This window comes from Stenella coeruleoalba, assembly GCF_951394435.1.
Source record: "Stenella coeruleoalba genome assembly, chromosome: 6".
Taxonomy (NCBI): domain Eukaryota; kingdom Metazoa; phylum Chordata; class Mammalia; order Artiodactyla; family Delphinidae; genus Stenella; species Stenella coeruleoalba.
Genome location: NC_137151.1, coordinates 12456955 through 12601133, shown reverse-complemented (window position 1 = coordinate 12601133; position 144179 = coordinate 12456955). Strand labels below are relative to the sequence as shown.

General features: G+C 40.1%; 2 protein-coding genes across 3 annotated transcripts; one reads left to right on the top strand and one right to left on the bottom strand.

Annotated features, from left to right (window-relative positions):
* Positions 1-48071: 48071 nt before the first annotated feature.
* LOC307187770 (UPF0538 protein C2orf76 homolog) lies at positions 48072-134587 on the bottom strand. 2 transcript variants are annotated; one of them, XM_079924267.1, is made up of 7 exons: positions 134567-134587; positions 104215-104283; positions 101183-101327; positions 75494-75544; positions 63350-63387; positions 56275-56356; positions 48072-48762 (listed from the first exon to the last, which is right to left on the bottom strand). In XM_079924267.1, exons 3-7 carry the CDS (start codon positions 101313-101315, stop codon positions 48686-48688), a joined length of 381 nt encoding a protein of 126 aa, XP_079780393.1. In that variant the 5' UTR covers positions 101316-101327; positions 104215-104283; positions 134567-134587; the 3' UTR covers positions 48072-48685. The 2 variants fall into 2 exon arrangements, with proteins under 2 accessions (XP_079780393.1, XP_079780394.1); XM_079924268.1 differs by lacking the exons at positions 104215-104283; positions 134567-134587 and adding an exon at positions 101501-101558.
* A 103-nt stretch (positions 134588-134690) lies between these two features.
* Positions 134691-139763, top strand: DBI (diazepam binding inhibitor, acyl-CoA binding protein). The gene is made up of 4 exons (XM_079924269.1): positions 134691-134840; positions 135868-135985; positions 138054-138116; positions 139449-139763. The coding sequence occupies exons 1-4, from the start codon at positions 134832-134834 to the stop codon at positions 139520-139522; spliced, it is 264 nt and encodes an 87-aa protein (XP_079780395.1). The 5' UTR covers positions 134691-134831; the 3' UTR covers positions 139523-139763.
* The last annotated feature ends 4416 nt before the right edge of the window (positions 139764-144179 follow it).

Sequence of the window (144179 nt, the reverse complement as noted above, 5' to 3'; positions counted from 1 at the left end):
GAGAAAGTGAAAGAGGACCTGACCAGAGAAACATGGTAAGATTAACCTAAAACAAAACACCTTGTTTAGAACAGTTTTTGTCTAAGATGAAACATACTAATTGTGTTTCCTGGAGAGTGTGCAAAGTAGAATTTTTGTTCAGTTAAATTCTATTTTCCCCCACCAATTTCTGTAATCGTTCCAGACAGTTTATCTTAGTTCACTTTGATCTCCAATAGTTACTCAAAATGCTTTGGCTTCATTTTTGCTTTCTCTGTTCAGAAATGAACAGTCATAAATGGAACCTTTGATGTACCTGGCAACCAAAAGCTTCCACTGCTAATTCTCCCATAAAGTGAATAATCAACCCCTTGCATATTGAGTGTTGATTTTATTTATTGGATCAGAAACCTAGCTTATTTCTATAATACCCGTCATATGCAGAGCCTACTCTTGAAAATCTAATTTTACCCAACAGTTGAAACTTTTCCCCAACTAAAGAATTTATTAGGGCTTAACTTCCTGAAGAGTCTATCTGTTATAAAGCAACTAGTTCCTGGACAAAAAAAACAAAACAAAACATACTTTTTAATACACTGCTGAACTCTCAGGAGGTAAGGGAAATCACCAGGCAGAAAATAAATGGGAATACACATGCACATGCAAATAAATGAACAAAACAATGCTCTCCGTGGCTCCTGGCAGAAGCAAATTTAAGTCCTTTCTGGAGAAAAGCAAACTCAGTTCAGATTAACCAAATAGGAACTCAGTATCTAAGATCCACAAACCACAGGGGAGAATCAGCAGAAACACAGCTCCAAGGAAAAGAATTATCAAAATAGAATAATGATATACTAAATATCTAAGGAATTAAAAAGTAGAGTCATGAAAATAAGTAAGCAATGAGACACTATGAAAGGACCAGGCATGATGAAAAATAGAACCTTCAGAAATGAAAAACTGTTGGAAACAAACCTAATTTGAGAGATTTAACAACAGACTAAAGAAAATTAATGAATTCTAAAACGGAGCTGAAGAAGTTACCCAGATTGCAAAAAGAGACAAATGGATTAAAAAATATAAAAGGTTAAAAGACAGAGGTTAAAATAAAAAGATTAACATGAAAATAACTGGAGCTCCAGAAAGAAAGAATGGAGGAGAGGCAAATTTTAAAAAATAAAGGCTAAGGATTTTCCAAAGGTAATAAAGACTGAAATCCAAAAAACCAGAAAAAACAATGCATACCACCAAGCAGGAAAGCAAACTTTAAAAATAAAACCACACTTAGACACACTAAGAAGCCCTTAAAAGCAGCCAGAGAAGAATGACAGATCATTTAAAATTGTGAAATTATAACAGACTTCTTAACAAATTAATGGAAATCAGAAAATAGCAATCTAATATCCTGAAAGTACAGAGAGGAAATAATTGTCAACTTAAAATTGTAAATCTAGAAAAACTGATTTTCAAGAAAGAAGGAAAAATACAAAAATTTAGAGAGTTTACCAATAGTTCTTACCTAAAGAACTTCTAAAAAGTACACTTCATGTAGAAGGAAAATGATCCTAAAGGGGGAATCTGAAAAGCAAGAAGCTATGGTGAGTAAAGACATGGTGACTGTGAAGGTAAATATAAATAAGTCTTATCTATTTAAATTATAATAATGTTTATTTATGTAGTTTTTTTTTTAAGGGCACACTAAAAGACAGATAACAATGATGTGTAAGTTGATTGAGTAAAGGATTGAGTTAAAATGTTCTGAGACCCTTGTATTTGGGAGCAGGGGAAAATTATGGACTAATTTAGATTTTGTTCAATAAGCCTGGGAAAATGTCAGGGGAAATCACTAAAAAGCTAAAAATATAACATCCAAAACCTTAAGAGGGGAAAAATGAAGTAAGAAAGCAAACAAACAATTCTTGAAAATCAAGAAAAGAGAAAAATAGCACAGAAAAGGCAGGACATGTTGAAATCAAAAAGTAGGTGTTAGAAACAAATCCACATATATATCAATAATCACAATAAATATAAATGAATTAAACCCTTGAATTAAAAGATAGAGATGACTAGATTGAATTTTCAATATAGTTATATGCTATTTATTTTTATCTTTAGGTAAAGATAAAGGTATAATAAAAGATGTAAGACAAAAGCAAACTAAATGAAAGTTGAGGTAGCTAGGTTATAATCACATAAATTATACTTTATGACAAAGGACATTATTAGGGATAGAAAGAGTCACTATGGAATGATAAAAGGAAGAATTAAATATTTTATAATTGTATGCATTTAATAATATAGCTTCAAAATCATAAAGAAGAAAAACACTGTGGACAAATCCATCATCATACAAAAAATTATGTGTGTACGTGTGTGTACAACACAACAAGCTTCATATAAAAAATAGGGAACTTATATTCCCCTCAAGAAAACAAATTCAAAACATATTAGACCTGAGCAAATCTCAATAAATTCCAAAGAATAAATATCATATAGAATACATTCTCTAAACATTGTGCAAAAAAGTTAGAAATCAAGAATAAAGGCTATATTTTAAATACCCACACATTTTGAAATTACATTTCTAAATAAATCATTAATCAAAGAGGAAATTATAATGGAAATTTTTCAAAAATTTAAAACTACATGGTAATTAAATATCTCCATACCAAAAATTTGAGGATGCAGCAAAAACATTACTTAGAAGGAAATCAATAATCTTGTTAGACCTGCGCGGTCTCCTAGGAGTTTCGACTCGCCCAGGAAACAACAAGAGTCGGAAGTCGATGCAAAACGCAAGAGGTTTATTGAAGGCCGGTGCACCGGGGTTCCTTGGTCCTCACGCAGGAGGTCGAAGAAGGAACCCCTTTTGGGCGCGAATATGTCAGTTTTATAGGTTCCCACTTCCCCGTATGTAAATTATAGATTTGGTTGTGTTCTCCTGCTGATTGGCCCCGGCTTAGGCTCGGACCAGAGAGGGAACTTATCCCCAGCTGTCTGATTGGTCTTTGACAGACACCTATTTTGTTTATCTCCCTCCTTCTCCCCAGTTGCCTGATTGGTCTTTGACAGACACCTATTTTGTTTATCTCCCTCCTTCTCCCCAGCTGCCTGATTGGTCTTTGACAGACACCTTTTTTACATTTTGTTATCTCCCTCCTTCTCGGAAGGGGGCCGGACATCCTGGAAATTCACCCATTGTCTAAGAAGCCCCTATTGTCTGGAGAGTTCTTAATCATTAGCTGGAACAATGTCCCTCGAGTCCCACATTCCCCCCTTTTTCTTGTGACTATTGATTCCAATCATGGAATCTCAACCTTCTGTTCGTAAACTTTGGTACTGTTGTCTTAACATTAGAACTTGTACAGTACTGATACGTTCTCTAATAAGTGCTATCAAGCGATTTAGAACACATGGTCCAAAAGTTAAAATCAACAATAAAACAATAAGAGGTCCCAACAGAGTAGAGATTAAGGTGGTAAACCAGGGGGACTTATTAAACCATGATTGAAACCATCCTTTTTCGTTCTCTCTCTCCCTTTGCCTTTTATCTAAGCGTTCCCTTAGTTTATCCATGGTTTTGGTAATGGTTCCTGAATGATCAATATAAAAGCAACATTCTTCTTTTAGAGCGGCGCATAATCCCCCTTCCTTAAGAAACAGCAAATCTAGGCTGCAACACCATTTCTGAAAGTGAGGTGAGTGATTCCTTTAGTTGAGTTATGGAACTTTCTAATGCTCGAAGGTCGATGTCTACAGCCTGTCTTAAACTTGCATAATACTGGGGTTGTTGTATGAGGGCTGTGGTTCCTGTTCCTATCCCGGCAGATATTCCTAGTCAGTCAGTAAAGGCAGTAAAACCAAAATTATAAGTCTTAGGTTCGTAGAAGCTTGAGTTTGAGCGGGTTGTCGGTTCTTTGGGCCCGCCATCCTGATGATACCGTCGCTGGTGCAGCCTTCACATGTGAAGCATGGATCCAGGCAGCGATGCCATCCACTTTTATGGCCGTTGGGGTGGTGAGGAGGACGGTGTATGGTCCTTTCCATCGAGGTTTCAACATCTGGGTTCGATGCCGATGGACGTATACGGAGTCTCCGACTTGGAAAGGATGAGTTTCTCCCGGTGTTCCCGGTTGGTAGGCCTTGGCGAGTTGGGACCATATTTCTTTCTGGACCAATTGGAGTCCCAGTAGCCTAGCATATAAGTCAGTGTTATTTTGACAATCAGGTTTTATTTCTTTTCCTAAAGTGAGGAGGGGAGGCGGGGCACCATATAATATTTCAAAAGGAGTAAGATGGTATCGGGAAGGTGTATTTCTAACCCGGAATAGGGCCAAAGGAAGGAGCACCGTCCAATCGGTACCGCCAGTCTCCAAGGACAATTTAGTTAGGGTCTCTTTTAGAGTCCTATTCATTCTTTCTACCTGACCTAAACTTTGGGGTCTATAGGCACAATGTAATTTCCAATCAGTCCCCAAATATCTGGCCACATCCTGACTTACCTGGGCGACGAAGGCTGGACCATTATCAGACCCTATTACCTTTGATGCTCCAAATCGAGGAAAAATTTCTTCTAAAATCTTCTTGGCTACTACAGCAGCTGTTTCTTTTTTTTGTTGGGAAAGCCTCTATCCATCCTGAAAAAGTGTCTACAAAAACTAAAAGGTATTTATTACCGTTCCTTCCAGGACGCACTTCGGTAAAGTCCACTTCCCAGTAAGTTCCTGGGCGGTCCCCCCTGAGTCTCTTTCCAGTTTCAAGTTTCCCTTTGTGAGCATTTACCTGTTGACATGGGACGCATTCCTGCACAATTTGTTCAGCTAATTTTGTCATTCCAGGGGTTTCGTACCTGGCTTTTTGTAACAAGGCTACCATCTTTTTAGTCCCCAAATGTGTCCATCTGTGCATCTGTTTTAACATGGGTTCTGCTTGCTGAGGGGACAAAGTTCCTTTTGTTGTGGCCGGGATGATTTCTTCATCGCGGCCTGGTTTTTCAGGAACTTTATCTGACAGTCCTAAAATGACTTCTCCCGATGCTATTTCTCGGGCCACTTGGTCAGCCATATTATTTCCCCTAATTATTGGGGCATTTCCTTTTTGATGTCCAGGGCAGTGGATGATACTGACTTTAGTAGGAAGCATGAGTGCAGTCAACAAAGCCACGATTTCGTCTTTGTTTTTAATTTCTTTGCCACCTGAAGTTAGTAGCCCTCTCTGTTGGTAAATGGCACCGTGGATATGAGCGGTAGCAAACGCATATCTACTGTCTGTGTAGATGTTTACTTTTTTATTCTCTGCCATCTCTAATGCCCTCATCAGGGCAATTAATTCAGCTCGTTGGGCTGAGGTCCCTTGTGGTAGTGCCGCTGCCCATATGACTTGTTTTCCGTCTACCACGGCTGCCCCAGTTCGACGCTTACCTTCCTCCAGGAAACTGCTCCCATCCGTGAACCAGGTGAAATCAGCATCAGGGAGGGGCAGGTCCATCAGATCCGGCCTACTGCCGTGTGCTGCGGCTAGTACTTCCTGACAATCATGTATGATGGTGGAGCCTTCCAAGTCAGGATCAGGTAGCAAGGTGGCTGGATTGAGTCCTGTGGCTGGAGCAAACTTGATGCGATCTGAGTTTAGCAACAGGGTTTGGTAATGGGTCATCCTGGCATTAGTTAGCCACCTATCCGGTGGTTGACGGACTACATTTTCCAGGGCATGAGGAGCTGTTATCGTTAGATTTTGTCCTAAAGTTAGTTTGTCAGCATCTTTGACTAGAACGGCCACTGCAGCGATTATCTTTAAACAGGTGGGCCATCCTGATGCCACAGGGTCCAATTTTTTTGACAAATAAGCAACTGGGCGATTCCAGGGACCCAATTTCTGAGTCAATACTCCTTTTGCAATGCCCTTATTTTCGGCCACATATAAATGAAAAGGTTTGGTTACATCTGGCAGTCCTAGGGCTGGAGCTGAAAGTAAAGCTCGTTTGATTTGGTCAAAAGCCCGTTGTTCCTTATCGCCCCAAACGAAAGGAGTGCTGTTTTTGGTTAGGCGGTACAATGGGGCTGCCAGCTCAGCAAACCCTGGAATCCATAGTCTACAGAATCCGGCCGTCCCCCAAAATTCTCTAACCTGCCTGGCGTTTTTGGGAGCCGGAATTTGGGCCACCGTATCCTTTCTGCTCTCCGTGAGCCATCTTTGCCCCCCTTTTAATAGATACCCCAGGTAACTGACCTGTTGTTGGCATATTTGTGCTTTCTTGGCTGAGGCTCTATATCCCAGGGTTCCAAGTTCCGTTAACAGTTTTTCAGTACCCTTGATACAATCTTCTTGGGCCTCAGCAGCTAATAAAATATCATCAACGTATTGGAGTAATGTTACCTGGGGATTTGATTCTCTATATAATGCCAAATCCTGATGGAGGGCTTCATCAAAGATGGTCGGGGAGTTCTTAAACCCCTGAGGTAGCCGTGTCCATGTCAGCTGACCAGACATTCCCGATGTTGGATCTTTCCATTCGAAGGCAAAGTAGGGTTGGCTCAGGGGAGACAGTCTTAAACAGAAAAAAACATCTTTAAGGTCCAAAACAGTATACCATGTATGTTGAGGTGGAAGAGTGCTCAGGAGGTTGTAAGGGTTTGGAACTGTGGGGTGGAGGTCTGCCACCCGTTTGTTTACCTCTCGTAGATCCTGCACCGGCCGATAATCATTTGTTCCTGGTTTCTTTACCGGCAGGAGAGGGGTGTTCCATGCTGATTGACATCTTATTAAGATGCCCAAGTCTAGTAGCCTCTGTATATGGGGACGGATACCGTCTTTGGCTTCTCTACTCATGGGGTATTGACGGACCGTTATTGGGGTGGCAGTTGCCTTGAGTTCCACTAGCACCGGGGGCCGATTTTTGGCCATCCCCATTCCGGCAGTTTCTGCCCAGGCTTGAGGGAACCGAGTTACCCAATCAGTAACATTAACTCGTGAGGATGAAGGCTGCTCGTATAATTTATATTCATCTTCTAATTTCATAGTCAATATTTGAAGTAACCTTCCCTTATTATCAGTTATGGTGGGACCTTCTGGCTGAAAGTGGATTTGAGCCCCCCTACTTTGGAGAGTAAATCTCTTCCCAGCAAAGGATAGGGGCATTCCGGAATAATCAAAAATGAATGGGTTACTCCTCCAATCCCAAGATCTACTGTGCTTCGTGTGGTCCATGAATATTGTTTATTCCCAGTGGCTCCTTGTACCCATGACCTTTTAGCTGAGATAGGACCTTTTGAGTGGAGAAGGACGGAGTGCTGGGCTCCGGTATCTACCAAAAATTGAACAGGTTCCCCCTCCACTTTAAGAGTTACCCGGGGCTCGGGGAGAGGGTTCGAGCCCTGACTTTCCTAGTCTTCTTCTTCCAATGTTAAGATTTTGTTTTTGGTTGGCCTTCCTCCATTCTTTTTCTTAGGGCATTCTCTCGCCCAATGTCCTTTTTCTTTACAGTAGGCACATTGGTCCTTGTCTAATGGCCGCCTTCTGTCTGCCGTTCGCCCTTCCTGCCTATTTCTATCCCCTATATTTCTTCCTCCAACCACAGTGGCCAGTATCTTACTTAAATTCCTCTCCTGTCTCTTATCCCGTCTTATTTCACGGGCTTCCTGCTCTTTCTGCTTTCTTTCTTCCTTCTCTTCCTCTGTTTCTCTTTTGTTACATACTTTATCTGCCTCTTTTACTAACTCCTGAAGCGAAAATCCCTGCAAGCCATCTAGCCTCTGTAATTTCTTCTTAATATCAGGGGCCGCTTGATCTATGAAAGCCATTGCTATAGTAGCCCTATGTCCCTCTGAAGTTGGATCATAAGGGGTAAAGCGTCTAAAGGCTTCCATTAAACGTTCCAGGAACACAGTTGGCGATTCCTGGGGCCCCTGAGTTACTTCCCTTACCTTAGCCAAATTAGTGGGCCGTCTGGCCGCTCCATGGAGACCCGCCACCAGAGCCTGGCGATACATTTTCAGGCGCTCCCTACCTTCCGGGGCATTGAAATCCCAGTTTGGCCTGACGAGTGGGAAACCAGCATCAATCTCGTTAGGCAGCTGGGTAGGTTGCCCATTGGCGCCTAATACATTTTTTTCTGGCTTCTAAAAGAACCCGTTGCCTCTCCTCAGTCGTTAGGAGAGTCTGGAGCAGCTGCTGACAATCATCCCATGTGGGCTGGTGGGAGAAAACAAGAGATTCTATTAAAGCGGTAAGGGCCTGTGGATTTTCGGAAAAAGTTGGGTTATGCATTTTCCAATTATAAAGATCTGCAGAGGAAAAGGGCCAATATTGGAGACGTCTATTCCCTTGGCCATCGGGGGGGCCATATTCTCTAAGAGGTAGGGCAGTGGAGTCCGGGGAGATAGCCCTCCGGCTCCTAGTGCCCACTGAGGGACCCCTTTCTTCTTCCATCATGGATGGTTCCCTTGGTGCCGAGGGCAGTGGAGCTGGGGGTCCTCTAGGTGGTAGGGGATTCGGGGCCGGAGGATTAAGGGGGTGGGGAATCCAAAAGAAGCAAATCGGACTGCGGGTCAGGATAAATCGCCTTCGGTAGATCCGGGGCGTCGGGTAGCTTCTCCGTGTTGGGGTTTTTCTTTAAGGCTAATATCTCCGACGCTGCTGCTGTATGCGCGGACGTACCTGTTGAGAAAACAAAGGGCCGGACCCACGGAGGTGGGGAGAGAATTAAATCTTCCCAGACCAAGACATATGGTACTTGGTCTGGATGTCCGTGGGGATCTATATTAAATATCTTAGACTTCAGCAGCTTAATCTTGTCTAATAAAAAGGATCCTTCGGGGGGCCATCCTATCTGAAATGTTGGCCATTCAGAGGCACACAAAGTCTGCCACTTTCCTTTCTTTACCTCTACCGAAAAATTATGGGCTCTGGCCCGAACTTCGGTCCAATAGCTTAGGGTAAGGGAAAGAGGAGTCGTCATAGTTTGTCCCATTGTCGTCCGTCAGAGAAGAAGAATAGACCACAATACAGAAACAGTTAAAACTCCACGAAACACATATACATATGGGCCACCGCGAGCTCGCTTCAAAACCGAAACTTCTTCAGATGGCAGTTACCACCAAGGGAACTGCCGAAACCGAGTGAAGGGGAGACAGAGTTTGCCTCTCCTTCCAGATGAGCCACTAGGGCGTCCCCTAGGGCTCATGGACGCCGGCTATTAGCACGTCTGCCTAGCCAGAGGTCCGATACAGATTCCATAATAAGCCGATTCTTACGGCTTTCCTCCGATAATGGCCCACAAAGAACAAGGGACAGACAGACAATCAAGCTCGAGCTTACCTGGTACCTCCAACTGCCGATGTTCTTGTGGTCCGGGGCGAGTGGAATCCCGGACGAGCCCCCAAATGTTAGACCTGCGCGGTCTCCTAGGAGTTTCGACTCGCCCAGGAAACAACAAGAGTCGGAAGTCGATGCAAAACGCAAGAGGTTTATTGAAGGCCGGTGCACCGGGGTTCCTTGGTCCTCACGCAGGAGGTCGAAGAAGGAACCCCTTTTGGGCGCGAATATGTCAGTTTTATAGGTTCCCACTTCCCCGTATGTAAATTATAGATTTGGTTGTGTTCTCCTGCTGATTGGCCCCGGCTTAGGCTCGGACCAGAGAGGGAACTTATCCCCAGCTGTCTGATTGGTCTTTGACAGACACCTATTTTGTTTATCTCCCTCCTTCTCCCCAGTTGCCTGATTGGTCTTTGACAGACACCTATTTTGTTTATCTCCCTCCTTCTCCCCAGCTGCCTGATTGGTCTTTGACAGACACCTTTTTTACATTTTGTTATCTCCCTCCTTCTCGGAAGGGGGCCGGACATCCTGGAAATTCACCCATTGTCTAAGAAGCCCCTATTGTCTGGAGAGTTCTTAATCATTAGCTGGAACAATGTCCCTCGAGTCCCACAATCTCAATAGGAAATAATGCACTAAGAATCCAACCCAGAAAAAGTAAAAAGAGAAATATACTACATATAAGAGCTGAAACTGGTGAAATAGAAAACAAAGATCATTAAAGAGGACTGACAAAGCCAAATGTTGATTTTTTGATAAAACTAATCAAACAGATAAATCTTTGATAAGGCTGGTCATGGGAAAAAGAAAACAGAAAAGCCTCAAAGGAATAATTTTAAGTATAAAAAGACAAAACTACAGATGAAACAGAAATTTAAGAGATGATAAAAGAATACTACAGAGTTTATGTGATTAAATTGGACAACTTAGAATGGACAAAATATAACTTACCAAAAGAAGAAAGTCTGAATATTCCTAAAGTCATTAAAGAATTCATATCAGTAGTTTAAAATTTTCCCACCAAAAAACCCCCTCAAGAAACCCAAGGCCCAGATGATTTATCAGCAAAATTCTACTAAACTTTCAAGGAACAAATAATTCCATCTTATATAAACCCTCCCAAATATTAGAAAAAGATAAACTACTCCCCAACTTATTCTAAGAGGGAATGAGTAATAATAAAAATAGACAAGAATTATATAAGAAAGAAAAATTATAGGTCAGTCTCACTCCTAAACATAAATGCAAAACTCCTAAATGAAAATATTAGCAAACTTAACCTTGTGATATATAAAAAGGTCATACATCATGACTAAGTTTGACTTTTTCCAGGAATACAAGTATAGTTTAATATAAATTCTATAAATATCATTCACTGCATTAAAATTTTTATCATCTCAATAGATACAGAAAAAGATAAAATTCAATACCTATTCATGATTTAATTTTTAAATTTCTTAGCAAAATAGTAATAGAAGGGAACTTTCTTAACCTGATAAATGTAATCTATTAAAAACTTATAGCAAATATCATTCTTAATGGTGAAATGTTAGTAGCAGTTCACTTAAAATCAGAAGTAAGGATGTCTGCTATCACCGCTCCTATTTAAGATTGTACCAGAGGTACTAGCCAGTGCAAAAAAAGAAAATAATAAAAGAAATAAATGGTATATAGAACAGGAAAGGAAGACACAAAACTGTCATTATTTCGATAATATAATTGCATATACTAGAAACCCAAAAGAATCTACAAATTATAATAAGAGAATTTAGCTATTTTTTAATAGCTAACTCTCTTTTAATGGGAAACTATGTCTAAATAACTAAAAGAAAGCATGAGAATTGTATCTCACCAAATAGTATCAATAAAGAGATAGAAAATGACCATACTGGACTTTGATCTTGGACTTTCCAGCCTCCAGAACTATGAGGAAATTAGTTTCTATTGTTTATGCCACCCAGTCTATGGTATTTGTTATGGAAGCCTGACCTTACTGAGATAACCATGGAGGCAAGAAGGCAGAAAGATGATATATTTAAATTGCTGGAAGATAAAGACAGTCAACCAAGAATCCTAAATCCAATAAAACTATCCTTGAAAAATGAAGGAGATCAACTTCCAGCATCAGTGTGAGGAGCTCCCACTCCCCAGTGAAACTGTGAAAATTATTTAAACAAGAATGTAAAGCCTCTGAAAATGGTCCTAAAGGCAAATAGCAAATGGAGAAGCATATGTTTAAGAAAACCTTCCCCCCAAAATTGGTAAGAAAGGCAAGAATGTGCAGTCCTTGAATGAAGACCACTCCCTCCCTCCCTCTCCCAGCTTAGTGAGGTAAAGACTCCAGACTCCTGCAGCCAAGGACTCAGGGCTCCCCCGCCTCAAGCTCAGTTGAAGGAACTTCAGTGTTTCTAATCCTATCCCCAGCTGCCTATTGCTGAGGCCAATTCCAAGCAAGTGTCGTTGAGAGGTGGGAGCTCCCTTCTTCTGTTCAGCCCCCACTTATAGAATAGAGGTTGTACCTTGGTTGTGGCATGCTGAGAACACTGGGGCCCAACTGCCCTTGCCCCAACTGATGAGGTGGGTGCCTTCATGCCAGGAGAGACAAGACAAAGGGACTTCAGGCTGCCGCCATCACATTCCAGTGATCGCTCAGCTCCTAGAGAAGGGGTATGATCAAAGAGAAGCTTGTCATCATCCCCACCTGCAGCTCTAGAGCCCTGGCTCAGAGATTTTGCCTGGGTGGCGAAGCAGGCTGTAAAATAGGTAGCTCTTAATCTCTTCCCAAAGGAACTGATTTTCAACAGAGCATGGAAAACTTCAAACCTAAGAGCACTGTCAAGAACAGTGAAGGTTTAGGTGAAATGCAATGAGGGAGAGATTCATGGATTTTTAAGAAAACACAACCTAGGGACCTCCTTGGTGGTCCAGTGGCTAAGAGTCTGTGCTCCCAATGCAGGGGGGCCTGGGTTCGATCCCTGGTCAGGGAACTAGATCCCACATGCTGCAACTAAAAAGATCCCACATGCTGCAACTAAAGAGCTTTCATGCCACAACTAAAAAAAAAAAAAGATCCTGCATACCACAGCTAAAAAAAAAAAAAGATCCTGCATGCCACAACTAAGAGCCGGTACAGCCAAATAAATAAATAAATATTTTTTTAAAAATTAAAAGAAAACACAACCTAGACTGTAGGGTGGCTAGTTTACGAGAGAACTATGGAATAAGACTGCTGGGAGGAACCCTCTTGGAGTCAGAACAAATATCAAACTCAGACCTCAGAAACTATTCTTTCAAAGGAGCCACACTTTGATTGGATTAGTTTGTAGAACATTTATGCCCTGGGGCATTATTGGAAACAATAGATCAATAAGCTAGCAATGAGTGGGATTTAACAACTGGGTGTGGTCAGGGAAAGAGAGAAGGAGAACCCTACCAATACCACTATCATCCCAAGGTGACTGTGGGAATATCCAAATTGGGCCTCCTCAGCCTCTGTGCACCAGTGCCTAATTGAATCTTGGAGACAGAGTTTTGGGTGAAGTAGAAAAGAATAGCTTTATTGCTTTGCCAGGCAAAGGCGGACACAGCGGGCTCCTGCCCTTGAAAACTGTGTGTCCCAACCTGGGAGGATTTGGTGAGGAGTGTTATAGAAATAGTTCAAGGGTGGGGTTCCTGACAAGATTAGGGTGTGTGCAGGGCCTGCCCTCCTTTAATCTGGTCTCAGATAATCTCTTGATGAGCTTCTCTGGTTCCTTTAATTTGGCCTCAGGTGGTCTTCTCTGGAATGAAGAATGTTGACATCTTCCATTTGTTGGGGGTTTCCGTTTCAGATTTTACAGAAAAGACCTCAAAATACCCATTATAAATATGTTCAAATATGAAGGAAAAAAGAAGACATTCACAGGTAGTAAAAACTGAGATAATTCATCACTAGCTGACCAGCCCTGCAAGATATACTAAAGGAAGTTTTTCAGGCTGAACTGAAAGGACACTAGACAGTAACTCAAACCCAGATGAAAAATAAAGAACGCCAATAAAGGTAACTACAGAGGTAAATATATAAATGTATTTTTTATTTGTAATTTTCTCCCATCTGATTTAAAAGACAATGTGTAAAGCAGTAATTATCATCTGAGTTGATGGGCACACAATGTATAATGATGTAATTTATATAACAATAACAGCACAAAGGAGGGGGGATGGAAAGGAGCATATAGGGGCAAAGTTTTGTATAATACTGAAATTAAGTTGGTATTAACCCAAACTAAATTGTTATAAGTTAATATGTTAATCACAATTCTAAAAACAACCAGTAAGAAAATAATATATAGTAAAAGAAATGACAAGGGAATTAAAATGGTACACTAGAAAATGTCTGTTTAACACAAAACAAAGAAATAATGCTGAAATTGAGGCACAAAAAAGAAGATATATAGAAAACAAACAGCCAGATGGAGACATAAATCCTAATTTATCAATAATTACATTATATGTAAAAAGACCGAACACTCCATTCAAAAGGCAGACTGGATTTTCTTTAAATGACCCAACCATCTGTTGGCTGAAAGAGAAATACTTTAGATTCAAAACCACAAATAGATTGAAAGTAAAAGGGTAGAAAAAGATATTCTATGCAAACAGTAACCAGAAGTGAACTAGCATGACTCTCTGAAAAAAGACAAATAGATTTAAGACAAAATTAGTTAATGGAGACAACATTTTAAAACAATAAAAGAGTCAATATATCAAATATATATAACAGTTATAAACATATATGCACCTAACAACCCCTCAAATACATGAAGTAAAAACTGTCAAAATTGAAGAGAAAAATAGACAATTCAAAAATAATAGTTGGAGACTTCAATAGCCCACTTTCAGTGGTGGATAGAAAACTTGACAAAAGAGCAATAAGAAAATCCAAGATTTGAACACTATAAACCAACTAGACTTAGCACATATCTATAGAACACTCCAACAGCAGCAGTGTACACCTTCTTCTCAAGTACACAGGGAATATTCTCCAGGACAGACTATACAGTAGACTATAAAATGAGTTCCAATAAATTTTAAAAGACTAAAATTATACAAAGTATGTTCTCCAACCACAATGGAAAGAAATTAGAAATCAATAACAAAAATATATTTTGGGAATTCACAAATATCTGGAAATTAAATAACATATCAATGAGTCAAATAAAATAACACAGGACATTAGAAAATATTTTGAGATGAATGAAAATAGAAACATAACATACCAAAGCTTATAGGATATAGCTAAAGCAGTGCTTAGAGGAAAATTATAGTTGCAAATACTTATATTTAAAAAGAAGATCTCAAATCAATAATCTGAATAAACTAGAAGAGCAAGAGCAAACAAAACTCCAAGAAAGCAGAAGGAAGGCAAAATAAAGACTAGAGTGGAAATAAATGAAATAGAGAATAGAAAAACAATAGAATCAACAAAACCAAAAAATTGGCTCTTTGAAAAGATCAATAAAATCGACAAACACAGACTGATCAAAAATAAAACACAGAAGCCTTAAATTATTAAAATCACAAATGAAAGCAGGGACATTACTACTGATCTTACAGAAATAAAACAAATTATAAGGGAATACTATAAGCAACTGTATGCCAACAAATTAGATAGCCTTCTAGGACAAATTCCTAGAAAGTCACAAACTACTGACACCGAGTCAAGAAGGAACAAAATCTGAACAGACCCGTAACAAGTAAAAAGATTGAATTAATAATCAAAACAACTTCCTACAAAAAAAAAAAAAAGCCCCTGGAACTTCCCTGGTGGTCCAGTAGTTAAGAATCCACCTTCCAATGCGAGGGACGCAGATTCAATCCCTGGTCGGGGAACTAAGATCCCACATGATGAGGGGCAACTAAGCCCATGTGTTCTACAGCCTGCGCCACAACTAGAGAGCCCACGCACTGCAACTACTGAGCCCACACACTCTGGAGCCTGCACACCACAGCTGGAGAGAAACCCGCGCACCGCCATGAAGAGCCCGCACGCTGCAACAAAAGATCCTACACGCCGCAACTGAGACCTGATGCAGCCAAATAAATAAATAAAAGTTTTTTTTAAAAAAAGCCCCTGACAAGGAGGCTTCATTAGTGGATTCTACCTAATGTTTAAAGAAAATTAACAATAATCCTTCACAAACTCTTCCCAGGTATTAAAAAAATATGTGAACACTTCCTATTATGGGTTGAACTCTGTCCCCCCCAAATTCACATGTTGAATTTCTAAGCCCCCAGGACCTCAGAATATGACCTTATTAGGATATAGTCTTTACAGAGGTAATAAGTTAAAGTGACGTCATTAGGGTGGGTCGTAATCCAATATGTATGGATTACTTATTATAGTTGTATGTAACATATCATTGTGTCCTTATAAAAAGGGGAAATGTGGACATAGTTATACACATAGGAGGAAGATAATATAAAGAGGCATAGGGAGAACATGGTCATCTACAAGCCAAGGAATAGGCCTAGTACAGACCCATCCCTCAGAGCCCTTAGAAGGAACCAACACTGCTGCCACCTCGATTTTGGACTTCTACCTCCAGAATTATAAGACAATAAATGTCTATTGTTTAAGCCACCCAGTTGGTAGTAGTTCGTTACAGCAGCTCTAGCAAACTTCGATATTTCCCAACACATTCTGTGAAGCCAGTGTGACCATGATACCAAAACCACACAAAGATATCACAAGAATACTACAGACCAGTATCCTTTCTATAAATATAGACACAAAACATTCTCAATAAAATACTAGAAAATTGAATCCAGTAACGTATAAAAAAGAGTTATAGATCATGACCAAGTGGAAAAGCAGTGTAATACACCATATTAATAAAGGACAAAGATCACATAACTATCTCACTAGATATAAAGAGAAGAAAAAGCATATGACAAAACCCAACATCCTTTCATGATAAAAACACACAACTGGGCTTCCCTGGTGACATGGTGGTTGGGAGTCTGCCTGCTGATGCAGGGGACACGGGTTCGTGCCCCGGTCCGGGAAGATCCCACATGCCGCAGAGCAGCTGGGCCCGTGAGCCATGGCCACTGAACCTGCGCATCCGGAACCTGTGCTCTGCAACGGGAGAGGCCACAGCAATGAGAGGCCCGTGTACCGCAAAAACAAAAAACAAAAAAAACACACAATTGATTAGGAATAGAAGGGAACTTCCTCAACCTGATAGAGGGAAACTATGAAAAACCCATAGCTAACATAGTGGTGAAAGACTACTTGATTTTCTCCTAAGATCAGGAAGAAAACAAGGATGTTCACTCTTACCAACATTGTATTGGAGTCTCTCCAGGGCAATTAGGCAAGAAGAGAAACAGAAGGCATCCAGATGAGAAAGGAAGAAGTAAAACTACCTCTGTTTACAGATGACATGATCTTGTATATAGGAAATCCTAAGGAATCCACTAAACAATTAGAGCTAATAAATGAATTCAGCAAAGTTATAGGATATAAGATCACTATGTGAAAATCAGTTGTACTTCTATGTCCTAGCAATGAACAATACAAAAATTAAACAATTCCATTAATGATACCACCAAAAAGACTAAAATACTTAAGAATAAATTTAGCAAAAAGGTGTGAGTACACTTAAGTACACTGAAAACTATAAAACATCATTGAAAGTAATTAAAGAAGACCTAAATAAGCAGAAAGACGCCCCATCTTCATGGATTAGAGACTTAACGTTTTTAAGATGACAATATTCCCCAAACTGATCTACAGATTCAATGCAATCCCTATCAAAATTCCATCCAGCTTTTTTTTTTTTGCAGAAATTGACAAGCAGATCCTAAGATTCATAGGCAAATGCAAAGAGCACAGAATAGCCAAAACAATTTTGAAAAGAACAAAGTTGGAGGACTTTCAAAAACTTACTACAAAGCTACAGTAAACAAGACTGGCATAAAGATAGACATACAGATCAGTGAAATAGAATTTAGAATCCAGAAATGAACCCATACACCTATGGTCAATTGATTTGAAACAAGGGTGCCTATTGAATGGTGAAAGAATAGTCTTTTCAACAAATGGTGCTTGGACAACTGGATAGTCACACACAAAAGAAAGAAATTAGACCTTTAGCTCACATCACAGATAAAAATTAACTCAGACGGATCAAAGACCTAAAGAAAAGAGCTAAACGATAAAACTCTTAAAACATACATGTGACTCTTCATGGCCACGGATTAGGCAATGGTTTCTTTGATATGGCATGTAAAGCACAGCAACACAAGACAATAGATGAATTGAAATTAAAAACTTCTGTACTTCAAAGGACATCACCAAGAAGTGAAAAAACAATCCACGGTATGGGCGATAATGTTTGCAAATAATATATCTGATGTGGAACTTATATCCAGAATATATAAAGAACTCTTTTTTTAAATACTTATTTATTTATATTTATTTTGGCTGCCCTGGGTCTTAGTTGCAGCATGTGGGATCTTTAGTTGTGGCATACAGGTTTCTTAGTTGCAGCATGTGGACTCTTAGTTGCAGCATGTGAACTCTTAGTTGAGGCATGCATGCGAGATCTAGTTCCCCGACCAGGGATCAAACCCAGGCCCCTGCATTGGGAGTGTGGTGTCTTACCCACTGGACCACGAGGGAAGTCCCCTATAAAGAGCTCTTACAACTCACCAATAAAAAGACAAATAACCCAGTTTTTTGGATCTAAATAGGCAAAAGACCTAGACATCTAGAAAACGGTTTGGCAGTACTTCAAAAAGTTAAACGCAGAGTTACCATATGACCCAGCAATTCCACTCCTAGGTATACACCCCCCAAAATTGAAAACACATGTTTATACAAAAATTTGTATATGAATGCTTATAGCAGCATTATAATAGCAAAAAAGTGGAAATCACCCAAAATGTCCATCAAATGGACTAAACAAACAAAAATGTGGTATATCCATACAATGGAACATTATTCAACCATAAGAAAGAATGAAGTACTGATACATGCTACAACATGGATGAACCTTAAAAAGCATTATACTGAGTGGAAGAAGCCAGACACAAAATGCCACATATCACATTGATTCCTTTTATATTATGTGTCCAGAATGGAAATCTAGGCTGAAGGGAGTGGGAATGGGGAATGACTGCAAATAGGTACAAGATTTCTTTTCAGGGTGATGAAAATGTTCTAGAATTGGATGTTAGTGATGGTCATACAACCTTGTGATGTGCTGAAAGACCACTGGATTGTACCCTTTAAGGGGTAATTTTTTTTTTTTTTATTTTTTGCGTTATGCGGACCTCTCACTGTTGTGGCCTCTCCCGTCGCGGAGCACAGGCTCCGGACGCGCAGGCTCAGCGGCCATGGCTCACGGGCCCAGCCGCTCCGCGGCATGTGGGATCTTCCCGGACCGGGGCACGAACCCATGTCCCCTGAATCGGCAGGCGGACTCTCAACCACTGCGCCACCAGGGGAAGCCCTAAGGGTAAATTTCATGGTGTGTGAATTATATCCCAATTAAAAGAAAGTGATTCAGAAGTAAATGTGAATAAATTTTAGGACTACTTTAACCAATTTAATTCACATATATTTTACTTATGTGGATTCAAAAGAGTGATAAATGATAAAAATACTTTTCAAAAAAGGATAAAATAGACCATGTTAAGTAATAAGAAAGCATTATGTCATCTTTTAATTGACAGCAATTTTTCTTTTTTAGCTGCACCAAAATAATGTTACATCTTACATGGATAGCTTCTTAGAGTCAGTGAAATATGGTATGACAGAAGTAGCATCACAGGTTACTGGAAAAAAGAAGGTAATTATCAATAAATTGTGCTGGGATAATTGGTTACACATATAGGGAAAAATCGAATCCCACCTCACACTACTTACTAAAAACAATTCCAGATAAAGACTCAAGTTTCAAAGGAGAAAGTACAGAACATCTTTATGACAAAGGGGCAGAGAAAGATTCTTTAATAAGACACAAAAGGCACTAAGCATAATAGAAAATAGTGATATATTCAACTAGAGTAAAATTTTTAAAGTCACTGCATTGCACATGTTAAAATGGTGAATTTTATGTTATATGAATTTTACCTGAGTAAAATATCAAGAACTCTTATCAAAAGGCACCATAAATATGTGAAGTAAAAATAGAGAAAAGTATATTCTCTAAGAACTAAAATTAATTTTAAAAAATGACTACCCAAAAGAAAACTGGACAAAAGACATGAAAGGCAATTCATTGAAAAAAATGAATGCAGGATAAATAAACATATGAAAAGATGTCTGACCTCATTATGATTCAGGGAAATGCAAACAAAGATGAACCATTTCCATCTAGCAAATATGAAAAATCAAGAAGTCTGACAATACCAAGTATTGGCAAGCATGTGGATCAACAAGGACTTTTGTATTCCGACAATGACAGCATAAATTGATACAACATCGCTAGAAAACAATTTACAATTACCTTGTAATATCAGATATTTGCCCTAAGAACCTGTAATTTCTCCCATAAGTATACTCAGAAAAATTCTTATAGGTATACAACAATAAACTCTATAAAAATATTCATGGGGATTCTGGGAAGGCAGTAACCTTGGTAGTGTAACTGTTTAATCTCTTCAAATTCTCCATAAGGATACACAGAGCAGCCAGGATTGGCCAAACTGAAAACCCAAGGGCAATCACTACTACAAACTAAATGACACAGAACCCACAAACCCTAAAACCTGACTGGGTGGAGACACACCTACAAGACCTGCACATCCCAGCAGCTGTGTCAGAGGAAGCAACAGAGCATGTGACAGACCTAAGAACCTCAAATAAGTAATCCAGCAGGCCAACTGTAGAAGGGCACTAGATGCAGGGAGGGTTCTGCTTACCCCCAGAGCAGTGGTACAAGGGCGGAGTCTGAAGGGGCCAGTGGAGACAGGACCTGAGAAACACTCAGAGCTGACAAGCTTAGGCTCCCATCTAGGACAAATGCCAACTGAGGAGGGACTGCCAGGAATAGAATACAAAGGGAGCAGGTCAGGAAAATAGAGAAAAGGGGGGAAAAAAAGAGGATCCTGTTAAAAGTAGTCAGGAGATCTCAGGAAGTGAGGTACCACAGTTCTTTAAGACTTAAAACCGCGGAAGAGGATATTCTAAAGCTGTAAAAGTAGAACAACTTAAATTATACCTCCTTTCTATAAGTTAGGGAAATCTAATATTATGTATGCATAAGTAACAGAAAAGGATTGAAGTCAAATCCCATGCAGTTATTTAAAGAAAAAATAAGGAGCAGAATAACATCCCAGCAGATAATAAAAGCATGCCCGATGAAATGCACAGATGAAAACAATAGCCTAATATTTCAACATGGCAAGAGGAAGAAGAGATGGAAAGGGGGCCTACAGATTAAAAGAGATCTAAAAAAGATGTCTGAAGAAAGGAAAAAAAGAACAAGCAAAGCTAAATTGTAGTGTTTAGGAATGGCGACAGTACAGCAAAGAAAAGTGAAGAGCTGATTAGCACGCAAGTCAGGCTGGAGGAGGGAGGGTACTGTGAGCATTGCCGGCTTTGCGGTCAGAGTCAAGTCTCCTTGCCATGTGGTATTCAGAGGGGCTCACTTTTTAATTCATGAACTTTTCGTTTTTTATGCTATATGTACATGTATGTGTGTATAATGTTATTTTAACAGTTAAAAAATTTTTTAAGAATGTTCATAGCTGGGGCTTCCCTGGTGGCTCAGTGATTGAGAGTCCACCTGCCGATGCAGGGGACATGGGTTCGTGCCCCGGTCCAGGAGGATCCCACGTGCCGCGGAGCGGCTGGGCCCGTGAGCCATGGCCACTGAGCCTGCGCGTCTGGAGCCTGTGTTCCGCAACGGGAGAGGCCACAGCAGTGAGAGGCCTGCCTACCACAAAAAAAAAAAAAAGAATGTTCATAGCTGTATTGTTCATAATTGCCCCAAACTAGAAACAACCTAAATTCCATTGACAGGGGACTGCATGAATAAATTGTACTGTTCAAATGATGTCCTATTTTTCAGCAATGAAAATAAACCACCTATTGCTCCAGTGAAACTTCGAAACATAATGTAGAGTGAAAAAGCAAGTAGCAAAAAACAATAAGCTGTATGATATCATTTTTATAAACTTCAGAAACCAAGCAAAAACTAAACAATACACTGTTTAGGGATACATACATATGTGATTTTAAAAAACTATTTTAAGGAAGTAAGGGCGGTAAACATAAGATTTAGGATGGAATACATACATATGTGATGTTTTTAAACTACTGTTTTAAAAAGCAAGGGAGGGCTTCCCTGGTGGTGCAGTGGTTGAGAGTCCGCCTGCCGATGCAGGGGACATGGGTTCGTGCCCCGGTCCGGGAAGATCCCACATGCCGTGGAGCAGCTGGGCCCGTGAGCCGTGGCCACTGATCCTGCGCGTCCAGAGCCTGTGCTCCGCAACGGGAGAGGCCACAACAGTGAGAGGCCCGCGTACCGCAAAAAAAAAAAGCAAGGGAATGAGAAACACAAAATTCAGGGTGGGTTTTATTTAGAGGGAAGCAAGGAGGATGGGAAGGTATCCACAAGCTTTTATCTTAAGCTATGTAGTGGGTTAACAGTGTACTTCCCATTACTGTTTCTTAATTTACAAATATGTTTATATGAAGTGTTTATCAGATCTGCACACAAAGAATAAAAAATTAAAAATGTAATTCTCCCTTTCATCCACCATTTGTTCATTCATTCAGTTACTCAACAAACGGTTCCTGTGCACCTACTCTATGCCAGGCACCGTGCTAAGTTCTAGGACAGCGCAGGGAACAAAACAGATACTGCTGTTCTCCTCTTGCAGCTCACAACTTCCTAGGACTTATCACGTCACTGGAAATGGTGCTGAGTGTGAAGCAGCTTTTTAAAAATCTACAGAACTAAGAGCCAGGACAATCTCAGAACAATCAATTTCAGGATAACTGGGAGATACCTTCTTAGCATCACTTGAAGGAGGTCATTTTAAAATTAAGCTGCCAATATATCTGGAAAAGATGAAAACTGTAATTCGAAAAGATACCTGCACCCCAATGTTCATAGCAGCACTATTTACAATAGTCAGGACATGGAAACAACCTAAGTGTCCATCAACAGAGGAATGGATAAAGAATATGTGATATACATATACAATGGAATATTACTCAGCCATAAAAAGGAATGAAATAATGCCTTTTGCAGTAACATGGATGGACCTAGAGATTATCATACTGAGTAAAGTAAATCAGACAAAGACAAATATATGATATCACTTATTTGTGGAATCTAAAAAAATGATACAAATGAACTTATTTATAAAACAGAAACAGACTCACAGACATAGAAAACAAACTTATGGTTACCAAAGGGGAAAGGGGTGGGGAGGGATAAATTGGGAGTATGGGATTAACATATACACACTACTGTATATAAAATAAACAACAAGGACCTACTGTATAGCACAGGGAACTATATTCAATGTCTTGTAATAAGCTGCAATGGAAAAGGATCTGGAAAAGAATATATATATACATATATATGTGTATATCTATCTATCTATCTATCTATCTATCTATCTATCTATCTATCTATCTATCTATCTATAACTGAATCACTTTGCTGTATACCAGAAACTAACACAACACTGTATTTTTTGTTTGTTTTGTTTTGTTTGTCTTTGTAACACAACATTGTAAATCAACTATACTTCAGTTAGAAAAGAAAAGAAAGAAGGGTGCTGATAAAGCTGTGTGGCTCCATTCCTGGTACCTAACAGCAGTGAAAGCAGCCGTGTGCCTATACCTGTACGTGTGCATGTGTACGTGCATGTATCTGTGGATGTACGTACATACTATTACAAACGCATCCTCTGCTGCAGCAGGACATCTCTAGTACAGAATCAACCTGCAAGAAGTTTTACCTGCAGCTCCCGGGATCCTTTGGGTCAGTGTGCAGTGTCTGTGTCTGAGGTCCAGTGCTTGGTCAGCCCGTCATTTCCTCATCCTGCAGAGGCCGGGGGAGCTACCAGCTCTGTTCATTTTAGTCCACCTTCACAATTTCTGCCATTTCCAAACAGTGTGTGAACCTCATTTTCTTCATATCCATGTTTTCTTCGAATCAACTCATTTTTTTCGTTGAATACATCAATTTTTAAAAATGTTCATTTTGGAGAGACAGCAGTGCACAGAGGTTAAGGACACAAAGTCTGGAGCCAAGCTGCCCTGGTTTCAACACTGCTTCCCCCACTGCCTAACCTGATTTAACCCTCTTGGTCCTCGGTTTCCGCATCTATAAGATGAGGGTGATTATAGTTCTTATCACAGAGGTTTATAATCAAGTTGTGAGAATCATAGGATTGTCTCTTTGTCAAGTGTTTGAAAAAGGCCTTCCACAGAGTAAGTGCTATATGAGTGTTTGCTAAATAAATGTCTCTAAGGTAAATGGAAAACCAGTATTACCCGCCATAAAATCTTAAAACAAATAAAGCCTTAAAAACAAAATAGGTTTACTAAAGCCTAGCTAGATATCTACCTGCTAAAATGCTTAGTGGGGTGGCCTTAGTATCTTTAAAAATATAAAACAGACAAGAGGGAATGAGGCGAGGGAAATCTCAAGGACATCCCAACACCAGAGTGAGGCCTCCTCTCCACTCCACCAGACAACCAGGAGGGGAAGTAAAACAAGAGTAACTTTCTCACTGTGCCATGACCAGAAATCATCCCCAGACGCACCAGGAATAGGCTGTATATGCTCTGGAAAGTTCTGGAAAGGCCATTAAGATGGAAAGTGAGAGGTGCCCTGAGGAGAACATATAAATGAAAAATGAAAGCGGGTATTCCTTGTCGATCTATTTACCACAAACATCCCCGTATTGGGAGTAAAACATTTTACACTGTTAGGTTGGCTCCAATGCAGAGAATCTGTTTTCACTTTGAACTGAAGCTTCGTTGTACAAGGTGCCACCAGTGGGACTGTCACTCAAGCCTCCTCTCCATCCTTAGTCTTGAGGTGACTCAGCACCTCTCAGCAGGTGATGCCAGGTGACAGCCTACAGCCAACTTGCTTTATCTTCTCTTTTGCAGGCACAGCGGGCTTAATTTCCATGTATTTATTCTTTTAAGCACCGGTGTCACCTGAGATGGATGGCTAGAGGGGCAGCAATAGATTTGGGATCTTGGCACCTCTGAATCTCCCGTTCTGTGTGGGCCAGGTTACAAAGGCCTGTAAAGTGTCAGTCTCAATGGGCCCTGATGGATGGGGTGAGCACCTTGTACAGGCTTCCTCCATAAAAGGATTAGAGGTGATGTTTAGAAAGCAGAGCTCCATCCCTGGAGGCAAGGTGCTAAGAGACATCCACATGCAGTTCTGCATAATCAGTTCAATAACAAAACAGCAAAAGTAGGAAAGGAAGATTAGACAATAATCCAAATTTCAGAGCCCTGAGCAGTGTGATGAAATGGGGAAGAGGGCAAAAGCGTGAAGCCCAGAATCACAAAATGCTCTCATTTCACTCTTTTAAAACATCAAGGCTGAGGTAGGAGATGGCATTCCTGCCCTTGGGAGAATTCTTCCAAGTCCCTCGGAAAGAGTGTCCACTTCGGAGGTTCTCTCTTTGTGAATGAGCACAGGAGGGGGTAGAAAGCTGGCCACCTTAGGTGAGTGTCTCTAATAACTAACGGGGCATTCACAGTCGAGTGAGGCCCTAATAGGCCCACCTCCCAACCTGGGAAATCTCTCCACAGGGCCCTTGGCAGGAGGCCAGGCCTCCAGAGAGAAGATCTCCTCCCTCGAGGCTTCAGGCTGGATGCCCCTGGAGGCACCAAGGGGCAGCAGGGGCAAGTGGAGGGTACAAGGGTCAGCACTCAGCAGTCTCTGCTGGCATCACCCTGCCCTCCCAGTCTTTGGTTTATGTAATGTGCTCACCCGACCCCAGTGCAGCAACCCCCTCTCCCAACATTCCTGGGTGTCCAGCCCAGGGTTTGCCCTGGTCCTGCCTTTCTCCTCTCTCTGTCCTTCCTGTACCCCTCCCACCTGCTCCCGTTTCTCTTTGCCATGTCCCAAATCTAATTTATAGTGTTGAAAGACTGACATTGGAGGATTTTTCCACTTCTAGGTTCCATATTATCAAAACCAAAAATTCAGAAATCGGGCTTTGACAATAGGACTGAATCTTGGAAACTGAGACTTCCCGGGAAGTCCAGAATACAAGCCCTATTTACACAGTGAAAGGACCACAGACATTTGGGGGCACAACTAAGACATCCAGGGTTGGCTTCTTGGTAGAAACTGGCCTTTCTGCTCACCCATAACATGAAAATGGTTTCAGACATCATGCTCACTTCTCCTCCACGTGACATCTTTGCTCCCTCCTGGAGTTCCTAGAAGCCTTCCATAATTACCCAGCAGCAGCCTCAGTTTCTGCACACCCTCTCAATCTGCATAGCCAGAAGAGCGCGCCTCGCTAGTGGATGTGAAGGAGAGTGCATCTCCAGCCAATGACAAGAGCTACCTACGGCTTGCAGAGCCACACCGCTAAGAGGCACCGTGCTAAGCACTGGACAGACATCTGATATCTAATCTTGATGACACCCCATGCAGTGGGCACCATTAGCCTAATTTTACAGATGAGGAAAATAGGGCTCAAAGTAAACTTCCCAGAGTCATATGGACCCCAGAGCCTCTGATCTTAACTATTGTGGCACTGTGTCACTTAGAATCGCCAAAGAGGCCTCAGTGGGTCATTGGGTTTGTGTAACATGGATTTAGGTATATACTGTCAAATTACCTCCACCCCAAAAATACTGCTCCAGGTTTTCTCAGGCTTTTGCCATATGGAAATACTGACGTACATCAGCCCACATGCATTTTCTATACTATGCAGTTGTTTTTTGAAGCCTGATGGCTAAAATATTTTTCATGTTTAAAACTTAAAAACATATACATGGAAAGGATGTATTGTACAACACAAGGCAGATAGCCAACGTTTTGTAATAACTGTAAATGCAAAGTGACCTGTAAAAATTATATAAAATTTTTTTTAATTAAATTTAGAAAACATATACATGGATAAAAAATAAAAATAAATATACTGTATTTGCCAACAGAATCTTATGGCTGACAATTTTCTAAAGAATTTAACCCAGAATTTCACATGAATGAATTTAGATTTAACTACCTATAGGTGGTATGTGTTAGTGCTGTAGAGACCTCCAGCAAATTAATGAGCTTCGGTATTTTATTCTGTAAGGAAGGGATTTAATATCATTGTCCCAGGATTGTGGAGAAGATCGAGTAAGGTTATTCATGTCCAAAATACCCACCACAGCCTTCACTGAACATCTGTACTCTTGTAGTCTCCTTCTTGGGCTTCTTTAAATAAGATATACACATTTGTTTGCATATTCTTACTAAATTCTTAAAAATCAATAGTCAAATCCAATTCATCTATATATACATATATAATAAAACCATCTACTGTGCATAAAATCATTTGAAAAGGATGACACAATAACTATCAACTGACCTTTTATTTAACATGATAGAGTGCCATAGTCTCAGTACAAAGTGACCTTAACTGCTTCAAAGTTCCTTCCTTATTCTTATTGCAACAAATCATATGATGAAGGAAGACCTTCATCAGGGTCATGCAACTCGGAATGGATTCTTTGTGGCTATGTGCAGACATCTTTGGGGACGTTGGAGGAAAGTCTTAGTAATTGGCTTTAATGGGGCTTTTTCCCCACAGGCTCTGTCCTGTCTCCCTTTTTTTTATTTTTTATTTTTTTAATAAATTTACTTATTTATTTATTTATTTTTGGCTGCGTTGGGTCTTCATTGCTGCGTGCTGGCTTCCTCTAGTTGCGGCGAGCAGGGGCTACTCTTTGTGCGGTGCGCGGGCTTCTCATTGCAGTGGCTTCTCTTGTTGTGGAGCACGGGCTCTAGGCACACGGGTTTCAGTAGTTGTGGCATGCGGGCTCAGTAGTTGTGGCTTGAGGGCTCTAGATATGTGCCACGAGATTAAATCAAGAAGTCCCCAGCGCCACACTAGAGTGTGGACTTGGACATAGTCAGACATAACATTTTTAAGAGATTAACCTGGTAGCATACATGACAGATGGACTCGATGGACAAGAGTCTGCAGGTAGGGACACCAGACAGGAGAGTGTCTCTGTGGTCAAGATAAAAATGACGAGGGGGCTTCCCTGGTGGTGCATTGGTTGAGAGTCCGCCTGCCGATGCAGGGGACACGGGTTCGTGCCCCGGTCCGGGAAGATCCCACATGCCACAGAGCGGCTGGGCCCGTGAGCCATGGCCGCAGAGCCTGTGCGTCCAGAGCCTGTGCTCCGCAGCGGGAGAGGCCACAACATTGAGAGGCCCGCGTACCACAAAAAAAAAAAATGACGAGGGCCCAAAGCAGGGCACTGGAAGTGGAAAGAGAAGGGGAGGGCTGTCTCGTGAAATGTTAATTCCAGGAATTCTGAGCTGACTCGTCTTGAGGAGATATCAGAAAGCAGTGAAAGGCAAAGAAGGATATCATTCGCTCCAGCTACAATTAGGAAATTTTTTCTAGTACAGCTGGTGAGTCTAAGGAACCTCTCTTTTACCCTTAGAGTCCCTCCTGGCTTCCTTACAAAGACAGTGTGACAGCTGCTTGTGAGCAGGCTCTAAACCCCAGCTACATCACTTACCAGCAGGGTAACTAAGTGTGTCAATCTAGTCGCACTCACTAAATGCTGCTGGGTCTCTCTTCTGATGGCCTAGCTTGTCCTACAGAGGTTGCTGACTCTTGTTGTGGGAAAGACACTCAGACTTAGCATTTTAAAATATGGCTTTTGTCATTCATGGAAGGTCTACATGAAGGGAACAACCACCAGGCAGAAGCTAGGCAATTAGAACAAAACACAGTCCTTATCAGAGGTCCCCTCTACTTACACCACCCAAGATCCACCCTCCCTGCCACCCGTGCCCTGAGGGCCTTGTGCCACAAGTGCACACACCTCAGAAGGTATTTGAAAGGATGGCTAATCATATATGTTTCGATAAGAGGTCAGATATCCATTTGGAAACAAGGGGGATCTTGGGTTTTGTTTAGAAGAACAAAGGGGAGTGTGACCTTGAAGATCCGGAAAGAGGGCATGATGTTTGTTCAAAGATATTAAGGATCGTTTTTGACTACTTGCGTTTGTAACTAAACATGTGTTATGAAGTTCTGCTGGTTATGGAGGAAACTGATTTCCTCAAAAGCCTTTCTAGATAACAATAAATCTCTCTTCACTCCTGAAGAAGGATGTTAGATTTGGACAAAATTCTGTGCTTTTTTTTTTTAAAATAAAACAGAATTGCTCTCACTTATATTTCGATTTCTTGTAATAATAGAGTTGTTCTGGGCTTCCCTGGTGGCGCAGTGGTTGAGAGTCCACCTGCCGATGCAGGGGACACGGGTTCGTGCTCCGGTTCGGGAAGATCCCACGTGCCGCGCAGCGGCTGGGCCCGTGAGCCATGGCCACTGAGCCTACGCGTCCGGAGCCTGTGCTCCGCAACGGGAGAGGCCACAACAGTGAGAGGCCCGCGCACCGCAAATAATAATAATAATAATAATAGAGTTGTTCTTCAGTTAGATAAGTTGGGAGAATGACTTGTACAATATAAATACTTCCCTCAAACATTCAAAAATGAGGATCCCAAACTTATCTATAGTGACAGAAATCAGAACAGTGGCTTCTGATGGTGGAAAGGCAGGGAGGGAACTGAAAAGGGGCATGAAGGAACTTGCTGGGGGATGGGCACGTTCTGTAAAGATACAGGTAGGGATATAGATTGCACATTTGTCACACCTCATGGAACCGTACACTTAAGGTCTTTGCATTTTACTATATGTAAATTATACTTCAATTTTTAAAAACGAAACAGGGAAAGAGCATGCAAGCAGATTTCCAGTTAAACATGATCGACCGACCATATTCATTATATCATCTCCTCTGGAAACTCCAATAAAATGAGGATAAAGGAATAGCATAGGTATAAGCCTACGAAGACAAAGAGATTAAGAAAGTTCATGCAATTTTTGAAGATGGACAGTGAATAGAGGAGTAGGAATTGCCAGAATGAAGAAGCTCTGAGTAAAGTGCTCACAGAAAGTGATAAGAAGCTGGCTTACTACCTTTCTGGACCCTGGGAACCTCGGGTTGTCCCCAGGCAGGAGACTGGAAATTTATCCTCTGGACTCTGGGTCCTGCAGCACCATTCAGCAGGTCCCATCCACCCACAGAGCGCTTTTAAGAAGCTGTTTAGCACCTCAGGCTTAATATAAATGGACAGACATTTGAGGAATACCTCTACCACACAAGAAAGAAACTAAAGCAAACTGGGAAAAGGAACCCAGAGGAAACAGAAACAATGTAAGGAACAGAATAAAACATTTCAATAAAACTACACCTAACATCTTTAGAGAGAAAAGAGAAGATATTGCACCCATAAAATAAGAAAAGGACACTATAGAAAGGAAATAGAAAACAAAAAATTGAAAATCAAAAACATGAGAGCAGAAATCTTTAAAAATCAATAGAGAAGTAGGAAGATAAAACTTCGTAAATTTCCCAGAAAGGCAAATCAGAAGACAAAAGATAAAGGCTTTAGAGGAGAAATCCAGGAAGCAGAGAAAACAGAGAAAAAAAGAAATCATCAACCTATACAAGAAAACTTCCCCAAACTGAAAGACACAAGTTTCTAGATTAAAATGGTCCACCAAATGCCCAACCCAAAGCCTTAAAACGCAAGCACCAGGTTGCGAGATTTTATCACACCTGGGATAAAGAGAATGTTCTATAAGCTTTTAGAGAGAAAAAAATGGTTTACCTACAAAAAGTAAGACTTAGAATGTCCTCTCAACAGCTTCCTTTAAGCTAAAAGCAATGGGACGATGCCTTCAAATTTCTGAGCATCAGTGTTTCAGCCTAGATTTCAATACCCACAAACAGTGTCTGAGAGAAAAACAAAGACATTTTCAAACATTTCAAAACATGGACCTTCTGTGTGCTCATTTTTAGGAAACTACTAGAAGCTGTGCTACAGCACAACAAGTGAGACAAGAAAACAGTAAAGTATTCAGGGAACAAAGAGGACAGGAAAGCAAGGGAGGGGAGTCCCAGATGATGACAGTGGGAAGCCCCCTGTAATATTTTTACAGCAGACCCAAGGAGCAGCCCATCCTGGTTGGAGCAGGACAGAGGTCTCAGAAAGCAGCAGGCCAGGGAGAAGAGGTTATCTGATGTGCTTCAATAGTTGGGAAAAACTACAAAAGGCTTAGACCAATCTGATGGGGAAACGTATGTATGTGTATATAGACAACTACACACGTGAAGGTGGAAAGCATTTACAAATTCCCAAGAAAAGGCACAATCATGGTATACAGTCGTAACAGTGTAAACACCGAATGTTGATCTAACTAAAAACTGTTCAAATACAGTGTGAAAACAGGGGGCAGAAATGTGAAAGTAGCATAAAAGAGTTAAATCCTCATCTACCTATAATAGGTGAGTCAATAGATTCTTCCACAAATGGACAAATCAAGGAAAGGAATAGGAGCATAGAAGATGAACTGTGGAGATAGACAGCAGAAGAACTAATACAAGAGTTTAAAATAGTTGCTCTCGGGTTTTGAGACTAGGGAGAGGAGTTAGGTCGGGAAGCTAGTGTAAGGCTTTCAGTACCACTGGACAATTTTTTAACTTGGTAAAAATAAAATAAATATATTTTTTAATTCTCCAAAAAAGAGAGGTGTTTCTTTTGATAATTTGGGAGTAGAATTTAATTCTGTTCTCTATTTTTATTAAATTGTCATTTTGGTTGGTAACCAAGAGGCTACATTGCCCTTCCTTAAATATTAGGTTGGGCCAACTTGGTATAGTGTGTATGAATCTGCAATTGCAAACATATGTGTAAAAGAAATTTCATATTTTTTTGATTTTCTGAAGTCTGATTCCAAGTCCCTATCTGGCTTGAAATTCAACCTCAGTCATTATTGATCTTCCTTATGAGCTTCCTGCCTGAGGGTATGCAAAGGTCCTGGGGCCAAGCATTCCAGAGACTCTTAGTCTTCAGTTCACAGTGGCTTTCCCAGAAATGCCTGTTGTCTCAATCCCTGTGGTTCTGAAAGGCTGAGAAACCTGGCTCCTCACATGAAGAGTGGAGGCCCGGGGTCTTGGGTGGAGTTGGAGTGCTGCCCCTGCTTAGGGCTAGCTCTTTGCCTCTGAGGCCAGACCCCCGCGAGAATGCAGACACCTGTTTATGGTAGAACCCACAGGCCTCCATCCTCGCCTGCCTTGGGGAATCACTCCAGCTCCCCAGTCTCACCCACCCTCCCTTCCAAAATCTGCCTGACCAGCTAAGGCTTTCAGGAAAGACTTAAAGAATTTATCTTCAAGTTGCTTCTGCTTTCAACCCTTCAAGCACCCCTGGGCTAGGACACCAAAGAGTCCGACTACCTTGGAATGAGTGGAGGGAAGAATACAGAGGACCACACACAAATCCCTGTCTCTATACTACTCTGTCCTCTTGAGCTGGAGACTCTGAGGAAGGCTAGTCACCATGCCTTTGCACAACAGGTCCCAACATATTTCCATCAAATATAGGAGACCTAAGACCGTAGAATGCTCACTGGGTCAGTGGAGTCCCATTCAGCCCAGGGCTATAAGAATTTGGAAAAGGGAGAGCTGGGGAAGTGTTGGACTAGCTCCTACATCAAATCTTCTCCTCCTTTCCAGACTCTGTGTTTCATCTTACACTTGACCAAGTCTTTCATCAGCATCTTAGTCTGGAAGCATCTACCAGCCGTAGATCTACAGCACTGGGGCTGAAATTAGACATCAACAGAGTCCCCAAAGCTGTAAAGAGACCCTGCTACCTCAGACCTACTCTCAGGCCCCACTCCTCGCACCACCTCAGCCCTCTGTCTGCCCAAAAAGTTTTCTTCTAATAGCCAGACTGAAGCTAAACCATGAAGAGAACCCACGGAGGCAATTCTGCACCACGGCAGATTGGATTTGAATTCTGTTCACTAACTTAAAGTGATGTTTTAAAGTTTTTTAAATAATTCAGAAAAAAACCACAGGGTTTTTTGTAAACTATTCAGGGTTAATGGCATTGCCTAATCATGTGTGAGAACATCCAGCCTTCAGAAGGGAAGAGAGACACTACTTCCCTCGTGCAAAGTAATTCCTGTGTCCTTGAGGTGGGAGTCTTTGCTCCCAGAGCTGTGGGCACTGCTTTAAGGCTCGCAAAAAGAGAGCTTCCAAGGCCTTCCACCAAGTGGAATGTATGCACAAACCTCACTGGTTTGGGAAGGAATTGGTTCAATACCTCACCTCAGCCAAACAAAGGAAGTTGTATATAACGCAGTCTACAGTAAGTCCCCTACATACGAACCTTCAAGCTGCAAACTTTCAAAGATGCGAAAGTGCGTTCGCTCGTCAAATCACGTAAGTTAGACACCATGTCTGGCGTACGTTGTCACGTGCGTACATTCTCTACAAGTGGTTGTGCTTTTGTGTACTTTACTGTACAGTACTGTATAGAGTACAGTAGTACAGTATCTTTATTTCAAGCCCAGGATGTCCGGAAGCAGGCGTAAAAGCAGCAGTGATGTAGCTGGTGCTGCTAAGAGGCGCCAGGAATTGGAGGCCCAGAGGAAGGACGAAGAGAGACAAGAGGAAGAAGTAACTGAAGAACCGAAGAGACTCACGATGCAGGAAGTGGCAAGGGGATTTTCTTTATTTGAGGAGGCCCTGTTAGTTTTTGAGGTACAGGACCTGAATGTAGAATGGTACACGAAGGTTGCAGCAGCCGTTCAGAATGCAATCCAGTGCTACCCTGTAATCTATGATGAGAAAAAAAGAGCTACTACCCAGACATCTCTGGATCGTTTTTTCAAGAGCATAGATAGAAGTGAATCCAGCAAGGAACCAGAACCTGTGCCATCAGCATCAGGTGTGAGTGACACTGCATCTTGCCCTCCATCTCCTATTGCTGACGACCCTTCAGCTCTACCATCTCCCACCTCCTCTCCCTCCTCCAGTCAGTAACTCTTCTGGCCTGTTCACTCGATGCCAGCCCCTGGATGACAGCTGTCCTACTGTACGACTGTACTTTTCAAGGTACTGTACTGTAAGATTAAAAATATTTTTATTTTTGGTGTTTGTTTTTTATGTATTATTTGTGTGAAAAATATTATAAACCTATTACAGTACAGTACTATACAGCCGATTGTGTTAGTTGGGTACCTAGGCGAACTTCGTTGGACTTAAGAACAAATTGGACTTACGAACGTGCTCTCAGAATGGAACTCGTTCGCATGTGAGGGACTTGCTGTACTTGGAAGCTTTCAACAAAGCCTCTATTAAAACTTGCTTGCCACCTTTCAGTCCTTAGCTTTAAAAAATAATCCTCCTCAACAAATAAGTAGGAGCATTTTCTGAAACGTTAACACATTATCGGTATTCGTTGTAGAAATAAACAAGATTATAAAGGTATAGCTGACTAAAGGTAAGGCATTGGCTTTGTAATTAGGCACTGGTTTCAGAAACAAATCAAAATTTTAGGCAGTAGAAACCACACAGTCACTTTGTACATGAGTACAACATACCATTTACTGGTCGAAGGCTTTGACTTTCAGCTGACAGACTGCAGGGCCGACTCAACAGGTGTACGAACCTCCCCACTAAGCACAGTCATTGACGGACGCCTCGGCCCTCTCTGCCCTGGCGGCTCTGAGGCCCAGCAGCCTCTGCTGACACCTGCTGGTGTCCATAGCAGAGTTTCCTCCTCCTGACCCGCTGCCTGGACTTCTGGTCTGTGTAGTGGATATTGGCTAAAACAGCAGGAAAGGTGTTATAGTAGAGGGAGAGCTGCTCTATAAGATCTTGATATTAATGGCCAGGCATTAATCAGCACCAATAACGAAGCCCAGGCAGGTATCTAGAAAATTCAAAGGGTGAAACCGGCTTTTGCAAGATTGCTTTTCCCAAACAGGATATTTGTCTGAAAACCATCCATATCCACCTCTGTGGAACCCATTCATTCTACCACTCCCGATCTCCTCCCCATTTTAAGCAAGTTATACCCAGAGAACAGAGAAAGGGCTGGCCTTATTCTCTTCAAAAGGGAATTTAAATTGTTCTGCTGTTGTTAATTAACTCAGTCCTAATTGGGAACAATGCCAACCAGAAGAAAGGGGACATGCACACGAAACACTTGACAGGTAATGTGCGAAGGGTGAGCTGCATCCGGGGACAACGCTCCTCAGAAAAGGAAATGGGATGGGAAGATTTCTTGGAAAAAAGAAAAATGAATTCTTCCCTGGGTCCAAGAACATTGTTGGGCTGTGTTGTTGGAAGCAACAGGTCAAGCAGAGAGAATTGGCAAGCAGCAGGAAATAGCTGGCTTGTAAGGCTTGGCTCTACTGCCCAATGTTTGATGCGGGATAATCTCATCTGTCTAGATTGTCCCTAATTGGGACGAATAGTCTCCTTTGTGAAAATAGCAACACAATAGTTCTTCCCAAAATAGAGTATGTGTGTGCCAGGCACAGAGCTAGGCCATCTTACCAAAGCTCAGAGCAATCCTGTGTTATTATCCCCATTTAACAGGACAAGAGACTGAGACCCAGAGAGGCCGAACCGCTTGCCCAAGGTTACACCTCCACGCCAGTGACAGTGTGTGTGTGTCCTTCCAACCCAGGGCTGTCTGACTTCAGAGCCAATGCTCTTTCCTCCTCCTCATGCTTTCCTAAAGCAAACATTGAAAGATAAATAATTCCAATGCAGGCAAAAGTGCACCATTTGCCTTTTTCAATTTGTATAATTTTAAATGTCACCACAAGTTCACTTCTAAATCACTTTTAAAACAACTAACTTTGTTTTAAGGCAAGTGGGGAAAAAGCCCTGCTGTAATTTGTACAGTTGTAGAATTCGCTGTGCAGTTTTCTACTCGGCTTTCCAGGGACAGTTCAAACAGAAACAGATGACAATCTAGGACACTTATCTTGCCTATTGCGAATACCCACCACCGCGTTTTTTTCCAGCTGGTAAAAAAGCCGTCACACAAGGTACACAGTGGCCTCCAGGCACACACAGGGACTGCATGGCGAAGAGAGCTGTCAGCTGCATGCCTAGGCACGTGTGGCAGCAACCAGCTTCAGACGAATAAACACCAACTGTAACAAGAGTTTTAATCTCATTTCCTCAACTGCATTAGAAGCACATATGCATTCAGGACTGCTGGCCGATTACCGCAGGGCCCAGTCCATATTAGTAGACAAATCTACATGACTGTCCTTCAAGTGAAAGAGCGTCTAGAATTTATCCGGTCTACTTTGCTAAGGGATGAGCTTCAAGAATCTATAAAGTTTTGCTTTAAGATTCAAATATAATCCTAAAGTCATTCTTTCATTCAAGAAATATTTGTGCTGGCCTGTTAAGTGTCAGCACAATGCTACATACTGCCGATAGCCTTTTAGGAGACTGACTAGAAAAGGATGTTTTAAGAGTAGAGTTAGAGAGACAGGGAGTGCTGCAGGGGGCAGGCATTTGCTATTTTATACAGGGTGAGCAGGGAAGCCTTCTTTAATGGCATTTGAGCAGATATCTGACAAAAATGAGGGGGCAGCCCATAAAAATAACTGGGAGAAAAGGCATTGCAAGCAGTGGGAAGAGCAAGTGCAAAGGCCCTGAGGTGTATGTTTGGCATGTATCAGGAAGAGAACCAAGACCAAAGTGGCTATTGCAGAATGAGGGGAGATGTTAGATAAAGCCACAGAGGTGGCAGGGGCTGATCACTTAGGGCCTTGTATGCCTCAGCAGGAAACTGGCTTTTTCTCTGAGTGAGGGTTTTAAGCTGAAGCATGACAGGATTTGACTTATGTTCTAGAAGAATCACTGTGACTGCTGGGTGGAGCATTGTAGTGGGGTAGGAGTGGGAACAGGGAACCCAGTTAGATGGCTACTGCAATAATCCAGGTGAGGGATGCTGGTGCCTCGGACCAGGTGGTAGTAGTGAAAAAGGCTACTACTGGGCTTCCCTGGTGGCGCAGTGGTTGAGAGTCCGCCTGCCGAGGCAGGGGACACAGGTTCGTGCCCCGGTCCGGGAAGATCCCACATGCCACGGAGCGGCTGGGCCCGTGAGCCATGGCCACTGAGCCTGCGCGTCCGGAGCCTGTGCTCCGCAACGGGAGAGGCCACAGCAGTGAGAGGCCCGCATACCGCAAAAAAAAAACCCCAAAACAAAAAGGTTACTACTGGACACTGGATATACCTTAAAGGTGGAACAAACAGGGCTGGCTGATGGACTGGATGTGGAGTATAAGAGGAGAAAGAGAGATGACTCCAAAGTTTTTGGCCCGAACACATGGACAACTAGAGTTCTTTCCTTTGCTGGGGAAGACTGAGGAGGGACCAGGTTTGGGGAGAAAGCTCAGAAGCTTGGTTTCTGACATGTTAAAGTCTGAGATATCTATTAGTTGATGCCTATTGACCATCTTAATGGAGAGTAGCCAGTTAGATGTACACACGCAGGATTCATGGGCGAGATCTGGGCTGTTGTATAAAGTCAGGAGTCCACAGCATCTAGTAGTCATTTAAAGTTGTGAGATGCATGAGGTCATTGAGGGAGTAGAAGGGTTGAGAAGATGAGGAAGGACCAGCAAAGGAAATCAGGATGAGTTGTAAGGGGCTCATGAGGAAGCTAAATGAAGACCATGTTTGCAAGTAGGAGTGCCAAGTCAATCTCTGTGTCAAATGCTTCTGATAGGTTAAGTAATTTGAAGACAGAGAATCATATTCCTTTGGCAACAGGGAAACCATTGGTGATCCTGACCAGACCCATTTCAGTAGAATAATGGGGATGGAAGCCCAACTGGAGAGAGTTCAAGGGAAAATGGGAAGAGAGAAAGCAGAAAAAAAAAGAGGGTATGTATAACCCTGTTAAGGAACTTTGCTGTAAAGGGAAAATGGGACCACTGCTGTGGGATGGTCAAGATGGGAGACGTTACAGCACGTTTACATGCTGCTGGGAATGATCCAGTGGAGAGGGGAGGTGAGACGACACAGGAGAGGGAGAGGCTGACTGCTACGGTGGAGCTCGAGAGGCGGGATGGATGCACGAGTAGAGGACAGACTCAGAAAGGAGCACTGCTCATTCACCACCGTCACTGTGGTGGAACAGAAGCAAGCTATCTTCTGATGACCACTGTTTTCTCAGTGAAATACGAAGCAAGGATAACAGCTCAGAGTTAGAAAGAGAGGAGGTGTTAGAACTGAGGGCCAAGGACAGCGATGGAACCAGGGAAGTGTTAAGAACCGCAGGGCAGCGTTAGGAACTCACTTGAGCTCAGTAGTCATGAACTAAAGCTTTGTCAGTCAACATGTTCTCAGGCAGCCATGCAGCTATTCAGGGCAGGTGTGGAGAAGGCAGAGTGTGGAATTAAACCTGGGGGCTTGGGGGTGGTAAGTGAGGGTCCTACAAAGGCATGATAATGGAGGACCAGAAAATCTCAATTAGGTTAGGGGAGGGACAGTGAGAAGACAGTGGAGTCAACGATGGTGGAGTTTTGTGAGGTTGAAGGGCTGTGGGAGAGGGCACCAGAGGGAGAGAAAGGGAATGGCAGTAGGCAGTGGTTGATGAATTAGAGGCATGATGCCGAGATGAAGTCGTGGACGAGGATGTGGTTACTGATGATAACTATGGCTAAAGTTTGACTGTAGGAGCAGGTGGCTGAGACCGCTGAGCTGGCCAGTGACTGTGAGGCCCCTGGTACTGGAAGGCTTGCCTATACCAAATGACGCCAGGAGTAGTACTGGCATGAGCCAGGAGCTGATCTGAGTTTGCAAGGAACAAGGGGGACTGGCACTGGCCCTACAACAAGGGGGTGGGGACACAGGCGATGTACAGTCTCATGGCATAAGGCACAAAACTGGGGGTTACGTGGAGGAGGAAGGGGCAATGATCAGGAAATTCAATGGGATTCTTGTATTTCACTACATAGGATTTAACAACAAAAGGATTGAACATGACAGTCCTTGATCTTTCTGGCTCTCATTTCCCAAGAAGTGAGAAATGGGGTCAGAAGCACCCACAATCTTATCCTTATCACTTGCCTTAGTCCTGTTAAAGAATCAGAGCCTCAAGCGTACTCTACTCACTCATGGACCACAAGAATATGATTATTGGGGGTGGCATTGTTCCTGTGTACTGGACTTAATAGGAAGGAGGCTAAAACCAAAGCCTTGAATCTCTAAGGCAACATTCCCAGCATTTTCCAAACGGTTTGCCTTCATGTATTTCAGGAGTCGTATGACATCACCTGGGACCTGAAATGGATTTTCTCCATCTTAAATCTCGCTGCCTATGAATGACATTACTTACTGAATACTCACGTGAAGAACCAGAAGCACAGAATAGAGTCGGGTTACTGCTCTCTAAAAACCCACATTGCAGAGCAGCATGACACACACCCTGCATGTTCCTTTTATTTCTTAATTTTTATTGGAGTATAGTTGCTTTACAGTGTTGTGTTCGTTTCTGCTGTACAGCTAAGTGAATGTTATACATATACATATATTCACTCTTTTTTTAGATTTCCTTCCCATTTAGGTCACCACAGAGCACTGAGTAGAGTTTCCTGTGCTATACGGTAGGTTCTCATTAGTTATCTGTGCTATACATAGTAGTGTATGTATGTCAATCCCAATCTCCCAATTCTTCCCACCCCTCCTTCTCCCCTTAGTAACGATAAATTTGTTCTCTACCTCTGTGACTCTATTTCTGCTTTGCAAATAAGTTCATCTGTACCATTTTTCTAGATTCCACATATAAGCAATATTATACAATACTTGTTTTTCTCTTTCTTACTTCACTCTGTATGACAATCTCTAGGTCCATCCACGTGTCTGCAAAGGGCACTATTTTATTCCTTTTTATGGTTGAGTAATATTCCATTGTATATATGTACCACATCTTCTTTATCCATTCCTCTGTCGATGGACATTTAGGTTGCTTCCATGTCCTGGCTATTGTAAATAGTGCTGCAATGAACATTGGGGTGCAAGCATCTTTTTGAATTATGGTTTTCTCTGCATATATGCCTAGGAGTGGGATTTCTGGGTCATATGGTAGCTCTATTTTTCATTTTTTAAGGAACTTCCATACTGTTCTCCATAGTGGCTGTTATCAATTTACATTCCCACCAACAGTGCAAGAGGGTTCCCTTTTCTCTGCACCCTCTCCAGCATTTATTGTTTGTAGATTTTTTTGATGATGGCCATTCTGACCAGTGTGAGGTGATACCTCATTGTAGTTTTGATTTGCATTTCTCTAATAATTAGTGATATTAAGCATCCTTTCATGTGTTTGTTGGCCATCTGTATGTCTTCTTTGGAGAAATGTCTATTTAGGTCTTCTGCCCATTTTTTGATTGAGTTGGTTTTTTTGTTGTTTTTTTGATATTGAGCTGCATGAGCTGTTTGTATATTTTGGAGATTAATCACTTGTTGGTTGCTTCATTTGCATAAATCTCCCATTCTGAGGGCTGTCTTTTCATTTTCTTATGTTTTCCTTTGCTGTGCAAAAGCTTTTAAGTTTAATTAGGTCCCATTTGCTTATTTTGATGTTTGCTGTAGGTTTGTCCTATATGGCCTTTATTATGTTGAGGTAGGTTCCCTCTATGCCCACTTTCTGGACATAGTTTTTATCATAAATGGGTGTTGAACTTTGTCAAAAGCTTTTTCTGCATCTATTGAGATGATCATACAGTTTTTATTCTTCAGTTTGTTAATGTGGTGTATCACATTGATTGATTTGCAGATATTGAAGAATCCTTATATCCCTGGGATAAATCCCACTTGATCATGGTGTATGATCCTTTTAATGTGCTGTTGGATTTGGTTTGCTAGTATTTTGTTGAGGATTTTCATGTCTATGTTCATCAGTGATATTGCCCTGTAATTTTCTTTTTTCGTGATATCTTTGTCTGGTTTTGGTATCAGGGCGATGGTGGCCTTGTAGAGTGAGTTTGGGAGTCTTCCTTCCTCTGTAATTCTTTGGAAGAGTTTCAGAAGGGTAGGTATTAACTCTTCTCTAAATGTTTGATAGAATTCACCTGTGAAACGATCTGGCCCTGGACTTCTGTTTGTTGGAAGATTTTTTTTTTTTATTGATTTAAAAAAAATTTTTTGGCTGCGCTGGGTCTTCGTTGCTGCACGCGGGATTGCTCTAGTTGCGGCGAGTAGGGGCTGCTCTTCATTGCTGTGCACGGGCTTTCTCATTGCAGTGGTTTCTCTTGCCACGGGCTCTATGCGTGTGGGCTTCAGTAGTTGCAGCACATGGGCTCAGTAGTTGTGGTGCATGGGCTCTAGGGCGCATGGCCTACAGTAGTGTGGCACATGGACTCAGTGGTTGTGGCACATGGGCTTAGTTGCTCGGTGTCATGTGGGATCTTCCTGGACCAGGGATCAAACCCATGTCCCCTGAATTGGCAGGCAGATTCTTAACCTCCCTGCACCACCAGGGAGGTTCCTGTTGGAAGATTTTTAATCACAGTTTCAACTTCAGTACTTGTGACTGAGCTGTTCATATTTTCTATTTCTTCCTGGCTCAGTCTTGGAAGGTTGCATCTTTCAAAGAATTTGTCCATTTCGTCTAGGTTGTCCATTTTATTGGTGTAAAGTTGCTTGTAGTAATCTCTTATGATTCTTTGCATTTCTGTGGTGTCCATTGTAACTTCTCCTTTTTCATTTCTAATTTTATTGATGTGAATCCTCTCCCTTTTTTTCTTGATGAGTCTGGCTAATGGTTTATCAATTTTGTTTATCTTCTCAAAGAACCAGCTTTTAGTTTCATTGATCTTTGCTATTTTCTTCATCTCTGTTTCATTTATTTCTGCTCTGATTTTTACAATTTTTACAATTTCTTTTACAATTTCTTTATTATTTTACAATTTCTTTCCTTCTACTAACTTTGGGTTTTGTTTGTTCTTCTCTCTCTAGTTGCTTTAGGTGTAAGGATAGGTTGTTTGAGATTTTTCTTGTTTCTTGAGATAGGATTGTATTGCTATAAACTTCCCTCTTAGAACTGCTTTTGCTGTGTCCCATAGGTTTTGGATTGTTGTGTTTTCATTGTCACTTTTCTCTAGGTATTTCTTAATTTCCTCTTTGATTTTTTCAGTGATCCATTGATTATTTAGTAACATATTGTTTAGCCTCCATGTGTTTGTGTTTTTTACAGTTTTTTTCCTGTAATTGATTTCTAATCTCATAGCGTTGTGGTTGGAAAAGATGCTTGATATGATTTCAATTTTCTTAAATTTACCTAGGCTTGATTTGTGACCCAAGTTGTGATCTATCTTGGAGAATGCTCCACGTGCACTGGAGAAGAAAGTGTATTCTGCTGCTTTTGGATGGAATGTCCATTAAGTATCAATTAAGTCTATCTGGTCTAATGTGTTATTTAAGGCTTGTGTTCCCTTATTAATTTTCTGTCTGGATGATCTATCCATTGGTGTAAGTGGGGTGTTAAAGTCCCCCACTATTATTGTGTTACTGTCAATTTCCCCTTTTATGGCTGTTAATATTTACCTTGTATATTGAGATGCACCTATGTTGGGTGCATATATATTTACAATTGTTATGTTTTCTTCTTGGATTGATCCATTGATCATCGTGTAGTGTGCTTGTCTCTTGGAACAGTCTTTAAAGTCTAATTGTTTTTTTTTGTCTGATATGAGTATTGCTACTCCAGCTTTCTTTTGATTTCCATTTGCATGGAATATCTTTTTCCATCCCCTCACTCTTAGTCTGTATGTGTCCCTAGGTCTGAAGTGGTCTCTTGTAGACAGCATATACATGGGTCTTGTTTTTGTATCTATTCAGCCAGTCTGTGTCTGTTGGTTGGAGCATTTAATCCATTTACATTTAAGGTAACTATCGATATGTATGTTCCTACTGCCACTTTCTTAATTGTTTTGGGTTTGTTTTTTTTTTTAAGATTTTTTAATGTAGACCATTTTTAAAGTCTTAATTGAACTTCTTACAGTTTTGCTTCCATTTTATGTTTTTTGCTTCCATTTTATGTTTTTTGGCCACAAGGCATGGGGGATATTGCTTCCATTTTATGTTTTTTGGCCACAAGGCATGGGGGATATTAGCTCCCCAACCAGGGATTGAACCCACCCCCTGCATTGGAAGGTGAAGTCTTAACCACTGGACCTCCACAAGGAAGTCCCTGTTTTGGGTTTGTTTTTGTAGGTCTTTTTCTTCTCTTGTGTTTCCCGCCTAGAGAAGTTCCTTTAAAAGGAACTATGCCAACCAGGGATCGAACCTGTGCCCCCGGCAGTGGAAGCACAGAGTCTCAACAACTGGACCACCAGGGAAGCCCCGTATGTTTCTTTTAAATCATTATACATTATATGATCCTCTCACTAACAACCAAAAAATGAGTCTCCAAAGGCCATTATCCAAAATCAGTGTTAGTATTATAACCCAAAATGCACACTTGGGGATGGGGGACTGGTCTCAGGTCTGATTCATTGAATAAATACATCTCCTTTGATGGAGGGAAATGACAAAAGCCGTGCTCTCCTCTACCATGTCCTCACTTCCCATAAATGCTGAAGGTACAGAGGGAAAAGGTCGATAGTGACCATGAGCTTCACGCTGGGGGTTCAACATGAGAGATGGGTACTTTCCAGGGCCACAGATACCCAAGACCCCCCCATCACGACAGTGGAGTTCAAAATGTTCACCTCAATCCAAGTAAGAAACCATGTCACGTATTTCAGTTACCTTTGCTAATCTGATTAACCATGAGAGCCTTTTAAGAGTAAAATGAAGGGAAGCAACCTGTAACCAATAATCAGAGCCCCTCCCCCAACACACATGCATGCCCACACAGCGAAGAAAAGAGGACCAGAGTCTGGATCCTTGGACACCATCGTACTTGGACTTCTCTGTGCTCTAGAGATGTAGTTCAGCAACCTCAGGCTCCTCCAGCCCCTGCCGCCACATGCAGGAAGTGGGAAAGCCTCACTCTCCCCTTGTCCACCCTCCTCAGCAGTGAGCAGCAGTTTTCCCAAGGGGCCCAGGCCAGGCCATCTCTCTGAGTGTCCCGCATAGGCAGGAGCACCACCACCTCTCCCGCATGCATCTGCAACAGGCAGAAAGGGAAGGGAATGAAACACCTTTGCTGTGGCAAAAAGCTCCCCAGATTCCCATAAAACTAGGTGACTATTAAGTGGGGCTAGGGCCTGTATGTTCCTCTGGCACAAGAAGAGAAAGTAAGTTCAACTGAGAATGGCAAAAATGCTTGGAGAAGGGGTGACAATCAACAAAAACTGGACACAGTCTCTCGGCCCGTGGTTGACAACCTTCCTACCATGCTTCTCCAAGTGCCCGACACCCCTTGTTTTCAGTGAGTGGCAGAACGTTCTTTGACTTTCCAGATTTTAGGCCTTGGGAAAGTGGCTTAACATCTGACAGCATCAGGGTTTGGGGCTCCAAATTGAAGTTGATGCTGCTGCACTGCTCATAATAAGTATCATAAGACATCTGATGAGCACTTACCTCATGCCAGGCCCTGCCTACTAAGTCCCATGTAGGCAGTGTCTCACTTGATCCCCAAGACTCTGTGAGGTGGGCGTCATCATCTCCACTTCACAGATGGGGCTACTCACAGCTCTACCCAACTCGAGAACTTGAATAATGGATAAAACACATGCAATATCTGGTGTACAATGATGATTCAAAAAGAAAATGAGACTTCTATATATGAGAGAATGATATTTTAAAATAATCAAATGATAATGCTTTAAAATGCACATTTAAATAATGATACGTGTGCAGAAAAAAAAGCTCCTAAAGTATAAACACCAAGTTATGCAAAAAAGTGACCTTTGAAGGGGATTTTTACTTTTACCTGAGTTGTTTTTAACAAGCATATATTACTTGTATAACTTAAAACACACTCAAAAGATCAGAAACATTAAAAAAATACATAGAAAAAATAACCTAGATGGAATATGTTGAAATATTAATGGCAATTGCCTGATTGATTTTTTTCCTTTTTCTTTTAATTTCTACACATGCATTAGTTTTTACTAATTCTTAACACAAATACATTCTCCTTAAATATACAGATACAGGCTGTTACCACCTTCACCTCCCAATTCTAGGCCCCTCCCCAGAGGTAATCGATGTTATCAATTTGGTGTATATTCTTTTGTGTATATGTATATATGTGTATACAATGTGTATATTCATATACACACACGTATTATATATACACATTACATATATATTATCATTTGGTGCCTTTTTTAAACAAACGACATCAGTTTATGAGTCTCTCTGCAATTTTATCCATCAAGATGTCTCAAAGATTGTCCCATGTCAGTAAGTAATATGAATGTCCCCCATTGTTTTAGATTAAGTAGTAACCCAGAGTATAGATATACCAAACGTCATTTAGATACTTACAGCATTTAGGTTGTTTACAGTGTTTTTCTACTACAAATAACACTGCAGTGAATTCCCTTATAAATACCTCCTCCTGCAGGCATGAGAGGGTTTCTTTGGAACAAATTTTAAGAAGTGGAACTGCGGGGTCAACAGAAGATGTACATTTGTTATTTCAATAGATAGCACATCAAATTGCTTGACCAAGTGACTGCACATGACTTTATACTCCCACTGGCAGCGTAGGCACACATCACTGCCAATACTTGTTATCAAACCCTTTACTTTTTGCCATCTTGATGAATGGAAATGATACCCTGCTGTTGTTTTAATTTCCTTGAATAACAGGATGTGCATCTTTTCACATTTTTATAGGCCATATATGTTTCCTTTTTTTTTTTTTTTTTTTTTTTACAAATGTCTTCTTTACAAAATGTGTCCATTTTTCTGTTGCAGGTTCGTCCTTTTCTCATTGACTTGTAAGAGCTCTTCATATATTCTGGAAACTAATCCTCTGTCTACCTTGTAAGTGCAAGTAGTTCTTCCCAGTCTTTGCTGGCCTTTCAACCCGTTTATAATTTTTCTGGGGGGAGGGGGAATCTAGTTTCTCATATAGATACATCAAACTCAGAAAATTACGGCACTTGCACATTTTGTGTTTTAAGAAGGCCATCTCTACCCCCAAGGTCATAAAAATAATCCATTTTTTCCCTAATAAATTCATCATCTTGTTTTTCATGCTTATTTAATCCATCTGAAATTTTAGTGAATGGTAGGAGGTAGGGTCCTTAATCATTTTTTTAATGCCTAGGCAAGGGATAAATCCACCTTTCTTCACTGATTACAAATACTACCTTTATTATATACTAAGTTTCCATATACAGCAGTCAGTTTCTATTCATTGATTTTTTTGGTCTACTTCTGTATCACAACCAAGATGTTTTAATTACTACAGCTTTAAAATATATTTTGACATCTGCTGGCAATCCCCCCTCCTTTTTGTTTTTCCAAATTGATCTTGGCTATTCTTATACATTTGCTTTTCCAAATGAACCTTAAAATCAGTTTGTCAAATCCCAATATAAATCCTGGGATTTTGATTGAGGTTGCACTGAAGTACAGATTAGGTATAAATCGACATCTTTACTACATCAAAGCTGCCATCTATAAACATGTAGTATCTCTCTTTTTACATCTTTTATATACTCTAGTTAACATTTTATAGCTTTTATGCACAATTTAAGTTCATTATCAGGCACTCATAAAGTCTCTTATTAGTTCTTATAACTTGTCAGTTGATTCTCTTGCAATCACATTGTCTGCAAATGAATGTGTAGTCTCCTTTCCAATGTCTGTGGGTCTCACTACTTTTCTTTTCTTATTGCACTGGCTACAATAAAAGGCAGGACAATTATGAATAGTACTGGTAATAGTGTCCTCCCTGTCCTATTCATCTAATAGGTTTGCTTAAGCACTTCTCCATTAGTAGGTTTCCTGTGGGTAACCTTCAACAGGTTAAGGGGATTCTGTTCTATTCTATTTCTATTCACGCATGGGGTTGCCCATCATCAGATGCTTTTTGGGGGCAACACTGAGATAGCACAATTTCTTTCTTCTTTATATATATATATATATATATACACATATATATATATATATGTGTATATATATATATATATATATATATACAGACTCCGGACACGCAGGCTCAGCGGCCATGGCTCACGAGCCCAGCTGCTCTGTGGCATGTGGGATCTTCCCGGACCGGGGCACGAACCCATGTGCCCTGCATCGGCAGGCGGACTCTCAACCACTGCGCCACCAGGGAAGCCCTTCTTTATATATTTTGAGAATTATGTACATTGATAAGTTTTCTATGTTTTGAACCAATCTTTCACTCTTGGTTAAAAGCCCTTTTTAGTCGTAATGTATTTTAGTTTCTGATTTTTACATCTGTGTTTACAAGTGAAAAAAGCCTATATGTAACTTTCTAATAAGGAAAATAAATACACGCCAAAACAAAGGATTAGACATATGTACATATTTTTGCATTATATGTTAAAAAGAAAACATACAGGTAAAGGTATGCTTAATTTTTCTTAAAAAAGAAACAAAGTGTGTGTAAATTGAATGCTTGCAAAATAATCAAATGGAGTATGCTTTAACCTGTTCTTCTACCTACTAAATTCCCTATTTGGGTTGATGGTGTCACCATCAATCCAGTCACTCACTCCAGGAAGAATCATTGAAGTCTCCACTCCTCCTCCTACACCTTCCACACCAGCCATTCACCTAGTCCCAAAGATCCTACGTCATACCTCTCCTGGGAGGCCACAGGATGAAATGGGCAAGGTGGGGAATTTAAGAAAGACCTCGATCCACTCCCAGTGCAAATTACTGCATTGCCTTGGGTAAGTTACCATACCTCCCTGGGCCCCAATTTCCTCAGCCATAGATAGATAAGATACTATCAAGACTAGAGAGTTGTGGTAAAAATTAAATAACACATGTATGTACCTAACACAATGCCTGCCATCTAATGCATGACCAAATGTTAGCACTATGTCAACAAGGTCTCCTCTTCTACATTCCCCCCTTCTGTCAAGTCCTAGGGGAGTCCTTCCAATCTTCCTCTGGTCTACGACAACTGTCCTCTAGTCTTTCTGCCATCTGGACATTGCTGCCAAAGCTTACGTTCTAAAATACAAATCTAATCATGTAATTTATCTGTTTAAATCTTTTCACTGGCTCCCAACTACCTACTAGATAAAATTTCCAACTCCTCAGCATAGCTTATAAGGCCTAGCTCAACAGACCTTCTGCCCTTACCTTCCTCTACTCCAAGTGCTTTGTCTTTAAACAAAGCAACGCATCTTCTGGTTATGTTAACCAGACTTTCAAGTTTGATTTTTTAAGCAGAATAGGCTTTCTTAAATTAGCCTATACCACAGTGAAACCAATTTGCCCTTCTAGCAGTTTTAAGCTTCATGGAATAATTCTAGAGCCAACTAACCTCTCTCAGAGTTCCGATTAGATGCATGCTGGCTGAAAGGCCCCCTTGAATTCACTACTCTTCGGGTGCTGGTAGTCCGTCATTAAAGTATTATGTTATTTTGAAAGAATGTATCATCCATGACTTAGACTTGTTCTCAATGAACAATTTTCTTCCAGAAGTGCAATCATCCTGCTATCTTCTCTCTCCAAATAAATGAGTTTGATTCTATTATAGTTTGCTCCTGAAGTCAGGAAACACAGCTCAGAAAAAAACATTTCAGCAATGTTATTTGTGTGGGCTTAATACAAAAAGAAAGAAAAGCCCTCTAACATCAGAAAACCTCCCTAAAATATACCCAATTCAATTTCATGTGTGGTGGTGTGTAACATGGTAAGTGAAAAGATGGCATTCATGGTCATAAGAGACTCTTACAATCCCTGCTAGCCAAAGCTAGTAACGAGGGTCTAATTAGAAACTATGGAGAAAACACAAAATAAACAGAATGACCTTTAAGTCTTATACTCTTTTTAAAGAATCCAACATGCAAGTCACCAAAATGACCTCTAATTTCAGAAAAACAAATTATAACTAAAGAACCAGCACTCCATGGTGATTTTTGAATCACTATTTCTTTCACTTAAAAAAATCACGTTTTCCCCATAAATAAATATATTATTTTACAACAAGAAAGAAAAAAATGAGACCTGCAGAAGAGAGAACACACAGCAGATTTTACCTCAAATGGCAGAGATGGGATTAATTTTTTTTAAGTTTATTTGTCAGTTTAAAAAACTCACTAGTGGAATAAAGAGCTTAATACAAGTATGCAAAAAGGAAGTCCTGTGAAGTTTTCACCAGGATGAAAGGGGATTAGCTTTGTAGTTCTTATAGTCGTCTTCACAGAAGAATGCAATTTCAGTTTCATTGGCTGAAAAAAAAGAAAAATAGAAAATGGAAAAAAAAATTGAATGTAAAACTAGATTTTAAACAAGTATGGAAATCCATTTCTTTGATTCAGTGCTTTAGTTGCCTAAAGTTAGAAAGATGAGTTACTTGTTTGATTTCACATTTCACAAAATCAACAAGAAGTATAAGTTGTGGTTATAAGACTCTAGAATTCAACTGATTAAAAAGAAAAATAACCAAAAACATTAAAAACAAGAATTAACACATGAATCTGGTTTTCAGGAAATCATAAAATTGCTCATTTATAGTCCTCTTAACAGTCCTAGAAATAATAAGCCTTTATTTTTTCTTACTGAAGAAGGAGGAAAACACTTTTTTTTTCCCCTCTCTGAAATTGGCCTGTAGGTATAATAATTTAATACTTAGAGGATCAGTAGAATATTTTACAGATCACTTTACATTCTCCCTCATGACCCATCAAAATATGTGTCTGAAGAAGTTAATTTTTTGCCTGCTTATGACTAATTCATGAGGCTTCAACAATATGCAAAGTGAAAGACACAAATTGGCTTCTACCGCAATACCTTCAAATACCTCTAATTATTCACAGGGGATATGGCACAGCTAAAGGACCCACAAAGGTTCAGAGCAGTCACAATTCTTTCAACTTAACAGGTCAAGGACTCTGTCTTCTGAAACAATAAGTCAGCAACATTATTAATTCAGAATGGAGACAAACCTGATGGAAAGCCTTCTAATTATTAAACATGCGATTCTTTAAGGCGTCACACCAACAAGTTCCACATTTGTTTTTTAAATTAAACCAGAAGTTAATACAGTCTGCTTAGCTTTTACAGAAAGAGCAAAAGGGCCTTCAGAATCTTGACAAGAAAACAGACAAGATTATTTGTAAGGAATACTGATCACACAATTAACATATCCTCCTAAAACTGACAAGTGAAACTCTTCAAGCCAAATAAATAGGATAATAAGGAAGGATGCCAAGGATTACCACTGGTCTCCTAGTTTACAGCTCTCATCTCATTAGAATTTATCACAGAAGAACGAAATTAAAGAACTTAGCATGACATTTCTTTAAAAATGCTTTTTGCTGCTTTTAAGAATACCAAATTTAATGTTTCTCAAACCTAAATTACCGTGCTCTTTACAGAAAATATAGAAATACTGAAAGAGGAAAATAAAATCACCCATAGTCTCAGATCCTCATTCCAGTCCTACCGTATCTTCAAGATTAGATGAAGATTAATCTTGATAAAAATCAGATTACAAACTTTTGTCACAATAAGCCTGGATGTGCGTGGAGGGTGTAGGGGATGGGGAGACACAGAAGAAAGAAGCTGGGAATCAATGAGAGGGGCTGTAAACAAATGCACCCTGGGCAAACAGTAAGTTAAGGTACAGTGAAATTTTACAAGAAAATAGCATTTAAAAGAACGGCTAAGAGCTCTACACTTGGAATCAAGGGGCTTCAAAAAATTCAACATTCAAAGAGAAGATATTTTGAGATCTATCCTTCATATAAAAAGCTCCTGGGGTTTCCTTTTTTGAAGAGAAGCAAGCCCAAAGGTACACTACATAATTTGCAAGTGATTCTAATATCCTCCTCCTAATGGAGAATGAGCAAAAGCCCCCTGTTCTTAATAATCACAATGCAAGGTTTCATCCATGATGTGCTATTTACATACAGAACTTTACATCGTGCTTTGCCCACACAGCACTTTGCTCAATACACACTAACTGTAATTACAATTTTACTTACTGCAGTTGACATTTATCTCTGTACCCCTTCTGAGAAACTAATATATTGTATGGCTCTTCAGGACAACAATAACAGGTTTAGAATTAAGCGGATAAAAAGAAAGAACTGACAAAGCATTTTTGTTTTGACACATAGGTTCTCTTCGTTCTAATTAACTTACAGATCAATCCATTATCTACATAATACATAAAATACAGACTCAAAATGAGATCATCTAGGTAAAGATTTTATTTTCAGATGAATGAATTTTTTTCAGGAAAACTAGATTGACAAATGGGTTAAAAACTCAAATGGTCCAGGCTGATGAAAATTTTTCACCCTTAAATTGGAGAATAACACACAAATTAAGAGTTAGTTGCTCTGAACATTCAAAAGAAAGACATAAAATGGATTTTAAACTTTAGTAATGTGGTCCTCAAACAGAAATAGAATATAATGTTTTTTTTTAAACCTATAGAGCTCTGTTGAAAATGTTTGAATGATTTCACGTATTTAGACTGCAAATCGACTTGCCAATTAAAATGAAAACAAATAACGAACGATTTTCAAGACCTCTACATACCACCCTTTCCACCATTATCCCTTAAATTCCTGCTTCCCAAATTCTATTTAAAATGGCTCCAGAAGAACCCTCGGGAAGTCTACCACATGCCAGTCCCCTAGGGCACCTGATTTTAAATTAAATGTGCTGCAGGCGGCAGTGCACTCAGGTGCACAGTGCTTTGGCATGTGAATCTGAAATGAATGTGCATTCTCAAATCCAATAAATACACTCCAGCTCATCCCTTTGTCTTACTATCAAATGAAATCAAGTAAGAACTCTCCAAATACATTTGTGGTTCATTTTAATACTGACTTTCAAGTTTAATAAAATGAATGCAAGCTAGGACATCGCATGTTGGATATGAAATTAAGAATTTTATAAAGTTTCCATTATAAAATACACATATATACACCTTGAACAGTAAAATAATGACTTCAATTTTTTTAAATATAAGAAAAACAATTTTAAATGTAAAATCTCAAGAAAAATTAAGTGCAATGTACTTAAACTCCTCAACTAACTTATTTCAATAAACTCGCCTACCAACAAGGATTTAGTGTATAGTTTCTAAATCCCTAGGCTTGTACTAGTCAGTACCAAAGCTGTGCACAGCACAGCAACTGTCATCTGAGGAAGGAGACTGAGACATGCATCCTGACTGCAGTACAGATAATTAATGATCGGGGCAGACTGTCATCGGGTGGGCTGTAATGTGAAAATAACTGCAGATTATTGGCAAAAACAAAAACAGAAACAAAAAAACCACAAAGGGCCAGGTGTGATTTCTGCAGCAATTTGAGACCAAAAGGACAAAGTTTCACCCTCTCCCCTGGTCCAGGACTATACCCCGTCCTTGCAAGTTTCACAAAATCCTAATCTACAAATCATTCAAAACCATGCTCTCTGCTGAGTTATATTTTTAGCTTTTCACCAAAGGAGGTCAACAATCCAACAGATAGTTCCAAACTACTGTGTCTTTTATTTCGTAGCTGCTTGAGCGTCTGTTTTTAAGCTGGCAGAGAAGATTTCAAACTAGTTTGAAGAAAACAAATAGTAAAATGAATCTGACCTTTGATAGACTGGACACTGTGATTTCCACAACAATGAGGGGAGGGCAAAAAGGGAAGAAACATGTCTGGGAGGTTGCTTCTGACCCTCTTGCTCTGGGATCTCAAATTCCCTGGTCCCACCACCTACTTAATCGAGTACAAGACCACCGCTGTTACGATGTTAACGTGAACAGCCAGTTTAACGCACTGTCAAAGGAGAAAAGCACGTATGCCCCAAGATATTACTACCGAAAAGAGAATGGGAAAGGGACCCAAACCTTCAGGAAACACAAATCAAATATGATCCTGATAAAGAAGTGGGAGCCAAGGAATCCTATAATATGAGCTGCTTATCCAAGATCACCCAGAGGTGCTAGGCACAAAGACTGGGTTCTGGTTGTGGGCAGACAACAGGAGTGACACATAAGATGAAAACAAACCACAAGGGAGTTTGGGAATTATTACAAGATCTGGCTTGATGCGAACTCTTCCCACAGATGAGCACTTATGGTTTGGCCGCCTGTATCTTGTTTTAAAATATTTCCAATGAAACATAACTGACTTTAGAAGAGTTACCCTACCCAAGTTTCTTTCCTAAACCAGAGAAGATTCAAAAGATAGCAGCAGTAGAATGTAGCGAAATGAAAGAGATAAAATATAACCCCAAAAATATTTAACACGCAAATTTATTACTTAGGGGAATTAGTCCATAAAACCGCAATTGTTAATAACAAGATGAAAATCTTTAAATTATAAATAACAATTCTAGGTAAGGCCTTCTTCTTCCTTCCACAAAGCAAATCTTTTTATTTATGTATTTTAGAACTAAATCCACAAGCAAAAACCTCCCCTGACGTCAAGCGTAGGCAGAATATACAATTGGGATCTGCAATGTAGATAAAAGGCCAGAGAATTTCTCGGTGAGAAAAGAAATCTTCAAACCAGTTTGTTCCCCTCATTTCCCCTCTCACAGTCTTTCTTTTCCTTTCATGGTTTTTACAGAAAAGTCCTAATGATACATTTGTTACATTGGCATTATTCCCATGGCAATTGGCTATGATAGCAGAGTGACAGCTCTATAGAAAGATCAAGTGGTAAAAAGGGAGAGAGTGATGACTTAGAATTTTTCTCTTAAACCTCTTAAAACCCTAACCAGGCATGGCACCGGGGGAGGGAAAACTCCCTAGAAAAATCACACACTTCAAGTATCACTTTTACCATCTACTTGCACTTAGAATTTTTTGCACTGCTCTAGGCAACAAAGGGGAACATGCAGGAGAGGGGATCACTCCCCACAGGGACCAAAGTCACCCTCAGGCAGGGCTGCAGGCTTGCCATGGCAGGAGAGTAGTTTGAAGTACCACCCTGAAACCAGTGGAGAACCCACAAAAAGGATCTGATGCTGATCTAAGATCTATGGCCTTAAAACAAGAATGACAAAAAGAGGGATTTGATTTACACCGTTATAGGTGGTTCGTTACTTAAGTCTGAAATTGGTAACAATTAAACCAACAACTTGATGTTTTTAACAAATTCAAAACATTTGCCGATTGCTTTCTCCAAGATGGCTTCCAAATAAACTAAGTATTTTTGAGGGCCTTTACATGCATTGCTCTAGATACTTTCATATACATTCTTTTACTCAACCCATGAAAACCCTCTGAAATAGGTTTAATTATTTCCGTTTTGTTTTACAGAAATCAAAGTAGAAGTTCAGAGAGGCTAAATGGCTTCCAGGTCACAAAGCAAGCAAAATGTGGAGCCTTCATTCAAACCAATTTTCTCCAAATTTAGGAGTTTATTCCTTAAAATTGGGTCCTCGCTTTACAAGTAATACATGTAAATAGTAGAAAAGAGTTTAAATTATCAATGCAAGAACAATTAGATAATGTGGAGAATAAAGGGAAAAAGATTAATTACTGGCAATGCCACCACCCAGAGAAACCATTTCTATAATTTTAGCATATGACCTTTTCTCCATATACATATACAGACATGTAAACACATACATTTTAAAATAATAATGGTATCACACAATATAGTCTATTTCCATTCAATAAACAAAGCTCTACATCAGTGAATCCCAAACAGAGAAGGTGAGAGATAACACCTCAGAAGGCATATCACAACCTGGGGGGAGTCACAGAGTTGAAGAAGCACTTCTGTTGGCTTGGTAATAGATATGACAGAAAATTAAGTTTGAGAAAGTCTTATTCGTCAAACTGACCTACAGAAAGTTAGCGGTAATACAGCTTCCAAACAATAGTACGAGAGAACATTGATTTCCTAACACTCCCTCAGATACTACCACTGTTCTTCACGTCTGCTAGTCTTATAATCACTGCTTGTTGAAGGTCACCCAGACATTAGGTGGCAGAGTCAAGCTGTGAACCCAAGCACTCTGACTCCAGCCTCTAATTCTTAACCACTAGAGTAGAAAATTACAAAAAATAGTATCTACTTTCATGTGCATTTCTCTCATTTCTAATAAGGCTGTACTGTTTTTTATGTTAGCTATTTCTTCTATCAGTAGAATTTATTTCTCCTTTTTATACTAATTATAAGACCTCTTTAAAAAGTCAGGCTAATAACTTTTTCTTTGTCATATATGCTGCAAATATTTTTTCACAGTTTATTGCTTCTCGTTTAACTCTATGTGGTCAAATCTATCATTTCTCCCGGCTTTATGGCTTCTGGCTTCAAAGGCATGCCCTTTCTAAGGGCATGCCCTTCTCCCCAAGATTATGAAACTACTGACTTATGTTTAAGAAAATTTTTTTACACTATCACATTTAACCTATAGAGAATTTATTTTGGAATGAAGACTAAGAATTTAAATTTGATTTTCCCAAATGTTTTGGCAATGGGCCCAACGTTTTCTGGCTAATTCATTCTTTCTCCCACTTATCTGAGATGTCAAAATTTTGTTATACTGTGAAATTTCTTTTAGTTGGTTTTTGGATTTTCCAGTCTTTTCCATGGAGTTATCTGTCAATTCCTATATCAATACCAGTCTATTATACTAATTATAGTTTTATGCTTAACAACAAGCAGTTGTTAAGTGCCACCTGCTATAATAATATAATAGCAATTGAAGAAATAAATGCCAAATTGAAAATTGTTTTTCCAAATAACAGCAATCAATCTCATGTATTCACAATAAGGAGACACTGAATCTAGCCAATAGTATAGACTTAAACACAGTAAACAAGTCTGACGTTATACAACATGGTATTTAAAATCATATTTAAATTGGAAGATATGTCAGGAACCCACTTTAGCCACATGTGTCATTTAAAAATGAATTCCTGACAGATGTGACTAAAATAACTCAATAAAACACCTGTCAAAAAAATGTAAGGCTTCCTAACATGGACTTCATGAACTTTAGAGTGTTCCTTAACCCGTGCATATAAAAAAATTAGAAAGTAAGTATGATTTGCGCTGTTTCATTAGAGTCACTGACCACAAAGGCATGTCAGAGGCATAATGCCTTCAACTGCTCACATCTCTCTCACAAACTTCATCCAACTGCCACATCATTTGTAAGTGTACACATAAGTAGAATTATAGTGACATCTAATGGTCATAAAACACGTCACACAGCACTTCTTTAAAACTACATGCATATTCCAAGTTGAAAGGCTAAATCAGGCAATTGTTCAACTGTACACACTAGGCTCCTATTTGAAATTCCATGACTTGGTCGGCCCCGAGTGATCCGGATGACTAACAGAAACTACGCTGCACATTACACAAACAACATCTCACTTCATTATTCCACATGAGTTCTACCAGGCCCTATTCTCTTAAACTATCTGCTCAAATGATGCTGATATGAGTAAGTAGGTTATTAAGTGAGTAATAACCTGTCAATCACTTAAAATAACCCTCCGCAGAATTCTGAGCATACCTTCTGGAAAGAACTATTTGCATTCTGAATGTTTGGAGAGCAGATATCTACTTCCCTGGGTCAAATGATCTGAATCTACATCATTCTTGTCCTTTTCCTCTGAATAATTATACGGTAGTGTAAAGAGCACCAAGGGTACCATTTACATTGCATTAAGTTATCCAAATATAATCAGCCAGGTATCACCATACAGGCCAGGAAAGCCAGGGCCCCCTCCAACTCTACATGGCACGCACACTCCTTCTCACCGATTCCAGCTGCTTTCAGGGTGCTGTCTTCTTTTAACAGGAGTCTGTCATCATCTTCCAAACTCAACACAAGTTCATTTGTCTAGAAAGAAAGAAAATCTGCATTTTACCAGTACTTATATGTGTTTCATACTTGGTAAGATTCCTCAAAGACAACTGAATTGGTACTTTGGGTCACAGCAATAATTTACATTCTGCTGCCATCATTGTAGGGAGAGAAGTGAACAGATAGATACACAGCGAGTACCTGCTAAATGCACACACTCCATAAAGCACTGGGGAGACAGTGCTAGAACACAGAGCTTTGGAGCTGGAGATGGGTTAAAACTCAGGTTCCACCAATATCCAGCTGCGTGGTCTCAACAACCACCTCTTAGAGGTCACAACAAACAAACCTCTCTTAGAGGTGCTCTTATTGTGCTCATCTGTTAGAAAACAAAAAAAGTAGGGGGAGGGATGCATCTTCTTACTACCCTGTGGAGAGGATGAAAAGAGATGAAGCATAGAAAACCCTCAGGACAGTGTCAGCCACACAGGGAGTACTGTTAGCTGTCACTGTTTTGTTATCATCATCATCATCACATCCTCACAATAATCCAGGAGGAATCAGAGAGGTTAAGATATAGGCCCAGAGTATATGGCTAGTCAGCCAGGGGGCTGAGGTTCCAGCTTTGGCCAGTCTTTTTTTTTTGTTTTTGAATTTTATTTAGTTTTTTATACAGCAGGCTCTTATTAGTCATCCATTTTATACACATCAGTATATACATGTCAATCCCAATCTCCCAATTCATCACACCACCACCGTCCCCCATGGCTTTCCCCGCTTGGTGTCCATACGTTTGTTCTCTACATCTGTGCCTCAACTTCTGCCCTGCAAACTGGTTCATCTGTACCATTTTTCTAGGTTCCACATGTATGCGTTAATACGCGATATTTGTTTTTCTCTTTCTGACTTACTTCACTCTGTATGACAGTCTCTAGATTCATCCACGTCTCTACAAATGACTCAATTTCATTCCTTTTTATGGCTGAGTAATATTCCATTGTATATATGTACCACAACTTCTTTATCCATTCGTCTGTTGATGGACATTTAGGTTGTTTCCATGACCTGGCTATTGTAAATAGTGCTGCAATGAATACTGGGGTGCATGTGTCTTTTTGAATTATGATTTTCTCAGGGTATATGTCCAGTAGTGGGATTGCTGGGTCACATGGTAATTCTATTTTTCGTTTTTTAAGGAACGTCCACACTGTTCTCCATAGTGGCTGTATCAATTTACATTCCTACCAACAGTGCAAGAGGGTTCCCTTTTCTCCACACCCTCTCCAGCATTTGTTGTTTGTAGATTTTTTGATGATGGCCATTCTGACTGGTGTGAGGTGATACCTCATTGTAGTTTTGACTTGCATTTCTCTAATAATTAGTGATGCTGAGCAGCTTTTCATGTGCCTCTTGCCCATCTGTACGTCTTCTTCAGAGAAATGTCTACTTAGGTCTTCTGCCCATTATTTGATTGGGTTGTTTGTTTTTTTAATATTGAGCTGCATGAGCTGTTTATATATTTTGGAGATTAATCCTTTGTCTGGTGATTCGTTTGCAAATATTTTCTTCCATTCTGAGGGTTGTCTTTTCGTCTTGTTTATAGTTTGCATTGCAAAAGCTTTGAAGTTTCATTTGGTCCCATTTGTTTATTTTTGTTTTTATTTCCATTACTCTAGGAGGTGGATGAAAAAAGATCTTGCTGTGATTTCTGTCGAAGAGTGTTCTTCCCATCTTTTCCTCTAAGAGTTTTATAGTGTCCAGTCTTACATTTAGGTCTCGAATCCATTTTGAGTTTATTTTTGTGTATGGTGTTGGGGAGTGTTCTAATTTCATTCTTTTACATGTAATTGTCCAGTTTCCCCAGCACCACTTATTGAAGAGGCGGCTGTCTTTTCTCCATTGTATATCCTTGCCTCCTTTGTCATAGACTAGTTGACCATAGGTGCGTGGATTTATCTCTGGGCTTTCTATCCTGTTCCATTGATCTATATTTCTGTTTTTGCAAAAACAAAAACAGTCTGACTTCTGAGAGAAGCAAATTTGCCTCTGCTGAAAGTCCACATATCTAAACACCTTGCTGACAAACACTTGGTCCCATGTCATGTTAACTAACACTTCTCGTGTGATTTGGGGTGGGGGTAGATGAGATTGCTCTCCGATGCTATTCACAAATTCAGTTAAACATCATAAATACAGGAGGATTGCTATCTGCCTGTAAACGGCACCTAGTAGTGAGCACTAGTTGGGCACACAGTACCACCTGTCAACCAGAACGCAGCTGTTTAGTGACGGATTCTCTTTCTAGAATATGGCTGAGAGGGAGGCTCAGCAATGAGGCCTCTGAGCAGCCAAAAGAGCTGACCCAGAAGCCATGCTCCAAAGCTTCACTCACTAGAGAGCACAGGGGCTTACCCTCCAAAACACACAGATTCAAAGGGGGAAAAAGAACTTCACTAAAGACATCATTAGTTAATTGATTTAATATTTATTTATTAAATAAATAAATATCTATTTAATAGATATTTATTTATTAAATAAATATCTATTTAATAGATATTTATTTATTAAATTAATTAATATTTATTTAAGAAATATGCACCAGGTCTTAGTTGCAGCACACAGGACGCTCCATGCTGCATGCAGGATCTTCGTTGCCGGCTGCGGGGTCTTTAGTTTTGCAGCATGTGGGATCTAGCTCCCTGACCAGGGATTGAACCCAGGCCTCCTGCATTGGGAGCGCGGAGTCTAAAGAAATCATTTTAGAATAGGTAATACATACTCACAATACAAAATTCTCCAAGTACATAGGGACAGAGTGAGAAGTAGTCTCCTCCTAACCCCATCCAACTAGTTCTTCTCCAGAGAATTTGTACTGATTCTTATGTATCCTTCCAGAGACTGTCCCTATGTGTACATGCAGGTGGAGGTGGAGATGTGCATGTAAACTTTTTCACACAAATAATGGCATATTATATGCTGTGTTCTAACACCTTACTTTTTTCTCTTAAAATATCTTAAAGTCATTCAAAATCAGTGTAAGAGCTGCCTCATAACTTATCAAGGTTGTAGCATATTCCAATGAAAGTATTAACTCTCCCTCTCTGTCCCTACTGATGGACATTCAGGTTGTTTCCTATGTCTTCCTACCATACACAATCCTGCAACAAATATCCTTGCACATATATTATTTTGCATAAGTTTTATCTGTAAGATAAATTCCTAGAAGTAGAACTGTTGAGTCAGAGAGTAAGGGCAATTTTTATTCTGACAGATACCGCCAAATTACTCTCCAAAGAAGCAGTACCCATTTATACCAATGCTACCCATCACTGAGAGTCCCTGTTTCCCACACCCTCACCAACACAGTGTATTATCAAAATCTTTTGATCTCTGCCAATCCAGCAGATATAAATTAAGTATAGTCTTAATTTGTATTTATTTTAAGTAAAGATTTGAATATTTTCTATTTTTTAAGAAACTTGTAGGATAATTTTTTAAATGGAATTGTAAAATTAGGCCTTTCCTGTAATATAAGTTAGAAAATTTTCTCTTAGTTTTTCAGTTGTTCCTTCATTTTTCTTATAGTGTCTTTTTTTAAAAAGAAGGTGCTGAATGTCTGTTGAATAAATTAATGAATAAAGTAAAATGTATCAATCTTTTATTTTCCTATCATATTTGGACCTTCAGTCTAAGATTACTTTTAAAATTCCATGTTTACTTCAAATATTTTAATTAATTTCATCTTTTAAACTTTTAATCATAGAGAATTTCAAACATACAATGTATACAGAATAGTACAATTAACCCTCCTGTACCCATCACGTGGCCTGAACAAATTATTCACTCATGTTAGTCTATTTCATTTCGACCCTCACCTGTGGGTTTCATCTTTGATTTATGTCATTAACCCAGTGAGTACTTATTTTGGCATAAAGAAAAGGATATGGATTCAATTTAACTGTTTTCTAGATGTCTACCTAGTTCTTCCAATAACATTTACTGAATCCTCCATATTTTCTCCATAAATTTGAAATGCAATATTTAATATATATTAAATTCCTATATATAATAAGGTCTATTTTGGGGCTTCTAATTCTGTGCCATTGAACGAACAGTTCATGTGACAGTACCATACCGTTTTAACTAGTATAGTTTTATAAAATGTCTTAATATGTGCCAGGGTTAGTCACTTTCATTTCTCTTTTTTCTGACTATTCTTCATTATTTATTTTTTGCATCTTAGTTTTATAATCAGTTTCTTTAGCTCATATATATATATACACACACACATCTACACACACACATATATATACAAATACATATATACACACAACTGTAGAATTTTATTTCGATGGCATTAAGTTTGTAAATTAACTATGAGAGAACTGACATCTTCTTGCTGTTGCATCTTCCCATCCAAATATCCTAATATTTCCACTTAAGTCTCATCTTGTACCCCTCTTTACATGCTTTACTTTTTTGTTAAATTGAGGTAGAATTTCACATAAAGAAAATGCATATATCTTAAGAGAAGTTCAGCTCAATGAGTCTGGACAACTGAATACCCTCACTGGCATTTTAAAGTCTCCTTCTTAAAGATCTTGCATATTTCTTACTGAGTTTATTCCAGAGTGTGACTTCTTCCTTTCATATACTTTTAACAAGGATAGCTATCTGGTTTCCAAACTCACAAAATATAAGATAGAAATTATGGTTTTTCTTTCAAATCTTTTTGATAGGAATTATGACTTTACAAGTAGCCTACTGATTATAATCAAAATACAGACACACAAATACATTTTCTTGATAAAAAATAAATCATATTATGGTAATTATTTGTAACTATTGATTCATTCAATAAACACTGAGCTCATCATCCAAACAGGAGGCTCTGGTGGGAAGGTATCCAGTCACCTTTTTATTGTGATGGCAAGAAATTTCTGTGTATACCTGGTAACTGTAATTAAGAAAGTCTTTGGACCTAGAAAATTTGGGAAATGGGGAAAATGCCTTTCGTGAACAAGTTCATTAAGATACAGGAGTTATTTGGAAGTCTCTCCCTTTGGCTAAGGAAGGAGATTAAAATTACAGGTGGGTTGGAAAACTGACAGTCTGAGCCAGTGATGCTTATAGGCCCTGCAAATGAGGAGTAGAATGCACATGGAAAAATGAGAAAAATGTCTGGTAGTTGGAAAAGGCACAAATGAGGACGTGTGGGTAAAATTTTCAAGTCTTAAAACCATATCTGTGAAAATATATTGACTTCTTCCTTACAAAAGTTAAAGTGGAAATTTGAAGAACCATCTCTGGGGCATATAGTCTGTACTTAACTAGAATGATTATGGTTTAGATGCAAGTTTATAAAGCCAGATCCCAGAAACATTCTAAGTGACTTAATTTGTTCTGGGACTCTTTCTTTAAGTAAATACATGGTTCAACTAAAAAATAGGCCCGAATTTTTCAACTCTAACATGCCAAGATGGAACATATGTTTTAAATATAAGAAACAATTCTAAGATATTTCCAACTATAGCAAGAAAATTTCCTGATTCTTTTAAAATGTAATAATACTGATTATTTGAATATTATGAACTAGGTTTTCATTAAGGATAAAGGAATAATTTACTTATTATTCCTTTTAGGATACATGAGCTCCATGATGTAAAAATGCAACACTAAATGGAGAATGACAACCTTTTCAAAGAGCATACTGTTTCATTTTGACTTCATTTTATATATTTCCCTTCTACAATCAGACCAAGCTTCCTACTCTCCACGTTTTAGGGACAAGGTTGTAAAGGGTCCTGGCTTGGAGAAGAGAAAGTGGATGGAGTCTGTGGACAGATACAATTCTAGCATCGATACAAAGTACAGATCCCACACCACAGTCCCAGACACACACAAGCACTAAATTTTAAATAGTTTGACAATGGATACTGTCAAATTTGTATATATAATCCTCGGTATAAAAAAATAAAGTTACTGGAAAGACCCAGCTTGATTTTAGCCCAGGGAAACTGATTTCAGATTTCTGACCTCCAGAACTATAAGAGAATAAATGTGTGTTGTTTTAAGCCATCAAAAAAAAAAATGTTTTTGAGTTACTAATTCATAGTCAACAGACATACCCTCAGGCCAACTTCTTTATGATCTTTTGTTATATGTTTATTTCAAAGCTGATTGAGTTTATGGAGGGCATCTATGACTAGAGAAGAGAATGAAATTAAATGAATTCATAAAATACTTCCTTCAAAAATTGTTATGGAAACACTCCTACGAATGAGGCATTGTGCTAGGTATTGGAGATATGAAGAATAAGATACAGTCCCTTGTCCTTGAGTAGTCTGTATAATAGAGAAGGTTATTACTTTACTGAGAAGTCTACACAAGGTCACTGAGATTCAAGAAAAAAGATCACTCTGGTCTATCTGTATGAGAAGCAAACATAAAAACATCGCTCTAAAAAGGTAAGAAAACAGAAACGGAAATATACTATAAACACATAACTAATCAGTCCTCTTTTGGGGAAGGCCATGTCCTCTGTGGAACTAATAGGTCTGTTCCCAAGAGCCACAGTCCGGGGCCTTCTCTCATACACCGGAAGAGTCAAATCAGAAAAAAACACGTTATTTTCATCTGCTTTTGGCTCTCTTCTTCTGGTACAGAATTAAGAAAATCAAAGAAACTGGACTGACAGATAATACCTGACTTCCTTTATATGTAACCTGAATTAATTTTACCACGTTTTATGCTTATTTTATGTTACACATTTGCTTGATATATAACGTTGCTTTTTTTTTAAATTAACACTTTCTTTTAAAGGATCTACTAACGGGAATATGACTTAGAGGTCTTTTTTTTTTCCTTTAATGGAAAAGTAAGGCTATAGAAAGGGTAGCTACAAAATTAAAAATGCTATTATAATGGAAAATATTTTAGAAGTACATGTGTTCATTCATTGATTCACTAAGTCAACCAAAATTGATTACTTGCTATGTGTGTGCCAGATACTGTACCTACAAAACATACCTTTGATTTATGTGGTTGATGCACAATCTTTAGTTTATCTGAAAGAAAAAAAAAACAAGTTGTCTTTTTACTAAAACTATTCTAAAACTTCATTTCAAACTATTAAAGTGAGATGAGGGGAAGGTGGCAGCTATGAAATTGAGAAATCTGAGTCTTTGCCTTATGATCAGGTTCACTTAAACCTCTCGTACACAGTAAAGTAAAAATTACATTTGCATCTCATTAAAATTAAAGATCACTGTATAAAGATATTTTAAAGCACAGGCCTTTGACACACACAACTGTGTTTGTACCATAACCTGAAGTCAACTCAGCACAGTTTCCCTTAGAAGACAGGTGAATGACATTATTCTACCCTGTTTGTTAGAGTCGCTAAATGCTAAGATTAGCAAATAAGGTTTAAAAAAAAAACAGTCTGTCTTAAATTAAGACAGACTTTGTTAATGTCTAGTACTACTACTATTACTAATCTATTAATCTCTCAGAATAGATTCAGTGACAGGAGGTCAAATCATACCAACAAGTTGTTACCACTCTCAGAATTCAAACACCATCAAGGATCACTGGTAATCTGAGCAAGGCTGCTAATACCCAAAGACTACTACTGTTTCCTGGTTTGGAAATACTACACAGGCTCACACCATCTAATCTGCTTTACTCAATTCAGAAAGTATCCAATTCTCCACTCAGTTTTATCTAATCATTTAATTAATGTGTTATGATTACATGTGTTATTATGTCTGAATAAACTCTTAACCTTAAACTAAAATTCATTTCTATCAATCACGCTGTTTGATTCAACAAGGAATTCACTGAAATGAAATGAAACAAGATTAAAAAGGAACAAGATAAAACCCCAGAAAAGGGAGGAACCAAGATGGCGACCTAGAAGGATGTGCTCTCACTCCCTCTTGCGAGAACACCAGAATCACAGCTAGCTGCTAGACAATCATTGACAGAAAGACACTGGAACTCACCAAAAAAGATACCCCACCTCCAAAGACAAAGGAGAAGCCACAATGAGACGGTAAGAGGGGCGCAATCACAGTAAAGTCAAATCCCATAACTGGTGGGTGGGTGACTCACAGACTGGAGAAAAATTATAACACAGAAGTCCACCCACTGGAGTGAAGGTTCTGAGCCCAACGTCAGGCTTCCCAACCTGGGGATCTGGCAACAGGAGGAGGAATTACTAGAGAATCAGACTTTGAAGGCTAGTGGGAATTGATTGCAGTACTTCAACAGGACTGGGGGAAACAGAGACTCCACTCTTGGAGGGCACACACAAAGTAGTGTGTGCATTGGGACCCAGGGGAAAGAGCAGTGACCCCATAGGAGACTGAACCAGACCTACTTGCTAGTGTTGGAGGGTCCCCTGAAGAGGCGGAAGTGGGTGGGGGGGCTCTGCTCACCGTGGGGACAAGGACACAGACAGCAGAAGTTCTGGGAAGTACTCCTTGGCGTGAGCCCTCCCAGAGTCTGTCATTAGCCCCACCAAAGAGCCCAGGTAGGCTCCAGTGTTGGGTCACCTCAGGCCAAACAACCAACAGGGAGGGGACCCAGCCCCACCCATCAGCAGACAAGCGGATTAAAGTTTTATTGAGCTCTGCCCACCAGAGCAACAGTCAGCTCTACCCACCGGCAGTCCATCCCATCAGGAGACATGCAAAAGCCTCTTAGATAGCCTCATCCACCAGAGGGCAGACAGCAGAAAGAAGAACTACAATCCTGCAGCCTGTGGAACAAAAACCACATTCACAGAAAGATAGACAAGATGAAAAGGCAGACGGCTATGTACCAGATGAAGGAACAAGATAAAACCCCAGAAAAACAACTAAATGAAGTGTATATAGGCATCCTTCCAGAAAAAGAATTCAGAATAATGATAGTGAAGATGATCCAGGACCTTGGAAAAAGAATGGAGGCAAAGATCGAGAAGATGCAAGAAATGTTTAACAAACATCTACAAGAATTAAAGAACAAACAAACAGAGATGAACAAGACAATAACTGAAATGAAAACTACACTAGAAGGAATCAATAGAATAACTGAGGCAGAAGAACAGATAAGTGACCTGGAAGACAGAATGGTGGAATTCACTGCTGTGGAACACAGTAAAGAAAAATGAAAGAAAAGAAATGAAGACAGCCTAAGAGACCTCAGGGACAACAATAAACGCAACAACATTTGCATTATAGGGGTCCCAGAAGGAGAAGCAAGACACAAAGGACAAGAGAAAATATTTCAAGAGATTATAGTCAAAAACTTCCCTAACATGGGAAAGGAAATAGCTACCCAAGTCCAGGAAGCGCAGAGAGTCCCATACAGGATAAACCCAAGGAGAAACACACCGAGACACACAGTAATCAAACAGGCAAAAATTAAAGACAAAGAAAAATTATTGAAAGCAGCAAGGGAAAAACGACAAATAACATACAAGGGAACTCCATAAGGTTAATAGCACACTTCTCAGCAGAAACTCTACAAGTCAGAAGGGAGTGGCATGATATACTTAAAGTGATGAAAGGGAAGAACCTACAACCAACATTACTCTACCCGGCAAGGATCTCATTCAGATTTGATGGAGAAATCAAAAGCTTTACAGACAAGCAAAAGCTAAGAGAATTCAGCACCACCAAACTAGCTCTACAACAAATGCTAAAGGAACTTCTCTAAGTGGGAAACACAAGGGAAGAAAAGGATCTACAAAAACAAACCCAAAACAATTAAGAAAATAGTCATAGGAACATACCTATCGATAATTACCTTAAATGTGAATGGATTAAATGCTCCAACCAACAGACACAGGCTTGCTGAATGGATACAAAAACAAGACCCATATATATGCGGTCTACAAGAGACCCAGTTCAGACCTATGGACACATATAGACTGAAAGTGAGGGGATGGAAAATGATATTCCATGCAAATGGAAATCAAAAGAAAGCTGGAGTAGCAATACTCATATCAGATAAAATAGACTTTAAAACAAAGAATGTTACAAGAGACAAGGAAGGACACTACATAATGATCAATGGATCAATCCAAGAAGAAGATATAACAATTATAAATATATATGCACCCAACATAGGAGCACCTCAATACATAAGGCAACTGCTAACAGCTATAAAAGAGAAAATCGACAGTAAAACAATAATAGTGGGTGACTTTAACATCTCACTTACACCAATGGACAGATCATCCAAAATGAAAATAAATAAGGAAACAGAATCTTTAAATGACACAACAGACCAGATAGATTTAATTGATATTTATAGGACATTCCATCCAAAAACAGCAGATTACACCTTCTTCTCAAGTGCACACGGAACATTCTCCAGGATAGATCCCATCCTGGGTCACAAATCAAGCCTCAGTAAATTTAAGAAAACTGAAATCATACCAAGCATCTTTTCTGACCACAATGCTATGAGATTAGAAATCAATTACACGGGAAAAAAACGTAAAAAACACAAACACATGGAGGCTAAACAATACGTTACTAAATAACCAAGGGATCACTGAAGAATTCAAAGAGGAAATCAAAAAACAGCTAGATACAAATGACAATGAAAACACGACGATCCTAAACCTATGGGATGCAGCAAAAGCAGTCTTAAGAGGGAAGTTTATAGCTGTACAAGCCTACCTCAAGAAACAAGAAAAATCTCAAATAAAAAATCTAACCTTACACCTAAAGGAACTAGAGAAGAAAAAACAAAACCCAAAGTTAGCAGATGGAAAGAAATCATAAAGATCAGAGCAGAAATGAATGAAATAGAAACAAAGAAAACGATAGCAAAGATCAATAAAACTGAAGGCTGGTTCTTTGAGAAGATAAACAAAATTAACAAACCATTAGCCAGACTCATGAAGAAAAAGAGAGGACTCAAATCAATAAAATTAGAAATGAAAATGGAGAAGTTACAACAGACACCACAGAAATACAAAGCATCCTAAGAGACTACTACAAGCAACTCTATGCCAAAAAAATGGACAACCTGGAAGAAATGCACAAATTCTTAGAAAGGTATAACCTTCCAAGACTGAACCAGGACGAAACAGAAAATATGAACAGACCAATCACAAGTAATGAAATTGAAACTGTGATTAAAAATCTTTCAACAAACAAAAGTCCAGGACCAGATGGCTTCACAGGTGAATTCTATCAAACATTTAGAGAAGAGCTAACACCCATCCTTCTCAAACTCTTCCAAAAAACTGCAGAGGAAGGAACACTCCCAAACTCATTCTATGAGGCCACCCTGATACCAAAACCAGACAAAGATACTACAAATAAGAAAATTACAGACATATATCACTGATGAATATAGATGCAAAAATCCTCAACAAAATACGAGCAAACAGAATCCAACAGCACATTAAAAGGATCATACACCATGATCAAGTGGGATTTATCCCAGGGATGCAAGGATTCTTCGGTATACGCAAATCAATCAATGTGATACACCATATTAACAAATTGAGGAAAGAAAAACCATATGATCATCTCAATAGATGCAGAAAAAGCATTTGACAAAATTCAACACCCATTTATGACAAAAACTCTCCAGAAAGTGGGCATAAAGGGAACCTACCTCAACATAATAAAGGCCATATATGACAAACCTACAGCAAACATCATTCTCAATGGTGAAAAACTGAAAGCATTTCCTCTAAGATCGGGAACAAGACAAGGATGTCCATTCTCACCACTATTATTCAACATAGTTTTGGAAGTCCTAGCCACGGCAATCAGAGAAGAAAAAGAAATAAAAGGAATACAAATTGGAAAAGAAGAAGTAAAACTGTCGCTGTTTGCAGATGACATGATACTATACACAGAGAATCGTAAATATGCCACCAGAAAACTACTAGAGCTAATCAATGAATTGGGTAAAGTTGTGGGATACAAAATAAATGCACAGAAATCTCTTCCATTCCTATACACTAATGATGAAAAATCTGAAAGAGAAATTAAGGGAACACTCCCATTGACCACTGCTACAAAAAGAATAAAATACCTAGGAATAAACCTACCTAGGGAGACAAAAGAACTGTATACAGAAAACTATAAGACACTGATGAAAGAAATTAAAGATGATACCAAGAGATGGAGATATATACCATGTTCTTGGATTGGAAGAATCAATATTGTGAAAATGACTATACTACCCAAAGCAATTTACAGATTCAATGCAACCCCTATCAAATTACCAATGGCATTTTTTACAGAACTAGAACAAAATATCTTAAAATTTCTATGGAGACACCAAAGACCCCGAATAGCCAAAGCAGTCTTGAGGGGAAAAAACGGAGCGGGAGGAATCAGACTCCCTGACTTCAGACTATACTACAAAGCTACAGTAATCAAGACAATATGGTACTGGCACAAAAACAGAAACATAGTTCAATGGAACAAGATAGAAAGCCCAGAGATAAACCCACGCACCTATAGTTAAGTAATCTATGACAAAGGAGGCAAGGATATACAATGGAGAAAAGACAGTCTCTTCAATAAGTGGTGCTGGGATAACTGGACAGCTACAGGTAAAAGAATGAAATTAGAACACTCCATAACACCATACACAAAAATATACTCAAAATGGATTCGAGACCTACATGTTAGACCGGACTGTATAAAACTCTTAGAGGAAAACATAGGAAGAACACTCTTTGACAGAAATCACAGCAAGATCTTTTTTCATCCACCTCCTAGAGTAATGGAAATAAAGACAAAAATAAACAAATGGCACCATATGAAACTTCAAAGCTTTTGCACAGCAAAGGAAACCATAAATAAGACGAAAAAACAACCCTCAGAAAGGGATAAAATATTTGTAAATGATTCAACAGACAAAGGATTAATTTCCAAATATATAAACAGCTCATGCAGCTCAATATTAAAGAAACAAACAATCCAATCTGAAAATGGGCAGAAGACCTAAGTAGACATTTCTCCAAAGAAGACATACAGATGGCCAAGAAGCACATGAAAAGCTGCTCAACATCACTAATTATTAGAGAAATGCAAATCAAAACTACAATGAGGTATCACCTCACACCAGTTAGAATGGCCATCATCAGAAAATCTACAAACAACAAATGCTGAAGAGGGTGTGGAGAAAAGGGAATCTTCTTGCACTGTTGGTGGGAATGTAAATTGATACAGCTGCTATGGAGAACAGTACGGAGGTTCCTTCAAAACTAAAAATAGAATTACCGTATGATCCAGCAATCCCACTACTGGGCATATACCCACAGAAAACCATAATTCAAAAAGATGCATGCACCCCAATATTATTTGCAGCACTATTTACAACAGCCAGGTCATGGAAGCAACCTAAATGCCCATCGACAGATGAATGGATACAGAAGTTGTGGTACATATATACAATGGAATATTACTCAGCCATAAAAAGGAATGAAATTGGGTCATTTGTTGAGACATGGATGGACCTAGAGACTGTCATACAGAGTGAAGTAAGTCAGAAAGTGTAAAACAAATATCATATATTAATGCATGTATGTGGAACCTAGAAAACTGGTACAGATGAACCGGTTTGCAGGGTAGAAGTTGAGATACAGATGTAGAGAACAAACGAATGGACACCAAGGGGGGAAAGCGGCGGGGGGGTGGGGATGGTGGTGTGCTGAATTGTGCGATTGTGACTGACATGTATACACTGATGTGTATAAAGCTGATGACTAATAAGAACCTGCTGTATACAAATAAAATAAAATTCAAAAATTAACAAAAAACAATTAATACTAAACTTTCTTTGGGTTATTTGTATGGAAATATGTTAATATAAATGTTTCAGACATTACATGAAATTCCTAAAAATCTTATATGTTCTTGTATAATGTTATAAGTCATAATTCTAGTTATTATTTTAAAATGTGTATCTCAGAAATAACTAAATTTCTTTGTCAAATCCATTATTATGAACTTTCATCAAATCTTTAACTGTGGTCATTTTTAAGTCTTTTGTCATTTACAGACAGTTCTGGGTGTACTCTGATGCTTTTGCAAAAATGTTCCTATAAAAGGGTTTCATCTTCAAGGAATTCATGGAAAAGACTCTGACAAGCACAGGTTTCTGGTAACTGACTATACTGCTGAACTGAATGAATAAGCATTTTCAGAACTCTAATGGAAAACTGATGAATTCATAAAAGTGCTAACAAAAGATCAAGATGAAAAAAAATTAATTACATGGGACTGAGTGAACTGATGAGGAAGATTATAATTTTTGTGACTTTCTGTTTGAATAAAAAATATGTATCTGTTTAAAAACAACAAACCTTGATTTAACTATGTTCTAATAATACAGAAGAACAGGGTACCTATTCAGTTAAGAACAAGCACCCTGAATTACCCATTATTAAATAGTCAACTTTCAATTACCTATTGCAATTTTTAATATAAGGTCAACCTAATCCCTGGACTATATGTATTATTAAGAAATAAAAATAAATCTAACCTAAGTGAAATACACACACTTAGGATGTAAATATGCCACAACTGCTAAAAATAAGCTTACAATGTACACAAGAAAATAAACAAATGTGACTTGTGAATTATCTATTATTCTGAGTTACCTATTACACTCTTTTTCTCACTGCAAATATATATCAGTTTGTTACTGGAGACTAAAGAAGCCAACAGTAGGGTTTTTTTTTAAACAAAAGGACCTTGCAATCAACTTGCAAAACTGTAGTTTGACTTTGCCAAATGTTAATCATGTTCTATATATTTTGCTAACAAGTCTTTAAATTAGAAATATCTTTGTTCTGATAGGTTCTAGAACCCCACAAGAAGGAGGCCACATTTTTAAGAAATGTGGTGAAGAATATTTAAGAAATTTTCAACGGATTTTTCTCTCCAACAGAAATTGGTAAGACTTGGGAAGAAGGTAAGAAAGGATAAATGACAAGGTAGCAAAAGATGTTGTATTAATGTCTCTTTCTTTGTTAAATCATCTCTTTCACTTGTTTTTCCCTCTTAAAAAAATAATCTTCATTATTAACAGAAACAACTTCTGTGGATATTGTTTCCTTAATGCAAATTCCTTGAGGAAAGCAACCTCATAAAAATAAAAACAAGATCTTATGTTTGTGGAGTATGTAATGTGTTCACACGTGCATTGTTTAATCTAATCTCACACAGCCTTAGAAACAAACAGGATTAGCAGTCCCATACTGCACAACAATCAACATTTACTGCACACATGCACCATGCCTAAATGATAAGGATTTAGAAATAAAACAACATCCCCTGTGCTTTATGAACACACTGTCTGGCCAGAGTAAATCAGTAATAGATGTAGATGCCAATTAAATGGGAGGAAGGGCTCTGAGAAATCTCAGACTCTTGGTGGCCTGGCAGAGAGAACTGGACCTTTGTCCAAGGGCACAGAAATGGCAACTAACAAAAATGAAATCTGAGTCTGTGCCCTTTCCACTCCCCAACACCCAGTGTGTTCAATCCCATAGAGTGTAGCAATACTGCAGGACAAGGACAGGTGAGAAAGTAACACTTCAGCCTTTCTTGTCAAACACAAAGTGGCAGATTGTTAAAGAGCCAAATAAAGACAGTCAGTTGAAATCTATCAAAGCCATGGCGGTTCTCTAATTTCTTCACAGATAAATGTATCATTTTTCCTGTCAATTCATCTGAGTAGTATAGAAATAACAGGACAAGAGAATGTTAAGAAGGTAGAATAATATGAGAGGTACATTATCCACTACCATGGAAAAACAAAAAGGAACAAGGAAGAAAAACAAAATCAACTGGAAAACAATGTTTAAAATGGCAATAAATACCCATCTATCGATAATTACCTTAAATGTCAATGGACTAAATGCTCCAATCAAACGACATAGAGTGAAAGGCTGGATAATAAAACAAGAACCTACAGTATGCTGCCTACAAGGGACCCACTTTAGGGTGAAGGACACACATAGATTGAAAGTGAGGGGATGGAAAAAGATATTTCATGCATGGAACCATAAAAGACCCAGAACTGCCAAAGCAATCCTGAGGAAAAGGAACAAAGCAGGAGGCATAACCCTTCTAGACTTCAGACAATACTACAAAGCTACAGTAATCAAAACGGTGTGATACTGGTACAAAAACAGACATATGGATGAATGGAACAAAATAGAGAGCCAAGAAATAAACCCACACACCTACCGTCAATTAGTCATTGACAAAGTAGGCAAGAATACAAAATGGGAAAAAGTCTCTTCAGCAAGTGGCGCTGGGAAAGTTGGATAGCTGCATGTAAATCAATGAAGTTAGAACACACCCTCACACCATGTACAAAAATAAACTCAAAATGGCTTAAAGACTTAAACATAAGACAATACACCATAAAACTCCTAGAAGAAAACATTCTCTGACATAAATCATACCAATGTTTTCTTAGGTCAGTCTCCCAAGGCAATAGGCAATAGAAAAATAAACAAATGGGACCTAATCAAACTTACAAGCTTTTGCACAGCAAAGGAAACCAGAAACAAAATGAAAAGACAATCTACAGAATGGGAGAAAATATTTGCAAATGATGCAACCAACAAGGGCTTAATTTCCAAAGTATACAAACAGCTCATACAACTCATCAATAAAAAACCAAACAACCCAATCAAAAAATGGGCAGAAGACCTAAATAGACATTTCTCCAAAGAAGACATACAGATGGCCAATAGGCACATGAAAAGATGCTCAACATCACTAATTATTAGAGAAATGTAAATCGAAACTACTAGTACCACCTCACCCCGGTCAGAATGGTCATCATTAAAGTCTATAAATAACAAATGCTGGAGAGGGTGTGAAGAAAGGGGAACTCTCCTACACTGTTGGTGGGAATGTAAGTTGGTGCAGCCACCATGGAAAACAGTATGGAGGTTCCTCAAGAAACTAAAAAATAGAACTACCGTATGATCCAACAATCCCACTCCTGGGCATATATCTGGACAAAACTATAATTCAAAAAGATACATTCACCCCTATGTTCATAGCAGCACTATTCACAATAGCCAAGACATGGAAACAACCTAAATGTCTACTGACAGAGGAATGGATAAAGAAGACATGGTACATGTATACAATGGGATACTACTCAGCCATAAAAAAGAACGAAACAATGCCATTTGCAGCAACATGGATGCAACTAGAGATTATCACACTAAGTAAGTCAGAAAGAGAAAGACAAATACCATATGGTATCACTTATATGTGGAATCTAAAATATGACCCAAATGAACCCTATCTACAAAGCAGAAACAGACTCACAGACATAGAGAACAGACTTGTGGTTGCCAAGGGGGAGCAGTGTGGGGGAGGGATGGACTGAGAGTTTTGGAGTTAGTAGATGCAAACTATTACGTATAGAATGGATGGGCAACAAGGTCCTACTATATAACACAGGGAACTATATTCAATGTACTGGGATAAACCATAATGGAAAAGAATATAAAAAAGAATGTATATATATGTATAACTGAGTCACTCTGCTGCACAGCAGAAATTAACATAACATTGTCAATCAACTATACTTCAATTAAAAAATAAACAAATAAAACAAAAACAAAAATTTTTTAAAGCTACTTCAGGCAAATGAAAAGGACAAGAAAGCAGAGGTGGAAATATTTATATCAGACAAAATAGACTTTATAACAAAGGCCATAAAGAAAGAAAGGACACTATATAATGATAAAAGGCTCAATACAAGAAGAGGATTACACTCACTAACATATATGCACCCGGGACTTCCCTGGTGGTCCAGTGGTTAAGAATCCACCTTCCAATGCAAGGGACGTGGGTTCGATCCCTGGTCAGGGAACTAAGATACCACGTACTGCGGGTCAACTAAGCCCATGTGCTCTACAGCCTGCGCCCCACCTACTGAGCCCGCACGCCACGAGAGAGAAGCCCGCGCACTGCAACAAAGAGCCGATGCAGCCAAATAAATAAATTAATTAATTTTTAAAAACATATAGCACACAATATAGGATCACATAAAAACACAAAACAAATACTAACATAAAGGGAAGAAATTGACAGGAATATATTATTTACCACCGTGATGATTAACAGTCAGATATTTTGATGATTTCATGATCTAAAACTGATCTTTTAAAATAACTTACATGGAACACAAGTTTGAATACACACCCACACCACGCAAAAAGGGAAACTATATGTAACTATGCTAACTTTAAGTGGCATCTGCAGGCTGATTCAAGTTTAAGGTTATATTTCAAGGCATGATACTTTGAAAGCCATGAAAGACGAAAGTTGAGAAGTTTCATATTTAATTAATCATGCTTTTTATTCCTTTCTCTTATTCAATATTTAGTATGTAAATTCTTTAAGTCCAATAAATCAAAGTACTTTCCACTCAGTGTCTTTAACTTCTGCTTGACTACCCCTTGTGACCTCACAATTAGTCTCTGGATATTAAAATGCATACACACGGTGAAGATTGTGATTTCAAAGTATTTTAGGTCAGAAGTTGCTCTACCAAATGGCAGCAGAATTAAAAACCACTCCAAAAATGATCTAGGGTAATAAAAAATTTATGCTTTAAAAATGTCTGCACCAATTAACAGAAATATTTATTAGGTGCATTGTAATTCTCAAGTGAAGTCTCAAATTCAAAGTTTGGTGAGTGGCACTACGCGGAAGGTTAATAACTGTACCATCTTTATAATAAATAATGAAACCCAGCTTCTCGCCTTATTACTACATTTTAAAATCAATAATTGCAACATATAAAATTACTATGTAACATGCTCAAGTTACTGGCATCTAAAATGTTAAACCTCTTCTTATAATTCCTAGTCTTTAATCATTTCTTCTTTTCTGATTACCTGACAAAGAAACTCATCTTGAACAGTTTGCCAAACATGCTATTCCTCACAAATAGGAGGAATATACAATTCATACACTTCCCTACACAATTACAATTTAATGATATCCTAGAATTCCTATATTTCTAAATAACTTCCATAGTGGTTTTTATATACACAGAGTAAATTCATTTTTGAAAACCAAATTTAAAATTCACATCAATATAAAACTAATGTGAAATTATATTAATATATATCTTAAAAGACTAAGAAAAATTGGTTACCATATTTATAGTTTCTGAATGGTGGTGGCAGGCTGGTCCTCAAAGGGATATCTGTAAGAGAAAGATTATTTTTATTATAAAATATTCAAATAGACATAGTATTAAATGAATTAGCATTTTATTATACAATAGCATCTTATACATTTGAAATATACAGTATGTATGTGGGAGACATTATTATATAGTTGATGTTCATTTAGCACATGAATCTGAGAACCCCTTGGGGGGGTAAGTTAGTAGTGGAAACCAATGATCTAGAACGATCTTAATACTCTTACCAAATTTCAGACAACCTACCATGTAACAACTCTAACTCAGCAAGGAAAACAGAACAAAAACAAAGTAAAAAAAATTTTTAAACAGTGTCCCAAATAGTAGAATTAGTTTTAAATAATAATTAAACCACACCCCTACAGAGGGCAATTAAGTAACATATATCAAAATTACATATGCATATACCTTTTGACCTAGCAATTCCACCTGGAGAATTTACCATAGAGGTATATACTTTGCACACTCTTGTGCGTGTGTGTATGAAACGACCATACATACAAAGGTACTAACCGTAGCACTGTTTGCAATGCCTGGAAAAATCCAAGTATCCTTCAATGGGGGTACTTGCTAAATAAACTATAATATGCCCAAACAATTAAACATATTTTTCAACTGTAAAAAACAAAAAAGGATGAGGAAGAAGCTCTCTACTAATATGATAAGATCTTCAAGATATGTCAAGAGTAAAGGAGGCATAAGGCAGAGCCTTATTTTTAGTAAGCCACCTTTTAAGTAAAAGGGGGTAAAAAATAAGAATATATGTTTGCATTTGCTTATATTTTCATGGGAGGGAGCATGATGCACTGGTCAGATAGAGAGCAGAAGTGGCAAGGAGAGGGGTCTCCCTGGTGGCGCAGTGGTTGAGAATCTGCCTGCCAATGCTGGGGACACGGGTTTGAGCCCTGATCTGGGAAGATCCCACATGCCGCGGAGCAACTAGGCCCGTAAGCCACAATTACTGAGCCTGCGCGTCTGGAGCCTGTGCTCCGCAACAAGAGAAGCAGCGACAGTGAGAGGCCCACGCACCACGATGAAGAGTGGCTCCCGCTTGCCGCAACTAGAGAAAGCCCTCGCACAGAAATGAAGACCCAACACAGCCATAAATAAATAAATAAATAAATAAAAGAAAAAGGAAGTAGGATAGCTGAATATTAAAAAAAATAAAATAAAAGAAGTGGCAAGGAGACTTCTCACTCTATTCCTTTTTACATTTTGATCTTAAAACCACAGGAATGTGTTATCAAAGAAAACTCTAAAAAATCCCACACATCTGAACTAGGAAAACTGTTTAAGTACATTTACCTTTTAAAGGTCAAATACATACCAACATTAAAATATAATTTATTCATTTATGTTATATGCATTTAAACTACCTACTACCAAATATTCCACATACAGGGTAAATAAGAAGTTACCAAGACAAGTCCCCACTCTTGAGAGCACATGCTCCCTGTGAATCCTGTAAAAAGCTACTGAGTTGGCCAAAAGGTTCTTTTGGTTTTTTCTGTAAGATGGCTCTAGTAGCACTTAGTTGTCTTTAACTTCATTCAAAACAATTTTGTTAGATTGTATTGTGACAGCTGTCGTATCAGAGTGCATTTTTTAAAAAACGTATCAAAATTGGTGAATTTTTGTGTAACCATTTTAATACTGAAGATGGAAGAAAAAAAGCAACATTTTCAGCATATTATGCTTTACTATTTCAAGAAAGGTAAAAATGCAACTGAAACGCAAAAAAAAAAGACTTGTGCGGTGTATGGAGAAGGTGCTGTGACTGACTGAACTTGTCAGAAGTGGTTTGCGGAGTTTCGTGCTGGAGATTTCTCGCTGGATGATGCTCCATGGTCGGGTAAACCAGCTGAGGTTGACAGCGATCAAATCGAGACATGAACTGAGAACAATCAATGTTATACCACACAGGAGATAGCCGACATACTCAAAACATCCAAATCAAGCGCTGAAAATCATTTGCACCAGCTTGGTTTTGTTCATTGCTTTGATGTTTGGGTTCCACATAAGTTAAGCGTAAAAAACCTTCTTGACCGTATTTCCACATGTGATTCTCTACTTAAACGTAATGAAAATGTTCCATTTTTAAAACAAATTGTGATGGGCGATGAAAAGTGGATACTGTACAATAATGTGGAATGGAAGAGATCTTGGCGCAAGCGAGATGAACCACCACGAACCACACCAGAGGCTGGTCTTCATCCAAAGAAGGTGATGTTGCGTATATGGTAAGATTAGAAGGGAGTCCTCTATTATGAGCTTCTTCCACGAAACCAAACGATTAATTCCAACAAGTACTGCTCCCAACTAGACCAACTGAAAGCAGCACTCGACGAAAAGCATCCAGAACTAGTCAACAGAAAATGCATAATCTTCCATCAGGATAATGCAAGACTACAAGTTTCTTTGATGACCAGGCAAAAACTGTTATAGCTTGGCTGGGAAGTTCTGATTCATCCGCCATACTCACCCGGACACTGCACCTTCGGATTTCCATTTATTTCAGTCTTTACAAAATTCACTTAATGGAAAAAATGTCAATTCCCTGGAAGACTGTAAAAGGCACCAGGAACAGTTCTTTGCTCAAAAAGATAAAAAGTTTTGGGAAGATGGAATCATGAAGTTGCCTGAAAAATGGCAGAAGGTAGTGGAACAAAATGGTGAATACGTTGTTCAATAAAGTTCTTGGTGTAACTGAAAAATGTGTCTTTTATTTTTACTTAAAAACCAAAGGCACTCTTTGGCCAACCCAGTATGTTCACAGCCAGGGCTATGGTCTCACCAGCCGACATTAGAATCACCCAGCCCGCTGTACCAGTAGATCAGACTCACAGCAGGCCAGTCCCAGGCATGTTTAAACACAAGACGAAAACCTGTTGAGATGATTCTTTGACAAACAAAATCACAGGAGGCCAACCAGATGACAGGAGTAAATGAGGCCGGGCAAACAGGAGGGGACTGTGAGGTATGAGCAAGCATCCCGTTAAAGGGGGCTGCAGCCCATACATTCTAATCTGTTGCACTAAAGTCTGGGGGATCGGGTGAATTTTTCTGACTTGAAAATACTGTAGGCCAAAGGAAACCTGTCTGAAGTCCAAATTTGCCTGCCTGACCCCCATCTGAAACGTCTGTCTTAGGCTTAGCAGAGCACAGACCCTCATTTTATCTTTTGTTTCTCACTTACTTATGAATTCTGGGCCAAAGAAGTATTGACTAAACATCGGAAAGGAGAATTAAATTTAATTTATTGCCATTTATATCCCCTGAACTAGACAGCGAAAACCCCTGAAGAAAGGGCTGAGGTACAGAACAGATAGCTCAATGAAACTGTTTTCACTTAGAGATGTCTACAGTCAAGACACCAAATCACTGCCTTACGTTCGGTCTAGATTTCTGAGAGGAGAGACAATGACAGAGGCGAACAGGAGCCCCTTTTCTCTTTCTCTCTTTAGATCTCAGCTCAACTTTCACCTCCACAAAGAGGCCTCCCCTGACAGCCCTACTAAAACAGGGGTCTTCTCTCATATTCTTCCTTTCATAACATTTTTTACAATTATAGTTTTGTCTGTTTACTTAGTTTGGTCTCTCTTTCCTATTAATTCATAAATTCCTGGAGATTAAGACACAGTGGCCTGTCTTCCCAAAACCTACGACAGTGCCTGGCACATTACAGGTTAATGAATACTGGTTCCAGTGAGAGCAAGTACTACAGCCTATTTTCTTCATCATGTTGCCAGTACCTAAAAGAGTGCCTGGCACATGGCAGGTGCTCAAAAATATACATGAGTGAATATGTATCGTTTAATCCCTTTAATCAGCAGGTAAGAACCCTGAGGTCTCAGGAAGGCAGGTGGTCAGCACAAAGCATCAAGAACCAGGACTAGAATCCAGCCCTCCCAACTCCCATCTGCTGCACTAAGAAGGGTAGGATAAAGCTGGTATCTTCCGTGGTGGCAAAAGAAAAGATTAGACGTTAAACACATTATGGTGAGAAAAAGGCTTTACATATAAAAATGCTCGAAGAGGAGGAGAAAAAGAACAAACACTTCCTTATGAAAAAGGGTGTTTCCCATTTTGTACCACTACGAATAAGGCTATGAGTATTCATACGTGGACAGACATTTTCATTTCACCTACAAGTGGAATTGGCTGGATTGTAGGGTAGGTGCATGTTTAACTTGTTAAGAATTTGCCAAATCATCTTCCAAAGTGGTACCTTTTTAACATTCCCACTAGCAACATATAAGGAGTTCCAGTTCTTCCACATCCTAGCTGAAAACTAGTTTTTAATTTCTAAAATTTTTTCATTTTAGTCATGTTAGTGGGTGTGTTATGCTCTCACTATGGTTTTAATTTGCATTTCACTAAAGACCAGTGATGATGAGTATCACTGAATATGCTTATTTGTCATCCATACATTTTCTTTGATGAAGTGCGTGTTCAAATATTTTGCCCATTTTTAATTAGGTTGTATGTCTTATTACTGAGTGGTAACAGCTTGGCTTCTTTTCTAGTTATTATTATTCTAGACACAAATCGCTTGTTTATATGTTTTACAAAGTCTTTCCAAGTCTATGGTTTGCCTCTTCATTTTCTTAAGTATATTTTAAAAAGCAAAACTTTTTAATTTTGATGAAGCCTAAGTTTTTTTCTTTTTTGTTTATTGTGCTGTATTAAGAAATTTTACCAAAATCAGTCCCTAAGATCTTCTCTTATGTTTTCTTTCAGAAGTTTTATGGTTTCAGCTTTCAAATTCAGGTCTTGAACAAAAATTGTTTTTGTGTATCGTAGGAGGTAAGAGTTGAGTTCATTTCTTTGCATATGGATATCCAGTTGTTCCAACACCTTTTTAGAAAGATGACCTCTTCCCCCTAAAATGCCTTGCTCAAAACCCAATTAAACATATACGTGTAGGACTATTTCTGGACTATTTTTCATTGATATATATGTCATCTATATATCAATACCACACGCACTATCTTGCCTGATATAGCATTATAGTAATAAGTCATGAAACCAGATAGTGTTAAGTCTTCCAACTTTTTGTGACTTATTTATATATTATAGGTCTTTTTTATTTTCCTTATAATTTCTAAACAAGTTAGAATAACTTGTTTATAAACTTTAGGATAAGTTTGACATTACCTGAAGGAAAAAAGAAAGTCTGTTGAGATTTTCATTGGCATTGGAATCCACACGTTATTTTGAGGAGTCATGGTGTCTTAACCATATCGAGTTTTCTGATCTATGAACACAGTCTATCTCTCCACTTACTTAGGTCTTTTAAAATTTCTCTCAGTGATGTTTTGGAGTTTCCAGTGTAAAGTTCTCACAGCTCTATCGAATATACACTAAGTATTTCATATTTTTTGATGCTATTACTGTTTTTCAGTTTCCAACTATATATTGCTAGTAACACAATTAATTTTTGTATATTGATTTATATCCTTCAACCTTGCTAAGCTCAACTTACTAGTTCCAGTACTGTTTTTATAGACTCCATAGGATTTTCTACATAGATAATCATGTCACCAGTGAATAATGACATTTTCTTTCTTTCTAATTTGGATGCCATTTATTTCTCTTTCTTGTCTTACTGAACTGGCTAGAACCTCCAATGCAGTGTTGAATAGAAGTGATTTCTAAAAAACACCATGCCTGGTTCCTTATAATAGGAGAAAAGCCCTCAGTTTTTCACCATTAAGTATGATGTAGGGTATCAGTTTCTCATAAATATCCCTAATCAGGTAGAGAAAATTCCCTTCTATTCCTACTTTACTGAAAGTTTCTAACAGAAGTGGATGCAGCATTTTGTCTTCATCTATTGAAATAAATACATGGTTTTCCTTTCTTAATCTATAATATGATGAATTACACTGGATGATTTTTAAATGGTAAACCATCCTTGCATTCCTAAGATAAACCCCACATGGGCATAATGTATTATTCCTTTTTAAATATTGTTGGACTTGACTTGCTAAAATTTTATTATGAATTTTTACATCTTTATGCGTGAAAGTTATTGGTTGTCAGCTTTTTTTTTTTCCTTCCTAATTGCTTTCTCTGATTTTGATATCACGATAAGGATGACCTCAGAGAATGAGATAATAATAATAATTCCTTTTCTTTTATTTTCTGGAAGAGTTTCTGTAGAATTGAGATTATTTCTTCCTTAAATGTACAGTAGAATTTACCAGTGAAGCCATCTGGGACTGGAGTTTGCTTTGTGAAAATGTATTTTAGTTACTGTTCATTTTAAAAAACAGAATTATTCAGGTTGTTTGTTCCTGTTTAGTGAGATTTGGTAGTGTGGGTTGAGTCTTTCAAGGAATTTTTCCATGTACCTAGGATAACATATTTATGGCACAAAGTTGTTAAAAATGTTCCTGTATTATTCTTTCAAACTCTGTAGAGAATTGTAGTGATATAACAACTCTCACTCCTAATACTGATAACCTGTGTCTTCTCTCTCTCTTATTTTTTTCCTGATTAGGCTGGCTAGCACTTTATCAATTTTATTAATCTCAAAGATCAGCTTTGGCTGTTATTGATTTTCCCTATAGTTTTTCTATTTTCTGCTATGATCTTTTTTATTTCTTTTATTCTGCTTACTTTGGGTTTAATTTGCTTTTATTTTTCTAGTTTCTTAACATAAGGGCTGATATCACTGATTTGAGACCTCTTCTCTTTTTTACATTAGGCATTTTTAGTACCATAAATTTTCCCCAGTACTGTTTCACCAGATTCCCACAAATTTTGAAAAATTGTGTATACATTTTTATTCAGTTCAAAATAGTTTCCCTTTTCTCTACTTTTATCCATAGGTTATTTAGAACTGTGTTATTCAGTTTCCAAATACCTGGGGATTTTACAGAGATATATCTGTCACTGATTTCTAACCTAATTCCACTGTGGTCAGAAAACAACAGTACAGAGGAAGACACTGGAACTCACCAAAAAAGATACCCCACCTCCAAAGACAAAGGAGAAGCCACAGTGAGACAGTAGGAGGGGCGCAATCACAATAAAATCAAATCCCATAACTGCTCGGTGGGTGACTCACAAACAGGAGAACACTTATATCACAGAAGTCCACCCACTGGAGTGAAGGTTCTGAGCCCCACGTCAGGCTTCCCAACCTGGGGGTCCGGCAACAGGAGGAGGAATTCCTAGAGAATCAGACTTTGAAGCCTAGTGGGAATTGATTGCAGGACTTCAACAGGACTGGGGGAAACAGAGACTCCACTCTTGGAGGGCACACACAAAGTAGTGTGTGCATCGGGACCCAGGGGAAAGAGCAGTGACCCCATAGGAAACTGAACCAGACCTACCTGCTAGTGTTAGACGGTCCCCTGCAGAGGCAGGGGGTGGCTTTGCCACACCGTGAGGACAAGGACAGTGGCAGCAGAAGTTCTGGGAAGTACTCCTTGGTGTGAGCCCTGGCAGAGTCTGCCATTAGCCCCACAAAACAGCCCGAGTAGGCTCCAGTGTTGGGTCACCTCAGGCCAAACAACCAACAGGGAGGGGACCCAGCCCCACCCATCAGCAGACAAGCGGATTAAAGTTTTACTGAGCTCTGCCCACCAGAGCAACAGCCAGCTCTACCCACCACCAGTCCCTCCCATCAGGAAACTTGCACAACCCTCTTAGATAGCCTCATCCACCAGAGAGCAGACAGCAGAAGCAAGAAGAACTACAATCCTGCAGCCAGTGGAACAAAAATCACATTCACAGAAAGAGAGACAAGATGAAAAGGCAGGGTGCTATGTACCAGATGAAGGAACAAGATAAAATCCCAGAAAAACAATTAAATGAACTGGAGATAGGCAACCTTCCAGAAAAAGAATTCAGAATAATGATAGTGAAGATGATCCAGGACCTTGGAAAAAGAATGGAAGCAAAGATCGAGAAGATGCAGGAAATGTTTAACAAACATCTACAAGAATTAAAGAACAAACGGATGAACAATACAATAACTGAAATGAAAAATACACTAGAAGGAATCAATAGCAGAATAACTGAGGCACACAAGAATGGATAAGTAACCTGGAAGTCAGAATGGTGGAACTCACGGCTGTGGAACAGAATAAAGAAAGAAGAATGAAAAGAAATGAAGACAGCCTAAGAGACTTCAGGGACAACATTAAGGGAAACAACATTCGCATTATAGGGGTCCCGGAAGGAAAAGAGAGAGAGAAAGGACCAGAGAAAATATTTCAAGAGGTTAAAGTCGAAAACTTCCCTAACATGGGAAAGGAAATAGCTACCCAAGTCCAGGAAGCGCAGAGAGTCCCATACAGGATAAACCCAAGGAGAAACACGCCGAGACACGTAGTAATCAAACTGGCAAAAATTAAAGACAAAGAAAAGTTATTGAAAGCAGCAAGGGAAAAACGACAAATAACATACAAGGGAACTCCCATAAGGTTAACAGCTGATTTCTCAGCAGAAACTCTACAAGCCAGAAGGGAGTGGCATGATATGCTTACAGTGTTGAAAGGGAAGAACCTACAACCAACATTACTCTACCCGGCAAGGATCTCATTCAGATTTGATGGAGACATCAAAAGCTTTACAGACAAGCAAAAGCTAAGAGAATTCAGCACCACCAAACCAGCTCTACGCAAATGCTAAAGGAATTTCTCTAAGTGGGAAACACAACAGAAGAAAAAGACCTACAAAAACAACCCAAAACAATTAAGAAAATGGTCATAGGAACATACATATCGATAATTACCTTAAACGTGAATGGATTAAATGCTCCAACCAACAGACACAAGCTTGCTGAATGGATACAAAAACAAGACCCATATATATGCTGTCTACAAGAGACCCACTTCAGACCTACGGACACATACGGACTGAATGTGAGGGGATGGAAAGAGATATACCATGCAAATGGAAATCAAAAGAAAGCTGGAGTAGCAATACTCATATCAGATAAAATAGACTTTAAAATAAAGAAAGTTAAAAGAGACAAGGAAGGACACTACATAATGATCAAGGAATCAATCCAAGAAGAAGATATAATTATTATAAATAAATATGCACCCAACATAGGAGCACCTCAATACATAACGCAACTGCTAAGAGCTATAAAAGAGGAAATCGACAGTAACACAATAACAGTGGGTGACTTTTACACCTCACTTACACCAATGGACAGATCATCCAAAATGAAAATAAATAAGGAAACACAAGTATTAAATGACACAACAGACCAGATAGATTTAATTGATATTTATAGGACATTCCATCCAAAAACAGCAGATTACACTTTTTTCTCAAGTGCACACAAAACATGCTCCAGGATAGATCCCATCTTGGGTCACAAATCAAGCCTCAGTAAATTTAAGAAAACTGAAATCATACCAAGCATCTTTTCTGACCACAATGCTATGAGATTAGAAATCAATTACAGGGGGAAAAAAACCCGTAAAAAACACAAACACATGGAGGCTAAACAATATGTTACTAAATAACCAAGGGATCACTGAAGAATTCAAAGAGGAAATCAAAAAATACCTAGAGGCAAATGACAATGAAAACACAATGATCCAAAACCTATGGGATGCAGCAAAAGCAGTCTTAAGAGGGAAGTTTATAGCTATACAAGCCTACCTCAAGAAACAAGAAAAATCTCAAATAAAAAATCTAACCTTACACCTAAAGGAACTAGAGAAAGAAGAAGAAACAAAACCCAAAGTTAGCAGATGGAAAGAAATCATAAAGATCAGAGCAGAAATAGATGCAATAGAAACAAAGAAAACAACAGCAAAGATCAATAAAACTAAACGCTGGTTCTTTGAGAAGATAAACAAAATTAACAAACCGTTAGCCAGACTCATGAAGAAAAAGAGAGGACTCAAATCAATAAAATTAGAAATGAAAATGGAGAAGTTACAACAGACACCACAGAAATACAAAGCATCCTAAGAGACTACTACAAGCAGCTCTATGCCAATAAAATGGACAACCTGGAAGAAATGCACAAATTCTTAGAAAGGTATAACCTTCCAAGACTGAACCAGAACGAAACAGAAAATATGAACAGACCAATCACAAGTAATGAAATTGAAACTGTGATTAAAAATCTTCCAACAAACAAAAGTCCAGGACCAGATGGCTTCACAGGTGAATTCTATCAAACATTTAGAGAAGAGCTAACACCCATCCTTCTCAAACTCTTGCAAAAAGTTGCAGAGGAAGGAACACTCCCAAACTCATTCTATGAGGCCACCATCACCCTGATACCAAAACCAGACAAAGATACTACAAATAAGAAAATTACAGACATATATCACTGATGAATATAGATGCAAAAATCCTCAACAAAATACTAGCAAACAGAATCCAACAGCGCATTAAAAGGATCATACACCATGATCAAGTGGGATTTATCCCAGGGATGAAAGGATTCTTCAGTATACGCAAATCAATCAATGTGATACACCATATTAACAAATTGAGGAAAGAAAAACCATATGATCATCTCAATAGATGCAGAAAAAGCTTCTGACAAAATTCAACACCCATTTATGACAAAAACTCTCCAGAAAGTGGGCATAAAGGGAAACTACCTCAACATAATAAAGGCCATATACGACAAACCTACAGCAAACATCATTCTCAATGGTGAAAAACTGAAAGCATTTCCTCTAAGATCAGGAAAGAGACAAGGATGTCCACTCTCACCACTATTATTCAACATAGTTTTGGAAGTCCTAGCCACGGCAATCAGAGAAGAAAAAGAAATAAAAGGAATACAAATTGGAAAAGAAGAAGTAAAACTGTCACTGTTTGCAGGTGACATGATACTATACACAGAGAATCGTAAATATGCCACCAGAAAACTACTAGAGCTAAGCAAGGAATTTGGTAAAGTTGCAGGATACAAAATAAATGCACAGAAATCTCTTGCATTCCTATACACTAACGATGAAAAATCTGAAAGAGAAATTAAGGAAACACTCCCATTTACCACTGCCACAAAAAGAATAAAATACCTAGGAATAAACCTACCTAGGGAGACAAAAGACCTGTACACAGAAAACTATAAGACACTGATGAAAGAAATTAAAGATGATACCAACAGATAAGAGAGATATACCATGTTCTTGGATTGGAAGAATCAATATTGTGAAAATGACTATACTACCCAAAGCAATCTACAGGTTCAATGTAATCCCTATCAAATTACCAATGGCATTTTTTTACAGAACTAGAACAAAAAAATCTTAAAATTTGTATGGAGACACAAAAGGCCTTGAATAGCCAAAGCTATCTTGAGAAAAAAAAATGGAGCTGGAGGAATCAGGCTCCCTGACTTCAGGGTATACTACACAGTAATCAAGACAGTATGGTACTGGCACAAAAACAGAAATATAGATCAATGGAACAAGATAGAAAGCCCAGAGATAAGCCCACGCACCTATGGTCAATTAATCTATGACAAAGGAGGCAAGCATATACAATGGAGAAAAGATAGTGTCTTCAATAAGTGGTGCTGGGAAAACTGGAAAGCTACATGTAAAGGAATGAAATTAGAACACTCCCTAACACCATACACAAAAATAAACTCAAAATGCATTAGAGACCTACATGTAAGACCGGACACTATAAAACTCTTAGAGGAAGAACACTCTTGACATAACGCACAGCAAGACCTTTTTTGATCCACCTCCTAGAGTAATGGAAATAAAAATAAACAAATGGGACATAATGAAATTTCAAAGCTTTTGCACAGCAAAGGAAACCATAAACAAGGCGAAAAGACAACCCTCAGAATGGGAGAAAATATTTGCAAACGAATCAACGGACAAAGGATTAATCTCCAAGACATATAAACAGCTCATGCAGCTCAATATTAAAAAAACCAAACACCCCAATCCAAAAATGGGCAGAAGACCTAAATAGACATTTCTCCAAAGAAGACATACAGATGGCCAAGAAGCACATGAAAAGCTGCTCAACATCACTAATTATTAGAAAAATGCAAATCAAAACTACAATGAGGTATCACCTCACACCAGTTAGAATGGGCATCATCAGAAAATCTACAAACAACAAATGCTGGAGAGGGTGTGGAGAAAAGGGAACCCTCTTGCACTGTTGGTGGGAATGTAAATTGATACAGCCACTATGGAGAACAGTATGGAGGTTCCTTCAAAACTAAAAATAGAATTACCGTATGATCCAGCAATCCCACTACTGGGCATATACCCATTGAAAACCATAACTCAAAAAGACGCATACACCCCAATGTTCATTGCAGCACTATTTAAAATAGCCAGGTCATGGAAGCAACCTAAATGCCCATCAACAGACAAATGGATAAAGAAGATGTGGTACATATATACAATGGAATATTACTCATCCATAAAAAGGAACAAAATTGAGTCATTTGTTGAGATGTGGATGGATCTAGAGACTGTCATACAGAGTGAAGTAAGTCAGAAAGAGAAAAACAAATATCATATCTTAACGCATATATGTGGAACCTAGTAAATGGTACAGATGAACCGGTTTGCAGGGCAGAAATTGAGACAGATATGTAAGAGAACAAACATATGGACACCAAGGGGGGAATGTGGCGGGATGGGGTGGTAAAAAAAAAAAAAAAAAAAAGAATTCTTTTTTTACACTTCAAAAAGTTAAACATAGTCCAGAATAGGAAAATCTACAGAGACAGAGAGTAAATTAGTGGTTGCCAGAGGCTAGGGGAAGGGGAGAAGGGGAATGACTGCTAGTGGGTACAGGGTTTCTTTTTGGCATGATGAAAATGTTCTGGAATTAGACAGTGGTAATGATCGCACAACTTTGTGAATGGACTATAAACCCCTAAATTGTACACTTTAAACATGTGAATTTTATCATATGTGAATTACATCTCAATAAACCCATTATTTAAAAAAAAAGTTACATCAGAAGCATGCATATTAAAACATAAACCCAGAAAAAAGAAAACATTGCATGACTCAAATCCTTTCAAATTTATCAAGATTTGTTTTTATGGGTCAGAATATGATCTCTTGGTAAATGCTCTCTGAGCACTTGAAAGGAATGTATATTCTGCTATTGTTGGATAGAATGTTTTTAAAATATCAATTTAGGTTGATAGTATTCAAGTTTTCTATATCCTTACTAATTTTCTACTTGTTCCATCAATTACTGAGAGAGGGGTGCTGAAATCTCTCACAATAATTGCAGCTTCACCTAATTTTCCTTGTAGTTCTACTAGTTTTGACTTCATGTATTTTGAGGCTCTGTTGTTAGGTGCATAAACATTTAGGATCATTATGTTCTCTTGACTAATTAATGCCTTATCATAATACATTGAGAGCCTTTATCCCTGTAATATTCTTTATTCTGAAATTAACAGTCACTCCAGCTTTCTTTAGATTAGTATTAGCATAGTATAACTTTACCTTTAACTGATCTTTATCTTTATATACAAGAAAATACATTTTTTGCAAGCAACTTGTAATTGAGACTTCCTGTTATATGTCTGCATTTTAGTTGGGGTGTTTAAACCACTTACAATTAATGTGATTATTGATATAGCTGGGTTTAAACCTACCATTTTGCTATTTGTTTTTTATTTGTCCATCTATTCTTTAATTCCTCTTCCACTTTCCTTTATTTTTTCAATATAAAGCATTTTAAGGTATTTGACTATAGACACATAAAACTATTTAAATGATGAGAAATTTAACCACATAAACAGTGTTCAAAACTTCTGCACCTTCTGAAAGACAAGGCATCCATGGTCTCTTGGGTAGGGGTAAGCAGGAGGACCAGACACCAGATCTTAGATGCTCTGTCCTAGAACTGACATCTATTACTTTCTCCTCCAGCATATTGGTCAGGAGTTCTATCTAAATGAGCACATGGACAGCTGGTGAGCAATCATTACAAAATGTGATGTTGTAGGTACCAAGTAGAAACACAAAAGAAGTTGTTAGTTTAGCAGGCGAAACTGAGTCTGGAGCACAGGAGAGAGACCAAGGAGAAATCAGTTAGGAGGGGAGAGAAAGACAGTGTGACTGGGAGAGGAAGAGAATGTCCTTTGCCTAGTGACTGGGAGAGGAAGAGAATGCCCTTTGCCTAAGTCCAAAACCCAACTACCTCCCGAAATTTCATTTGGGAGACATAGCTTAACAGTAGCAATCAGGATAAAAAAACAAAACGTAAGGATTTAAGAGATCATAGACACAATATGAAGCAACCAAGAATAATTTTAAATTAAGATGCATGAACTGAATTACCTTTTTAAGAAAAGGCAGATGATAGGCACTTGGGTTGTGCTTCCATGTCTAGGCTTTTGTAAACAATGCTGCAATGAGCACTGAGGTGCACGTATCTTTCTGAATTAGCGTTTTCATCTACTTTGGATACATGCTCAGGAGTGGAACTGCTGGATCATATGGTTGTTCTAGTTTTAGTTTTTTGAGGAATCTCCAAACTGTTTCCATGACAGATTAGAAAAGAACAGAACTATCATCTCCCTTTCCTTTTTTTTTTTTTTTTTGAAGTATAGTTGATTTGCAATATTAGTTTCAGGTGTACAACATAGTGATTCAATATTTTTACAGATTATACTCCATTTAAAGTTATTATAAAATAATGCCTACATGTCTCTGTGCTGTATAATATATGCCTGTTGCTTCTTTTACCTTCTTTTAAATTGACTATTTGACAGTTTTTTATGATTCTACTCTATCCCCCTTTTGTTGGCTTATTAGCTGTAATTCTTTAATTCGTGTGTGTGTGTGTGTGTGTGTGTGTGTATTTGCTTTAAGGTTTTTAGTAAATATCTTTAACTTATCAGTCTACCTCCAAGAGATACTGTAACACTTCACATATAGTAAAAGAATCTTATATCCGCATGTTTCCATTTCTCCCTTGTTGGCCTTTGTGCTATTGCTACCATATATTTTCCATAAACCCCACAGCAGATTATTGTTTTTCTTTAAATAGTCAAATATCTTTTTAAAAATATTTTTAAAATAAGGAAAAAAAGCATTTTCTGTTTACCTTCATTTACGAATTTTTAGTACTACTTCTTTGTGTGCATCCAGATTTCCATCTGGTATTATTTTCCTTCGGTTGGAAGAAGATCCTTTAGCATTTCTTATAGTTCAATCTCCTGGTGCTAGACTCTTTCTGCTTTTGTATGTCTGACAAGGCTTCATTTCTGAAAAACAGGAACAGAATCCTAGGTTGACTTTTTTTCCTTCAATACTTTAAAGATGATGCGCCACTGTTTCCTGGCATGCATTGATTCTGATGAGAAGGCTGTTGTTGTTTTCATCTTTATTCCTTTTATGTAATGTGTCCTTTTTACTCTGGCTGTTTTTAATGTTTTACCTTTATTACCAGATGTAAGCAATTTGATCGTGCTATGCCATGGTATAGCTTTCTTCATGTTTCTTCTCCTTGGGATCTGTTGAACTACTTGGATATGTAGGCTTATAGCTTTCACCACACTTGTAAAATTTCAATCATTATTTCTTTAAATAGGTCTTCCCTCCCCTGTCCCAGCTCCTCTCCTCATGGCCTCCAATTACATGTATATTTGGCTACTGGAAGTTACCCCATACCCCCCTACTGCTCTATTTATTTTTCTCTCAGTCTTTTACCTCTTTGTGCTTTATTTTAGATAGTTTTTGTTGCTATGTTTTCAAGTTTCCTTATCTTTTCTTCTGCCCATCTGATCTACATATTAACCCTAATCAGTGCATATACATCTCAGACATGGTATTTTTCATCTGCAGTTCAATCTGGACAATCTGGGACTTTTCTTCTTTTTTTTTTTTTTTTCATATCTTCCATCTGTCACATGTGCAATCTTTCCTCTACTTTCTTGAACATTTGCAATATAGTCATAATAACTGTTTTAATTGTCATTGTCTGCTAATTCTACCATCCACAGCATTTCTGGTTTGGTTTCAAATGATTGATTTCTCTCCTAATTATGATTTATATTTTCTTGCTTCTTTGCATGATTGGTAAGTTCTGATTTGATGCAGGACATTGTGGGTTTTATCTTGTTGAATACTGGATATATTTGTATTCCTATAAGCATACTGAGCTTTGTTCGGGAACACAGTGAAATTACTTGGAAACATCCTTTTGAGTCTTACTTTTGAGCTTTATTAGGTAAGAGAAGATCAGAATTTAGCCAAGGGTTAATTTTGCCCTACTACTGCAGCAATACCTTTCTAGATACTCCACCCAATACCCTATTAATTACAAGGTTTTCCATCCTGACTGGTATAACTACAAACTGTTCCCAGCCCTGCATGAGCTCTGAGTATTTTGCCTTCTGCTACCATCAGGCGGTTCTCTACCTGGCCTCCTTACACACACATGCTGATCGTATTCAACTGAAGATTCAGGCTCTGCAAATCTTTAGAGCTCTCACTTTGTACAGCTCATTCCATTCCAGTACTCTGCCCTGTGAACTCTGTCCAGACTCCACTCCAGGATGCCAGCTGTGACTCATAAACTCATAGAATTCTCCAGCCTCTGCCTGGATTCCCCCACCCTGCTCTGTGGCCTACATGCTCTCTCCCACAGTAAGATGGCACAATCATAGGGGCCACCTTGTTTGTTTCTGCTATCCCATCTTGTGCTATATGATGTCCAATATCTGAACATCACTGTTTGATGTATTTTGCACAGTTTTTCAGTTGTTTCAATTCAAAGAAAAAGTTCAGTCCCCGTTACTCCACCTTGGCTGAAAGCAAAAGGCTGTAACATATCTATTATATTCTGAAAATGATTTCCTACTTTGTACTAAGTTTTTCTTTCACTTTATGTTTTCCCACCTTTGGACTTATTAACTTTGGAATCTAATGAACTTTTACAGAAGAGTTCAGGATTGCAAAATTCTGCAAAAACCCACTTAGTATTTCATTATTGGAAAGTTCAGTAGAAGGCAACCAGTAATTTTACTCATTCATTCAGGTCCCCATAAAAGGCATCCACAGAAAAATTAATTATGAGAAAAATAAGGCAACATAATAAATATACTGCTGGCAATTAGGATGCCACAAAGGAGTCTGAGATGTTAAAACACATGTTTCAATATAGAAATCAACAAAGTCTGGAAAATTATTAGAGTACCAATGGACAACAAAATAATTCTTTACATCATAGTAAAGGCTCTAAAAATAGAAGTGGTATAATTTGTAATTTTTTCTTAGATGCTGGATCTACATTTAAAGATTTTTAGGAAAGCACAAAGACCTAAGGGAAAAAAAGAAACTGACTAATTCAATGACTAATCTGTACAGGCAAGAATACCAAAGACCTAACATTAATCAGAACACTGTGCCAACATTCTACCCTGATGAAGGGTTCTATCAGGTATTAGAGTAAGACTTCAAAGTTAAGCTATATCAAGATGCTTTTTACTTTAATCATGAAATAATCTAAACATTAAAAAGTATGGAGAATAGAACAAAAGTTCATTTAACCCATCAACCAAATTTAACAAATGTTAACATATTGTCATAACTACTTCAGATCTTTACTATTTTTTTGTTAAATAAAACATTATGGATACAGTGGAAACCTTTTCTATGTCCTTCTGTAGTCCCATTAACCTCCTTCCCAGAGGTAAGCACTAACTCTCCTTAAGTTAGCATACCTTCGTCATTATATTTTCATTCTGTTGTCATAGCCACAAAAGATAGAGTATTATTTTGTGTTTCAAATTTATAGAGTTAAGTATTTAAACTAAAGAATCTACAGTACATTTTCTACTACAAACAAGAGACCATCACCTCAACACTGTATTGAAGGAATGGCCCCTTTGTGGTAAGGTGATAATGTGCTACGAATTTGCTACTACAAAATTATCCTGTTCCTTTCTAAATAGGAGGGGCACCAAGGGAGTGCTTCTTTACAGAAGAATGCCAGATAATAAATGCAGAAGTAGTCACAGAGTTAGAAAAAAATCCCAATTTCTGCAACCACCAGTGATTCAGGTAAGGATCATCAATAGACACTAAAACTATTGGAAACAACACATGCATATCGTCTCAATGTTTATCGCTCCACACACTACTTATTAGTTAGAAAGATACCTTTACAACAGAGAAATCTGGTAGGCAGCACCTTAACCAAATGACCTAAATACGTATCACCAGAACTTCCAGGTTGGTGAACACACGGAGATACCAGGGAGAATGGCGCACTCCGAGAGGGCATGGAAGCTCTGCACCCTTTCCCCATGCTTTGTCCTATGCATATTTTCCACCTGGCCGTTCCTGAGTTTTATCCTTTTGTAATAAACTGGTGATCCAGTTTGTTAAATAAATAAATAAATAAATACCGCCAATAGTGGGGCAAAGCAATACCAAGTGCTTCCTGATGAGATGCAACTAGGAGGAATCACCAACATCAGGGATCAGCAAACTATTTCTGTAAAGACCAGTAATAAATATTTTAGTTTTTTGTGAGCCATACAGTCTGTCACAACTGTGTAAGTGCCACTGAAACACAAAAGCAGTACATATAATATGTAGACAAATGGGTGTGGCTGTGTTTCAATAAACTTTGTTTATAAAAACAGGTGGCAGGTCAGATGGACCCCACAGGTTGTGGTTTGTAGATCTGCAAGCTACATGGTAATCCTGCCAAAAATGTTTAACCTGAATCTAATCATAAGAAAACAATCAGACAAATCCATGTTGTGGGGCATTCTATAAAACACAGACCTGGATTTTCCTTTAAAAAAATCAATGCGATGACAGATAAATGAAGGTGGGGGCTGCTCCAGATGAAGGGGATTAAGAAGATGTGACTCGCCATGAAAAGACTCCGAAGAGCCTTAAATGCATGTTCCTAAGGGAAAGAAGCCAGTCTGAAAAGGCTACATACTGTATGATTCCAAGTACATGATATCCTGGAAAAAGCGAAACTAGAGACCGTAAAAAGATCAGTGGATGCCAGGGGCTTGAAGAGAGGATGAATGGGTGAAGCCTGGAGGATTTTTAGGGCACTTAAACTATTCTGTATGATAATTCATTTGTCAAAACCCATAGAACTTAACAGCACAAAAAGTGAACCTTAATGTATGCAAAGCAAGAAACAAAAAAACATTTAGGAGGACAGGGGATCCCAGGAAAGAATGCAGAGGGTGACAAGAGAATACAGCTGTACTGCAAATAGATGAAATAATCTTACTGAAGAGGGTGAAAAAATGGCGCTGACCTAAATAACTTTGTCAGTGAATAGACTTTTGTAAGATTAAGGCAAAAGGAACTGCACAAAAGCACTGTACTCTAGTTAATATCACGTTGTTTCCCACAGAGTACCAATTAACCACTCTGATACAGCTATACCTGTATACTGGAATTAAACAAGTAAGTAAAGGAATGGCAGATGTTAGGAGTCAGGTTCCTCACTGTTGGATTGGGGATGTACAGCTAAGCAAGGGGAGAAGGCCGGAATGATCCACGTGATAATGGATTAGAGTTGGAAACATCAGTAAGAATTCATGTTTAACATACAGATTCAGATGGTAAACATGAAAATATTCACACCTATGCATAAGTATACAGGTTCATATATTTCTTTGCTCTGTCAGTTAAGAGAGCCTAGAAGAAATGAAACCCCAGTAATAAAGAGTATACCTAGCACTCAGATCTTGGCTTCTAATACCATTCTCCAGTAAAACAACCAGGGCTCCTAGAGAAATGGCTGATTCTAGGACTGGCTCAGGATATACAAAATTAGCCTGGAATATCTTAAAGTACCAGAACTACACACAGATGGCCTATGTCAAAGGGGCACAGAAGCCAACTGAAAGAGTTTCCAATGACCAGATCTAGAATAATTTGAGTAACAAAATAAATAAAATCTCCCATGCAAAAGAATTCCAAGTAAATTAACTCCCCACTCCTCAACTGCGTACTGTGCATAGTGACTTCCTTCCAAAGGGTACATTATGAGCAGGGAGACAACAGAGCAACCTTACAGTGGGGAAACCTACATTACTTCAGCCAAGCGATCAAGGTCAACATCAACAGTCATAAATCATGTAGAAAGTAGGTGCCCTGGATATGATGTGATAAAAGTGACACTTTATCTTTGTGATTTTCCTCTCAAAAACCCATAACCCCAGTCTAATCATGAGAAAAGCATCAGGAACATTCCAACAGAGAGGCATGTTATGATAGGCCTGACCAGTACTCCCCAAAACTGTCAAAGTCATCAAACTGGGAAAATCTGAGAAATTGTCACAGTTCACAGAGCCTAGGGAGACATGACAACTAAATGTAATGTGGTATCCTGGATGGGATCCTGGAGCAGAAAATGGACCTCAGTAAAAACTAAGGAAACCTGAATAAACTATGGACTGTAATTAATAATGCATCAATATTGGTTCATTAATTGCAACAAATGCAGCATATTAATGTAAGATGTTAATAATAGGGGAAACTGTGGAGGGGAGAATTAGATATAAACAAATATATAAAAATTAAAAAGATAAAGAAAATCTTTCTAACTATGCTAGTAGTCACCCAATAGAATAGACTGCTCTACAAAGTAACACATGACCAGGAGTAACAGGGTATGAAGAATGAGCTCTGAATTGGAAGGTTGGATAAAATCCCCACAGCTTTCCTCTGTTTAACAGATGAAATAATTTTACATTCAGAATCAAGATCTAAAGTATTACAAAGTATTAAAATGCTTCCAAATCAATGAATAATTAAAATGTCAAATTATCTAGATAATTGGTTCGTTTATTTATTCTGAATCTAGAAAATTTGTCATCTATATAAGGTAATATATGGTACCTCTGTGTTCAGAATATCTGATTAACATCAGATATGTTAATAATAGATTTATTTGTTTTGTTATATTTATATGCTTACATATAAATATAACCTTAAGTATTTATTATTGATATATTTATACTTATTTGTAAGTGTTAGTTTATATTTACTATACTTATGTACTATATTTATACAGCTTTAGATTTTAATGGCATGGTGTAGTGGTACCATGATTCTCAATGCAGAATGGATCAAACTTAACCAAAGACTCTTGGCTAAGGGAGAAATACAGACAATTATGGGAAGAGACAAGGTTAAGCTATGGATGGCAAAAAGTGACTATGATAAGAAAAAAACAGCTAGAAAGGCAAGAAGGCATCCAAAATAACCCCAAAAGGTCATTCACCACAATAAGCATTTCTGTCTGTGTACAAGATTCGCTATGCCACAATGTCAAACATCTTTCCAGCTTTAAGTGTTCAAAACATTACAGCAAGGCCAACAGGCACATGAAAAGATGCTCAACATCACTAATTATTTAAAAAATGCAAATCAAAACTATAATGAGGTCAGACCAGTCAGACCAGACCTCAGACCAGTCAGAATGGTCATTATCAAAAAGTCTACAAATAATAAATGCTGGAGAGGGTGTAGAGAAAAGGGAACCCTCCTACACTGTTGGTAGGAATGAAAATTGGTGCAGCCACTATGGAGAACAGTATGGAAGTCCCTTAAAGAACTAAAACTAGGGCTTCCCTGGCGGCGCAGTGGTTGAGAGTCCGCCTGCCGATGCAGGGTACATGGGTTCGTGCCCTGGTCTGGGAAGATCCCACATGCCGCAGAGCAGCTGGGCCCATGAGCCGTGGCCGCTGAGCCTGCACGTCCGGAGCCTGTGCTCTGCAATGGGAGAGGCCACAACAGTGAGAGGCCCGCGTACCGCAAAAAAAGAAAAAAAGAAAAAGAACTAAAACTAGAGTTACCCTGTGATCCAGCATTCCCACTCTGGGGCATATATCTGAAAAAGATGAAAACTCTTAATTTGAAAAGATACATGCATCCCAATGTTCATAGCAGCACTATTTACAATAGCGAAGACATGGAAGCAACCTAAATGTCCATCGACAGATGAATGGATAAAGAAGATGTGGTACATATATAATGGAAGACATATACATATATATACTCAGCCTTAAAAAAGAGTGAAATAATGCCATTTGCAGCAACACAGATGGACCTAGAGATTATCATACTGAGTGAAGTAAGTCAGATAAAGACAAATATCATATGATATCACTTATTTGTGGAATCTAAAGTAATGATACAAATGAACTTATTTACAAAACAGAAAAAGACTCACAGACATAGAAAACAAACTTACGGTTACCAAAGGGTAAGGGGTGGGAAGGATAAATTGGTAATTTGGGATTAACAGATACACACTACTATATATAAAATATGTAAACAAGGACCTACTGTATAGCACAGGGAACTATATTTAATATCTCGTAATAACTTATAATGGAAAAGAACCTGAAAAAGAACATGTATATATATATATAACTGAATCACTTTGCTGTACACCTGAAACACTGTAAATCAACGATATTTCAATTTAAAAAAACACTAGAGCAAGATGAACTAAATTCAAAGACTCTTTTGACACTGAGTGAATCCATTTACTTCAGGGATCCTCTTAAGCCAGCAAGGCAGTAGACAAAAATAAAGAGGCACTTAGTGTCGTGTTTAGGAGTGCATGATGTACAGCTGAACAGCCTGGGTTGGGCTGTAGCTTTGCCTTGTATTAGCCATGTAATCTCAGGCAAGTTTCTTCACTTCTCTCCCTGTTCCTTAGTTTCTTCATCTGTAAAATGGAGATAATAACAGTTCCTAATTTAGAAGGATGCTGTGAGGATGAAATGAGATAACCTACTTAGAGTTCTTAGCACAGTATCTGATACATAGTAATGCTTGCTATTATTATTATTAGTTCAAAAATTTCTCGGTAATAAGCTATTTGGTCTTTGTTATGTACACAGTTCATAAAGGGTAAATTCACCAGCTTTGCAGAGTCCCACAGTACCTCAAATCAGATGACAAAGATAGGCAGAGAGCACACAAGCCAAAAAGGTCTGAACCCCAAAGTTTACCTTTTAATCAGTGGAACACATTTCCCACATGCACAATAGAAACAAGTAGTGGCTATACTATTAGTAGCACAGGTGAAAGATGTGAGTAGGCTGGGCTGAGCATCTAGCTGTGATCCACACCACTGCTCTAATGGGGAGCATTCTATGGTACTTGGGAAGGAAAGAACACAGTGACCCCCGGGAGAATACATCTGCCCCTGGCGGCACTGGAGCAGCTTGAAGATTACATCTCATTCTCAAGGACTTCAGAGAACCTATTCTGCACTGTACCAAGAACACCACAGCACTCACTGTAGTAACAGTAAGAAACACTGTAACCCATAACACACACAAAGATTTTAAAATAAAAAATGTAGGCATTTGTTTTTATTTCAAAACCTGAATATGCTTTTGGCGATATCTTTTCAAAAGCAGGACCCTCTTTAATTGGCAGTATCTCAGTACCAGCTCTCAATCTCTCCATAACAAGTCGACTGACTAGTTCGTTTTCCCTATGGGTTTATATACCTCACTTTCTTCTTAAGCAAGTAATACTGAGCAGTGAAACCACTCAAGATTAGACAAAAAAAAAAAAAGTAAGGGAGAAGAGTTTAGAAATTTTACAAAGTCAATCAGGAAATAAAATGTCAAGAATTAACTACATTTCTTAAAGTTAGCTATACACACTTACATTCCACACACATAAAACAAGATGTTGGTCTCCCAATAACATTCTCCAGTAATAGAGTCAGAGCTCCTCTGAGAAATGGTTGATCCCAGGGCTGGGGCAGAGAAAGAACAGGACATGTCTGGAACATCTTAGACCAAAAAGTAAGGAAGTGCTCAAAGAAGGATTGGGGACATGTTAAAAGGACATGGACCCAGACTGAAGGGGCTACCGCCAGCCAAAATGGGGATGATTAGAGCATCAAAATAAAATAATCATAGTAAAGAATTATAATCCTTTGAATAAAGTAAGAATCCTTGAGTCCACAGTGATATAAACAAAAGATTAAATAAATGGGGTGGGGGGTGAGAATGGGCAGGTAGGGTAAAAAGCTCTTCCTTACTGTAGAAAAACAACTAATGTATCTAGAAGGAATGATGGAATAAGAAAAATCACCATTTGCCAATCATCATCATAATAACTGATTCAGGCAAGAATCATCAAAGGATGCTGAACTAGTGGATGAAAGTTTAAGAAGCAACAGGACATTCACATAGTCTCAGAATATATCCCTACAAGTTAATTTTCAATTACAATAAAAATGTACAGTGGAGAAACCTGGCAGTTATCACCTTAACCAACTGATTAAAGTCACCATTGCCACTAATGGGGGCAGTCGACAGCATGTGCGTCCTGGTGTAAATGCACCGAGAAGTCAGCATTGTTTCAATGATTTGAAATTGAAAACTAAGGAAACCTGAATAAACTATGGACTGTAATTAATAATGCATCAATATTGTTTCATTAATTGCAACAAATGCAGCATACTAATGTAAGATGTTAATAATAGGGGAAACTGTGGAGGGGAGAAAAAGCATAACCTAAATCTAATAATGAGAAAACACCAGAAAAACCCACCTGCATTCTACAAAATAACCGGACTGTACTATTCAAAATTGCCAATGTGATGAAATACAATAAAAGACTCCAGGATAAAGAAATTAACTCAGATTAAAGGAATTAATTAATCTCAATAAGGTCTGTAAAGTAGATAATAGCATTGTTTCAACGTTAAGTTCCTGATTTTCATCACTGTACTATGTTTATGTAAGTGAATTCCTTGTTTTTAGAAAATACACACTGAAATATTTAGAGGTAAAAGGGAATCATGTCTGCAACATACTTCTAAAAGGTTCAGAGAAAAGAATGAAGTGGGAGAGTAAGAGAGGAAGGGGGAAGGTGGAGGCGAGAGAAAAACAAATGTTAACAAAATGTTGACATTTGGGGAATCTGTGAAGAGCATCCAGGAGTTTCTGCAACTTTTCCGTGTCTGAAATTATGTCAGTTTTTAAAAATTAAGTTGGATATAAAGTACTACATCTGTCAAAACTCACAGAACAGTACACAAAGATCTGTACATTATATCATAAGATAATAATAAAAGCTTATTCTAGATGTTTCATCAAATGTTGATGATTGGAACACTTCAGTAATTGAAAACAGAGGTTAGAAACCCACAAAGGACCAATCAAAATGAAGACTAAATTCAAGCCTGCTGTATGTTAAGCTTGAAATGATACGGTAGCACCAGTGAGGCTGCCTGTCACTTCTGTGCCCACAATGACCAGCAGCTCTCATGATTTCCTGGCTGTACAGAGGCCTGCCACCTTCCTGTCACACTCCCCAGAAGGCCCTCTTGTGCTCAGCCGGGTAACACTACATTCTCTTACTAATCAGTCTCCAAATACATAAACCCGTTTGTTACAAGCAAACACAGACCTTAATTTTTTTTTTAATTAAAAAAGGGAGAAGCCAAACATGATAGTGACAATCTCTGATGAGGGCAAACATGTTGCTAAATAAGCCTCAGGGAAACACTGCCGCTGATGCCAAGGCCCAGAGCAGAAGCCAGCCTCACACCTGGCTTAGAACACAGGTTAATATCTTTCCAAGTGTTTTTCAAAGATTACTATCATTCTAATAGTCAACAATATTTTTCAAAACACTAATAAAACAAAGTGGCTGAGATGTCTCATACCTTGCTTTAGAAATACTATAAATTCCTTTACAGTTTGGTCCAAATGAACTCCATAATATACCACAGGTCTGAAATTGCGATGCTCAAATGAACGAATGAGGCGAACCGTAATGGTCACATCTTCGGAAGCCATGTGAAGAAATTCCTGTGGCAAGGGGACAATGACATCAACTCATAATTATCTACAAGCCTGTACTTCCTCCATCAGCTCTTGGGCACCCAGCCCATCTCTCCCACACTGCACAGTTAGCAACACAGTCCCCACACCCACGCCAGATTCCGGGACAACCAAAGGGTCCCAAGGTCACTCCCACTTACCCACTGCGATCCTGGACAGCTTCATCACAGTCACTGATGTTCTGACTGGTCAAAAACTGACAGGGCACAGAAGATGAACACAGTTGACTCAAGGGTTTGGGTGTGCATGTATGGGGAGAAGTGGGTTGCACTAAACATGTGACCACTCTGGTTTGGTACACCAGCGATCTCCTCATTTGGCCCTGAGATGAAGTACACTTATATTAGCATCAACTATCAGGCTACATTTTGTTTTGTTTTGTTCTTTTTGTTTTGGCTGCGTTGAGTCTTCGTTGCTGCGCGCCGGCTTTCTCTAGTTGCAGGGAGCGGGGGTTACTCTTCGTTGCGGTGCGCAGGCTTCTCATTGCAGTGGCTTCTCTTGTTGTGGAGCACGGGCTCTAGGCACACGGGCTTCAGTAGTTGTGGCATGCGGGCTCAGTAGTTGTGGCTCACAGGCTCTAGAGCACAGGCTCAGTAGTTGTGGCATGCGGGCTCAGTAGTTGTGGCTCACGGGCTCTAGAGCACAGGCTCAGTAGTGGCGCATGGGCTTAGTTGCTCTGCGGCATGTGGGATCTTCCTAGACTGGGGCTCGAATCCGTGTCTCCTGAATTGACAGGTGGATTCTTAACCACTGTGCCACCACGGAAGCCCCAGGCTGCATTTTAATTTCACAAATGTTGCCAGATTTCAGGAAGGATTTAATCATGTGCCACGGTATCATCCACCTTCCACACTATTATTTGAATATGTTTATTTCATCCTAAAACTATGTATTGGGTTGGCCAAAAGGTTCTTTCGGTTTTTTCTGTAAGATGGCTCTAGTAGCACTTGGTTGTCTTTAACTACATTCAAAACAATTATGTTAGATTGTATTGTGACAGCTGTCATATCAGAGTGCATTTAAGAAACAGAATTATCGGGGCTTCCCTGGTGACGCAGTGGTTGGGAATCTGCCTGCCAATGCAGGGGACACGGGTTCGAGCCCTGGTCTGGGAAGATCCCACATGCCGCGGAGCAACTAGGCCCATGAGCCACAACTACTGAGCCTGCGCGTCTGGAGCTGTGCTCCGCAACAAGAGAGGCCGCGATAGTGAGAGGCCCGCGCACCGCGATGAAGAGTGGCCCCCACTTGACACAACTAGAGAAAGCCCTCGCACAGAAACGAAGACCCAACACAGCAAAAATAAATAAATTGATTAAAAAAAAAATTGGTGAATTTTTGTGTAGCCATTTTAATATTGAAGATGGAAGAAAGAAAGCAACATTTTCGGCATATTATGCTTTATTATTTCAAGAAAGGTAAAAACGAAACCAAAATGCAAAAAACTAGATTTGTGCAGTGTATGGAGAAGGTGCTGTGACTGACTGAATGTGTCAAAAGTGGCTTGCAAAGTTTTGTGCTGGAGATTTCTCGCTGGATGATGCTCCATGGTCGGGGAGACTAGCTGAAGTTGGTAGCGATCAAATCGAGACATTAATTGAGAAGAATCAACATTATACCATGCAGGAGATAGCCAACATACTCAAAGTATCCAAATCAAGCGTTGAAAATCATTTGCACCAGCTTGGTTATGTTCATTGCTTTGATGTTTGGGTTCCACATAAGTTAAGTAAAAAAAACCTTCTTGACCATAGTCCCGCATGCGATTCTCTACTTAAACATAATGAAAACGTTCCATTTTTAAAACAAATTGTGACAGGTGATGAAAAAATGGATACTGTACAATAATGTGGAATGGAAGAGATCGTGAGGCAGGCAAAATGAACCACCACTGACCACACCAAAGGCAGGTCTTCATCCAGAAAAGGTGATGTTGTGTATATGGTGGGATTGGAAGGGAGTCCTCTATTATGAGCTCCTTCTGGAAAACCAAACGCTTAATTCCAACAAGTACTGCTCCCAATTAGACCAACTGAAAGCAGCACTCGACGAAAAGCGTCCAGAATTAGTCAACAGAAAACACATAATCTGCCATCAGGGTAACACAAGACCATGTGTTTCTTTGATGACCAGGCAAAAACTGTTACAGATTTAATTCTATCATCAAACCAGGAGGTATTATACTCATTTAAGGATGAGGAAAGACTCAAGAGAGATTGTGCTAATTGCCCAAGGTCATATAGCTGATAAAAAATGAAGCCAGGATTCAAGCACCAATTTAATTCCAAATCCCATGCACTCTCTAATGCACTGTTCAAAAAATCATCCCAAACTATTTCCTCCAAAAAATCTGCAAAGTTGCCAATGTTTTAAAAATAAAATTATGGTATATTTCTATTTAGTAGCAACTACTTCATGCTTTCAACTTTGCATACAACTTACAGCCAGAATACGCAAGTACTAAAAAAAATACCTGTAATGAGGGGAAAGCAGGGAGCAGGGGGTGGGGGAGGGGTTGGTGGTGGTGGTGGGATGAACTGGGAGATTGGGATTGACATATATACACTAATATGTATAAAATAGATAACTAAAAAGAACCTGCTATATTAAAAATAAAATTCCAAAAGAAAAAACCCTGTAATACTAATAACATAAGAAAAGATGTCCAACCTCACCAGTAATCAGTGAAATTCAAAATAACAATGAGATATATTACTCATCAAACTGACAAAGGAAAAAGTCTGACAATACCTAGCGTTGGCAAGGGTGCAGAACCAGTTAAGGCTGGCATCCAAACAGGTTCTACTTTTGGAGACAATCGGGCAATATTTAGTAAAGCTGAAGATTCACATACCTTTCAATCCAGCAATTTCATTCATAGGTAGGTGTCCTGGGGACTCTCTCACACACGGCACAAGGAGAACTGTAAAAGAACATTAATAGTAACATCATTTGTTAATCGCAAAAACTGGAAACGGCTAAATGTTCATCAGCAGGAGGATAGATAATTATGACATTTTCATACAATGAAATTAGTTCAAGCAGTGAAAATGAATGAACCTGAACTATGCACATCAACACAGATGAAATCTCAGAAAGAGTAAGGTGAATGGAAAAAAATCAAACCGCAAAAACATCAGAATACACTACCATTTACATAAAGTTCAAAAGCATAGCTTTTATTATGTTTAAAAGGAGATGATTAATTGTTCTTTCTGAGGCAGAGAAAGGATTATGCAATTAGGGAGAAGTAAAACCGGTGTTTCAATTATACTGGTTGCATTTTATATCTTAAGTAGGATGTTAGGTATAGGGAGAGTATAAATTACTATTCTTTAAGCCTTTCAGTGTGTCCAAAATACTTCATAATATACACAAATAAGCCACACTAATTTGGCCTAGAAAGTCTCTCTGAATCATAGAATGCTTACACAAATATTTTACTAAGTTTGAGAGAACACACAGCATATTATGCATGAAAAGCAAAGGTTCAGCTGTTTTAATGCATAAAATAATTTGCAATTATAATTAGTATACTGTTTATAATTCAACAAGTGGTTTTTAAGGAACTAAAAATAATATTTTCCCTCTAAATTAAATCTTTTGATAATTCCATTATTAAATTAAATCTTTTGATAATTCCATTATTAGCTACTACACTACTTGTTACTTTTTGTTGTTGTTTTATCTAATTCCTTTATTTTTGAGTATTGCGCAGCAAATTCCAGATTTCATATAATTTCACCCTATAACACTTCAGTATGTGTCTCTAACACTGAACACTTAAAAAAACTAAAATGTCATTATCATACCTAACAAAACTAATAGCAAATACTCAGTTTCATCTAATACTTAGTCCATGTTTTGATTTTCTCTGTCCCCAAAATGTCTTTTTACAGTTAGCTTGTTTGATTTAGAATCCAAAGTCTACATACTTTATTTCACTTATATATACAAAATTTTTTAAATTAGGAACATACAGTACAAGCTCTTTATAACCTGCCTTTTAACTTAACTTCTTATGCACATTTGCCCATGTATTAAATATTTTTCTTCAATGATTTTAAGGTCTGTACAACATTCCATACTTCTTACCTCCAACATCTTATTATTGGACATTTAGCTTATTTTCAAATATACACACATGAGAAATGACTCATGAGAAGTAGAAAACCTGGGCTCAAGATGAATAAGCATATTTGTTAGATTTTTTGATACTGTCAAATTGCTCTGCAGTGGGGCACATCAGTTTTCCCATGAACAGTGTATTCCTTGCAAAACCCTAGGTATTATAATAGAAAAATTATTATTACTTTTATCCACATCAATAGGTACAATAATATCTTTTTATTTATTTGCATTCTTTAGTGTGGTTAAACATGACCGAAAAACAAACAAAACAAACAAAACAAAAATCCCTTACAAACCAACAATGAAAATGTAAAACATGTCAGAAAAGTGGACAAAGATATGAACATAAAAATTTCCCAAAAAAATATATTATTTTTTATGAAATTTGGTTTTACAGTGCTTCCCAAAAATTCTGACCCTAGAATCTACCAAATAATGGCAGTTCAGCAAGACGTTTACAATTTAAAATATACTGAGGTACTTAATAAAGAATCTCTCTCAAGAAAGGGATATTATCAAAGATTCCATATTTTAGAAGCAGTGTTAACAGGGTTTGTGAAAATTATGACCAACTTCTTCCTCCTCTCACCAAGTCCCCAGAACAACAAAGAAGTCCTCCAAAGCACACCACACACATACACCCAAACATGCTGGGAAGCCTATAATGCAGTCCAAGTCCCCAAAGAGTTTAGAGCTGGACGGATCAAACTTAATTATTGACTCTACCTCTTAGCCCCAACACATAGTTGGATCTCACACAGCTGGATCTCAATAAATAGTAGCTGCTTTTATCAACAGTCTACTTGGGATTAAATAGGTTTGGGCATAAAGACAGCTCATGTAGGCAGCAGATAAAGATACAAGATTCCCAGGTACAATGAAATAAATGATACAAACGGTCTAACCAAGGAGGCTGGGCAAGCTAGCACATGCATGCCTTATGAAACTTTTCTAATTGTAGGTTTGTTTTTTTCACTTAATAAAAAGCTGCCCAGATATTGTACTTAAATAGCTGAAGTTTTCAATTTAAAACTCCAAATTTGCATTAATATCTAATTTTGGTCAACAACATATGGTCATCTTCATCAGAAATTTGTTGTAATTTATACTCAGTAACTAAACCATATTAGCTACTATCAGCATGAAGCCATTATTTAATTTGCCTCAAGGACTGTTGGAAATACAGCTTGTTAGTTTAGGGAGCCAGACATACTGTAGAGACAGCTTGGAAAGCCAGTATTACAAACTATAAATGTGACATTTTCCCAGAAGGCTTGACCTACTTTAAAAAAATAGAGTCTATCACACAGAGTGAAGTAAGTCAGAAAGAAAAAGACAAATACCGTATGCTAACACATATATGGAATTTAAGAAAACAAAATGTCATGAAGAACCTAGGGGTAAGACAGGAATAAAGATGCAGACCTACTGGAGAACGGACTTGAGGGTATGGGGAGGGGGAAGGGTGAGCTGTGACAGGGCGAGAGAGAGTCATGGACATATACACACTAACAAACGTAGTAAGGTAGATAGCTAGTGGGAAGCAGCCACATAGCACAAGGAGATCAGCTCGGTGCTTTGTGACCACCTGGAGGGGTGGGATAGGGAGGGTGGGAGGGAGGGAGACGCAAGAGGGAAGAGTTGTGGGAACATATGTATATGTATAACTGATTCACTTTGTTATAAAGCAGAAACTAACACACCATTGTAAAGCAATTACACCCCAATAAAGATGTTAAAAAAATAAAATAAAATAAAATGAATCTGATCAAGTTTAAAACGCATTCCTCAAATGAAGGGACAGAGAAACCAAAAGCAATAATTTAGGGGTAAATTAACAAAAAATATTCAAGGACATGAAAAAAAGATCTGAATAAATGAAATGATAGACCATGTTCTTAACGATGAAAGCGCAAAGTTGTAAAGAAATCAATTCTCCCTAAACTAGAATATAAATTAAATAAAATCCCAATCAAAATATAAAATGGTGGTCTGGATTTATCACAAATACTTCTAATCTGGATGAAAATGCTTGTGAACTTAGCAAAGTCATAAAAGAAAAAAAGAGATCAGCAGCACCAATTATTAAAACACACTACAAAGTAACAACAGTCAGATATATAATAGTAATACATGAACAAGCTAGTATGATGTTCATATATTTACAAAATGCAATAACAGAAATGTTAAAGGACAATCAATCTAAGGTAATTTAAGCTGTGACACTGAAGACTGACAAATCAATAGAACACAATAGAAAACTCAGAAATAGACTCAAGATTCGAGAATTTAGCATAAAAATGGCATTTCAGGGCTTCCCTGGTGGTGCAGTGGTTGAGAGTCCGCCTGCCGATGCAGGGGACACGGGTTCGTGCCCCGGTCCGGGAAGGTGCCGCGGAGCGGCTGGGCCCGTGAGCCACGGCCGCTGAGCCTGCGCGTCCAGAGCCTGTGCTCCGCATCGGGAGAGGCCACAACAGTGAGAGGCCCGCGTACCGCAAAAAAAAAAAAAAAAAAAAAAAAATGGCATTTCACATTTGTGGGAAAAGATAGTTTATTTAATCAATGGCATTGGGAAAACTGGTCAGACATTTTTAATTTTTTTAATACATCTTTACTGGAGTATAATTGCTTTACTGGAGTATAAGTGCTAGTTTCTGTTGTACAACAAAGTGAATCAGCCATATGCATACATATATCCCCACATCCCCTCCCTCTTGAGCCTCCCTCCCAGCCTCCCTATCCCACCCCTCTAGGTCGTCGCAAAGCATCAAGCTGATCTCCCTGTGCTATGCGGCTGCTTCCCACCTGCTATCTTACATTTGGTAGTGTATATATGTCATTGCTACTCTCACTTCACCCCAGCTTTCCTCCCCACCGCTGTGTCCTCAAGTTCATGTCCTCTATGTCTGCGTCTTTATTCCTGCCCTGCCCCTAGGTTCACCAGTACCATTTTTTTTTTAGATTCCATATATGTGTGTTAGCATACGGTGTTTTTCTCTTTCTGACTTACTTCACTCTACATGACAGACTCTAGGTCCATCCACCTCACTACAAATAACTCAATTTCGTTTCTTTTTATGGCTGAGTAATATTCCATTCTACATATGTGTCACATCTCTATCCATTCACCTGTCAATGGACACTTAGGTTGCTTCCATGGGTACTGTAAATAGTGCTGCAATGAACATTGTGGTACATGTCTCTTTCTGAATTATGGTTTTCTCAGAGGATATGCCCAGTAGTGGGATTGCTGGGTCATATAGTAGTTTTATTTTTAGTTTTTTAAGGACCCTCCATACTGTTCTCCATAGCGGCTGTTATCAATTTACATTCCCATCAACAGTGGAGGAGGGTTCCCTTTTCACCACACCCTCTCCAGCATTTATTGTTTCTAGATCTTTTGATAATGGCCACTCTGACCGGTGTGAGGTGATACCTCATTGTATTTTTGATGTGCATTTCTCTAATAATTAGTGATGTTCAGCATCTTTTCCTGTGCCTCTTGACCATCTGTATGTCTTCTTTGGTGAAATGTCTGTTTAGATCTTCTGCCCATTTTTCAACTGGGTTGTTTGTTTTTTGGATAATGAGCTCCATTAGTTGTTTGTATATTTTGGAGATTAATCCTTTTGTCCGTTGTTTCATTTGCAAATATTTTCTCCCATTCTGAGGGTTGTCTTTTCATCTTGTTTATGGTTTCCTTTGCTGAGCAAAAGCTTTTAAGTTTTATTAGGTCCCATTTTTTTATTTTTGTTTTTATTTTCATTACTCCAGGAGGTGAGTCAAAAAAGATCTCGCTCTGGTTTATGTCTAAGCATGATTTTCCTACGTTTTCCTCTAAGAGTTTTATAGTGTCCGGTCTTACAGTTAGGTCTTTAATCTATTTGGAGTTTATTTTCGTATACAGTTTAGGTAGTGTTCTAATTTCATTCTTTTACATGCAGCTGTCCAGTTTTCCCAGCACCACTTATTGCAGAGGCTGTCTTTTCTCCATTGTATGTTCTTGCCTCCTTTGTTGTAAATTAGGTGACTATATGTGCACGGGTTTATCTCTGGGCTTTCTATCCTGTACCACTGACCTATATTTCTGTTTCTGCACCAGTACCATACTGTCTTGACTACTGTAGTTTGTAGTATAGTTTGAAGTTGGGGAGCCTGATTCCTCCAGCTCCATTTTTCTTTCTCAAGATTGCTTTGGCTATTTGGGGTCTTTTCTGTTTCCATACGAATTGTTAAATGTTTTGTTCTAATTCTGTGAAGAATGTCATTGGTAGTTTGATAGGGATTGCACTGAATCTGTAGATTGCGTTGGGTAGTAGAGTCATTTTCACAATATTGATTCTTCCAATCCAAGAACATGGTATATTTGTCTATCTGTTTATGTCTTCTTTGATTTCTTTCATCAGTGTTTTATAGTTTTCTGAGTACAAGTCTTTCACCTCCTTAGGTAGGTTTATTCCTAGGTGTCTTATTCTTTTTGTTGCATTGGTAAATGGGATTGTTTCCTTAATTTCTCTGATTTTTCATTGTTAGTGTATAGGAATGCCAGAGATTTCTGTGCATTAATTTTGTACCCTGCAACATTACCCAATTCATTGATTAGTTCTAGTAGTTTTCTGGTGGCATCTTTAGAATTTTCTATGTATAGTATCATGTCATCTGCAAACAGTGACAGTTTTACTTTTTCTTTTCCAATCTGTATTAAACTGGTCAGACATTTGGAAACAGGTAATGCTGGATTCTTACTTCATACCTTATACAAAATAAACCATATGTGGAACAAATATTTAAACTAAACTGTAAAATCACAGGAAGGCATCAAAAAATGGGTATAAAATTTTATAATCTTAAGGAAAGACCTTTCTAAACAAATAAAAATCAGCAACCATCAAGGAAAAGGATGACAGATAAAACAACAAAAAAACGTAAAAAAATCAGTATCTTAATAGAAACATGGGTAAAGGTAATTAATAGGCAATTGGCTGAATTGTTAAGTAGGCAATAACATGAAAAGATGATCAACTTTTCTAGTAACTAAAGAACTGAAAATAGAAATACTAAGATATCAAGTTGCCATCAGATCGGTAAAATATGTTTAAATTAAAAACTGGCCACACTGGTGTTGGCTAGAGTATAGAAAAATAAATATTTTATATACTCTTGCTAAGAACATAAAATGATACAGCCTTTCTGGAGAGGAGTGGGGTAATCTATATCAAAATCTTAAATTTGCCTACCCTTTGACATGGCGATTTCTCTTCTACTAATTTACCTGGAAGATAATCACATCAAATATTTTAAAAATCCATGTGTTTATAATGATATGGTTTAAAAAGCCAATTAGTCACTCTGGAAGCTAAAAGGGCATTTATTTGTTTTTCTGGAAACTGGCTTACCAAGGTGGGGAGGTAGGCATTGAAAATAAGAAAAATAATCAAATTCTTATACAGACTGTATTTCAAGGTTACCAAATGGCTGATGAAAAAGTTCTTCTTTATAGAAGAATTACAGCTAAAAAGCACTGAAGGAATGATAGAATTTAAAAATCATGATTTACAAATTTATCAAAATGGCTAAAACAAAACAGTGATAACATCAAATGTTGGTGAGGATGCAGAGAAACTAGATCTTTCATTCATTGTTGATGGGAATGCAAAACCGTATAGCCACTCTGGAAAAGAATGGCTGTTTCTTACACAACTAAACATGTCCTTATCATAGACCTAGCAAATACACTCTTGAGTATTTATGCCAGAGAAATGAAAGCTTATGTTCACACAAAAACCTATACATGAACGCTCATAGCATATTCACGTGTAATACCCCAAAACTGGAAACCCAAATGTCCTTCAACATGTGAATGGTTAAACCAACTGTGGTATATTCATATCATGAAACACTGAGTAATAAAAAGGAATAAACTGTTATACACTTAACAATTTTGATGGATCTTAAGGGAATTTAAACTGAAAAAAAACACCAATCTCAGAACATTACATACTGCATAGTTCCATTTATATGTCACTCTTGTAATGACAAAATTATAGAAATGGAGAACAGTGTTCCGGAGGTCAGCGGGGAGGGAAGGAGGTGGCTGTGGCTATAAAAGGGTAACATGAGAGATCCTTGTGATGGAACGGATTCTTAACCATGGTGTTATCCACATTTATCTACATATGTGATAAAACTGCATAAAACTAAATGCACATGCACATGCATACATAAGAAGATGTAAAACCAGCGAAATCTAAATCTGGTCCATGGATCGTATCAACATCAATTCCCTGGGTGTGATACCAGACTGCACTGAAGCAGGATGTTACCCTTGGGGAAAACTGGATGAAGGGCATACAGGATCACTCTGTATTATTTCTTACAACTGCATGTGAATCTACAATTACCTCAAAAGTTGCTAAAAGCCATCATTTTGAAAACCCTAATGATATAATGAATGTAGGCAATGATCATAAAAGGGTGTCAAAACCATTAGGTAAAAGATGGATGGGAAACTTTAGAATGAATACTGCAGGGGCTGACAACACTTGAACTTAGTAATCAAACTTAACAAATGAATCAAGCCTCTGGATCTAACTCCTGGTTTATGGGCTATGATGGTGTCTGGAAGAACAAGTTAAATAATACCATAAGGAGGTCATCAGCCAAGTTCAGACTGTGGAAAATTCTACTGAATAAATGACTTGTTTTCTTCAACAAATAATTAGCATGAGAGATATAGAAGGAGAGGAAGGTTAGAAACCAAGAGACTTAAAAGAGCTGTATCAACCAATGTTTAGACCTTGCACGGATCCTTATTTGCATAATATTAGATGATATTAGGAATTAATATCAACTCTGTTTATTTAATATTATTATGCTTCTGGGTCTTTAACTTAAAAGACTGAGGTATATGGGTGAAACGGTATTATGACTGGTACTTGCTTTCAAATACTCTGACAGAGGAAAAACAATTATGGATGTGTAGATTATTTTAAAAATTGTAGAACATTGGTAACTGCTGAAGCTGGGTATATGTGGGACCTTATCATACTACTCAATTTTTATATGCTTAAAATTTTTCATAGTAAAATCATTTTAAGAGAAGATAAGTGCACAAAGATGTACATTCAAGGAAGATTTTTTTCATTGACGTGTTTCTAATAGTTTACAAAAATAAGAATCCATCTAAATGTTCATCAATGAAGACCTAGTTAAGTAAATACGTCACACCATGAAATAAAATCCCCTTGCAGACATTAAAGGGTGAAATGGATCCAGGGATACTAACTTTAAAAGATGGCTATGACATATTAGTGAATATTAGCTCTTGCCTGTTACTTGTTTTATATATCTTTAATATTGTTTGATGTTTTCATAATGATTATGTGTTTTGAAATTAGGCTAATTTCCCTGTATACTTACATTTGCACTTTCCTGATGTATGTGGTATACAGCAACAAAAAGTTACTTTTAAAGCTAAAGTATTTCTACTTCCTTTAAGAAAAAAGAGCTAACTGAACAAAGCAAACAAAAGAGAACTTATCAAACACTATACAGAACAGAGAGGGTCAGAAACTTAGTTACGCTACTGATACGTATTGAGGGACGTCAACTAAACCCGAAAAATATTCAGCAGTGAGGGGCACGGGGAGCAGGTCACGTGCCCAGGATGAGTCTACACCTGTCCAAGGTGCACGAAAGGCCTTCCATACTCAGCCCCTCCCCACCCCTGTGATGGTATTCGTCACCATCACAACCCACTTTGCGCATGTCACCCCAGCAGCAACAACTGCCCATGATTTCCCCACGTACCAGGCTGTTCCAAGCCTCTTCTACACCTTTCCACCGCGAGCTTTTCCCCAAACTCCCTGTGCCCCTCGCCTCTTCACCTTACCACACAGGCAGCCCCCAAAACCCGGCCTGGGACCACCTGCTCCAGGACAGCATCACAGTCAGCTCCTCCTCTGCCCCAGCTCAGCTAAAGACCCCTTGGTCTTCCCACAGCACCTGACCATGTCATACTGCAGTCATCTGTTCATGGTTTATTTTTGTAAACCAGCAACGTGTGTTTCATGAGGCACATCAGAGCCCCCATCAATGTCTGGATAACTGCAGGGCTGAGGAACACTGGAATTCCTCCTGACACATCAGTCCTGCACTACAGACATACTACCCAGCGTCTATGAGCTTTTCCAGGGTCATGAAAATGTTTGAGACCTGAAGAAAAACCTTATTGCTCCAGAATATGAAAACCTTTAAAAATCAAAATTAACATTTAAGTAACTACCTACAACACATAACATTTCAAAAGCAACTCAACCCTACTTATAATTATATGTTAGATTTAATACAGGATATAGGTCCATTTTTTACGATGTAGGGTGGGGATCTTAAAAGTAACAGTGCCTAGGGCTTAGGAAGGTCTTTAAACTTCCCTGCCTAAAAAAACCTGTTCTGGCTGGTACTTTACCCAGCTGGTTTGAGATAATGAAGAAAAACCCATAACCAAAGCAAAGCAAAACTCTTAAAAACAAGCAAAGCAAACACAAAATCCATGCAGGAATGACCTCACACGGAGCTCCCACGTCCCTGACAGGTAACCACTGCATCATCAGAGCCAAGAATAGATGTAGTCCAGCACCCTCCCCTCCTGGACCAGCCTTACGGGTCAGGTTGAAGCTGCTTTTTACGGCCCAGGATCCAGCAGCGTGAGCAGGGAAGGTGGAAATTCAGCATGGAATGGTCAGGGAAAGTCCAGACAAGCTGCAAGCCAGGTTCCCTAACAGCCTAACACCTCTCAGCTCTCAGCTGGCTCCTCTCCCCCAGGCAAAGTTCTGAGCTAAAGAGCTGTAAACCACCTTGGTGGGGGGTGGCTCCTGAGCTGAACAAAAAGCTCAGAGCCCAGCATTATGATAAGCACAAAACATGCAAATGCATAAAATACTCCATTGATGACCTCTCTCAGCTAAAAACAACAAAAAAAGTAACTACAGCCAATTCTGGTTACTCGCAGTGGATAAAAAGTAACTACAGCCAATTCTGGTTACTCACAGTGGATAAAAAGTAACTACAGCCAATTCTGGTTACTCACAGTGGATAAAAAGTAACTACAGCCAATTCTGGTTACTCGCAGTGGATAATGTCTGTAAAGTGTTCGTGAACACTGAATTCGTGAATACCGAACCACTGCTCCTAGGGAAATACAGGGCCAGGTTCAGAGCCTCTGGTTCCTCTAGCCACAACATTTTCATCAGCCAATAAATACATAACCTTGTTTTATGTGCATTTCTGTTTAAAGACACCTTATTTGACATATGTTGTTGATTCGTAAACGCTGAACTCACAGCCAACAGTATTACAAGTCATGCCTGAACAAAGCTTACCTGATGCACGGATTTTCTCTGTAAGGCACACGCAGCCCTCTTGCACTTAGGAACACTAGATGGCACTACGTTTGGGGGTCATTTTAAACAGTGACATCACCAACAACAAGCATAAAAATGTGAAAAGCATGGCACTAAATAAAGCACAATGCAGACAACTGTTTACAATATGAGCTGAAACAAGATGGCAGCAAGTTGCCTGGTTTGACCTCAGCTGGTAACATGAATTTTGTTGACTCAAGTGTGTCATTGGGGAATGCGCATCGGGGAATGACCTAGAAAGTGCCTGAGTATTGCTTTCACTCACAAGCAAATTTTAGTGAGTAGGCGAATTCACAAATACACAATCTGTGAATAATGAGGACTGACTGTATTACCAAAAAGAAAAAAGAAAAAAAAGTGCTTTCCAGTATTTGAAGAAAGCATGCTCTTGACCTTTTTGTCCGAGAATGGAAGACAATCCAAAATGTCCTTAAGAGTTAGAAGCTTTAAGTGTAGAAAAGCACTCAGCACTCGGGCAGTTAGCATGGAGACGATTTTACAACCACCAGGCAAAAGAGTGCACTGGCTGACTTTCCTTTCCACAACAGGCAGGAGAAGGGTGTACGCGACTTGAAAATTAACAGACTCCTAAGGTGAAACCTTTTGAAAAACTACAATATTTTGTAAAGTTATATCTACTCCCTAAATTTAAGTACTGTAAAATCAAAATTGTCATATATGAAGTTTGCTTTAAACCTTGTCTTATCCATATGAAAAAGGTACAACTTTCAAAAAACTAACAAAATATATATGTGTATTACTCACACTAAATGCTTAATTTTCCTCTAGATTTAGGAACTAATATTACAGGGCAAAGAGTCTATTTGCCTTCCTTTTGAAACAAATCAATAAAAAGAAGAAATACAGTTTATTGTTCTTTTACATGAGGAAACTAAACTGGCATAGATGATCAGGTATAAAAGTAGGAAAAAGAAGAGTTCTGCTAAGATTCATCATTACTCAATATGTAAATGATTCTGACAATGATGTTGGAGTAAATAAACATATGTACTACTAAATATCATCCAAATATGTCATTTTACCCCTTAAAAAGTTGTTTAAGGGAGAGGGAAGAAACCTCCAGAGAGGCAGAGGAAAAAACCCTACATTCTCTTTATTACTCTTCTTAAAAATACTGACCACCTAGCACACTGCTAAGTAGGTGAATGAGAAATGTTTTAAAGAGAGATACAACCTTGGCAAATCAGTAACTAAAGTTCATAAGAATGACAAATTATAATCAAGTCACATTTAAGACTATGCCTAAAATGTTAATTCCATTTATCTATTCTGGCCTACTTCAAAAGCATAATTTTTTTTAAACTTTTAAACGGAAAACAAAATTTTATTCTAAAAATAGATCTTGGTAACAATGAAATACCAAAAGCTTGTCATTATAATAAAAAGAAAAAAGTTAACAGAAATTTGCTTTAAAAATTTTCAGAAGCATAATTTTTGAGAAATGAAACTACACATTTATAGAGTAGGACCACGTGAGGATCAAATAAACATTTGAAAACCTCTTGGTCTTTTTCTTCCAAATGTTTAGTTGTATAATTCATATCAAAACCCTACTATAGGGACTTCCCTCATGATGCAGTGGTTAAGAATCTGCCTGCCAATGCAGGGGACATGGGTTCAAGCCCTGGTCCAGGAGGATCCCACATGCCGCGGAGCAACAAAGCCCGTGCACCACAACTACTGAGCCCACGCTCTAGAGCCCGCGAAACACAACTACTGAGCCCACACGCCACAACTACAGAAGCCCGCGTGCCTAGAGCCCATGCTCTGTAACGAAAGAAGCCACCGCAATGAGAAGCCCGTGCACTGCAATGAAGAGTAGCCCCTGCTCGCCGCAACTAGAGAAAGCCTGTGTGCAGCAACGAAGACCCAACGCAGCCAAATAAATATTTTTTTTAATTATTAAAAAACCCTATTATATTAGAAAACTCAATTTATTCATCTTTCACTGACGTGAAACTTTTGAGAAAGAGATTTTCAATGTACTAACTTATGAAAGATGTAAAGTCTTTGACCTCAGCCATTTTTAAGATAGTTTAAAAAAATAAAGTCTCACACCTTAGGTGCTTAAGATAACATAGGAGGTGCAAAACAAATATTAGTTAAATCAGACGACCACACAAATACTTCTCCATGCTATAACTGCTTTACTGCAAGATGACATTAGCAGCTGGCCTTTCCTGAGGAAGAGTCAGTCAATCAATTCTAGTAAATAAACCCTTGCTGTTCACCCTGAGTACACCACCCACTGACAAATCAACACCTACAATTCCACAGACCTGCCTCTGTGACCTTCAATTTGGGGAGAATACACAAAATCATAATCTGTTTTCTCTGCTCACAGCAGGTAAGACTCTCAGAGAACTAACTATTCTGGGCAGTTGAGTTTTCCAAAGGGTTTGAGACTTAACCATTTGGAAAGAATATTTCACGCACTTTCCTTCTTGTTTTAAACAAGGTACACTGAACGTAAATTCGATTTTTCTTGATACACAATCATCAGTGAGAATGTTAATCCTTGTACAGTGTGTGCGGGAGATGATTCTCCATGGCGCTCTCACGCTTCTGCACGTCTTGCGAGCGGAGGCGCTGGCTGCTCTAGCTCTCAGATATCTTTTCAAGGATGTGTGTATAGCAAACAACCCAGGAAGACAGAGATATTCTCTCCCTCCAGAATAGGGGGCAGGTTGGTTTGTTGTCCACTATAATAAAAATAACGTCTCTCTCTGGGCTAAGTTTGGGCAGGTTCGCTTGCAGTTCTTTTTTTTTTTTTTAAAGTGTTGCTACATTGTCTTTCCAACAGTACATTTATTTATTTACGGACTGCACCATGTGGCATGTGGGATCTTAGTTCCCCGAGCAGGGATCGAACCCGTGCCCCCTGCAATGGAAGCACGGAGTCTTAACCACTGGGCCACCAGGGGAGTCCCTGCTTGCAGTTCTTTATAAAATATTTGGATTAGCTAAACTCAGGGTTCTACAGCTGTGGACTCACGGGGCAAGAGGAAATGACACAAACAGGGAGCTCATGCTATTGGCTGTGCTGTAATGCAGTCCCTTGTCTCAGACCCAGGAGTTCCATGTAAACTGTGACAGGCTGATCTGTCAGCTTCTGAGTAGGATAAAATCCCAAGACTCTTCACAGTTCTTGACAGTGTGTGACAAGGATGGGATGCTGGCAGAAACATGGCTTTCTGGAACAGAAAAGACAAAGGTCCCACGGGTTTAGGGCGTATAAGAAGATTCCCTGGGATCCAGAAGCAAATGTTCTTGTCCAAGTGGTGGGTGTGGGGTTGTAAGGGTTAATTAACCTTTAGAGGATGAGCAGCAAAAGGGAGGATTGAAACAAACTGCCCAACGGCCCTTTGGTTGTTGATCACTCTCCTTGGGGTGGGAGGGGAAGGGATGCAACCATGGCAATGAGGCGCAAGCCCTGTGGCCCCAGATGAGAGGCAATGAGGCTGTAGCTGTTAAGTAGAGTCCCCAGAGCTGAAACAAATTATGTCATCAATGGGGGTCTAGAGCTTTTGGGTAACTGAAAAATTCATTAAGTTGAGCCATGAATAGCCACCGGGTCATATGAAACTAAACATACGTGTGCCTTGCTAACTGGCACAGAGCTCCTCTCCCCCTCTGTAACCCTGATCCCTCCTCTTGCCCCCTACCCTGACATCTGCTTTAAGGAGGGGCATTAGGGGTAGCCTGAGGTCTCTCTGTCCCCAAGAGAGACTGAAGGCCTTATGCACCCAAGCATACTGAGGAACTTCAGGGAAAGGAGGGACTCAAATGTTTATGGCTCTGTGGATACAGGCACCCACGTCTGTCCTACCTGGCCCTGTGCAGGAGGAGGTACTCAGATTCAGCTAGTGGGATATGGACATGATTCACAGCAGGGAAAGGAAACTAACATGAGGGAGTAGATGGGATGCTTCAGGCCAATTCAAAGTACTGTTGTTGTTTCTACATCTGATTGTACAAATGATGCATATATATATATATCCTTATACTTCCCTGTCTACAGTGCCAAAGGAGATTCTCCCCCATCAGGAAGAGCTATAGGTAGAGAAATGCTAGTGGGAGAAGCTCCCCTGCCGTTTGTCATCAGTGCGTGGGTTGGGACATCATACAATTGCCCTACCCACTGATGTTCAAGGTTTTCAACATATAAAAAATGTCCTGTTGGTTGGCAAGTCAGAGACCTCAGTCTCAATGGTCTTGTGCTGTTATCACACCTCCACCAGCTAAATCCAGGGCTCTACTCAACAAGTAAAGTTTCTTGGGATTATGTGGATGGATTCATAATGCCCAATCCCTTTGGCCATCAAGGAACAACAGCTGTCTCCTCAGCCTCCTACCACCAAGAAAGAACCCTAGCACCTCGTTGGTCTCTTTGGGTACTGGAGACCGTGTGTGCCTGGGATGGCTCTGTCATGTGTCAGTGTGGCCAGGCGGAGCTACAGTCCCCAGAATGCCCTTTCTGGTATGCTTCTGGTTACTCTGAGCCACAAGGGATATTTCCTCCTGAATGTTAGAGGAAGAAGCATATTTTGTATGTACTTTGTAGCATACACATTTTGTAGATGTAATTAAAGTCCATAATCAGCTTACCTTAAATTAATCAAAAGGGAGATTCTCCTGGGCGGGCCTGACTTAATCTGTTAGAAGCCCTTTAGGAGGACTTAGGCATCCCTGAGCTCAGAGACTCTAAATCACACTGGGGTCTGCACTTGCTCTCCCTTCCCCGGGGTCCTTCCTCCTGAGCGCTGCTTGAGACCATGAGCCTCAGCTGGTGTCTGTAGGGTCCAGTCTGCTCCTCATGGGCCCTTCCTGACTACCGGCCTCTGAACGTCTAACCTACTTAGCCAGTCCCCACCATGGAGTAAGCCAGTTCCTCGTGTGATATGTGTGTGGTATGTGTGTGTGTGTTCTGTATTTTGTCTTCTACTGGTTCTGCTGCTTCTCCAGTTGAACCCTGATTGATAAAGTCCTCACTTGGACCCTCTACTTGGTCTTTTAACCTACAAGGCAGTATCCTGAGTGGAGCCCAAACCAATCAGCTGCATTGAAAGTGGTCTAGCAAGCTGCGGTACATCTCTACCTTTGGGCCCTACAACCCGACAACCCCTTTGAGGTACCAGTCACTGTGGCTGATGATTTTGCGAACTGGAGCCTCTAGCAAAGGGAAGTCAGCCTCCACCCAGAGGCCCCTTTGGGTCTTGGGCTCCTCACCCCCCTGACACAGCTTGTGATTCTTCAGCCTAATATTCCCATTCGGGAGTGAGTCACCTCCAGCTCAATGACTAATAAGATGGGAAGAACCAAACAGGTTCCCTTATCAAATGGAAATGATATGTTTAACAACTTAGCAAGCTGAGCCCTATGTGCATATCAGTCTGATTTGGAAAAGTGGCAGCTTTCCCTTAGGGGAAAACTTTCTTCTTCACTCCACCACTTGAACCAAAGTTACTGACTCAACAGGACCCTCTGTTCACAGCAAGGTTCCCCTAAATGCCTGGGCCTAGTTCACAGATGGTTTGGCTAAGCTGAAACCCAGCAGTGTCCACTGGCCTACTGTGAACATTCAGCCGAGCTCCAGCTGTGAAAAACCAAAACCAGACATGTTCACTCTGCTCAGTGGCAGAACTGAAGGCTGTTCCCATAGCTCTGGCTAATATTCCCATAGGTGAATCTTAGGTTTTACTTACTCTTGAGCTGTTGCCAAAGGCCCAGCTATTTGATCTACCTCTTAGAAAACCACAGAGTGGCAGATCAAAGACACTTCTCTAAAGGGCTGTGAATCGTGGAAACAATCCTCAGAAGAGTAGAAGAAAATTTCTTTCTTCCCAACACAGTAGACCTCCCAAACCTCCCTAACACCCACAGCTATTTGGGACTGTTAAGCACTGAAACCGCCGCCTAAGAAATCAACTAAAAAAGAATTCTCACTCTACGTCCCTCATCTCCTCCTGGAACACACCCTAGAATGGCAGTTGGTTCACTGAACACAGCTATCCCCAGAAAGGGATGATCCTCTCTCTGCTGTTTCCTGGGAAATGATCAGGACAAAGAGGAAGAGAGTGGAGGGGCAGTTATAGAGACCAGTGTGAAATCCTGGGATTCCACCCAGACCGTTCCTGTGCATAATGCTTCTTTCTTTCCCCTTCAGGTACCCCCAGCCAGCCTGACTGGTACATCTTCTATGTGGCAAGGTGGCCAAAAGGGGGCCTAGGGGATTTGAACATAACTCTGGTTCAGCTTCCTGGATTCTCTTGTTGGACTAACAATGACATAGATCACATCCGTGGAGTACGCTTCAGGCCAGAGTGGGGGACCTAATGGGTCCCCGTAAGTTTTATAAAAACTCCCTTCAGGGAATAGGAGTTGATTAGAAAAAAGGTGAAGTTATAGCTTCTGGAATGAGACACACACATTTTTGTGGAGGTGGAGGGAGGGAAGTAACCTCACCACCTGGGGAGAGAACAACTTGTGCCCCAGGAGATAGGGGTGGGAAGGATCATTCGTTAACTATCTTTTATCTTTCAGAATTGCCCCAGAGCAGTTCTCATGAAGCAGAATACCCTGACAAGGTTCCCCCAAACTGGTATAAGCACCTTAAATTTAACTGACTCCTGAATTTGCCACCCCTGACAGATGGCTCTGACCACAACGATAACCATCACCAAAAAGTGTATCAGAACATCTGTCCCAGCTCCTGTACCTCTCCTACAAAACACCTATCAAGGGCTTCCCTGGTGGCGCAGTGGTTGAGAGTCCGCCTGCCGATGCAGGGGACACGGATTCGTACCCCGGTCCGGGAAGATCCCACATGCCGCGGAGCGGCTGGGCCCGTGAGCCATGGCCGCTGAGCCTGCGCGTCCAGAGCCTGTGCTCCGCAACGGGAGAGGCCACAACAGTGAGAGGCCCGCGTAACACCCCTCAGTTAAAATGGCACAAGGTCAGATCCACTGAACATGTCTCTGTCCTTATCTTCATATCACTTTGACGTCAATGAAGGAAGATCACACTCAACTTCTCAGAAGCACTCAACATGGCTGAAGAACTTGCTCATCCTTCTCTGCCTCTGTGACACCACTTTCTCCAGCTGTCTCTTACTGCACTGCTCCTTTTCTATATCTCTTCCAGGCTCCGCTCCTCTTTAAGAACCTGAAATGTTAGTGCTCCTCTGACAACTCTCTCAAACACATTTCCAGCCCTGAGGTCGAAACTGGGTTGGCTACTTAACTTCTCTACTTAGATATCACCAGGCATTTAACATTTAACATACCCCAAGCTGAACTTGGCAGTTTAAATCTCACACCTACCCCCAACCCTGATTTCCCCATCTCAGTCGATTATACAATCATTCACTGAGTTACTCAAGCCATCAGCAAAGGATTCCTCCTTTCCCAACTCTCTAGCTAACCCATCAGCAAACCTTCTCAGCTCTTTCCCCAAAACATACCTTGAATTTCCCCATTTCTCTCCATCTCCCTTACTGCTACACTAGTCCAAGCCTCCACTGTCTTTGTCTCTATTGGAAAAACAGAAAAGCTTCCCAATTGGTCTTTCCACCACCAGTGTGGTCCCCTCAATCCATGTGGCATATAGCAGCGGGAGTGATCTTCTAAATATGTAAATCTGAGTATGTCTCCCCTGCTTAAAATTCTTCAAAGGCTCCCCAGAACCCCTAAAGTAAAGAAGTGAACTCATCATCATGGCCAGCAAGTCCCTGCATGATTTGGCCCCAGACCCCATCTCCCCCGGGCCACCACACAACAGTGACACTGGCCCCTCTTTCACTTCTTCCAACACATCGAGCTATTTCTGGTCTTTACACAGGTTGTTCCCTAGCTTGAAACATGCTTGCTTTACTGGATCTTCCCTGTCCTTCTGTTCTCAATGTAAATGTCACCTCATCAGAAGGACCTTTCCTGACTGACTCAACCCCACTTAGTCCTCCTTTGCTCTCAGCTTTCCCCGCACTGTGACACAATAATGCATGAGGCAAAAAGGGCTGTGTTTTTAGTACCAATTTGCTTATTTCTGATTTTTAGATGAATGCTGTTGTGGGTTGTACTGTGTCCCCCCTAAAAAAACATGTTGAAGTCCTAACTCCCACCCAGGACCTCAGAATGTGACCTTATTTGTAAATACAGTTGTTGAAGACGTAACTCATTAAGGTGAGATCATACTGGAGTAGGCTGGGCCTCATATCCAATATGACCAGTGTCCTTATAAAAGAAGAGGGCCTTGTGAAGACAGAAACACAGGAAAACACCATGCGAAGATGGTGGACTGAAGTGATGCACCTACAAGCCAAGGAATGCCTGGGGCTACCAGAAGCTAAGAGAGAGGCATGGAACAGATTCACCCTCACAGCCCTCAGAAGGAATCAACCCTGCTCACTGATTTTGGACTTCTAGCCTCCAGAACTGTGGGACAATAAATATCCGTTGTTTTAAGCCACCCACTTTGTGATACTTTGTTATAGCAACCCCAAGAGACTAATACAAATGCCAAATTGCAAAGACATATATAGAAGGGAAAGGTGTTCTTACAGAGGGAGGTGGTGGGTAAAGGGGCAAAAGTGACTGTTTTAACATTATGTTTGCTTAAACTAAAACTTTCATTTTCAAAAGTAACCTCATTATTAAAACATGAACTAGAGTTACAGTGAAGCCTCACTACCACTGCATTATTGTGATTTGCAGGAAAAATATATATTTGGTCTTCATCCACAGTTCCTGGCTCACAGCTCCCAAAACTCTTGGAATTTCCTGAACGATGGGATGATATTTGGTCTCTTGTCCTCAGTTCCTGAAAACACTTCAGGGAAGGTGACTTTTGGGATCCCACCCAAAGGCGGGGGCTGGTTGTCAGGAGAACCAACTTTCAGTCCCACTCCCTGCCGGAAGTTGAGTCAATCACCACTGGCCAGTGATTTAGTCAATCATGACTACGTAACAAAGTCTCCATAAAAAACCCAAAAGGACAGCTTTTTGGACCTTTTCAGAGAGCTTCCACATTGGGAAACCAGAACACTTCCACATGCCCCCATGCTTGGCCCCATCCACCATGAGGACAGAAGCCCCTTTGTTCAGGACCTTGACCTTCGTATCTCATCTGGCTGTTGATTTATATCCTTTTATAATAAGTCAGTAATCTAGTGAGTAAACAGGTTTCCCTGAGTTCTGGGAGCCCTTCTAACAAACTAAGTGAACCCCAAGAGGGAGTCGTGGGAACCTCTGATTTACGGCCAGTTAATCAGAAGTATAGGTTACAACCTGGACTTGCAATTGGCATCCTGAATTGGAGGAATCATCAGAACCTCCAATCTGTAGCTGGTCAAAAGCACAGGTAACAACTTGTGACTGGTCTCTGAAGTGGAGGGAGGTCTTGTGGGACTGAGCCCTTTGTCTATGGAATCCGATTCTACCTCTGGGCAGACAGTGTCAGAAATGAGTTGAACTTTTGTATACCTGCTAGCATCCAAGAACTGATTGTTGATGTGGGGAAGTCTCCACACACACACATTGGAACTGGGTCCAGGAACCCAACTCAAACAGGCCAAAAAAAAAAAAAAAAAAAAAAAAAACTGTCTGTTATTACACCAATCCATATTAAATGGTACTGCAAACAGTTCCTGAAAAATTATAATGGAGTCAATGAAGAAAAGCCACAGACTCCTCAGTCTCAACTCTACGACCTTATAATGAGGATAGGAGCAAGTTCTTTAACCTCTAATTTTGTTATGAATTTGCTTCAAGGTTTCTGCTTTAATAAACAGCATTAATGATGATAATAATAGCTACTCAGCATGTGTCAAACATTGTGTTAAATGCTTTAGAAACATCATTAATAATCCTCAATTACCTATCAGCAAAGCAGGTCCAAGTGTCCCCATTTTACAGATGAGGAAACAAAGGATGTGTGAGTCAAGAACAATGATGCTAACTCAGTAGCAGAGCCAAGACCAGAACATAACGTCTTGTGACTTCCATCAAGAGCTACCTATTATATCACACAAATAATGTATTTGGCAGACTCTAATACAGAACAACCAGTTTCACTGGAGCAACGTTCCCATTACTTTCACACTTAATCAGAAGGTACTGTTAAGATAAATTCAAAACTTACTTTTTGTATCACTCATCCCAGGAAGGATGCTTTTTAAAATAAACTGTTTCTAAGGTAATATTTTAAAATGTACATTATACTAGCACTAGCTAAAGTTGAATTTGGCCTTACTGAAACTCACTTTTAATGGCAAACCAATAAGTATCTGACCAGTTGGCTTTGTTTTTTTTTTTCATTTAAGTATAGTTGCTATACAATATTATATAAGTTACCACTGTACATTTTTTAAAGGTTCTACTCCATTTATAGTTATTATAAAATATTGGCTATATTCCCCTACCACTTGGCTTCTTCAGAAGAAAAATATCCTGCTATTGAATTTGGTAAGTTTCAAGCTTAACCACATGTAACAGCTTTCACATAGCCAAAACAGAACTAATGCTCTCCTGAAAAGAATGGAGAACAATGAGTCTGTATTCAACTTTAATAGCCAGAACTTAAGTTACAAATTCAGAATCTAGTGTAATTCACAGAGAAAATAATACTAATGATTTTTAAGCGGTACTGTTCTCTGCTTCTGGGAAGATGGAGTAGATGTACTTTTCCCTATGCTTCCTGCTAAAGTACAACTAAAAATCCTGGACATTATCTATAAAACAAACATAAGAGGATCAAAAAAGTGGAGGGAGGGTGGCAGACTGGCCAGGGACCTGTAGACCTGAGGAACAACATGGTGGAGTGGTCCCTGGGTTTTCATATGTCTCAGACACAGAGCTGAAGAGGTCAGCAACCCAGAAACACGAACAGGTGCAGGGAAAAAAAAAAAAAAAAGCTTGAACAAAGCCTGCTCTCGCTAGCCAAAGGACCAGGAAAGGGACAGCCTAGCCAAGACAGAAAACTTTTAGACAAATGAGCCCTCGAATCCAGCCAAAAATCACATAAAAAACTGCAGCCCCACTGCCATGAGCAAAGGCAGAGCTAGAGCCTAGACGTCTACCCTTCCCAGGCTTTAATGAGGAGCCCCAGCCCCTGCCAGGGTCACATCAGAGAAGGCTGACTGGGAGCTGGACAACAATGAGCTTGACTCCCTGCATCTCAGAGTCAGTGGAGACCACCTGCAGAGCTCAAACTTCCACCTCCACAGTAATAAAAGGCCTTCCCCTTCCACACTGGGGTGCTGTGGAGAGTTTAGCTAAGCTACTCCACAGTATTGCTACCTCGGCATCCATTTTGCTGGCTGTGTGGCCCATAGGGACCTTAAACTGAAACTTGCCCCCTCATGCAAGCATGTGCCCTAGATAGCAGCCCTCAGAGTCACAAGCAAATACGAGCTCCTGATATGACTTCTCCAACAGCCCCTGTGATCACCAGTTTCCCCTGCCTCCCAGGGCCTGCCCCTTACACACCCCTTAGATAAAACCCCCATGGAGCTTACTAGAACCCTGTACTTCCCATCTGAATTGACCAATCTGGCCTTAGCCTGGGAACCCCAAAGCATTCCACCCATAGACCCTAATAAAGCCATGTGCTCCAGGCCCTGTTGCTCTCTCTCTCTCTCTGCACCCAGTCTTGACCTCGCCATCTGGCCCCTCGAGGAGTGCCATGTACTCCCTCCAGGACCTGTGAGTCATAAACTTCTCTATTTCAATTTCTCTATGGTCCTCTGCTGGCCACAGCTCACCATCCAGCAATCTGTGCTCCACTTAACAAATGTTAATTTAACAAAGCAGGTAGTGTCAAAGGGGGCCCTGTGGAGAGTCAGGAAGCTCTCACCTCAAGAACCCAGAAAAAGCAAAGCAAAACAACCCAAAGTAGGCAGAAGGAAAGAAATAATAAAGAACAGAAATCAATAAAGTTGAAAATAGAAAAATGGTAAAGAGAAAGTCAATGAAAAAAGAGCTACTTCTTTAGAAAGATCAAAAAAATTGACAAATCCTGTGCAAGACTGGCAAAAAAAGAGAGAAGATGTAAATGACCAATATCAGAAACAAAACAGAGAATATCATCAAAGGGTCTGCATACACCACGAGGGTAATAAGGGAATACTATGAACAAATCTACATATGCGCATTTCACAACTTAGATAAAATGGGTCAATTCCTTGAAAAACACAAACTACTACTGCTAATCCAATATGAAATAGATAATCTGAATGGGAACTATTAAGGAAACTGAATTCAGAATTTTGAAACTCCCACAAGAAAAATCACCAGGCCCAGTAGGTTTCACTGGAGAATTCTACAATACACTTAAAGAATTAACATCAATTCTACACAGTCACTTCTAGAAAACAGAAGAGGAGGGAACATTTCCTAATTCATTTTATGAAGCTAATAGTTACAGGATAACACACCAGACAAAGACATTATAAAAAAGAAAACCACAGACCAATATCCCTTATGAATACAGACATAAACATCCTTAAAATATTAGCAAATAGAATTCAACAATATACACAAAGAATTATACACCACGACCAAGTGGGGTTTCTTCCAGGGAAGCAAGTCTAGTTCAATATTCAAAAAGCAAGCAATGTAATCTACCACATTAACAAACTAAAGAAAAAAAAATCACAAAATCATACCAATTGATGCAGAAAAAGTATCTGACAAATTTCAACATTCATTCATAATGAGAATTCTCAGAAAGAGAGGAGAACTTCCTCAACTTGATAAAGGGCACCTACAAAATAACCTACAGCTAACATTACACTTAATGGTAAAAGACTGAATGCCTTCCCCCGAAGATCAGGAACAAGGCAAGGATATCCACTCTCATCACTCTTATTCAACATAGGGCTGGCAGTTCTAGTCAGTGCAATAAGGCAAGAAAAGGAAATAAAAGGCACATACGTCAGAAATTAAACTGTCCCTATCTGCAAATGAATCTACATAGAAAATGCCAAGGAACAGGAATCTAACAAACACAAAACAAACAAATAAAAAACCACTTCTAGAATAAGTGAATTCAGCAAAGTCACAGGATACAAGATAAACAATTGTACAAATACAAAAAAACAATCGTATTTCTATATACTAGTAATGAACACATGGACACAATTAAAAGTATAATACCATTTGCAATCACTCAAAAACAATTAAATGTTCAGGTATAAATCTACCAAAACATGCACAGGACTTACACTGAAAACTACAAACTGCTGATGAAAGAAACAAAGATCAAAATAAATGGAGAAACATGCTGTGTTCATAGACATGGTAAAAATATCAATTCTCTCCAAATTGATATGCAAGTTTAACACAATTTCTGTTCAAAATCACAGCAAGATTTTTTCTTTTGTAGACACGGACAAGATTATTCTAAAATTCATATGGATTGGGAAAATAACTAGAATAGCTAAAACAATTTTGAAAAAGAATAAAGTAGGAAGAATTGCTTTACCCAATTTCAAGACTTATTATACAGCTACAATAATCAGAACTGTGTGGTACTGGTGGAGGAATAGATACATAGATCAACAGAAGACAGAACCCAGAAAAGACCACATAAATATGCCCAATAGATTACTGACAAATGTGCAAAATCAGTTCAATAGAGGAAAGATATCTTTTCAACAAATGGTGCTGCAGCAATTAGACATCCAAGGGGGCAGGGGAGGGGGGGAGAACCTCAACCTAAATCTTACACCTTATACAAAAATTAACTCAAACCTCATTATGTTAATTTTAAAATGCAAAACTATAAAACTTTTACAAAAAATAGGAGAAAATCTTCAGGATCTAGGGCTAGGCAAAGATTTATTAGACTTGACACCAAAAGTGTAATCCACAAAAGAAAATATTGGAAGAACTGGATTTCAACTTATGCTCTGTGACTGTTAAGAGGATGAAAAAACAAAATAAAAACTGGAAGAAAACATTTGCAAACCACATATCCAACAAAGGAATAGTATCTGGACTATATTAAGAACTCCCAAAATTCAACATTAAAAAAAATCCAATTTAAACACGTGCAAAAGACAGAGAAATTTCACAGAAGAGATATACAGATTGCACAAATAAACACATGAAAATATGTTCAACATCGTTAGTCATTAGGGAATGCAACTCTAAACCATAATGAGATACCACTACACACCTATCAGAATGCCTAAAATAAAAAAGTGATAACACCAAATGCTGGCAAAGATATGGAGAAACTGGGTCTCTCATTCACTGCTGGTAGGAATGTATAAGGTAGGAATGTATAAGGGTGTAGCCACAACAGCGGTTTCTTACAAAACCAAACATGGAATGGCCATATGGCCCAGATTTGCACTCCTGGGCATTTATCCCAGAAAAATGAAAACATGTTCACAGAAAACCCTGTATATGAGTACAGATTCTGTACTAGCAGCAGCTTTGTCCTTCAACAGGTGAATGGTTAAACAAACTGGTTCATCCATATGATGGAATACACTCAGCAATAAGAAAGAACTACTGGTACACACAACAATCTGGATGAACCACCGGAGAGCTGTGCTGAGTAAAAAAGCCAATCCCAAAAGATTACAAACTACGTTATTTCACTTAAAGAGCATTCTTGAAATGACAAATTATAGCAATAGAGAGAACACATTCCTGGCTGCCAGGAGCAGGGGAGGGGGAGGGGCAGGAGGGAAGCAGCTGTGGCTATCACAGGGCAACATAAGGATGATGATGGAAATGTTCTGTATCCTCAACATATCAATGTCAATGTACTGTTTGTGGCATGTACTATAGTTGTACAAGCCATTACCACTGGGATAAATGGGTAAAGCGTACAAAGGATCTTTGTGTTATTTAACAATAAGAGCACATAGGGACTTCCCTGGCGGTCCAGTGCTTCCACTGAAGAGGGCACAGGTTCGATCCCTGGTCGGGGAACTAAGATCCCTCATGCTGGGGGAGCTGGGGAGCACATAAGTCTACAATTATCTCAAAATAAAAATAAGTTTTTTTTTTAATGGCATTATCTCAAAACAAAGTTTTTTAAAATGGCATTATCTCCAAAAGCATTATCAGCCAAATCATTTGTCATCAGATTTTAATATTTCTAATTTTTTTTGTTGACAGGCAATAAAAGAGCTCACTAGAAAAATCATCTCTAACAACCTAGTTCCAAAGCATTTACCAAGTGCTTGTCATGTGCAACTAGGAGCTAGGTTAATAGGCAAAGATGAGGAAGACAATGTAGATTTAGAAGAGAGTTTATACTTCTAATGAAGCTGAGCAAGAACTACAGTACTGAGCGCAAGATAACTTCATAAAACACTTCATTATTCCTGCCCATAGTCATAAGTATTTCTAAACAGAATACTTGACCACTGCACGACCAACTTACATATAAGTAACTCTAAAGTCTTCCCTTCCTTCCTTCCTTACTGCCGGCCAGTGTAGGACACTTTCCGCCAGGAACCCTGACCCCCATCCAAGCCCTGGTCTCCATGTCTCAACTAAGCCCAAACCAACCCCGACCCCGAGCCATGCTGGCTGGGCAAAATCAGGAGAGGGGAAAGGTGAGAACCACACACACACCCATTCTCCTCTCACCCAACTTGCTGCAACTTCTCTGAATACGAACACCCAAAGGAAGAAAAGAATGGCAAAGGGGAAGGGCTGGTTGAGACCTCCAGCTGCCAGGCCTCCCCTCACCAGTTACATCATCAGAAAAGGAAAAGACACATAAGAGGAGAAAAGGAATAAAAAAAAAGAAGAAGAAGAAAGAAAGGAAAGAAAAGCTATGGTACGTTTTTACGCCATCCCCTCAGCTGTCACCTCCCCACCCTTCACAAAACAAAGGTGCCCAACTCTGCCCAGCTCTCTCCACTCCTGTCCCAGAAGCATTTCGCAAGTGCCTCTGAACCCAAGTCCCCCTAAAACCGAGTTCCCTTACCAAGTTCATGATTAATATCTTTACCCAAAATTTTATTCCCTTTCTTGTCCCCTCAGACCCCAAACCTGTGCTAACTGAGCACTAATCAACCAGAGTCAGATGACTACAATTGCTGTTGTCGATAACATCTTTAGCGTACTAAAATTGCTATTATAGACATCATCATTAACGTACAAACTCAGGTTGGTTCTCCAGGGCAAGATGAGCTAACAGATCCCCAAGCCATGGACCACCTGGCCAGAGAATGGTAAACCAGAGACATCTTGACTCCCAAAACTAGAAACTACAATTAAGAAATGTCACAAAACAATGATTAATCCCAGCCTCTTTGTTCTTCCCCTTTTAAAACCCCCCCTAACTCAAAGATCAAGTTGGAGTGGCTAGGAGGCTTCTCCCACTCCCTTGCTTGGTGCCCTGCTGTACCGTAAACGCTGTGCATTCCTTCACCACAAGCCCATGTTAGTAGACTGGCTTTGCCGCCCATCGGGCGAGCAGACCCCAGTTGGGTTCAATAACACCTCCTTCCCTTTAAAACACACTGTTCTCCTCCCAGCTTTGGTGGAGCCATGCCTCAGGAGTCACATTCCAAGAAACTGGAAAACAAATACTAAATGAATATAATCCATCATTTGTGAATACTCTAACCCTTGCCTTCTACTGAAGCTTTACTGTAAAGCTTTTTATTGATTTTCACATTTTAATGGTTAGGTTACTCTTAGAAATTAGAGGTTTAGTTTATACCAAGAAATATTAAACTATTATCCACACCTACCAGGCAAGAACTGCTTTCACCTGTTAATATAACTTGCCCGTCTGGCTTTCCACTGAGACCCAGCAAGTGAAGCCTGTGAGTAGTCAAAACTGGCAACCCAAGGATGTGAGGGCAAGCTGCAATAATGATAATGGCCTCTCCACTAACTAGGACGGTTGATCAGGCTAACGAGCTGGCTCATCAGGTTCCCATCTTCCCTTAACATATCAGGTGTTCTGTTTCCAAGGCCGGGGGTGTAACAAAGAGACTACACGGCCCTTGCACAAGAGTTCATCTACTTTAACCCACAGTTTCACATTCAGTTCTAATAAACTTAGTTTCTAAGTTCATGGCTAATCAGAAGGAATATGTTTCATAGAGAAAAAAGCACTCTGTTCATTCACCCAAAATTTAAGTGCCTAACAAGTGCCAGGCACTTGGAGACGGAGCGTTGATTTATACACAGTGATCCCTGTCTTCCCTGGCTTACGTAGGCACGGGGGCTCAGACAGTAGAAGAGTAAACTAAAATAAATATAAATGTAAAGAAAATAATTACAAAAAATAATTACAAACTGTGATTGTTGCTAAAAGGATATAAACAGAGCCAACGAACTTGTCTTTTCACGGGATATGAAGAGCAATTTCCTTTCCAGTACTGTCAAAACATAGAATTAAAAAATTCATACAATTTATTAACCCCAAATACACTCTAAAATTTACTTTTAAAAATTAAATCCCAGCTGCTGACTTGTTACCCTCTATGCTAAAAGCTGAATGGCATTTCAAATCCCTAGACTAGAGATGGTAATGCAGGGCATAAGGCAGTATTTCCACAGATGGAGGTTACAAAAAATAGGTCACTGAGAAGTGAGGGAAGGAAGCAGTAAGACAAAAAGCATGCCTTCAGCTATTTCAAAACTTGGCCTAGGCTGGGCCCTCTAACAAGGAAAAACACTCTTCTCCTCCTTGTCAAGATCACATAGCACCCTGCTCCCTGGGATCCACAATCCCTACTAGTTCCATACTTTAGTTGCTTTAAGCAACTTTTATAGACTAACCTGGGCACAAAACCACCATGTGCAAGGTTGGTTTTTAAGGAAAGTGGAGTATCTTCCAAAAAAAGGAACCAACAAATCAACCCCACTTAAACTGGAGACTGCCAAGTTAATTTAAAACACTAGCCGTGCTCTCTGCAATGTTTAGCTCCATTCAGAACTCAATCACACCAGCCAACCTTGGAGGAATATAAACAAAATTACATTATCAGAGGTACCTAACCTTTTCAGATGTGCCAAACACAATAACCTCGTGTTAAAACCTACTGACTGGAAGATATATTTGACTGCAAATCTGACCCACACAGGGAATAATCTGAATTTCCATCAAGAAGGCTGTAAGCACCAGATGATGGAGCAAAAGTGAATCCAAGCTCCATCTGAGCCTAGGAGTGAAGACAGTTCTGAACTGTCATTTTGGAAGACACTCACATCTCTTACAATTCAAATGTAATTTCCCCAAAGTTAATTCCAAAATTTTTGTTAGTTTGGCTTTGCTTTCTCAAACAAGATTATTCATAGACTTGAAGACTAGATGTGTTCCCTGCTATTGCATCTCCACTTCTTCCCTTTTCACAAAGCCTGACCTCTATTAAGTTAGGAACTTATATCTGAAAGCTTCTACCTAGACTTTCTTTAGTCTAAACACCTCAGCTATAAATTAATGGCACGGGGGAGAGGGGGGCTGGGGGCGTGGATCTGTACTCCACTCATCTCGTTACAAATTAGGAATTGGAGAGGAATGGTCTCTTTTTTGAAAGCTCTCCAGAGAATTATTTTCCATCAATGCCCTCCTTGCACCCAGCTCCTTTGTAACCGCTGCCACAAAATTCTCCCTTTGGGTCTCTTAGGCATCACCCTCAAACTCTCCCATCCACCTGTGCTGTTCCGTTCTCCCATGGAGAACATCGGCCTCTGTAACAACCTTGCAAAGCTGCCCCCCTCAGTCTCCTCATTCTCTGCTCAGAAGCCTCTAACTTCCCATTTCACTCAGAATAAAAGTCAAAGTTCTGCATCATGTAGCCAGCCTGCCACCTCCTTAACTCTCCAGCCTCATCTCCTAACTTTCCCTCACTCCCTGCTCACACATTTACACTAACTTTCTGCCTGGAATGCTCCCTCCTCTCCTTGAGGGGCTCTCTCAAATGTTACCTTCCCTTAACCCTCCACCCGCCCCCCCCCATGTAAAACTGCAAACTTCCAACTCCCTATCCCCCTAGCAAACTATTTAACTGATGTTATTCACTACTAGCCCCAATGTAAGTTCCAGGAATGCAAGGATTTATCTGTTTTATTCACTGCTGTATTCCCAAGGTCTAGAACTGCGCAAGATACCCGACCATTCAGTACGCATTCATGAATGAAGGAGTCATTTACTTAACAGATATCTGCTGAGCACCTAGTCCGGGCCAAGTTTGTTAAGTCCAGACAAATAAAACACTGTCCCTGACTTTGACGCACCAGATGGATTACTGCACACAAACAAAACAGGACTGCAAACTACGGCCACCAGCAAGCCACAGAACGTGCCAAAAATTCAAAGGAAGAGGTCTCGGTTTTGCCCTTCGGGAACACAGTCCAGCTTCCCACCCTCGCGAGATTCTCCAGGGACCATCGCCAGAGGGCCTCTTCTGGTCCCCTGAGAGGGGTGGGACCCTCGCCCTCCCCAAGCCCGAGAGGTTACTTGTCCAACGGTGCAACTTCCGGCCGGACACAAGATTTAATAAAACAAATTTTAAAACCTCCGCCCTTCAGCTTCCACCCCCCCTCTCCTCTGCCTCGCAGGTCACCCCCTTCAGTGGCCCGCAACCGAATCCTCACCCCGGCCTGACCGCCCTCACAATGGAAAGCGCCCTACTTCCGCAGTCCCCACCTGCTCCCGGCGTCCCCTGCGTCTCCTCCCTGGTGCGCATGCGCGAGCAAACCCTTCTGCGTTGCGGAGAGGCAGGCCGTGAGCGAGGCTGGGCACGCCCCCAGCGTACAGCTGGCTCCTGATTGGCTGCCTCTTGCTCTCCTGAGCGCTGTTGGGGAGGCCTGCGGCTGCGCCTCTGAAGGCGCTGGCAGTTGACTCTTGTGCTACTGCTTGCTGCTTCTCGCCGTCTTCGCGGGCTTCCTGGAATCGTTGCAACGCCGCCGGCATGTCTCAGGTATAACGTGTGCCCAGCCTAGCTGCGAAGGTGCCACGGGGCGGGAGGCTGGCGCGGGGATCATCCCGCAGACACAACCCTGCAAGGTCTTTAACTTCCGGCTCTGCTGTTCTTGCTGGACCCATGCCCAGCGCACTCTTTGGACAGAGAGCCCTGTAAGCGGAACTTTCCGTGTTTGACTCACAACACCGCTTCTTAGCCCGCAACTGCTGGCAAGGTGCCCATGGGGAGGACTTCGCAGTGAAGCAGGAATTGGGGTTGGAGGCGAGGGTCCTAGGAAGACAGATAGGATGTAGTGGGTTACATGGATCGAAAGAGTAAGGGGACCGTGTGCCCCATTCGGAAGGACACGGCAGGAGTAGGGGCGCCATACAGAGTGGAGAAGCAAGGAGGCTGTGGTTGAGAGCTTGGAGGTCAGGGAAAGTAGGGGCTGAGTGTCCGGCGTGAGGAGGGGTGACCTAGAGGTCTTTCCCTCCTTCGACTGTAGACGCTTTTCTGGGACCTAGCAGTGTGGGGCGACCTTTGGCTCCTCTACCCTCCCTCCAGTCAGGCACTGGGTCAGAGGTCGGCGCTGGATGCCCTCTCTCAGGGGGAGGGGGCCAGCGGGCTCTGGCCGCTGACACCGCTGCGCTCATGCCCTGTTCCTTTCTCAGCTATTTCAGTCACGCAGTGCCAGCCCTATCCGCAAGTCAGGGCTGTCCTGGGACCCTGTTCTGGCCAGGGAGTTGGCCACGCTGCCTTTTCTGTGAAGTGTATGCCCACTGCAGGCAGTCGTAGGCTGTCTCCTTCACCTCTGTTTCCAGTACCTGATACCTAGTATAGTGAGAGAGCCCAATGCATAGGTGTTCATCAAATGAGTGAACCGATGTGCTTCCCCTCCTGGTTTTGCTGAATCTTTCTAGCCGTGCTGTTGAGTTGAGGAAAGACTGCTTTTCCTCACCTGCACTGCAAGAGGAGTGCTGCCTTTCCAGCCCCCCCATCCCCACTACTGTGCTCTATTCAGGCCTCTTCTCTCTCTCGACTTTAGGCTGAGTTTGAGAAAGCTGCTGAGGAAGTTAAGCACCTCAAGACCAAGCCAGCAGACGATGAGATGCTGTTCATCTACAGCCGCTACAAACAAGCAACTATGGGTGACATAAATATAGGTATGCTGAGGTTCATCAAATGAGTGAGGGCCGAGACTCATCAAAGCAGGCTCAGCAGCCTTGGTTGGTGCTGGAACTCTTAATCCCTGGGTGGGAACCTCACTCTCAAAACCACCCACAGCCCTACTGCCCTACTCTTAAGGCAGTTCATGGGATTCCTGAGGTTTAAGCTGGGAGAGGTTCCCCAGAGATCATGTTCCTGGATGGGGTTCACAGACCCTGTACTGTTCTTGGTTTCTTCGTGGCTCATATAGCAGTATTCAAATCCTAGTTTGGGAAAAACTTTATTCATTCCAGCATTTTCCATCTATTTGGGAGGAAGCAAAGATCCCAGCTTGGGAGAAATTTGCTCCAAGCTCTCAGATCAGTAGTAGTTCTGTTGAACCATACTGCTTCCACCCCAGATGGGCAGGATCAAAGTCAGAGCACTCAGCAGCTAGGCCAAGCCTGATGGCGGGAGCAGAGAAGCAGCTGGCTTCCTGCGGCAGGTCGGAAGCGTTTTTGCTGATAGCAGTTCCAGATGACCATTTGGCCCCTGTCAAAAAATCTTGGTACGGATTTTGAGGCCTTGGTTTGGACAACCATATTCTGCAATCCTGTCTTTTCTGCCTTGGACAGTTTTCATTCTGCCCATAAGTTCCTGAAACTCAGGAGTATATGGCAACAGCACGATGCAGTCTATGAAAGGATTCAGAGGTGGTGGCCATAGTAGCGTAGAAGGAGGTCACCCCGCCCCTGTTCAGGAGGGCAAGTGTAGCCCCCAGTTCCACTGCAGTTGGGGTAGAAGGTGGAGCTGGTGGGCTGGCTGCTAAGGATCCTGGGCAGTGCCAGATCAAAGATTACAGGGCGGGCTTAGTTCAGAAAGGTCTTGTGGTGAAGGTGAGTTTTACCCTGGGTTTATAAACTCTGCATCTTCCTAGGGAGGCAGGAGAGATGAAATGGGGGTGACCAGAATGGCTGAGAAGCTTTTCTGACAAACACAGTTTTCACAGAGACTGGCCTCTGCCCTGCTTTCACATAAGTATAGGTAGACTGGCTTGGGAATCTTATCACTTCCTGATTAGCTCCCTCTAGGGCTGCACTGTCCAATACGGTAGCCACTAGCCACATGCAGCTATCTAAATTTAAATGGCAAATACTTAAATAAAATCAACAGTCCAGTCCCCAGTCACACAAGCCACATTCCAGGTGCTCAGCTGCCATAAGTGGCAGGTGGCCCCTGAGTTGGACAGTGCAAATGAACAACCTTTCCATCATCACGAAAGGGCTGTTAGGATGTGCAGTTCTAGGATTCTGTTGATGATCCTGCAGGCGCAGTCTCGCTCAGGTATCCCTGGGAATGCTTCCTGGCAAGCACTTGGGGGGAGACTTGATGTTTCTCAGACACAGTGGTCCAGGCTATGGGCACTGCGATCGTTCCCCTTGGCTTTCTTCTCAGTGTGGCAGTGAACGAGGTCAGCAGGGAAGTAGTAAGTGTGTTTTCCAAGTGCAACTGATAACAGGTCTATATGTGTAAACCCATGGTATAACTTAAAGGAATCTTGCCCTCATGAACAGAATTCCCACAAAACAACAAGAAATAGACTAACAATTTGGTAGCAGAATGGGGCAAGGATATGAACAGACAGTTCACAGAAAAGGACACCCAGAAAACTGATAATAATGTGGGAGAGAAATTGGGTGGGAAAAGTGGGAGGAAACTTCATAGTATTCCCCTTGTGGTGTTTGAATTTTAAACCAGATGAATGGATTATAGTACTTGTTTAAAAAAAAAAGAAAAAAAAATTAAAGTACGGTTTTTAAAAGAAATTTTGGAGTTATTTAACTTACAAGACAAGGACTCTCTAGTAATGAGAACAGTTTTCCTCCTACTTTCTCTAATTTTAAATTTGGATTTCTGTACATGTGGGTTTCTGAAGGCAGAACCCGCCGTACTAGACCCATTTAACTCCATAGCAGAGCCTAGAAGGAATAGTGTAATAAAATATAGCTTTCATGGCAAGAAGATTGATAAAGTTCCTTATTAGAACTTGCAGCAGGTCTCATGTCTTTCCCTCTCTTGTTTAAGAACGGCCTGGAATGTTGGACCTCAAAGGCAAGGCCAAGTGGGATGCGTGGAATGAGCTGAAAGGTAATTGTTCTAATATGTTTCCCTCATTTGGGAAGCCTAGTAATGAAATACTCTTCATTAAGGAGTATAAGGGGTGAGGAGAGAGAACACAGTGGATGAGGCACATGCTGGGGAACCAGTTTGACCGGGGCCAGAATGGAAAAAAAACTGGGCCGCCTACTTATTCTTCTAATACCATTTATGCCTTTTCCAAAAACACCATCTCTGAGTCATGGTATCATCTGGAGAGAGGAGGGGCTGGGGACCAGGCCACTAACAGACTGGGAGGTGATAAGAGTTGGCTTGGCCTTTATATGTATTTAGAATAAGGGGTGGTTTCCTGTCCAAACCTCCCTCTCCCCCACAAGGCCAGGCAGTGACCCTCTAGCCCAAGCAGCCCTCCCCGGTTCCCTTCCAGCCAGAAAGGCACCTAAAAAAAAGGAATGAACTAATGTGTGGCAAGCTGCTGGCACATCGTAGCCTTGGTGAATGGAGCTATTATGCGCTAAGCAACAGCAGGCAAGAAGTATCCCAGCTCTGACTTAATCACGTGCCACCTGCAGCCGTAAGACCCAAAAGTTGGCACTAAAGTGCCTGCCAGCTTTTGTGCCCTCGCTAGCTTGTTTCTGAATAAGCCCTCTGTCTTCCTGCAAATGAGAAACACTTGAATTCAAAAGGGGCCAGAATACAAAAAATACACTCCTAGGATTTGCAAGTAACTGGAAGAGGAATGCCCGTCTGACTGTCCATTCTCATTGGGCATTTCCATACCATTCCCAGGCCCCATGTACTTGCCCTTGCTCCAGAACACACTCTGATTCTCAGTGAATATCTCTCCTTCACCGTAGAATCCAGGACTCTGGGCATCACTGTCTCTGAGGGGTATCGCCAGTGTCCCCTATATTCCCCTCCGAGAGCCAGCTGCTGTGCTCAGAGTCCTCAGAACTTTTCTCATAGCTTCTCTCTGGGGAGTAGAGGGTGCCTGGCTTTGTTTTTTCCCTGGCAGCTTAACAGCTCTGGGAGATAAGAGCCCGATAGAGAAATAGGTGATAGGTCAAAGCCAACTGTGAAAGTCAGCAGGACCAATAGTCACTGCAGCTCCCCATGTTAGGCTTGACATGACAGTAGGGGGACTCACATCGGCTCAGTGCTTTATGGAGCATTGCCTGTGGATCAGGCTTCTCGAGGACTTGAAGTCAAATCCTGGCCAGGTCTGTGAGGTGTAGGTAGGAGCACCACCACCCCCTTCACAGGTGAGAAATTGAGCCTCAGAACGTTAAACCAGGGCTCTAAAGTCTGTTACCTTTCTACCATGCTGCCTCTGTGACAAATAATCTTGTTGATGCCTTACAGGGACTTCCAGGGAAGATGCCATGAAAGCTTATGTCGACAAAGTAGAAGAACTAAAGAAAAAATATGGAATATAAGGGACTGGGTTTGGCTGCCAGCCACACATTTCACCTAAACTGATCTAATACCTTGTTTTTCTAATACTGTGGATGAAGTTAGTAAATAACTAGTTAACCCAGTTGCTCAAAATAGCCCAGGATATGACACTAACAGAATAGGCGCTGAAATGGTTACTGATCCTTGCTGAGCAGTTTTTATCAATAGATCAATTAAAAGTATGTTTGTTACTTTAAGTCTTTGATAACCTGGGTTCTTGAAATAATGTACTCTGTTGCGATCGCTCTTCCTCACTTTTTCTAACAGTTTCATCTGGAAGTGTTTGAGCTTACCCTTCTCACCCTCCTCTGTGCTCTGCTGGAGGGTGGGCAGGCACTCCCACCTGTTGAGACCTGGCATGTGCTCACCTCTTGTGTGGAGGAAAAGGATTATAGAAGTGGCCTTTCCCACCTCCTTCCCTCAACTCCAGCCACACTGGTCAGGCGGGCTGAGATGTCAGTTTGCAGCTACTGCCAACCCTCTGTCAGGAACACTGCTGGCCGCAAGCTCTGAGGAAGGCAGGGTTGATGAGTGTCTGAGGTCTGTCTGAGGTCCAACCAGTCCATGGTTGCAGAGCAAACAAGCAAGGGTGGAAGCCCCAGTCAGGGTGCAAGGTGCATCTGCAGGGAGCATTCCCAGAGTCCGTGTGGAAGCTTGGCCACAGGCAGCTGGGCAGGCAAAAAACAAGTGGGGAAAGCGAGGGCTTAGCAGGGAGGAGGGCAGTCAGGACCTAGGAAGGGCAAGGGGTTAAGGTTGCAGAGAAAAAAGGCTGGAGCTTGACTTTGGAGGATGCAGCCGGTTGCATAGTAAAAAGGAAGAAAAGGAGACAGCTGTGAGACCCTCCCTGCCCCATGTTCCCTGTCAGTCACTTCCACAGTCCTACAGGGGAAGCACTCCTATTTCCATTTTGCGGGTGAGGTTGCTAAGGCCAAAAGGAATTCAGGAGAGGCTCTCTGAGGCCAGGAAGCTTAGTTCTCCCTTCCCGAGCCTGTACCCTGGTGTTAGACATAGTTCAGCCTTGCTCGACAGTGAGACCTGAGCATTACAGTGACTTGGCCAGGGTCACTCAGCTGGTAAAGAAACTCAGAACCAGCGTTCAGGTGCAGATCTCCCTGGTCCAGATACCTGTACCATCCAAGGTGGCCTCACAGACATGAGCAGCATTGTGATGGGAGACACAGGAGCAGCAGGGAGGACAGGCGTCTGGTGGGGCTGGCGGACGGCAGGCCTTCAACGCCGAATGGGACTAGGTAGTGGAAAGTTGGTAACCAAGTTAAAAAGTACAGACTTTTTTTTTTTTTTTTTTTGCGGTACGCGGGCCTCTCACTGCTGTGGCCTCTCCCGTTGCGGAGCACAGGCTCCGGACGCGCAGGCTCAGCGGCCGTGGCTCACGGGCCCAGCTGCTTCGCGGCATGTGGGATCTTCCTGGACCGGGGCACGAACCCGTGTCCCCTGCATCGGCAGGCGGACTCTCAACCACTGCGCCACCAGGGAAGCCCCAAAAGTACAGAATTTGACCGTAGGTGATGGGGAGCTGCTGGGGAGTTGACATGGTCAAAGGCATTCAGACGGTCAGTCTGACTGTATCAGTAATTATTGAAAGTAGCTAATCGTCCTGTTCCAGCCCAGGCTGCCCAAGGAAAGCTAAGCCCCACAGCTCAGATGTAGATGGTAAGGTCACCCCAACAAAGCAGTAAGGTCAAGGTCCAAAACGCAGACACGCGGCCCAGGGGAGGTGAAATCCTGAATAGCAGTGTCACTTGTGCAGCGCCAGTTCCTGGGCACGGATGTGACTGAGGGTATATGAGGCAGGGAGCCCACAGTCCTCTCCCACCTCGCTTCACCCAGGCTGCCAAGACCACCCAACTCATGGGCATCTGTGAGCCCCGAGGGAGGCAGTAAGGAGTCATAGCCACTCGCCTGTACCCATTTTTGGATCATCTTTGCTCGGTTATTGGCTGTTTCAGGAGTAAACCAGAGGACAAACAGTCTTACATAGAGGCAAGGTATGGCGCTTGTCCAAACAGACCTGGTCCAGGGTCGGGCCTAGCGCACCCACCCCAGGGTTGTGAGAAGCTCCTGGCATACAGTAGGTGCCCCGGTGTGTAGCACTTTATCAGGAATTTCTCTCTCACCCTCCTTCAAACCAATTTTTGTCGCTGGCAACATCCCTGGCAATATCTATCAGAGTCAGGGACCTAGCGCAAGAGCAAATTATCACTCCTTTGGTAATACTGGAGAGGGTGTGGATAAGAAAAGCACCTGCCTAGTATCCTGCCCTATTTCTAGCTTGTGAAAGGCAGCCAGGGGCTGTGCTCAGGCTCCATGTCACTGCCTCGCTGCCAGCCGGGATCCCAGAAGAGTGGGCCTGAGCTTAAGGAAGCCCTGATAAAGATAGCGCAGTCTGGCCCCCTGCAGTTAGTTACACTCCGCCAAGACTGTACTGTGATGACTCGTATCTCTTCTCCAGCGGATGCCGATTGCAGAGAAACACTGGAGTGAAAAGGCGGACCCAAGGCCCCTCTGCCCACCACTGGCTTGGCCTCTGATGGGTGGCCGTCCTTTGCGGAGGACCTGCAGAGCCAGGCTCCCTCTCAGTCTCTTTGCTTCAGTTCTGAATGTTATCCATGGTGCCTTGAGGTGGGGACTACACCTCCTAGCTGTGTAATGGGGGTTACTGTGTCCATTATTCAAACGAGGAAATGAAGACTCGGGTGATGAGTAGATCCAAACCCAGGGCCCTCTGGCTGGGGAAGGCCTTTCTCATCCCCTTGCGTCGCGTCGCCTCTCGTGACTGCTGGCTACCCCTCCCTTTGCACCTCCTTCGTCTGTCCCATGACCGTGGTGCCCCCTATCTCGCTGGGCCAGCGTAAGACGCTGCGGAATCCCACACCGGCTGGCAGCTCCTTCCTGAAGAGTGGCTTCGAAAAGCAGGTCACCTCTCCAAGGCTGCAGTGGGGTCCAGGCGGGCTGTACAGTTTAGGCACCTCGGGTGATTCCGAGGCTCTGCCAGGTTTAGGAGAGGCCCTCCCCACTCGCTATAAAGTAGTGGTACCGGTTTCTCCGAAAGCAGTGTTGGTCTGGCATTCTGAGAACATGTCACCAGTAGCCTTGGGGGCTGTGCCTGCTCTCGTAGCCTCTGCAGGAGTCTACGTACAGCCCAGGGAGGGCTCACAGGTCTGGGGAAAACATGCGATAGGCAGTGGGGAGCAGGCAGGACACCAGTCTTCACCCCCTCCTCAGGTACACCCCGCACTTGGGTGGGACTTCTTACCTCCAGTCAGACTTTGGTGACAGACGTACGTGTGAATCCCACTTCGGGCTCTCAGGTGCTGAATCACCTATCTTCCTAGAGCCACACTTCCCTCATCTGGAAAATGAGCCGATAAGATGGGTAAAGTGCTTAGCGTGATGCCCAGCAAACGGCAGCTTGCTAGCAGCCTGGAGGGCTTCCCTTCTCCTCACCCTCAGTACTTCCCTCCCCAACTGTGTGGACAAGCCTTGGCCTTGAGGACACAAACTGCTGCTCCCCTCTTAGCAGCGCTTCAATAATTGGGGCTCAGCCATGGCCCAGGATGTTCTCCCTATTCCAAAGTAGTTCCGAGATCCAAAAGCCTGGGAACTGCTGCTGTGGATCAGGGACCGGGCATCTTGGGGGACATGGAAAGGCCACTGGAGTGCAATCTGGGAACCTTGGCTCAGCCATTGCCCTAGTTACACGGACATAGGGCAAGTCATGTCACCTCTGTAAGCCTCAGTTTCTTCAATAAAATGGGGCTGAGCAGAAGGTCATGTGTCCAGCGTAGAAAGGAAGGAGAGCCAGAGGTGGGGAACAAGAAGGCCCCAGGGATGGCTGGCTTGACAGGAATCAGGCTGGGAAGTTGTGAGGGGGCGGTTTAAACAGCCAGATGAATAAAGGTGTGTAAAATTAAATTACAGGTATTGGACATGAAAGGATGCTCCGCATCGCTAATCATTAGAGAGATGCAAATCAAAACTACAATGAGGTATCACCTCACACGGGTCAGAATGGCCATCATCAAAAAATCTACGAACAGTAAATGCTGGAGAGGGCGTGGAGAAAAGGGAGCCCTCTTGCACCGTTGGTGGGAATGTAAATTGATACAGCCACTATGGAGAACAGTATGGACGTCCCTTCAAAAACTAAAAATAGAGCTACCATATGACCCAGCAATCCCACTACTGGGCATATACCCTGAGAAAACCATAATTCAAAAAGAGTCATGTACCACAGTGTTCATTGCAGCTCTATTTACAATAGCCAGGACATGGAAGCAACCTAAGTGTCCATCAACAGATGAATGGATAAAGAAGATGTGGCACATATATACTTTGGAATATTACTCAGCCATAAAAAGAAACGAAATTGAGTTATTTGTAGTGAGGTGGATAGACCTAGAGTCTGTCATACAGAGTGAAGTAAGTCAGAAAGAGAAAAACAAATACCGTATGCTAACACATATATATGGAATCTAAAAAAAGGAAAAAGGGTGGTTCTGAAGAACCTAGGGGCAAGACGAGAATAAAGACGCAGATGTGGAGAATGGACTTGAGGACACGGGGAGGGAGAAGGGTAAGCTGGGACAAAGTGAGAGAGTGGCATGGACGTATATACAC

Bases quoted from the DNA above. Each gene is read 5' to 3' on its own strand.
- LOC307187770 (XM_079924267.1), bottom strand. From the start codon at position 101,315: ATGGCTTCCGAAGATGTGACCATTACGGTTCGCCTCATTCGTTCATTT. The intron at 56,357-63,349 runs GTATGTTTTGTA...CTTTCTTTCTAG, and splicing joins ATCAACCACATAAATCAAAG to ACAAATGAACTTGTGTTGAG. The intron at 48,763-56,274 runs GTGAGAAGGAGT...CTTTTTTTTCAG, and splicing joins CCTGAAAGCAGCTGGAATCG to CCAATGAAACTGAAATTGCA.
- DBI (XM_079924269.1), top strand. The intron at 135,986-138,053 runs GTATGCTGAGGT...CTCTTGTTTAAG, and splicing joins TATGGGTGACATAAATATAG to AACGGCCTGGAATGTTGGAC. The intron at 138,117-139,448 runs GTAATTGTTCTA...GATGCCTTACAG, and splicing joins TGCGTGGAATGAGCTGAAAG to GGACTTCCAGGGAAGATGCC.